Source organism: Gopherus flavomarginatus, chromosome 12 (assembly GCF_025201925.1).
Source record: "Gopherus flavomarginatus isolate rGopFla2 chromosome 12, rGopFla2.mat.asm, whole genome shotgun sequence".
NCBI lineage: Eukaryota > Metazoa > Chordata > Testudines > Testudinidae > Gopherus > Gopherus flavomarginatus.
This window is the reverse complement of record NC_066628.1, coordinates 9,191,835-9,333,392: the sequence shown is the minus strand read 5'-3', so window position 1 is coordinate 9,333,392 and position 141,558 is coordinate 9,191,835. Positions and strand designations below refer to the sequence as shown.

The window sequence follows — 141,558 nt, the reverse complement described above, 5'->3', positions numbered from 1 at the left end:
CACCCAGGTGCATCATAAGTTAACCGTTTTACTGGTCTTATTGCCCTATCTCGCCTATGGAGAATCGCTGTTGCCGTGGTAGGGGGGACATCCTCTTGAGCGACGGATGGAGAGGTTTCCTATGAGGTTCCCTTGGATACTGCCATAGGCCCTTGCATTTCTAGTTCTAACAGTGGAGGATCGAAGGTGCTCAGGACATCCTCCACCTGTATGTCTCCATTGTCCAATAACCTGTGTGTGTCATCACACGGGGGTTCCACCAGTGGCTCAGAGGTGTCAGGAACGGGCCTAAATACTTCTGCCATGGGGTTTAGTGTGGAAGAGGAGGTGCTCTCTTTTGATTCAGCTGATCGAGACTGAAATCTTGTCTCCATCCTAGGATACATCATGGTTATGTCTTCCTCCTCAGACTCCCTCTCGGATGTGCTGCATAAGGGTAGTTAGCTGCAGGGGGCCGGCTGTCCACGTTGGAAGGTGGCTTTGGTACAGCATCTTTGTTCTGCCTGGTTGCCCTGTTGTGGCCCATCTCATAAGGGGTGCCTACCGATTTCCCCACAGGGAGCAAAAGGTTTCTATGCATGGTCTTTATCTGCCGTGGACCCTCTTCAGGTTTGATCTTGTAGACAGGCAGGTCTCCTAGCTTTTCTATCACCAAGGTATTGCCTTCCATCTGTCAGCTATCACGTGTTTGCCAGCAATACCCAAATTTCGCAGCAGGACTCTGTCCCCCGGCTGGAGCTCTTGCAGACGTACCCTAGCATCATATCTATGTTTGTTGCAATCTGCGTTCTTCTGTGCCGCAGATGTAGCTAAGTGATAAGCATTCCGCAGCTTTTGTCTTAGTCAGGATACATATTGCTGATGAGTTTAGACCAAAGCACAGGTCTATGGATAATCTTGATTCTCACCTGAACATCAAGAGATATGGGGTGACTCCTGTAGCATCGTTCTTTGTGGTGTTATAGGCATGCACCAGAAATGTGACATGTTGGCTCCAGGTTGCCTTCTGCTCTGGTCGCAAAGTCCCCAACATATCTAATAGAGTTCAGTTGAACCTCTCGAGTTGAGGATCACCTTGCGGGTGATAAGGCATTGTCCTCTACTTTTTAATTCCTGCTATCCTCAGCACCTCCTTCAGAAGATAACTTTCAAAGTCTCGTCCCTGATCCGAGTGTATCCGGGCTGGGAATCCATAAACTGAATAATATTTTTCCCACAGTACTCGAGCGACAGTGGTAGCCCTCTGATCACGTGTGGGATATGCCTGCGCATATCGCGTATAATAGTAGGTCGCTACTAGAATGTTCCCAATATTCCTCTTGTCTACTTCTAAAGACAAGAAATCAATGCAAACCAGCTCTAGAGGTTTGTTGCTGGTGATGTTCTTCAGATATGCAGAGTTTTCCTTTGAACACATCGAGCGCAGGTCTCGCATTTCCTGCGAACATCTTCAGCCATTCGGGGCCAATAGAACCTACTATGAATAAGTTCCAGGGTCCTCTCCAGCCCTTTATGTGCAAAGTCATCATGCAGGGCCCTCATGGTCAGGGCTCTGTACTCTTTCGGCAGCACTAGTTGATTCCGTTGCTTTTGTAGAGGGTCTGTGGTCGTGCGGTTTAGCACTCCCTGAATCAGTTTTAGTTTGGTCCATTCTCTTAATAGTAGTTTGCCCTCCAGGTTAGGTGGGACAACCGCAGCTGGGACTCGCCCCTCCCTTTTGGCAAGTAATGTATTACAAATGTCAATATCTTGCAGCTGGGCTTCCTGCCAGTCAACCGCATTGAGCATGGGCTAAGGAGATTGGCCCAAAGCGATATAGTTCACTGAAGCAGAAGGCACGCATTCAGGGGGCAGGCCCAAAGCTTCTGCAGCACATCGATGAAGGCTCTCATGGGCCTCTGGCTCTCGGCGACTCACAATGCAAATAGCTCTCACTCCATCTGTGGGTATCACAGCAACTCCTGGTGCCTGTGGACACCTGGACAATGCATCTGCATCTACATTGCTTCTTCCTGATCGGTATTGAATGCTGAAGTCATAGCTAGCCAAAGTGGCCACCCATCTTTGCCCTGTAGCATCCAGCTTAGCACTTGTTAACACATAGGTCAGTGGGTTGTTGTCTGTCCACACCTGGAACTGAGCACCATTCAAGTAGTCTCGAAATTTCTCAGTAATGGCCCATTTCAAGGCCAAGAACTCCAGCTTGTGGGTGGGATAGCAGGTTTCACTATCAGACAGTCCTCGGCTGGCAAAGGCTACAGGTTTACTCTGGCCTTCCATCTCCTGGTACAGTACTGCTCTCAGACCCTCCAAACTAACATCAGTATGCAGGATAAATGGCTTACTTGAGTCAGCAAAGACCAGGACCGTGGCATGAGTTAGGCAAGTAATGATTTCTCGAAAAGCCCTTTCACATCTCTCATCCCACCGTGGCCCAAATGGTTTGAAGGGGCCATAGTGTCTCTGCACAGGGGACCCCTTTTTCTTGGTCTTAGGTTTGTTCTTGCAGGGCTGGTATCCCCTGGTAAGATTATTCAGAGATTTTACAATTGTAGCATAGTTTTTCACAAATCTGTGGTAGTAGCCACTAAACCCAAGAAAGGTCTTGAGTTCTGTGTAGTTACTTGGACACGGCCATGTAGTGAGTGCTTCTATTTTATCAGGATCAGTACTCATACCCTCTTGGGACACGATGTGACCCACATACTTCACTGAGGTCCTGCAGAATTGGCATTTGTCAATTGAAAGCTTCAAACCATAATCCTCCAACCTATCAAGAATTTAGGAAGTCTTTCTTCATGCTCCTCCAAGGTTTTTCCAAACAGAATCAGGTCATCCAAATAAACTAACACTTGCAGTAAATTCATGTCTCCCACAACTTTCTCCATAAGATGTTGAAATGTGACCGGTGCTCCAGATATCCCTTGGGGCATGCGTTCGAACTGATAAAACCCTAATGGGCAGATGTGACGTTATGAGTGTAATATAATCTCATTCAAAGATGACAAGGCCAGAAAAAGTTAATTAACTCACCTCACTGACTGACCTGACCCATGGGTGAACTTTAAGGACTGGTTAGGAAGATATGTAAATGAATAGAGCTTTGAAATGCAAGTCTGCATTGTTAGAGGTAGAAGGGTAGATGTTTGCTCAGGTCTTGTGATGTAAGCAAACAAGTCTTGTCTATTGCTATAGTTTTAATTCAAAGATCAAAAAAGGAATATTAACATTTGTGACGATACTTGAGTGAAATAGTATTATTGTCTATGTGTCTCTTTGAAGGTTGTGGTAACTTGTATCTGAACTGTTTAATGGATAAATTACTCTGTGCTAATTGCCAGGATATTTGGGAGAAGGAGTTAAACCTATTGTTTTCTCAGGCCAAAAGACTGCTGGAAATGTTTAAGAACCCTGGGACACGATCCTGCTTCATGTCAGATCTGTTTTGGGTTTCAAGAGGGGCAAACCTTAAGACACAAGGATTGAGATCGCCAGTCATTGACTGGAGCCATCCTGAATATGAACATTGGACTGTAACCTATGGACTATTTCTAAAAGGCATTTTGGCAACTACAAGCTCACCTCTGCTATGCATCTGAACCTCAAAAATTGAATTCAAATCTGTATGTATATTGATCTTTTAATCAACGCTCTGTCTCTTTTCTTTTTTAATAAATTTTAGCTTAGTTAATAAGAATTGGCTGTAGCGTGTATTTTGGGTAAGATCTAAATTATAATTGGACCTGGGTATGTGGCAGATCCTTTGGAACTGGAAGAACCTTTTCTTTTATATGATGAGATAACATTTTCCGGAATCATCATCATATGGTTGACAGATGTGTCTGGACGGAGGCCTGAGGCTGGGCACTTTAAGGGAACTGCGTTGTTTGGACTTTTAAGTAACTAGAGAGGTACTATAGAAGCTGTTTTGTGCTGGTTGGTAAATCTAAGTATTGGAATAACCACCAGCTTCTGGGGTTTGTTTGCCCCGTTTGGTTTACAGTTCACCTTGATTGAGTGACCTCAGCTGGCTCCTACGGGCAGCATCGTCACAGCAGATGAAGTATCAGAGGGGTAGCCGTGTTAGTCTGGATCTGTAAAAGCAGCAAAGAATCCTGTGGCACCTTATAGACTAACAGACATTTTGGAGCATGAGCTTTCGTGGGTGAATACCCACTTCTTCAGATGCATGTGGTGGAAATATCCAGGGGCAGATATATATATGCTAGCAAGCAAGCTAGAGATAACGAGGTCAGTTCAATCAAGGAGGATGAGGCCCTGTTCTAGCAGTTGAGGTGTGAAAACCAAGAGAGGAGAAACTGGTTCTGTAGTTGGCAAGCCATTCACAGTCTTTGTTCAATCCTGAGCTGATGGTGTCAAATTTGCAGATGAACTGAAGCTCAGCAGTTTCTCTTTGAAGTCTGGTCCTGAAGTTTTTTTGCTGCAGGATGGCCACCTTAAGGTCTGCTATAGTGTGGCCAGGGAGGTTGAAGTGCTCTCCTACAGGTTTTTGTATATTGCCATTCCTAATGTCTGATTTGTGTCCATTTATCCTTTTCCGTAGAGACTGTCCAGTTTGGCCGATGTACATAGCAGAAGGGCATTGCTGGCATATGATTGCGTATATTACATTGGTGGATGTGCAGGTGAATGAACCAGTGATGGTATGGCTGATCTGGTTAGGTCCTGTGATGGTGTCGCTGGTGTAGATATGTGGGCAGAGTTGGCATCGAGGTTTGTTGCATGGATTGGTTCCTGAGCTAGAGTTATTATGGTGCGGTGTGCAGTTACTGGTGAGAATATGTTTCAGGTTGGCAGGTTGTCTGCAAGACAAACCCAAGAAAGAAACCAACAGGACTCCACTGGCCATCACATACAGCCCCCAGCTAAAACCCCTCCAACGCATCATCAAGGATCTACAACCCATCCTGGACAATGATCCCACACTTTCACAGGCCTTGGGTGGCAGGCCAGTCCTTGCCCACAGACAACCTGCCAACCTGAAACATATTCTCACCAGTAACTGCACACCGCACCATAATAACTCTAGCTCAGGAACCAATCCGTGCAACAAACCTCGATGCCAATTCTGCCTACATATCTACACCAGCGACACCATCACAGGACCTAACCAGATCAGCCATACCATCACTGATTCATTCACCTGCACATCCACCAATGTAATATACGCCATTATATGCCAGCAATGCCCCTCTGCTATGTACATCGGCCAAACTGGACAGTCTCTACGGAAAAGGATAAATGGACACAAATCAGACATTAGGAATGGCAATATACAAAAACCTGTAGGAGAGCACTTCAACCTCCCTGGCCACACTATAGCAGACCTTAAGGTGGCCATCCTGCAGCAAAAAAACTTCAGGACCAGACTTCAAAGAGAAACTGCTGAGCTTCAGTTCATCTGCAAATTTGACACCATCAGCTCAGACTCATAGACTCATAGACTCTAGGACTGGAAGGGACCTCGAGAGGTCATCAAGTCCAGTCCCCTGCCCTCATGGCAGGACCAAATACTGTCTAGACCATCCCTAATAGACATTTATCTAACCTACTCTTAAATATCTCCAGAGATGGAGATTCCACAACTTCCCTAGGCAATCTATTCCAGTGTTTAACTACCCTGACAGTTAGGAACTTTTTCCTAATGTCCAACCTAAATCTCCCTTGCTGCAGTTTAAGCCCATTGCTTCTTGTTCTATCATTGGAGGCTAAGGTGAACAAGTTTTCTCCCTCCTCCTGATGACACCTTTTTAGATACCTGAAAACTGCTATCATGTCCCCTCTCAGTCTTCTCTTTTCCAAACTAAACAAACCCAATTCCTTCAGCCTTCCTTCATAGGTCATGTTCTCAAGACCTTTAATCATTCTTGTTGCTCTTCTCTGGACCCTCTCCAATTTCTCCACATCTTTCTTGAAATGTGGTGCCCAGAACTGGACACAATACTCCAGTTAAGGCCTAACCAGCGCAGAGTAAAGCGGAAGAATGACTTCTCGTGTCTTGTTTACAACACACCTGTTAATGCATCCCAGAATCATGTTTGCTTTTTTTGCAACAGTATCACACTGTTGACTCATATTAAGCTTGTGGTCCACTATGACCCCTAGATCTCTTTCTGCCATACTCCTTCCTAGACAGTCTCTTCTCATTCTGTATGTGTGAAACTGATTGTTCCTTCCTAAGTGGAGCACTTTGCATTTATCTTTATTGAACTTCATCCTGTTTACCTCAGACCATTTCTCCATTTCTCCAGGATTGAACAAAGACTGTGAATGGCTTGCCAACTACAGAACCAGTTTATCCTCTCTTGGTTTTCACACCTCAACTGCTAGAACAGGGCCTCATCCTCCCTGATTGAACTGACCTCGTTATCTCTAGCTTGCTTGCTAGCATATATATACCTGCCCCTGAATATTTCCACCACATGCATCTGAAGAAGTGGGTATTCACCCACGAAAGCTCATGCTCCAAAATGTCTGTTAGTCTATAAGGTGCCACAGGATTCTCTGCTGCTTTTACAGCAGATGAAGACTGTCTTGTCTTCTTCACCCAGAGGGATCTGGTAGTATCTACTCTGAAGATCCAACACAGAGAACCACTGGCTTCCCAGCAAACAGTCTAAGGCATCTTGGACTCGGGGCATTGTGTACTGGTCAACCACAGTACGGCAGTTTAGGGTGCAGTAGTCAATACACCATCCGGATATTCCCATTCTTTTTATGGACCACCACAATGGGTGAGGCGTATGGGCTGTGGGACTCTGTAATGATGCCATTCTCAGCCAGCTCCTGAAGATGTTGTTGCACATCTTCCATCTCAGAGAGAGCAAGTTGTAATAACCTTAGTCCCAGATTTGGACCTTAGCGTCCAAAATATGGGGGTTAGCATGAAAACCTCCAAGCTTAGTTACCAGCTTGGACCTGGTACCTGCTGCCACCACCCAAAAAATTAGAGTGTTTTGGGGCACTCCGGTCCCCCTGTAAAACCTTCCCTGGGGACCCCAAGACCCAAATCCCTTGAGTCTCACAACAAAGGGAAATAATTCTTTTTCCCTTCCCCCCTCCAGGTGCTCCTGGAGAGATACACAGACACAAGCTCTGTGAAACTACACAGAGAGACTCCCCTTCTCTGTTCCCAATCCTGGAAACAAAAAAGTACTTTCCTATTCCCCCAGAGGGAATGCAAAATTAGGCTAGCAATCCAACACACAAATCTCCCCTTGATTTCTTCCTCCCACCAATTCCCTGGTGAGTACAGACTCAATTTTCCTGAAGTAAAGAAAAACTCCAACAGGTCTTAAAAGAAAGCTTTATATAAAAAGAAAGAAAAATAAGTACAAATGTTCTCTCTGTATTAGATGATACAACACAGGGTCAATTGCTTAAAAGAATATTGAATAAACAGCCTTATTCAAAAAGAATACAAATCAAAGCACTCCAGCACTTATATTCATGCAAATACCAAAGAAAAAGAAAACCATAGAACTTACTATCTGATCTCTTTGTCCTTACACTTAGAAACAGAAGACTAGAAAGTAGAGCTACTTCTCCAAAGCTCAGAAAAAGCAGGCAGCCAGAAAACAAAGACTCAGAGACTAAATTCCCTCCACCCAAAGTTGAAAAAATCCGGTTTCCTGATTGGTCCTCTGGTCAGGTGCTTCAGGTGAAAGAGACATTAACCCTTAGCTATCTGTTTATGACACGCCCCCCAAATTGCAGACAGTGGGGAAGCTCACTGGCGGCGATTTCCTTCTAGAACTTGAAAATAAACAGATTACTACAACACATACACCTTTACATATACTCCTAAGTATATAACTAACAGACTTCTACATTTTAAGAACACTTTTTAACTACTGAATTATGGGAAACTCTCACGGGAGAGTGCATCAGCAACTTTATTAGAAGCTCCTGTGATGTGTTGAATTTCAAAATCAAAATCTTGGAGAGCTAAACTCCAACGAAGAAGTTTCTTGTTGTTCCCCTTGGCAGTATGAAGCCACTGTAGTGCAGCATGGTCAGTTTGTAGTTGGAACCGCCGTCCCCAAACATATGGGCGTAGCTTTTCCAGGGCGTACACAATGGCATAGCATTCCTTTTCACTGACTGACCAGTGACTTTCCCTCTCAGACAGTTTCTTGCTGAGAAACACGACAGGATGGAAGTTGTGATCTGTTGCTTCCTGCATGAGCACCGCTCCTATACCACGCTCAGATGCATCTGTGGTTACTAGGAATGGCTTGTCAAAGTCCGGGGCCCTGAGCACAGGGTCCGACATGAGCGTTGCCTTAAGTTGGGTAAAGGCCTTTTGACACTCATCAGTCCACTTAACGGCATTTGGCTGGGTCTTTTTGGTCAGGTCGGTCAGTGGGGCAGCGATTTGGCTGTAGTGGGGTACAAATCGCCTGTAGTATCCGGCCAAGCCTAAGAAGCATTGGACCTGCTTCTTGGACCGTGGGACAGGCCACTTTTGGATAGCATCCACCTTGGCCTGTAGGGGGTTTATGGTTCCTCGACCCACCTGGTGCCCCAGGTACGTCACTCTGTTTTGGCCTATTTGACACTTTTTGGCCTTAACAGTTAGTCCTGCCTGCCTGATGCGCTCAAAGACCTTTTCCAGGTGTAGTAGGTGTTCGGGCCAGGAGTCTGAAAAAATGGCCACATCATCGAGGTAGGCAACTGCAAATTCTCCCAGTCCAGCTAGTAGACCATCTACCAGCCTCTGGAAGGTGGCGGGTACATTTCGAAGGCCGAAAGGAAGGACATTGAATTCATACACCCCCGCATGGGTGACGAATGCTGACCTCTCCTTGGCAGGTTCATCTAGCGGTACTTGCCAGTACCCCTTGGTTAAGTCTATTGTAGAGATGAACTGGGCACGTCCCAACTTTTCCAATAGCTCATCGGTACGTGGCATTGGATAGTTGTCCGGACGAGTTACAGCATTGAGCTTACGGTAGTCCACGCAAAAGCGTATTTCCCCATCGGGTTTGGGTACCAGAACCACTGGAGATGCCCATGCACTGGTAGATGAGCGGATTATACCCATCTGTAGCATGTTTTGGATCTCCCGTTCTATAGCAGCTTGGGCATGAGGAGACACTCGGTAGGGTGGGGTTCTGATTGGGTGAGCATTACCTGTATCAATGGAGTGGTATGCCCGTTCAGTCCGTCCTGGGGTGGCTGAGAACAATGGGGCGAAGCTAGTGCACAGCTCCTTGATTTGTTGCCGCTGCAGACGTTCCAGGGTGGTTGAGAGGTTCACCTCTTCCACGCCACCGTCTTTTTTCCCGTCGTAGTAGACACCGTCAGGCCACTCAGCATCATCTCCCTGGACTGTAAACTGACAAACCTGTAAGTCTCTGGAATAGAAAGGCTTGAGAGAATTAACATGGTACACTTTAGGCTTTAGTGAGGAATTGGGAAATGCTATGAGGTAGTTTACAGCTCCCAGGCGCTCTTGGACCGTGAATGGCCCTTCCCATGATGCTTCCATCTTATGGGCCTGTTGCGCCTTCAAGACCATAACCTGGTCTCCTACCTTGAAGGAACGTTCTCTGGCATGTCTGTCATACCAGGCCTTTTGCTCTTCTTGAGCATCCTTTAGGTTCTCTCTAGCAAGGGCTAAAGAGTGTCGGAGGGTGCTTTGTAGGTTGCTTACAAAGTCCAGAATGTTAGTTCCTGGAGAAGGCGTAAACCCCTCCCATTGCTGCTTCACCAACTGTAATGGCCCCTTAACCTCGTGACCATACACAAGTTCAAATGGTGAAAACCCTAAACTGGGATGTGGTACAGCCCTGTAGGCAAACAGCAACTGCTGCAACACTAGGTCCCAATTATTGGAGAATTCGTTGATGAATTTTCGTATCATGGCCCCCAAAGTTCCATTGAACCTTTCCACCAGGCCATTGGTTTGATGGTGGTATGGGGTGGCAACCAAGTGATTCACCCCATGAGTTTTCCACAGTTTTTCCATGGTCCCTGCCAGGAAATTAGACCCTGAATCTGTAAGGATGTCGCAGGGCCAACCTACCCTGGCAAAGATGTCTGTTAGGGCCAGGCACACAGTGTTAGCCCTGGTGTTGCCTAGAGCGACTGCTTCTGGCCATCGGGTAGCAAAGTCCACTAAAGTCAGTACGTACTGCTTTCCTCTGGGCGTCTTTTTTGGGAAAGGGCCCAGAATATCCACAGCTACTCGCTGAAATGGGACCTCAATTATGGGGAGTGGCTGGAGAGGGGCCTTGACCTGGTCTTGAGGCTTTCCCACTTTTTGGCATACCTCACAAGACCGGACATACTTGGCAACGTCCTTGCCCATCCCCTCCCAGTGGAAGGACTTCCCCAACCGGTCCTTGGTTCTGTTCACCCCAGCATGGCCACTGGGATGATCATGGGCTAAGCTTAAGAGCTTCCCCCGGTACTTAGTTGGAACCACCAACTGTTTTTGCGGCTGCCATTCTTCCCGGTGTCCACCAGAAAGAATTTCCTTGTATAAAAGTCCTTGGTCTATAACAAACCGGGATCGATTTGAAGAGCTGAGAGGCGGTGGGGTGCTCCGTGCCGCCGCCCAAGCTTTCTGAAGGCTGTCATCCGCTTCCTGCTCAGCCTGGAACTGTTCCCTTGAGGCTGGGGTCACCAGTTCTTCCTCAGACTGTGGACTTGGGCTTGGTCCCTCTGGAAGCGATGTAGGTGATGGGGTTGTTTCCGTTGCTGGTGTACCGCTCTCCGCTGGTGCACCTGAGGGTATTTCAGGCTCTGGCTGAGCCTTTTGGGTATGGCTGTCTTTTGCTTCTGCCAGTTCTGGCTCGCTGGCGCCCTCTGGCGTTGAGTTTGAAGATGGGGTTGCACTTGCTGGTGCTGGTTGCTGTTCCAGTTCCGGGCCTGGGACTGGAGGTGCTGTGGCTGTTTCAGTGGTTGGCATGGAATCCGGGTCCACTACCTCTGTCTGGGTCTCTGGTAACACAGACGGGGCCTCTGTGGACGGCTCAGGAACAGGAATGGGTCTGGAAGCTTGCCTGGTTTGGCTACGTGTAACCATTCCCACTCTCTTGGCCCGCCTCACCTGGTTGGCCAAGTCTTCCCCCAGTAGCATGGGGATAGGATAATTGTCATAGACTGCAAAAGTCCAAATTCCTGACCAGCCTTTGTACTGGACAGGCAGTTGAGCTGTAGGCAAGTCTACAGCTTGTGACATGAAGGGGTAAATTGTCACTTTGGCCTTTGGGTTGATGAATTTGGGGTCAACGAAGGATTGGTGGATAGCTGACACTTGTGCCCCCGTGTCTCTCCACGCAGTAACCTTCTTTCCGCCCACTCTCAAATTTTCCCTTCGCTCCAAGGGTATTTGAGAGGCATCCGGGCCTGGGGATCTTTGGTGTGATGGTGGTGTAATGAATTGCACTCGCATGGTGTTCTTGGGACACTTGGCCTTGATATGTCCCAGTTCATTACACTTAAAGCATCTTCCATCTGATGGGTCACTGGGCCGAGGTGAGTTACTGGAGACTGGTGAGGTTGAAGGGTAGGGTATCTGTGGCTTTACTTGGGTGGTATGTGGGGTCTTTGGCTGTCCTCGGTGGTAGGGTTTATGGTCTGTGTGCCCCCTGGGGTAATCGTTCCCCTTGACAGTAGCTTTTTTGCTTTCTGCCAGTTCCATCCATTTGGCTCCAATCTCCCCCGCCTCAGCGATATTCTTGGGGTGTCCATCTTGTATGTACCGTGTGATGTCTTCAGGAACACCATCCAAGAACTGCTCCATTTGTATGAGGAGGTTCAGTTCTTCCAAGGTTTGAATGTTGTTTCCTGTTAGCCAGGCCTCATAGTTTTTTGCAATGTAGTAGGCGTGTTTGGGAAATGACACCTCTGGTTTCCACTTTTGGGTTCTGAAGCGCCGACGGGCATGATCTGGGGTTATCCCCATCCTGTATCTGGCCTTGGTTAGAAAAAGTTTATAGTCATTCATTTGGTGCTTAGGCATTTCAGCTGCCACCTCTGCTAAAGGTCCACTGAGCTGTGACCTCAATTCTACCATGTACTGGTCTTCGGGAATGCTGTACCCAAGACAGGCTCTTTCAAAATTTTCCAAGAAGGCCTCGGTGTCATCACCTGCCTTGTAGGTGGGAAATTTCCTGGGCTGTGGAGCAATATTTGGTGCCGGGTTGTTAGGGTTGGCTGGCACAGGCAGCCCAGCTTTTGCCAACTCCAGTTCATGTTTTCTCTGTTTTTCCTTCTCTTCATTCTCTTTTTGTTGTTTTTCCATTTCTCGGTGGTGGGCCGACTCTTCTTCTGCTTGTTTCCTTCGGTAGGCCACCTCTTCTTCTTCTTGCTTCCTTCTGTGGGCCAACTCTTCTTCTGCTAGTTTTCTTTTGTGTGCTGCCTCTTGGGCCGCCTGTTCTCTTTGGAAGGCTGCCAGTTTGATGCTTTCTTCCTTTTCTTTCATCTCCATCTGTCGCCTGTGTTCAGCTTCTTTGATTTGTTCTTCGGCGTCAATTTTTGCCTTAGAAGTCATGGTTCCTGTTTTCTTGTGTTGGGGTGCCCTCCGGTGTTTATCTTCTGAACTGCAGGTTCTCTGTTGCCTCCTGAAGTCTGCCTAGCAACAGTGCTTTTTTCCCTTTCTCTCTCTAGCTAATGTTCAATGAAGGGAAACCAGAAAAACCACTTTATTTGCATGCATATAAGTGCTGGTACTTGGCTCCTAATGGGAGGGCTATTGCATGACAAAAGACCCTTAACATGCAAGCCACAAACTGCGAGAGAGAGCAGAAAAAAAAATTCTCTCTGGTTCCCTTTTAAAACCAAACTGTTTCTCTCTGCTAAAAAGCCCTTAGCAGAGAAAAGAAAAATATAATATTTCTACTGGCTTCTGGGTTCTGTCTATATCCCACCGCTGCCACCATGTAATAACCTTAGTCCCAGATTTGGACCTTAGCGTCCAAAATATGGGGGTTAGCATGAAAACCTCCAAGCTTAGTTACCAGCTTGGACCTGGTACCTGCTGCCACCACCCAAAAAATTAGAGTGTTTTGGGGCACTCCGGTCCCCCTGTAAAACCTTCCCTGGGGACCCCAAGACCCAAATCCCTTGAGTCTCACAACAAAGGGAAATAATTCTTTTTCCCTTCCCCCCTCCAGGTGCTCCTGGAGAGATACACAGACACAAGCTCTGTGAAACTACACAGAGAGACTCCCCTTCTCTGTTCCCAATCCTGGAAACAAAAAAGTACTTTCCTATTCCCCCAGAGGGAATGCAAAATTAGGCTAGCAATCCAACACACAAATCTCCCCTTGATTTCTTCCTCCCACCAATTCCCTGGTGAGTACAGACTCAATTTTCCTGAAGTAAAGAAAAACTCCAACAGGTCTTAAAAGAAAGCTTTATATAAAAAGAAAGAAAAATAAGTACAAATGTTCTCTCTGTATTAGATGATACAACACAGGGTCAATTGCTTAAAAGAATATTGAATAAACAGCCTTATTCAAAAAGAATACAAATCAAAGCACTCCAGCACTTATATTCATGCAAATACCAAAGAAAAAGAAAACCATAGAACTTACTATCTGATCTCTTTGTCCTTACACTTAGAAACAGAAGACTAGAAAGTAGAGCTACTTCTCCAAAGCTCAGAAAAAGCAGGCAGCCAGAAAACAAAGACTCAGAGACTAAATTCCCTCCACCCAAAGTTGAAAAAATCCGGTTTCCTGATTGGTCCTCTGGTCAGGTGCTTCAGGTGAAAGAGACATTAACCCTTAGCTATCTGTTTATGACAAGTCTCCTAGATCTTTCCCTGAAAGGTAGAGAGTCATGTAGTCTGATGTTGTGCTCTACTCCTTTTGCACATCCCACATCCACTTATGCAATGAGAATTCCTTGGATCTTTCACAAAGTTTCCTCCTCAGGCAATCTTTCCACTCCTCGGACAACGGTGAATCTCCAAAGTCAAACTTTGCTGGGTCTATTGTCGGAACTTGAGTCTCACACTGGGGTTTTACAATTGATTCAGGCTTGAAGAGGTCTTCTATCTTTTGTCCTTGCTTTACAACATCTCGACTTGTTTCATTAGCAATCAGTATAGTCATCTTTTCCTGGACTTCAGCAGGTAGGGTTATGACTCCACTAGGGACCAGCACTCTTTCCGGGAGCTCTTCTTCAACCGACTGCTCTACCATCGCTAATGCCCCTTTACTGCCTTTCAGCCTGGTACTTATGACAAGCACTTCTTGCTCTGTCCTTGCAGGCACTACTAAGGAGGTTGTGCCCATGTACTTCAGTGCCCCAATCGGTAGGTCAGATGTCTCCTTTTTAGTGCTCTCAATCGTCCTATCGGCTTCAGCACAAAGTGTATGGATCATCAGGGTATTCAGGTACTGGTTCCCAGCCCGTCATCTGCAGTAATCCGCGAGCACCTTGAAGAGACTGGAGTTGGTCCCTATCAGCACAGACACATCAGCGATCCCTTTAGGGTCAGGGAATATTAAGGCAGCTGTGTCTACCTCTTCCCTTACCCCAGCAACCTCCTCTGGGAATACCAGGTACACTATGACATACTCTTGGTAGGGGTATTCATCCATACTGAGGCCACACAGACCAAGGCCAGTCAGTACAGATGTACAGGCAGGTGCCTAAGCATCTCTTGGTAGAATGACTGAAATATAATAGTCACTTGAGATCCAGTGTCGAGCACAGCTCTACACTCCGCCCCTTCAATCCTCACCATGACCTCTGCTCGAGGCCCATAAGTCCTGTGGGGATCCCAGCTGGACAGTCTCTTCTGGGGGGATCTTCAAATCCTTCAGGCCTGGATGGTCCCCATTCCAGGACCCTCTGGAAGCTACCAGATCTCTCCCAACTGATCCTCAGCTTTCCATACACTAAGGAGGGATTTTCTTCATTATGGCTTGGCAGCACTGTGTCCATCCTGAACACATCGGTAGCAGAAGAATTGTCCTTTCCCCCTTCACTGGGGTGGGATAGTGGCTCTAAATGCTGACTTCTCCATCACCAGTCTGAGGCTCTTGTTCCTGGAAATCTTAGCTCGGTCAATGGAGCTTTACAGCTCAGCTATCCATTCTGTCAGGACCTGCATTTGTTCGGCAAGTTCCTCTGTGGTGCTCACCAGCAGTAAACTGGCCATTTGCAGTGGTGTTGTGCTGGCTGGCTCCAATGTTTGGGCTTCTCAAAACTCGCTGGCAGCCTGCCTTTCTTCCTCTTCTCTGACCTCCTTCATCAGCTGGGAGTAACTTGGGGGATGTTCCTGCCATTCTCTTAGCCGGAGATGAAGTAGAATCAAGTTCTAATACTGAGGGTATGTCTACACTACGGGATTATTCTGATTTTATAGAAACCAGTTTTTTAATACAGATTGTATAAAGTCGAGTGCACGCGGCCACACTAAGCACATTAATTCGGTGGTGTGCTTCCATGTACCGAGGCTAGTGTCAATTTCCAGAGCGTTGCACTGTGAGTAGCAGTCCCATAGCTATCCCATAATTCCCGCAGTCTCCCCCGCCCATTGGAATTCGGAGTTGAGATCACAATGCATCATGGAGCAAAAACAGTGTCGCGGGTGATTCTGGGTAAATGTCATTACTCAATCCTTCCTCCGTGAAAGCAACGGCAGACAATCATTTTGTGCCCTTTTTCTCTGGATTGCCCTGGCAGAATCCACAGCATGGTAACCATGGAGCCCGTTTAGCCTTTCTTCACTGTCACCGTATGTGTACTGGATGCTGCTGATAGAGGCGGTACTGCAGTGCTACGCAGCAGCATTCATTTGCTTTTGCAAGGTAGCAGAGATGGTTACCAGTCCTATTGCACTGTCTGCTGCTTTGGAAATTGGCGATGATGATTGCCAGTCATATTGTACCGTCTGCTGCTGTTATGGGTGCTCCTGGCTGGCCTCGCTGAGGTGGGCAGGGGGCACATGGAAAAAATGGGTATGACTTCCCAGGTCATTCCCTTCTTTATGTTTTATCTAAAAATAGAGTCAGTCCTGCCTAGAATATGGGGCAAGTCTACTAGAGAACCAGAGAGCACAGCCACTCCAGGTCAGAGCCCCAGATATCCCACGGAAATGATGAGCTGCATGCCATTCTAGGGGGTGCCCCTGCAACAACTCCACCCGTTGCTTCCCTCCTCCCACATCCCTCCTGGGCTACCGTGTCAGTTATCCCCCCATTTGTGTGATGAAGTAATAAAGAATGCAGGAATAAGAAACACTGACTTTTTAGTGAGATAAAATGAGGGAGAGGCAGCCTCCAGCTGCTATGATATTCCAGGCAGGACATCTCCATTACTCATTAAAGGGTGAGTGGGGAGAGGAGCACAGCCTCCAGCTGCTATGATGAGGATGGTTACCAGCCCTATTGCACCATCTGCCAGGATTGAATCTCCAGGACACAAAGCTTAAAGAAGGGAATGACTGGGGGTCATTCCCATTTTTGCTCAGGCGCCCCCAGCTGACCTCACCGAGGCCAGCCAGGAGCACTCACAGGATGACGATGAGGATGGCTATCAGTCATATTGTACTGTACCATCTGCCACCGGGGAGGGGAGGGGAGAGGATGCTGCTGTTTAGCACTGCAGCACCCTGTCTACCAGCAGCATCCAGTAGACATATGGTGACATTGAAAAGAGGCAAAAAACGATTTTTTTCCCTTTTCTTTGAGGGTGGGAGGGGGGGCAAATTGACGACATATTCCTTGAACCACTGGCAACAATATTTTTGACCCTTCAGGCACTGGGAGCTCAGCCAAGAATGCAAATACTTTTCAGAGACTGCAGAAACTGTGGGATAGCTCGAGTCCTCAGTTCCCCCTCCCTCCCTCCCTGAGCATCCATTTGATTCTTTGGCTTTTCATTACGCTTGTCACACAGCACTGTGTTGAGTCTCTGCTGTGGCCTCTGTCTATCATAGCCTGGAGATTTTTTCAAATGCTTTTTCATTTCGTCTTCTGGAACGGAGCTCTGATAGAACAGATTTGTCTCCCCATACAGTGATCAGATCCAGTGTCTCCCATACGGTCCATGCTGGAGCTGGTTTTGGATTTGGGACTGCATGGCCACCCATGCTGATCAGCGCTCCACGCTGGGCAAACAGGAAATGAAATTCAAAAGTTTGCGGGGCTATTTCTGTCTACCTGGCCAGTGCATCCGAGTTCAGATGCGATCACAATGATGCACTGTGGGATACCGCCCAAAGGCCAATACTGTTGAATTGCGGCCACACTAACCCTAATCCAACATGGCAATACCGATTTCAGCACTACTCCCCTCTTCGGGGACGAGTACAGAAATTGGTTTTAAGAGCCCTTTATATAGATATAAAGGACTCTTGAGTTCCTCTTACAATTTGAGCCAGTCTGGTCTGATCCATCTGCTCAGCAGTCACTGCTCCCCTCATGAAAGCACTCTGAAGCAGTCTCTCCAGCCTCTGTATATAATCTGAAATCTTCTCACCCCTTTGCTGTCAGGAATTAAGGAACTTACAGTAACTGTCTTCAGGGCCCTCTGCGCTCCCAAAGGTATGATCAAGGGTCTCTAGGCAGCCCTTCACACTGACCCCAGGGTCAATGAGCTTCAGGGTATGAATCACATCTAATGCTGAGCCACTAAGGCTCTCTATTAGACATTTGCACTTTTCTGCAACAGGTAGGGTCCACTCCTGCAGCATTTCAGTGGTATGCTCCAACCAGGGTTCAAACTCCTCTTCCCCAGCAAATAACCTTAACTTACAAGAGTTTGATGTAGCGTGGGCCAGCACAACCTTTTCCAGTGTTTGCCCCAGTGCTTTCACCCAATCATTGGCTAAGGCTGCGGCCCCTGAGCTAGAGGCTGCAGGACCGAGGCCCAACAAGTCTGACTTATTAGCCATTATACAAACAGTAATTTCCTCAACATATAAACACAATTGTTTCCCAATGCAGTGGAACACTCAATAGGTGCTTGTGAGGTGTAATGACCCAGGGATCCTGGACGAGACCCCCAAAATGTAACCCTTCTGCCTGTCTGAGTTGGCAGCAACAAGAGCTGGTTTCAGTATCTAGGGGTTCTGTGTCAATAACATGATGCAAAACCAGCTCGAGCCGCCACCCAGTGACCTGGGACAATTACACACCACCTCCTAGACACCTCTAAGAGGCAATACTTCCCCTCTCACAAGCACGGAGTCTGAGTGTAGCAAAAGCCTTTTAATAAAGGAGGGAAACAACATGGCATTATGTTGGGGAAACACCAAAAACAGGATTCATAACACAAACCATGAGCAAATGATCAACCCCCATGTAAGTTTGGCAAAGTCCTTTTCCCCTCAGGGTCTTAAGTCCAGCAACCCAACAGTCACCCCACCTACAGTTTCTGACCTTGGTCAGTGCAGTCCCCAGAGTTCAGAAGTTCATCTGCGAAGTTTACCTCCCAGGCAGGGTGGAAGTGGAGGGAGGTATGGGGGTGGGGTGTGGGGCATCTTACATGCTGCGTTCCTCAGGTTAACGGCCAAGTGCCATGCCTCTCCATGGGGTTCTGCTGCAGTCCTCACTGCCAGCTGGCCTGCTGTCTGCTCTGCTCTGCTTGCCACTCACCAACTTGTCTTCAGGCCCCATGCACTTAAAACAGCTCTCAGTGATCTCAGTTTTTAGTAACGTCAGCTCTTTAGCGAGTTTAGCTGGAATTAGGGGAGCCTCAGTGCTGGTGCACCACTAGTCCAAAGTAGGCCTAATACTTAGACTCAGGTATCAGATTTCAGCTCTGCAGCATGTAACGAGACTCCTAGTGGAGTCAAAATTAGCTCTGTTATTACACAGTGGAGACAGAAGGGATCAAAGTGATATTTAGGACCCAGACTACCAGGTGCCGGTGCCTGCCTGCCAGCCTGATTAATTCATCCATCCATCCATCCGTCCGTCCGTCCGTCCGTCCGTCCGCCCCCCCCTTCTCCTCCCACACACACATTGGGTTTTGGAACCCATATCCCTTGCATAGTGAGTGCTGCTTAGTTGAGGGTGAGTCCCTTCGTCATAAAATACCAAGTACAGTTCTACTGTTCTTGATTCACAGAACAGGATAACAACCATTTATTACTCCTGCACCAATAACAAAGAGACTGGGGATCCCACAGCAGCCAAAGTGACCATTTGGGCAAGCAGTGGCATTATTTAAAACAATACTAATTTATTTTAAACTTATGTTACCCTCCTGCCCATCAGAGTTGGCAGCAACAAGGGCTGGGTTCAGTATCTAGGGGTTCCGTTTCAATAACACAATGCAAAACCGACTCAAGCCCCCACCCAGTGACCTGGGACAATTACATACCTCCCCGCCGGGTGCCTCTAAGAGGCAATACTTCCCCTTTCGCAAACACAGAGTCTAAGTGTAGCCAAAACCTTTTAATAAAGGAAGGAAACAATGTGGCATTATGTTGGGGAAATACCACAAACAGGATTCATAACACAAACCATGAGCAAAAGACCCACCCCCAAGTAAGTGCTATGTAATGTTAACAGCTTGGTTCACCATGGAAGAGTGTACTCATTGTTCTCTAAAATGTGTCTTTTTAAATACTACTCTCCTTTTTTTTTCCTCCAGCAGCTGCAAATGTTTCAATGCTTGCTGTATCATCTCCATCCCAGAGGCTAGCGAAGATTAGAAGGCAAAAAAAATGCACTCGCAGTGACATGTTATCTGAGCTCATGCAGTCTTCCCACACTGAAAGAGCCCAGCAGAATGCTTGGAGGCAGACTGTGTCAGAGTACAGGAAAGCACAAAATGAACACAAGGACAGGAGGGACGAGTGAGAGGAGATGTGGCGTCAGCATGATGAAAGGAGGCAGGAAGCAATGCTTAGGCTACTTGTGGATCAAACTCATATTCTCTGGTGTATTGTTAAGCAGGACAGGCAGCAGGAGGAACACAGACCACCACTGCAGCCCCTGTGTGACCAACTGCCCTCCTCCCCAAGTTCCATAGCCTCCTCACTCAGACACCCAAGAACACGGTGGGGGGCCTCCGGCCACCCAGTTGCTCCACTCCAGAGGACTGCCCAAGCAACAGAAAACTGGCATTCAATAAGCTTTGAAGTGCAGTGTGGCCTTGTCCTTCCCTCCTCCCATCCTCCACCACGCCACCCGTTGCTTCCCTCCTCCCTCACCCCTCCCGGGCTACCTTGGCAGTTATTTTCTCATTTATGTGACAAAGTAATAAAGAATGCATGAATTTTGAACAACAATGACTTTATTGCCTCTCTAAGAGGTGATCAAGGAAGGGAGGGGAGGGCGGTTTATTCACAGGGAAGTAGAGTGAACCAAGGGAGCAGATTTTTATCAAGGAGAAACAAACAGAACTTTCACACCATAGCCCCCTGACCAGTCATGAAACTGGTTTTCAAAGCTTCTCTGATGTGCAGTACGCACTGCTGTGCTCTTCTGATCACCCTGGTATCTGGCTGTGCAAAATCAGTGGCCAGATGATTTGCCTCAACCTCCCACCCCACCGTAAACATCTCCCCCTTACGCTCACAGATATTGTGGAGAACACAGCAAGCACTAATAATGATGGGAATATTGGTGTAGCTGAGGTCTAACTGAGTCAGTAAACTGCCCCAGCTTGCTTTTAAACATCCAAAAGTACATTCTACCACCATTCTGCACTTGCTCAGCCTGTAGTTGAGCAGCTCCTGACTACTGTCCAGACTGCCTGTGTATGGCTTCATGAGCCATGGCATTAAGGGGTAGGGTGGGTCACCCAGGATAACTATAGGCATTTCAACATCCCCAACTGTTATTTTCTGTTCTGCGAAGTAAACCCCTTGCTTCAACCATTTAAACAGAGTAGTGTTCCTGAAGACGCGAGCATCATGAACCCTTCCTGGCCATCCCATGTGGATGTTGGTGAAACATCCCTTGTGATCCACCAGTGCTTGCAGCACCATTGAAAAGTACCCCTTTTGGTTTATGTACTCGTTGCCTTGGTGCTCTGGTCCCAAGATAGGGATATATGTTTTATCTATCGCCCCACCACAGTTAGGGAATCCCATTGCAGCAAAGCCATCCACTATGACCTGTACATTTCCCAGAGTCATTATCCTTAATAGCAGCAGGTCAAAGATCGCTTTGGCTGCTTGGATCCCAGCAGTCCCCACAGTAGATTTGCCCACTTCAAATTGATTCCCAACTGGCCGGTAGCTGTCTGGCATTGCAAGCTTCCACAGGGCTATCGCCACTCGCTTGTGAACTGTCAGGGCAGCTCTCATCTTGATATTCTTGCGCTTCAGGGCAGGGACAAGCAAGTCACAAAGTTCCATGAAAGTTCTCTTATGCATGCGAAATTTTCGTAGCCACGGTGAATCATCTCAGACCTGCAAGACTATGCGGTCCCATCAGTCTGTGCTTGTTTCCCGGGCCCAGAATCGGCGTTCAATGGCTTGAGCCTGCCCCATTGTCAGCAGGATGGACACATTGCTGTAGCCTATGCTTTTAGAGAAGTCTGTGTCCATGTCCTCATCACTCTCATGACCATCCTGCCTTTGCTACGGCCTCTGGTGCTGCATATACTGCAGGATAATGCACATGCTGTTTTCAGTGCACATAACTGCCGTGGCGATCTGAGCGGGCTCCATGCTTACCGTACTATGGTGTCTGCGCGGAAAAAAGGCTCGAAACAATTCTCAGTTGTTGCTCTCAGTGAGGGAGGGGCGACTGGTGACTGTAGCCATCCCACAGTTCCCGCAGTCTCCGCCAAATATTTGAATTCTGTGTTGAGCTCCTAATGTCTGATGGGTCAAAAATATTGTTGTAGGTGGTTCTCGGTACATGTCATCAGGGCCCCCCCCTCCATAAAAGCAATGGGAAAAAATCCTTTCTCTCCTTTTTTCACTGTCACTGTATGTCTCCTGGGTGCTGCTGGCAGACACGGTACTGCAGTGCTACACAGCAGAATCCCCTTCCCTTCCCTTGCCTTGCCTTGCGGACGGCAGATGGTGCAGTATGACCGGTAGCCGTCATCGTAGTCCCATGGGTGCTCCTGGCTGGCCTCAGTGAGGTCGGTCTGGGGCTCCTGGGCAGACATGGGTGTTCTTGGCTGGCTTTGATGATGTCGGTCAGGGAAGCCTGGACAAAAATGGAATGACTGAGTGGGAACCGGGGGCCGAGTGGGGTGGGAAGCAACAGCTGATCAATGGAGGGGGGATCGGAACAGACTGAATGTGACTCAGGAACTGCCCAGCTGTAGCTGGCTCGGCTCAAGCAGGCACTCAGGGAAGCAAAGCGGGGGGAAGGCAGCAGCTATGGGACTCGCAGTCCCCCCCGCCACTCCCGCTCTCCCTCCTGGGAGCAGAGCTGGGGCAAGGAGGGGACTGCTGGTGCAGAGTGACTTTCCTGCCCGGTGTATCTGTATCTGGTATCACCTTGGGGTCAGGGGTGTGCTCTGTACCCTCAAACCTTACCTCCCTTTTCAGGTATTTACATACAAAAAAGTGAAAGAGCGCGCCTCAAGCATCCAAGAGATCAGGGGTCTGCACCCTTTCAGAAGTGCTGTGCCGAGTCTTCATTTATTCACTCTGATTTAAGGTTCCGCGTTTTAATGTTTTAGGTCTTTCTCTATAAGTCAATAATATGTAACTAAACAATTGTTGTATATAAAGTAAATAAGGTTTCTAAAATGCTTAAGAAGTTTCATTTAAAATTAAATTAAAATGCAGAACCCCCCAGACCTGGGCAGTGTGAGTGCCTCTGAAAATCAGCTCGCGTGCCACCCCTGCCATAGGTTGCCTACCCTTGCAATAGATCAATTTGGCACATTAGCCAGGAGGAAGCAGATTGTGAGTGTTTTTGACCACAAACCCTGTCCCTCCTGATTCGCAACCCCATGGACCAGGCGGCAGCAAGTCCTGAGCAAGAACCCAGATGGTTATGTTGTGTGGCAGAAACTGCACCTAGTTGCAAAATGGGAGGGTTGCTCAACGTGTTGTCACACTGGCCCTGTCCCACTGCCCATCAGGAATCGGCTCCTTTCCCACCGTCCTGGGCTCCTGCACGTCCCATCCAATAGCGACGCAGAGAGATGGCTGCGTCACCGGTCGCTGGGCAGGCTGGCCACAGGAAAGTGACACTCAGCAGGGATGAGCGCAGCAGGGAACCCCGGGCACCGCCCCGCCTCCTGACTAGTGCACCATGGACAGTGCCCCGTGCCTACCCCTGAGTCCCCAACCCCCGGATCTGTGGTTAGTGCACTCTTGGCAGCCACCTGCCCCCACCCCTGAGGCTCCACCCCCTGGGACCACCCCATCTTTGCCTTTTCCAGCCTTCAGGGAGCTCTTGGGTCACAATTTAAGATTTTTCTGGACAAGTGCAAAGGGCTGGAAATGTTCCTTTCACTTGCGAAGGCCGAGAGTCTCCCCTGCTCATGTGACTCCAGGAGCTGGGGCTTTAAGGAAACATCAAAGATAGCGAGACTCACACTAGAGTCACAAGATGTGGCAGCCCTGGCAGTGGAACGCTGGCATCCACCTGGGAACAGCCAGGACCCATCCTTGGCCTTGCTAAGGTTGCTGGGTGGGAGTTTGGCCCAGCTGAGAACTTGGCCCCAAGGCTTTAGTTACCAGAACAGCAATTAAGTACCAATGAATTAATTCTCTGCCCATCGCTAGCACCACCTCTAGAAATTTTTATTTATTTATTCTAAGGCCAGACGGCACCGTTGGCTCATCTCGTCTGACCTCCAGCAGCACCCAGGCTGGAGAACTTCCGGATACCGTCTGTCATGCTGGGAACTTCAGGCACTTTATTAATTGAATTAAACACCACAGCCCCCTCCCCTTGCAGTGAGTGATGACACAATAATCCCCAGTGCTTCTAGAGCATTACTGCCCCCACTTCATGGATGGGGAGAGGCACAAAGAGGAAAGTGACTGATTTGCTATGTGAAAACAGCAAAAGTGGGAACAAAATCTAGGAGTCCTGGCTCCCAGCTCTGAGCTACTAGATCCCACTCCCTTCCCAGAGCCAGGAGAGAACTCAGGAGTCCTGGTTCCCAGCCCCTGCGGATAACAATGACCCAGCCCCTGGGTTTTTTGCCTTTACAAGACACTCGGCTGGTTACATCATTTCTGGGAACTATTTATGGTTAGTCTCCTCCCTTTGGGGGAGGGGGGTGGCTCTGGGCTCCACGCATTTTGCCCCATGCTGCAGTACAGTCACCAGGGGCGGCTCCAGGCCCCAGCATGCCAAGCACGTGCTTGGGGCGGCAAGCCGCAAAGAGTGCTCTGCCGGTCACCTCGAGGGCGGCAGGCAGGCTGCCTTCGGTGGCTTGCCTGCAAGGGTCCGCTGGTCCTGCGGCTTCAGCGGACCTCCCGCAGGTGCGCCGGCAGGAGGTCCGAAGCCGCAGGACCAGCGGACCCTCTGCAGACATGCCTACGGGAGATCCACTGAAGACGCAGGACCAGTGGACCCTCCGCAGGCAAGCCACCGAAGGCAGCCTGCCTGCCATGCTTGGGGCAGCAAAATCCCTAGAGCCACCCCTGATAGTCACTATGGGCAGCATTGGATCCTGCCCTGGGCCGGTCTCTCCTAGTCTGGGAAGCCAGGCTAAGGGGAGCCTCCCCCATCTGGGACCTCACCCCACTCGGGCGGGTCAGAGGGGGGTATTCATAGGGGCTGAGTTCCAACACAGCTTCTCAGGGCAGCAGAGGGGGGAGACTGACTGAGATGGACCCATTGTCCAGTGTATGTCAGGGGGGTGGAGGTGGGGGTATGTATTTATCAGAGTGGATGGACCCATGGTCTGTTCCAGGGCAGGTGGGGGGGACATCGAGGTAGACGGGCCCCTGAGTCTGACATGGCACAGCTGTTGCCCTGCCTTGTCAGCAGGGGGTGGCGAAGGGGCAGTTGTGTCTCAGGGGGTCTGTGAAGTTGAAGAGGGTTTTCCTGGTAGTCGATGCACCGTTTCTGGGGCTGGTTCCAGGACAGGAGATGGACAGGCCGGGGGAGGTCAGAGCTTTTCCTGGGACCGGGACACAGACCACTCAGCACACGGAGTTAACGCACACCAGGAGAGACCAACAGTTACTGCCATGGTAGGATGTGACGAACTGGGAAAGTTCTTAATGTTTTCTCTGAGTACTGTGTTGGTGCCTCAGTGTCCCCATGGCAGTTCTTAAGTATCTGGCAGAGCAAAGGGCCAGTGTACCTAAATGCCTGACCCTCTGTCTCCTAGCAACTGATGGCCTGGGCCCCTCCTCTGCAAAGGTGCCAGCTGAAGGTGTTGGAGACAAAGGGATCAGGTGACCTCCTGGCCCGGGAAAGGGGCTGAGGAGAGAGGAGGGGCTGGGAGGGGTTGTTAGTCTGGAGCTGGATGGGGTCAAAGGTGGAGGGCAGACCTGGGGGTCTGGCTCACTGCCCCCCAGAATGGACCCAGCCGAGGGGTCCGGTTCGCTGTATCTACAAGCTCTGTTTTAGACCCTGTTCCTGTCATCGAATAAACCTCTGTTTTACTGGCTGGCTGAGAGTCACGTCTGACTGCAAAGTGGGGGTGCAGAACCCGGTGGCTTCCCCAGGACCCCGCTGGGGTGGACTCGCTGTGGGAAGCTCACGGAGGGGCAGAGGATGCTGAATGCTCCAAGGAGAGACCCAGGAGGTGAAGCCATGTGAACTTCTTGCCCTGAACAAGTCTGCTCCAAGGGAGAGGAGGCTCCCCAAAGTCCTGGCTGGCTTGGTGGGGAGCAGTTCCAGAGCATCGCCCGGGGATTCCGTGACATAGGGACAGCAGATTATCGACGTGACTCACCACACTGAGAGCATGCCAAGGCCTTGGTTCATCTTACACTGCAACCAGTAACTGGTACCAGCTACAGCCAGGAACCCCACTCTCTGCGGGCCAGGGCAGTAGTGGGGGCTTCCCAGCGCCTGGGGGCAGCTCCAAATCAGCATTGAGATTTACCATCTCTTTATAGCATGTCCTACAGTAATGTGACCCCAGCGCTTTCTGGGACCGGCCCAGTGAGAGGGGGCTGCAGCTGGCTGGACTCCCTAGCGGCAAGAGCTGCTCCGCACCCACACGTGACCATTACCAGCAGTGACTGTGTCTGGTCCCTGAGTTCACCAGGCAGTGGGGTGGGACGCGCCGTGCTCATCCACCCTGATGAAGTGGGGCTGGGGCGATCCATGGGAGGTGGACGCCAGCAGGGAACAGAGCCAGAGCCCACCTGTGACTGGGACAAGGGTTTGGAAGCTGATCCCCACTTGCTGCCCCCAGAGTGAATTGGCAGGGACAGCATTGGGGAGAGGGGAGCTGGGTGCGGAGAGGCTTGGCTGCATGAGAGGGGAACCAGGCCCTGCATCTCAGAGCAATGCTGAACCAGAGTACAGGGGTCTGGAACACAAGAGACGGGTCGTTAAACTGTCTGCGCTGTTTATTTGGTGAGCTGTTCGAGGCAGAGTCTGTCTCTCACTGCAGGTGTGGGCATGACGGGGCTCTGATCTTGGTCGGGGTCTGGGCAGCACCCGGCACAACAAGGCCCTGATCTCAGTTGGGGTCTGGGTAGCACCTGGCATGACTGGGCCCTGATCTCAGTCAGGGTCTGGGTAGCTCCCAGCACGACGGGTCCCTGATCTCAGTTGTGGTCTGGGCAGTGACTGGCACGACGGGGCCCTGATCTCAGTTGTGGTCTGGGCAGTGCCCAGCACGACGGGGCCCTGATCTCCACCAGGGCCTTTAGGGACCACTGTTTTAAATAGTAAAAGACAAACCTGGCCATCATCTGTGCAAAAACACTCGGTGAAGTCAGGGAGTGAATTAGCTCCATGAGTGGGTGCAGAGGAAACACAGCTGGGATCTCAGGGCAGGACCCCGGGGCAAAGGCCAGGCAGGGCATCAGCCTGGGAAAGGGCCCCATGGCAGCTGGGCAGGGAGATGAGATACAAAAACCTGTGAGACTCAGAAACAGAAGCCTCAAGGTGTTTGAGCCCAAATCGCTGCAACAAGTAGCCACCGACAACCCCAAATCCTTGTAACACACAGCTCCCAACACCCCCAAATCCCTGTAACACAGCCCCTTCCCCCCCATCCCTGTAACAGACGGTCCCCAATACTCCTTGTCACGAAGAGCTCCCAATGCCGCCAAGTTTCTGTCACTATCATGCATGAGTAAGATGCTAGCGGAGCCCGGTGCCCTGGGCGGGAGGATCGTGGGGGTCGGGATCTTAGGGCTGGCAGGGTGTGTAGCTGGGGCAGGGTCACTTTGTATTGAGCGCCAGGGTCCCACATTTGGGTATCCATGGGAACAGGGCCCTCCCATCATGACGCGGCACTGGGACCAGCATCCTCTGCAGCTGCTGCTGGGGAGACAGAAGGGACCAGCCCAGAGGTGGCATCAGTGTATGAGCGTAGGGGGTGGTTAGGGCTGGGATCCCCCCACAGAAACTCCCCTCCCTGGGGGAATCAGTGCCATGTTCACCCACTGCCCCTCCCCCACAGGATCCTCGCTCCCTTCCATGGCACAGGGGATCAGGGCTGGTACCCCGAGTTTTACTCACAGGCTGTTGGGGTGTATCTGGGTCCGACAGGGCCTGGACAGAGAGAGGGGGCAAGTCATTGCAGGGGAATGGGGGGTGACTGACCTGGGAGTGACCCCCCATCAGACCCTCCCTGCTGCCTAGGGGCTTCACCCAGATGGGAATCCCCCGGTGACCCCCTCATCCCAACTCATCCAGATAAAGACACCCAGTGACCCAAACCGCCCGCCTCACCCAGAGGGAGGCAGGCCCCACAGTGATCCTGGCCCCATCTCTCCAGGCCAGACCAACCTTCACTGCCCCCAAAGAGAGCCCAGGAGCCCCTGCCCACATGCCCGCACTGCGCTCTGCTCAGACAAGAGCTTGCTCCCCCGCTTCTCTCACTCCCTCTGCTCTCCAACCCTGCCCCCTCCCTGGGCTCTGCCCCCCAGCCCTGCCCCCAGAGATCTTCTCCCATCCCTTTACCAGAGTGATTTCTCCTCCACATGATAACACCGATTACTGCAGCACCAGCCCCAGCCAGCATGACCAGAACAAGGGAGACCAGGACCCCAGGGGACAGGGGCCCCTTCTTACTGGGGACTGTGGGGACGGAGACAGGAGACAGTTACTGGGGTGGGAAGGGAGGGAGGCTGGCACGTGGAAATGGAGGCAGGAGGGCGCATGGGGACAGACACCCCCCCTTACTCCAGATGAGTGTGGGCTCCGGCAGGATGGTGTGCTCCACCCGGCAGGCATAGCGATGCCAATCCTGCTGCAGGGAGATCTCCAAGGATGACTGTGTGTAGTAGGTGCTGTCAGCATTGGGGAGGATCCCACTGGAGTCTGTCTCTGCCAGGATGTCTTCTTCATCCCGCACCCAGGAGACGTGGATGGGAGGTGGGTAAAAGCCCCTGGCATGGCAGGAGATGGTGACGGAGCCATCGGGGGCATCTCTGCAGGAAACCGAGACCTCGGGGGGCACTGGGCAGAGATAAGACATTAGAGAATGTGGGAGCATTTTCCTGCACCAGCCCCTTCTCTGAGGCCAGGTATGTCCCTACCAGTGACAGTGCTCAGGCTACCCTGCCCCGCTGGGTCCCCCCGAGCCAGATCTGGCTGTTTGGGGGCCCCTGGTTCCCTCCTCCCACCCCAATGCTGCCGGCTGCTCCCACTCATGCTCGCACCCCAGGGTCTCCCTGCCATGCTGGACGAGGCTCCTCAGCGTCTCCACACACTTCTGCTGCAGGTAGTGCTGCAGGAACTGGCACCAGGGCCGGTCAGCCTCCCAGTGCTGCTTGGACAGCACAGCTGGCTGCACGGCCGCAACCCACAGCCCCTGCTGCCCATCAAAGCCGAAGTCCTGGCTGTCGTAGGCATATTGCAGCACCCCGGCTTGGGGGGAGTCATCCCACAGGGAGCAGCCCACCCGCAGCTGCAGCGTGTGCACCCCTGCTGGGGAAGGGAAAAAGAGGCAACCTCGCAAGGTGATTGTGGATGAAGAAGTGTTTGAGAGTCTGCAGAACTATCTGCCACAGGATATTACCAGGGCAGCACTGACAGCCCTACCAGCCTCTCTGTGCCAACTCTCCCATTAGCCTCCCATAGTCTCCCTCAGGCTAAACCCTCTGTCCTCTCCCTGCCCCACATTTCCAAGACCTCTGCCAAAATCTTCTTTCCAACCCATGGCTCATCTCCCTGGATCTCCTGGCCCTCACTGTATCCAGTCCAAGCTCCTCAGCCCCTGGCCCCCGCTCCAAGACCCTTGGTAACCTCCTCCCACCAGCTGTGACTTGGCTTTCACAATCCCCACACCCTTCAGCTTTGTGTCGCCCCAGTTCACCCTCCCAGCACCCGCTCTCTCCTCCTTCAGATCCACTTCCCCTCACCCACCCCGCAGCCACTGGCACCTGCATGCTCTGCCCTCGCCATGGCCCTCTTCATCTGCTACCATCCCTCTCTGCCCGACCTGCTTGCTTCTTTCCCTCCAGTCTCCTCAGCATTGCCCCCTTCACCTTCCCCCTCGATTCCCCCCTATCCCCGTCCCTAGATCCCAGTCGCTCCAGCTCCTCACACGGTCCCCCTCACCCTGCTCCGCTCTCCCTGCCTTTCCTCACCAGGTAGCTTTAGCCCCTCACTGTAACTCACCAGCTCTCTGGGGACAGAGCCTTTCCCACTGCGGCTCTGCATGGGCTGTGCTGTCAGGGGGTTGTTTTGTTACTCCCCCATCACCTTCCCCTTGCAGAGACCTTTGTACCCACAGCTCAGCTAGGGAGCAAGAAACCCATGCCCCCCGTGCTGAGGTCAGACCCCTAGACAGTCCTTCCCCCTCCCCCACCCAGGGGCCAGTTGGGCTTGATTGGGGGCCCCTCAGGAGCCACAGGATCCCTCACCGCCTGTCTGGTTGTAGCACTCCAGCAGCCGGCCCATGATGCACTGGAACCCCTCCTTGTACCCCAGCAGTTCTTGCGTCTTGCTTCAGAAATTGCCAGGCTCTATGGCCCGGTGCATCCAGTCCCAGGTGGGGCTCAGCTTCAGGGTGGTGCTGTCATAATAGGCCACCCCCAGACTGTCCACCTGCCCGAGCACAAAGAAGTTGGAGATCCCCTTGGAGCCCTGAACCCCTGTGATCAGGATGTCCCAGCTGTGCTGCGCCACTGGACCTGGACAAGAGGACATGGGTTAGACTGGAACCCCAACCCACCCTCTGGGATCCAGAGAGCAGGACCTATAACCCCTGATGCTTCCCATGTGGGAGAGCCTCACAGCTAGGGAGAGAATCCAGGAGTCCTGGTTCCCAATTACCCACCCCTACCCACCAGACCCCACTCACCTCCCAGAGCTGGGCTAGAACCCAGAAGTCCAGACTCACAGTCCCCATCCCCACCCCCCTGCTAGATCCCACTCCCATTCCAGAGCCAGGAGAACCCAGGAGTCCTGGCTCTGAGCCCTGCTTTGTGGTGTGTTTAGGGCAGTTGGGGTTGCAGTGTAAGAGCCAGAGGGGCTGTGGAGCCACATGGGGACAGCAGTCAATGTGGGCAGAGCAGCCCCAAACATGGTGGGCTGAGCGCTGACCCAGGGGGAAGCCTGCTTTGTCCCTCTCGGGTTTGGGTGCACGTTACTGGCCAGCTCTCAGCAGCACTGGAGCCACGGTATGGGACAGCCTCCCAGCAGAGCCTTGATCAAACTTCCCTGTGTGTGACCGGGAGCACAACAGATGCCCCCCCATGTCCCTCTGTCCTATCCCAGCCCCACTCACCAGCAGCTCTCGCCGCTCCCAGCAGGCAGAACCAGAGTCCCAGCGTCAGGGCCATTCTCCTGGGGAAGGGGCTGCGGCCACTTTCCCCCAGCCCTGGGGAAGGAAGGACAAACTGCCTGAGAGCCTGAGCCTGGTACCCTCCCACAGCCGGTGCAAGGATGTTTCGCACCCTAGGCGAAACTTCCACCTCGTGTCCTCCCCCCCAGCACCCCTGCCCTGAGATCCTCCCCCCACGGCAGCTCCCTCCCTCCGCCCTGAGGTGCCCTCCTTGCGGCAGCTCCCCACCCCACACCCTCCTCCCTGAGGCACCCCCCCCACCCCAGCTCACCCCTGCTCCGTGCACGAGCATAAGCACCCTGACGCTGCTTCACTTCTCCCGCCTCCCAGGCTTGCGGTGCCAATCAGCTTAGGTGCCACAAGCCTGGGAGGTGGGAGAAGTGAAGCAGCCACAGCGTGCTCGGGGAGGAGGCGGGGCAGGGGTGAGCTGGGCCGGGAAGTTCCCCTGAGTGCCGTTCCCCCCCCTTACTTGCTGCAGGTGGCCCTCCCCTCACTTCCCAGCTCCCTCCGCTTAAATGCCGGCGGCAACCGGGGCAGCCAAAGATCCAGCCACTGCGGTCGCTGCTGAAGAAAATGGCACCCCCCAAATCCTAGTACCCTAGGCAACCACCTAGGTCACCTAAATGGTTGCGCCGGCCCTGTACCCTCCCCCTCCCTGCGACTTCTAGTTCCTCTTTCGCTTTCACAGGGGTGCTGCCCATGGAAGCCCGGCCAGCCAATGAGAGTGAGTGAGGGGCCGCAGCGCCGGGGTCTGTTGAAGCAGCATCCCAAGGGGTGATAATGGGGCTTGGTCGGAGCAAGGGCACTCTATGAAAATACCCGCCAAAGAGGCGATAACATGGTGAGTAAGTGACAGAGCTCGGACAGAACCCAGGAATCCTGGCTCCCCCCTCTAACTCTCCTGCCTCTCCCCTCTCAGAGCCAGGGAGAGAACCCAGGAGTCCTGGCTCTCAGCCCCCCCGCTCTATCTCACTAGCTCCCACTACCCTCTCAGAGCTGGGATAGAACCTAAGAATCCAGGCTCCCAGCCTAAGGGACCTACCTCTACCATCTACAGTCCAGGAACAGGACCAGCCGATGGCCTTGTGCTGAGAGCTGGATCTTTCAGGCTGAAAACAGCTTTATCCCAACCCTGGTGGTCTGGTGTTCTTGGGGTGGCGTGAAGGTGGGATCCCTGTAGGACTCACCCTCATCAGAGCTCAGTGAGGCCAAGATCACCACAGAATTCAAGGCAAGGCCAGGCAATTATATGGCTAAGGCGAGGATCCTATTATACCGGGGGCAGGGCCGGCGCAACTCATTAGGTGACCTAAACGGTCACCTAGGGTGTTAACATTTGGGGGATGGCGACCACGGTGGCCGGATCTTCGGCCGCCCCAGTCGTCGGTGGTCTTTCGGGGGTGGGACCTTCTGCTGCCTCTGTCAGGGGTGCCATTTTGGGGGCGGGACCTTCCGCCACCTAGGGTGCCAAAAAAGCTGGCAGCACTCCTGACCAGGGGGAGGATATAAGGGGTCTGAACTGTGTTATGTCAGGGGACAAGCCCATAGCTGATGTGGTCAGGGGGAAATGAAGGGAACTTTAACCCCTACTTTTCATACAGTCTGTTGAACACCCAGGGTCTGCTCCAGAGTGACTGTAGCGGGGTTGGGGAGATTGAGCAAGAGGGACCCAATGGTCTGACCTTTTGTGGAGGTCTCTGAAGGGAGCGTTCAGATCATTTAGAAGGGCCTCCTGTGTAACACAGTGCGTCATAGCCAGGGAGTCCTATATCCAGCCCATATCTGCTGGTTGAGCTAGAGTGTGTTTTTAAAGCGATGTCCAAGCTCAATTTAAAGACTGTAAGTGTCTGTAAATACCCCACAGCCCTAGATAAACTGGCAGTGGGGAGTCCGCTCCCTGCAAAAACCTTGCCCCTTATTTCTAGTCTGAATTTGTCTCGTCAGCTCCCAGCCTGGGTCCATGATGTTAAAGGGCCCGCTGTGCCCAGAAATATCCCTGTGTGTATGCACAGACCGGGATCATGTCACCCCCTGTTCTGCTGGGCTCTTTATGTTCTTAGTTATAAGGACACAACAAATGTAGTTTGATAAAGAAATAGAGAAGGGGTTCTACTTTACTGAACCTTCACAAATTAACTTAATTGTATTAAAGACACTGGCACTTACAGGGGCTGCTCCATGTATTTTACCACCCCAAGCACGGCAGTGAGGCAGGCTTCTGTAGCAGTGGTGTAGCCAGGTTCTAACATCAAGGGGAGCAAACACGTAAAAAAGGAGCCACTCGACATATCAAATTACTAATTACAAACTTTTAAATTTGTTATACATATTTATTTGTATTTAAAATAAAAACACAAGAATGATCCAGCCACAGAAGGGTTGCACAGCTGGCATTTCACAGGAGAACTTTAGATTTACTTTCTAGAATCTAAAGTATATCTAAGTATAATGACAGAATACAGTAGTTTATAATTGTCACAGGTTTAAAAAAAATACTGGCCATTTTTTCCAGTTACTAATTTCATTTTAAAATCAGTCAATGAATGCACTTTATTTATAATAGATTATAATACTAAAGCCACCAAAACCACATGACAAATACAAGTTTTATGAGAACTGGTGAGCAAAGATCTCATAGCTCTTCAGGGTTGGACAAAGCAGTAATTTCCCTTAAAGTAGCTTTATTCATGAGGTTTTTTTTAAACAAAAGACATCTTTATGACAGTCTAACATCTCTGACACACTGAGTACTGAAAGTTAAGGGTTTTTAACCAATTTAAGCTGTACACACACGCGCACACACACAGACACACGCACACACACCACCACCAACAAAAAACAAACCTCTTCCTGCTTTCCTATCACCAGTTCTGTTACTACAGGAATGAAATCTAGACATCCCGTAAAATAGCTAGTTCCACATTGTTCTTCAAACTTCAGATCAGAGAAATGCAGCTTAGCATTTGAGATACTGTCTGACTGTAGTACATTTTGCACTGCCTGCATCTACACTGACATCAGGAGAGGAGAAGAAGACAAGACTGTCCCTAGCATATACGATTTTAAAAAAGAGGCGAGACGCACCCACCCACTGCCAATGCAACAAGGAGGGACAATAGTAGCCGGGGCCAAGAACGAAGATGCAACAAAACCCTCCTGTACCCTCAACTGATGTCTGAAAAGCGTCAGTCACTCTACAGATCAAAGAAAGAAAGAGCAGTCAGTACTCAGACAGATAGGACCCTTATGACTTATATAGGAGAAGTGCACTTTCTAAGTAAACTGTAGCAGTTTCCCAACAGACTTTTCTTATGGATTTATTTATTAAGCAAAAATTAAGATTAGGAATCTGATTTAAATTATGTAAATTTTCAGTTTTAGTTAACATTGGAACTATTGCAGCTACTTTTATTTTACTCCTGCCTTCATAAAAAGCTACAGAGTTATAACAGATAATTACAAAGACTAAAGTACATGCTTTAATATAATTAAGACTGGGCCTTCCCAAGATGAAAACTACACCATGGAAGAGTCCTACAACCAGGTATTTGAAGCCAATTCCTTTATCAGCGGAATCCTCAACCAAAATGTGAGGAAGGAGAAGAGTCACCCTCTGACTTTTGACAATAATTCAAGGTCAGCCAGCCACCAAGAAGACTGGCAACATTCATATTCTGGTTTTGGATAAAACACTTGATCTTGTCCACATCATAAAAACCTTCCTCCCTCCAAGCCTACACCCCACTACACCCTTTAGCAAGAAAGTAACCATTAAACAAGTTCTGAATCAGTAGTCTTTCCTCCCAATTTAGTTTTAACAAAAAAAAAAGCTGCAACGTAAGTAGCTATGGGAGATGACAATGCAACTACTATATATCAGTGGAGGGAAAGTGTGCTAGTAATGTCCTGGATATACTGGTCTGTTAAGTGTTATTGCTTTTAATATGCTAATGCAAACCCTGTAATAGAGTAGAATCATAGAATATCAGGGTCGGAAAGAATCTCAGGAGGTCATCTAGTCCAACCCCTTGCTCAAAGCAGGACCAATTCCCAACTAAATCATCCCAGCCAAGGCTTTGTCAAGCCTGGCCTTTGTTGTGGAAAAGACCACCACCCAGCTGATTTGGATCAGTCAGCCGGAGGCACCTTTATTGATAAAACAAGATTACAAGTATGCATACACGGAGAGACAGCATAACCCCATGCAAAAGGTAGGCTGCTCTGCCCTTAACAATTTTCACCACACTTATAAAGGTTAAAACTGCAAAATGTCATATTGATTACACAAGTTATTTGCCCTTTTCTGGTAAATTAATATTGTAAATCAGCAAGCTATTTCAACACCTATCATGCATTTTGGCAGTGGGTGAGCTGGTCATTCTATAATTGAGCAAGCCATTTCCACACTTCTCATGCGTGTTGGCAGTGGGTGAGCTGGTCATTCTGTAACTCCACCTTGCAGTTACCATAAGCAAGCAATAATTATCATGCTATATTTTGCTTAAAACTGAGCTGGCACTTGAGTGACCCTTTGTCCCCCGCCCAGTTCCTCTTTTGTTAGTGCTTCATACCCCGTTTCTTTATACCTAGTTTCATTACACCCAGTTTCTTTATGTTCCAGTGCTTAATATGCTGATAATTCCATGCACAGTCCTCAGTTTCCAACAAACAAAATGTTTTTATTTAACATTTGGTCTGTTAGAGCTTGAAGTCCGCACATAGGGCCTGTAAAAACAATTACAAAGCTTATCTAACTATAAAATAATGGCAAAGGTATTTAATGAGAACCATATCATGGCTTATCTAACAAAACGGGGGGGGGAGTTATGTTCCCTATCATTCCCTCCTTTTGATGCCTTTTGCATCAAATACTTAAAACTTGGATGTTTATTAAATTTCTGATCTCAGAGTTTACGAATTCAGTCTTACAGGGTGATTCCACTTTATATGTCGGGGAATTGGGTTGTCAAGGCTCTAATTCCTCTAAGGGGACAAGGGCCACCTGATGGGGTAGGATATACAAAGCAGGTGCAGGGTGGGAACAACATGTTTTGCAGCAACAATAGCAAAAGCAAACATTTAATAATAACCCTAAAATAACCCTCCCCCCAACAAGCCCCACAGTATGTACTGATGGGTATGGGGGGGTTGGAGGGCTTTAGTAATAGAGCATAGAAAATCCATTTTAACACAGAGAGCTGTAACTCTATGGGCCGTTTTGAAGGCATTAAGTTTGGTTTGGTACACGTTCTTGAGAAGATGGACTTGTTCTTGCAATTGGGAAATTTGCTGGATGTCTGGGAGGAGGGACAAAGGAATGGAAACGATCGGGTACCAGAGCTATTCAACTGAAAGGGATATGGAACGATAGGAAAGCCTGGTACGTTGTGTCCGCAGGCCAATAAACAACATGAGTGCCTGTGGTCGTGTTCAGATTAAAGGCCACATTTCATAAAACAGATGAGTTAACATGAACACAGCTATTGTTGGCTTGGATAAGAGGCTGAGAAGCAATGGTTGTTATGTGTTCATTACCTTCCCAACAAATGTGTTCATGAACGGTAACGATTTCCCCCGGGTTAAGCTTCCTAATGCACTGGAGCTGAGGAGGCTCTAAAGGCCAAAAGGTCCACAGGTTACCGAGCCCTATCCAAAGATTAGGCGTTATTTCCATGGCACCAATAAGGAATCGGTTAGGGCCGTGGGGTGGTTTTATTTTCCATACGTCCCGGTGGACCACCCAGTCCCACATACAACCTCCCCAAGGGCCTGGGAGGATTCGATACTTGGGGGCCCACACTCCTTTCACAGAACCATGAGCCTGGAAGGAACACTGTGAGCGCCAGCAATTCCACCCCGAAAACTTCCAAGTGTGTCTCCATGGCCATAAATCAGGTGGTGTCATAAACAGATAGCTAAGGGTTAATGTCTCTTTCACCTGAAGCACCTGACCAGAGGACCAATCAGGAAACCGGATTTTTTCAACTCTGGGTGGAGGGAAGTTTGTGTCTGAGTCTTTGTTGTCTGTCTGCCTGCTTTCTCTGAGCTTTGGAGAAGTAGTTTCTACTTTCTAGTCTTCTGTTTCTAAGTGTAAGGACAAAGAGATCAGATAGTAAGTTATATGGTTTCTTTTCTTTGGTATTTGCATGAATATAAGTGCTGGAGTGCTTTGATTTGTATTCTTTTTGAATAAGGCTGTTTATTCAATATTCTTTTAAGCAATTGACCCTGTATTTCGTCACCTTAATACAGAGAGACCATTTGTATGTATTTTTCTTTCTTTTTATATAAAGCTTTCTTTTAAGACCTGTTGGAGTTTTCTTTTCTGGGAAATTTCAGGGAAATTGAGTCTGTACTCACCAGGGAATTGGTGGGAGGAAGAAATCAGGGGGAAATCTGTGTGTGTTGGATTTGCTAGCCTGATTTTGCATTCCCTCTGGGGGAATAGGAAAGTGCTTTTGGTTTCCAGGACTGGGAACGGAGACGGGGAGTCACTCTGTTTGGATTCACAGAGCTTGTGTCTGTGTATCTCTCCAGGAGCACCTGGAGGGGGGAAGGGAAAAAGGATTATTTCCCTTTGTTGTGAGACTCAAGGGATTTGGGTCTTGGGGTCCCCAGGGAAGGTGTTTCAGGGGGACCAGAGTGCCCCAAAACACTCTAATTTTTTGGGTGGTGGCAGCAAGTACCAGGTCCAAGCTGGTAACTAAGCTTGGAGGTTTTCATGCTAACCCCCATATTTTGGACGCTAAGGTCCAAATCTGGGACTAAGGTTATGATAGGTGGCACGTCTGAAGCATCCATAAGGGCGCTGGGCCAAGCCTGGTGTCCAAGATCACTCCGAACAGCCATTAGCTGGTCGTTCAGAAAATCCCGCACCTCAGAACAAGCCAGATCCCACCGCAATGCCTTCCATGCTTTAGCGATGCTTAAAAGCATTTTCTCAGTAAATTTTGGGTCAGAGAACTAAGAGTGGAAACAACATGCAATTCGGCCACTCCAGCCTGGATACTGCTTACCTGTGCCCCGGAAATAAGCCCTATTGCCTGGGCCAATTCGCCCAATTTTTATTATGCTGTTGATTTTTGTTAATATTCTAAACAGAAGTGGCACTATTTGCCCTGTCCCACAAGGAGCCAGTTAAATCCCTTCTTTGGCAGGAGGATGCACCCCAAGTCTGTACCAACCCCAAGGGCAGCCCCTTGGGAGCAATTGTGGCAGGTAGCAGTGATCTGGAAGTGGAATAAGGGCAGGGTAAATTTGATAGTTCCCAGCCTGGCATTAAGTATGGTTCATTTGGAACCCCCTGGGTTTCTTTTCTTAGAAGAACCATACCACAACTGCTGGTTATACACTTGGATACTTCTTTGGGAGGCCTCTAGGTTTGTCATATGGGAGGGAGAATACTATAACAGGGTACAGGCTATGTTGTTGGTTACTGGAATAGCCTCTAAACAGAAAAATATTCCCGTGGCCAGGCAAGTTCTGTGGGTATATGTTTGGTTGTCTACTAGTGAGGCTACTGATTGGCTAATATTTAGAAAAATATTACTTTCCCCTCCCCACCCCAAGTTCATTAAGGATAAGAGGTTAAGGAACATTAAAAGTTTCATTTTTAGGTAGTTTTGGCTAGCTTCCGCAAGCTATTCTTCGAGATTTCATAGTCTTAATTCACTTAGCTGTCCAGCAGTGAGGCCGCAAGGGAGAGGTTACTAGCACAATCACCTTGCTTGCTTGGAGGCTTTATTATGTCCTCAGGTGAAGAGGTTGTTTTCTTAACAAGGCACGGTGGGTCTGTCAGCAGACAAAGGAGAAGTTACCAGTTCTTTTACCTTGTCTTTTACTCCTGCAGTCCACAAGAAGAAACAACGCCAGAAGGAAAGATAGACCGATTATCAGTAGGAGAGCCATTACAGTGAGAAACATGGGCAGGTAGTCAATTCTTGGCACTTCACAGCAGTATTGGTAATTAACAGGATTTGATAAGGGTCTTTCAGCATGGGGCCGGGGCAGTTCCTCGCTGGTGGATCTTCATGTAGACCCAATCTTCTGGTTTCAGCGAGCAGCAGAGCTACTGTGTATATAAAGATCTAACACATTTCATTAGTGCCTGGCAATAATGACGCATTGGGGCTTTTATTAAATGAATGTCCATCTGAGCCAAAGCCAGCAGGGCACTGTCGGTAGTTACGTTGGGAGCCCTGGTAGAAATTTTATGAGGGCTGAGTGCGGTTTTTTAGTTGGAAGTGGCCTTCTAAGGGCATTTGGCCATACTGGATCTGTGAAGCTGCACATGACTTAGTTATAATTTGTCCAGTAGAATTAGGTTCACTTTCACTGTTGCTACTCACAGGTATGCCAATGTTCTACAACAGTTTTGGCATTTGCCTTTTTACAAGGAAATACATTATTCAAACTAACTCATACTCATAAGAGCAGCATTTTGGCATGTTTATAAAGTCAATCTGAATATTTACAAAGGGTCCCCATGGAGTGGGGTGAGCTGCCGGTCTAGTCCGGACTGGCTTTCCACTGTTGTGTGCCAGACAAATAGGGCAAGAATTACAATATTGTTGAGCCGTGATCGAAAATTTTGGGGCATACCAAAGCCATACCACTGATGCAATCATCCCTCCTTTGCTCACACGGGCCAAACCATGGGCCACGCGAGCAAGGTAGGGGTGCAAAGCCCGGGGCGCAACCAGGCGACCATCTGGAGTGCACCACAAGGCATCCTCAGGTGTGGAGAGCACCCATTTCGTCTCCAACCGTCCTTCTCCTCCTCAGACACTAACTCCTGCAAAAGCACCAGGTCACAAGGGGACACAGCTGGAGAAAGAGGTTGCAGCATACAATGACAAAAAATTTCAGAGGGAGCTGGAAACCCAAAAAGGGCAGCTTGCCTGGCAGCAGCATCTGCCAGGACATTTCCACCCATAACATCATCACAGGGCTTTTGATGGGCAGAACATTTAACAACAACAATTGCAGACAAAAGCTAAAGGGTAGATAAAAGGGTATTAACATAAGCGTCATGAATAATGGGTGCTCCTCCAGAGGTAAGAAATCCTCTATATTTTCAGAGCTACCCATAATCATGCACCACCCCGAAGGCATATCTGGAATCCATATAGATGGTAACAGACTTGCCCTTAACTATGGAGCAGACCCTGGTAAGGGCAACCAGTTCCACCACCGGGCTGTTGCGGGGGGGCACAAACTGCATAACCAGCTACAAGCTGGCCCGAGAGGTTCCTAAAACATGAGCCATTCACATAAAATAACTCAGAATTCTAAAGCAGAGTGTCCTGCAAATCAAGCCTGGGAGAAGAGAGCCCAGCAGTTACTGTTAGACAGTCATGGGGTTCACCATTCCCCCCCGCGGGCAACAAAAAAGGCTGCATTAAGCACAGGACACCTAGTTAAGGTAACATTAGATGTATTCAAAAGAAGCATCTCATATTTAGTGAGCCTGGAGTTAGAGAGATGTTGAGTTTTCCACTTAGTGAGGAGAGCAGTAACAGCATGGGGAACCCTGACAGTCAAGGGGCTGCCCAGCACAAGGGTAGCAGAAGATTCTACATAGGCCGCCGCAGCAGCCACAGACCTAAGATAAGGAGGGAATCCATCAGCTACTGGGTCCAAAGAGGAACTAAAATATGCAACGGGTCTCTGCTTATTCCTATGAGTTTGCATGAGGACCCCTAGGGCCATCCCCTCCTTTTCATGACAATAGAGAGTAAAGCGTTTTTTATATAAGCAGGGAGGCCCAGTGCTATGCTCGGGCCAGAACATGCTTAACTTGAGTGAAAGCCTCATTAGCCTCTGATGTTCAAGGGATGGGGTCTGTGACCTTGTCCAAGGTCAAGTCTTGCAATTACAACATTTAAACATTTGAATGAATCATTTTTACAAATATTTTTGCTGATGTAGGTAAAACTGAGAAATTACTCAAATTACTCCCCATATTTTCCTGTATTTGTTTTATAGCCAGGCTAAGTTTTAATAGCTTTTACCTTTTTAACTTCTGCCTTGGAATACATGTTGATCTAAAATAGAAAACACAATCCATTTTGGCTTCCCTTTGGCAACATGACCGTTGATTACACAGAGCCACCTTCAGGCTTAGTGTGGGGTACTTACTACAATTTTTATCTGCTATTTGTTACCAAAACAGATTTAAGTCTTTTACCATTCTTCTGGTCTTGACTGCCCTGTTGCAGCCACAACTTTGGATTGTTTTTTGTTTAGTTTTGTGTTTTGGTAAAAGTATATTGGTACTTAGTTTTACTGCTTAATTTTGTTCAATAACTACAGAGTTAACTTTTAACTTTTTAACTTCCTCAAACCGTGGTTGCCGTTTGTTTGGGCCCGATCCCTTTTTTTTTTTTTTTTTTTTTTTTTTTTTTTTTTGCTGTATTATTTTTTCCATGGGCACAGGCATCATTTTACTACTAATTTAACAAGAGAGGGTGGGCTTTTGACTAAACCTCCTTTTATTTATGTACTGTATTTACATATTTACATACATACATTACATTTAGATGCATTTTGTCCAATACTTAATGTTTTCTTTATGTCCGGACTTAAGGTGCATTATAAGGAAGGATAGTAGCAGGGCTACAGACAACAAAATAAAATAAGGAGAACAACAGCATAAACAGCAAATAAAATTTCTTCTTTGGTATAGTGTGAGAGAGAGTTTTACTATATTTTGGGAAGTGGTCTTGCTGAGTTTAGACAAATTTTAGCCAGTTGGGCAGATCCAATGTGCCCATTTTGGCTAGCATGATAGGCTCACAATGCCCACAGGGAGGGAGAGACCTTAACCAGCAGTTCCTGTTGCAAAGAGGAAGGGCTGGAGTCGGTGTCCCCCACAGGAGCTTGCTCCTTTTGTAACAGAGCTAAAACTTTGTTCTGCACAGGATCAGGCACGTCCAGAAACACCCCGTTCGGGGAGCAATATATAGTGCAACTTAATTTACACAGCAAATCCTTTCCCAACAGATTGACAGGGGAGCAAGGACTGAGGAGAAACGCATGGTACTCAGTGAGAGGGCCAACTGAGACTGACAAAGGAGAGGAAACAGGGTGGGGAATGGGAACATTTCCCACACCGATGGCAGTAATAACTTTTGAGAGAAGGGTGCTGGAGGGAAATCCTGCACCCTAAGAGTGGAACGCAAAGCTCCAGTATCTGTTAAGCAAGAGGTAGGCACTTCGTTTATAATACAAGAACTGAAGGACCAGTTTGATCGACTGGCTGACAATTAAATAAAAAAAAACTTGGTTCGAAACTCTCCCAGGATGAGGAAAACGCTTAGGAGGTCGTGAGGGACAGTTTCTTATAAGATGGCCTTTCTGCTTACATTAGGCACAGCATTTTTTACGAGGGCATTTATCTTCCAGTGTCCTACTTGTCCGCACAAAAAGCAGGCACCGGGTTTAGGTGGGAGGCTTACCAGGGGCTTCACCCTTTTCGTCCCTGGTACCTGTCTCTGTTTGGGCAACCTTTTACTAGTGTCCTACATGGTTTGAATGTGCAGAGCCATAAGCTTAGACTCCGTCTTGTCCTTTTCCCTTTCCAGTTGCCTATAAAAGTGTTGTGCTGCAGCTAAAATACCCTCTAAATTCTCGCCTTTCCGATTAGCGACTGCAGTTATGGGAGGGTGAGAGGTATCTTGACCTTCCCCTTTATCAATGGCTACTGGTGGGGGCCACTGTTTACATTTTATAAATAAGTTACTTGAATTATCTGGTGGGGATAAAGGCAGCAGCCTAGAGGCCGCCGCTCCCCAAAGAGGGGCTCCTGGACCAGCTGCAGACTGGCCCGACAATCCCTGGACACGGACTAGCTTTCTTTGAGTTTCCTGGGCACAAACTAGTTTTTTCTGAGTTTTTTTAAGTTTAAACTTTAACTTCTCTTGGGAGTCCTTAAGACCCCTTATTTGGAATTCATGGTGCCGTTTTACTGTCTCATTATGCCGATTAAGATACGCATTGAACTGCCCCTGTGGTACAGCGTTGGCAAGAAGTGCACCTTGCAGATGCACAATCCTGTCAAGGTTGAAACTTCCTTCTAGGGGAAATTGCAATTTTGGATCGTTGTTGGTACACCAATTCCATTTCTTTAAGTATTTACACGTCAACGGACTATAATGTACATACATATATGCAGCAGGCATGCCTTTAGGCGGAACTGGGATGCCTTTGGATCCGTCAGTCCCCATTCTTACTTCAGCCCGCTTTCACTCAAGCCACACACAAGGGAATGCTTACTTGGATTGCCACGGTTCTAACACCAATGGCCTCTTTCCTGCCTTTGGCAGGGGCAAAGGGGTAGGTTTCTGTGGGCCGGAACCACAGCTGGAGACCTACAAGGGAAAGAGGTAAGGGGGGGGCAGGCCTCCTCAGGGACTTGTACCCTTACGGAAAGCCCGTGGTCCCCGAACACCTCTCGTCAGCCCAGAGCACCAGCCTTCAAGCCAACAGTGCCTCTAAAGCTATCGGGTCGGTGGTGCGGTTTCCCGGGGCTCCCCTTCTCTCTGAGAAGGGAAGGGAGCTTATGGCTCCAGGAGGCAAAGAAAGGGACCCTGCGGTCCTTAAAGGACAGTACTTGAGGAGCGGTCACAGGGTCATAGGTTATGGAAGGGAAAGGGAAAAAGGATGGGGAAACATGCACGCACCTCAGCTGGATAGCCACTTACCAAGGCCTGCCAGCTGGGGAGCTTCACAGTCTCTCCAAGCTCAGCTATGGGGCTTGCTTTCGAGACACTCTCGGTCACGAGCTTTTGCTTTGCAGGAGGCTCGGGGCGTCTTCCCACAGCTATCACTCACACAGGTCGCTCAGCCCTCACACACACAGGCACATTCTTGACATAGTGGTCAAGGCAAGAAAACTCAAAACCTGGGTCCCCACCAATCCTGATAGGAAGGGGACCCCCGATCAACTCCCAAGACATATTAGCCCAAAAGCTGATCAGGACTCACCGGACCAAAAGAAGCGTGGTCCGTGGGCTGCCGGTGATACCTTTAAGACCTTAAGAACCTTGGAAAGACCTTATACCTTTAAGACTTTAAGAACCTTGGAAAGACCTTAGGAACCTCAGAGAAAGGGAGTCAGGTCTGTCTGGAAATTAAAGTTCGATTCCAGCTTGTGACTTACCCCCAACTGGAGCCTACGGGCCAGTCCCTCTCCAGACCCCAATAGAGATTTCAAAAGGTCTCTTACCTCTTAGATAGGCCCGGGGTGTGGGAGGAAGCCATCCACAGTCCTTCGGTCCAGGGGGGGTCATCCGTGGAATCCGTAGTCACGGCAGCAAATTGTTGTGGAAAAGACCACCACTCAGTTGATTTGAATCAGACAGCCTGAGGCAACCTTTATTGATAAAACAAGACTACAAGATTACAAGTATGCATACAGGGAGAGACAGCGTAACCTCACGCAAGAGGTAGGCTGCTCTGCCCTTCACAATTTTCACCAAGCTTATAAAGGTTAAAACCGCAAAACGTCATATTGATTACACAAGTTATTTGCCTTTTTTTGGTAATTAATATTGCAAATCAGCAGGTTATCTACTGTAAGTTTAGCTTGGGGTATTTCCAGTTATTGTTAATTATGCTGACTGTTCTATGACCCCTTGGTTGCAATTATATATTGCAAAAGCCTTACCATGTAGAATATTGCAAATTAGCAAGCTATTTTAACAGATATCCTGTGTTTTGGGCAGTGTTGAGCTGGTTATCTTGTGACCTTGTGATCTACCTTATGCAAGCAAAGCTACTATGTTTGCCTATAGCTGAACTGGCCTCTAAAGGACCCCTTGTCCCCTCCTAGTTCCTCTTTTGTTAGTGTTCCACAACAGTGGGTATAAAACCTTCTTCACCTGTGCCTCCCACATGATGGCCATGAGTCTATTCTATGGGACAACCTTCTTCATCTATGCCCAGACAGTCACAATATCCGTTCCCAACCAGAGCAAAATGGTGTCCATGTTCTATACCCGGGAGATCCCCATGCTAAACCCTCTCATCTACAGCTTCAGGAACAAGGATGTGAAAGAGGCTCTCGGGAGTATGATGGGGAAGAAGAAACATTTTTTTCCAATTAACTGAATAGAGTCCTGGGTCCAGTGGGCTCACAGTGGGGGTGCACACCACCCTATTCTGGAGCAGAGCAGGTGTAAGGATGGGAATTCTGTCTAGTATACCAGCTGAATGTGTGAACCTTAGGCTTTAAGGCATCCATTCCATCTCTGCTATATATCAGAAAGGAAAAAAATATTCCTGTCCATCATTTGTTAATAGCCTTGTGCTCTAAATACACTAGTTTGGTTCAGTTCAGGTGCTATTCCCACCTCCCAACATATTTCTTACCATCTCGATAAGCCATTGACCTGTATAACATCCTCAGTTAAGGATGTACTGAGATGAAGTGGATTTCACTTACTCTCCATTTAAATTTGTTTTCTGCTTTATTATTTTGCTAGTTCTTGCTCTTGGGAAAGTTGACCAGCTCTGGCTAATTCCTTATGTTATACGTGTGGATGGTCAAAAATTTTCTGCTGAAACTTCTTTTGAAGAGAAAATACGATTGTTCAAGTAAATAAAAATTTTCAGTAAAGTTTCTCCTTTCTGCACAAAATTTCTCTTGAAAAAACTGAACACCTGAAACCATAATTTTTTTTTGATTTTCTGTTGACAAATGAAAGATTGCAGCCCAAAAGTGAAATGTTTCATCTAAAAATTGAGGCCTTTTAATTCTGAAATGCCACTGCTATGCCTTGTGGGAGTTATAGTTCAGGTGCCTCGTGTCCCAGTTATCCTGTGTGAGCAGGTCCCCAACTGGACTTCATTTTCCATGATATATCACAGCCATGTGACTTGCATGATGTACCACCTTCACTCACCAGGACCTGATCTTGCATGGTAGTGAGGCTGGGATTCTCAAAGGAGGCTGAGGGAGTTAGGCACCTGATTCCCTTGGAAATTCAATGGGAGGTGGACACCTAACCCCTACAGGAAATCTCCTTAAATCTCAGTAACTTAACAGTTCTCAGAGGGAGTTGGGAGCCTTTAAAGGCAATTCCCAGCACCTTGTAGGGTTAAGTCCTATACAATCATGGTGTTTTCAATTACTCAGGCTGGGACTCTCAAAAGAACCTAAAGGAGTTGGGCACCTGACCTTCACTGAAATTCAGTAGAGCCGCAGCTCAACAAATGAAAAACCAGCTTGTCCAACCAAGTATGATTCAGGGGAAGAAGAGTTTCATTTTAAAGCAGAAGCAATGACTCTTCCAAGAATAAGGCATCAATGTCACTATTGCTGATTTACACCAGATGGGGATCTGTCCCCATTGACTCCAGTGGGGCAATGCTGGGCATTTGATCCCATTGATTCCAACAGAGATGTGCAGATTTACACCAGCTGGAGATCTGGCCCCATTGACTCTGATAGAGGAATGCTGATTTATATCAATTGGGGGTCTGTCCCAATGACTCCAAGAGAGCTACATTGATTTATGCCAGCTGGGGGTCTGACTTGAGAACTTTATACAGGAACAAACTCATAAAGAAGGCCAACAGAGTGTGGTTTTGAGAATTTCTGAACATTACCCTTAGCTCTGAGGAAATTGAACTATGAGATGAATTGTGTTTTCTACCCACCTTCCCATATTAGCAGAGGAGCACGGTGGGGACGCTTTGGAAGGGCTGGTTCAGGAACATCTAGGCACCCCTTGCAAACAGGGGCGGCTCTATGTTTTTTTCTGCCCCAAGCATGGCAAGCAGGCAGCTTTCGGCAGCACACCTGTGGGTGGTCCACTGGTCACTTGGATTCAGTGGCATGCCTGCAGGAGGTCTGCCTGTGCCGTGCCATCGGCGTCCCCCCTGAATTTCTGCCAAAGCCGCGGGACTGGTGGACCTCTGGCAGGCATGCCGCCGAAAGCAACCTGACTGCCATCCTCACGGTGACCGGCATGCTGCCCCCCATGGCTTGCAGCCCCAGGCACGTGCTTGCTGCGCTGGTACCTGGAGCCACCCCTGCTTGCAAAGTTATTTTGTTTGAACCTCCGCAGTCCATATTGCAAAAGAAAGAGTGGTGTTAATCTTCCCTGCTCTGACCACAACGTAAGCTCCACCCATTCACAATTCAAACTATAATGTCACTCACAAGAGACTGCCCTCTTCTTGTTTGCTTGATTTGATCAGCAGGAAAACAGTTGATGTCTTTGACATTGATAGCATCACCATTAAGTTTCAGGATGAACAACTTACTGGCCAAAAACTGGGTTTGCAACAAAACAAAAATTTTCCCCCAAAATCTCCTTCCTACAAAAAATGTTTTATTTTCCATCTGAAAACTGGAAAACTGAAAATTTTCATCCCCCTTAGCTCTCCAGCATGGGCTGTCTCTCATGATGCTTTCCTAGTGACAAGCAGCTGTTATGACTCAGGTGCTGTCATCACTCCAGCTGCTGCTATCACTCAGCCACCAACATACATACAACTAAGTAAGTTGCATGAATGCTCTCTAAGCCACTCATGAACTATATAGAGGGAAACACCAGCAAATACCCCCAGGCCCCAGACTTGCACCCTAGAAATGCACCATCTTACAGTGCTCAAGACCTTCTCTTGAAGCTCATTAATTAGTTTGCCACTTTGTCAAAGGATAGTGGACATGCACCAGCCTTTGTAATCTGAGCAAATTCCCCAAGCGCTTTAGACAAAGTCACTGGTAAAGATAAAACATTCAAATAAGTTTAACTACAGAAAGACATAAGACATAAAGGTCAGAGATAGTTACCTAAGAAAATAAAAAGTCAACACACATTCTAAATCCTAAACTCTATTAGACAAGCAAGATTTGGATTTTACAGCTTTTCTCACCCCACTGGATGTCACAGGCAGGCTACAGTTCTTAATACACAGATTGAATTTCCTTCTCAGCCTGGGACCAATCTCCTCAGTTCAAAATCTTTGCCTTCCCAGCATTCTTGTTACCTTCAGCATAGATGGGGGAGGAGAGTGGTGGTCTCAGGATGCCACTGTCCCTTATTTTATACTCTCAATTCATCTCATGTCCCAGAGAAGATACTGGCCTAGGCATGTCCTGGTGGGTGGTTGCACAACTGAGTCATAGAATTGAGCAATCCCCATTGTGTGGTGCTTGTGCAACTCTCTCTTACAGAATTGTAAGCCTCTTGTTTACAATTACCCTTCTAGTCAATGGCTTGTGATGGGGAGTTCACAGATACATATATTCCAAGGCCAGAAGGGACCATTGTGATCATCTAGTCTGATCTCCGGTATAACACAGGCCACAGAACTTCCCCACAATAATCCTAGAGTAGATCTTTTAGAAAAACATCCAGTCTTGGTTTTAAAATTGTTAGCAATAGAAAATCCATCACCCTTGGTAAATTGTTCCAATGGTTAATTACTCTCACTGTTAAAAATTTGCATCTTATTTCCAGTCTGAATTTGTCTAGCTTAAAACTTCCACTCAGTGGATCACATCGTACCTTTCTCTGCATCACACCTTAACCTTCCCTTTGTTAAGCTAAACAGATTGAGCTCTTGGAGTCTATCACTATAAGGCAGGTTTTCTAATCCTTTAGCCATTCTTGTGGCTCTTCTTTGAACCTTCTCCCATTTCTCACCGTCCTTCTTGAATGGTGGACACCAGAACTGGTCACAGTATTCCAGCAGCAGTTGCACCAATGTCAATAACCTCTCCACTCGAAAATTCCGTTTGTGCATCCCTAGATCACATTAGTCCTATTGCCTACAGCATTGCATTGGGAGCTAATGTTCAGCAGATTACCCCTCCGCCTGCCCTCCGTGCTCCCAAACATTTTTTCAAGTCAATGCTTCCCAGGCCCCCAGCCTGTAAGCATGGCCTCCATTGTTTCTTCTGAGATGTATACATTGACATTTAGCCATATTAAAACACAAAAGTTCTTCCACATTTGGTCATCAGTTTCTTGGAAGATATTTGCATACAATTTGTAAACAGGCTGAGAGTAATTGTCTATGTCTGGGATTTTCAGTGGAACTCAAGGGAGTCGAGTGGCCAAATCCCATTGAAATTCACTTGCCTATGATCCCAATTTTTAATAATCACTGTGCTGTAACCCTTTGGGAGTGAGACCTGTTTGTATGAAAATGTTCCAAAGTTTTTGTTTACGTAGAGTTATAGAAATGTAGGGATGGAAGGGACCCCAAGAGGTCATTTTGTCCATGCCCCCATGCTGAGGGAGGAGAAAATATACTTAGACCATCCCTGACCATCTAACCTGCTATTTAAATCTAATTTTTGCAGGGCAGATTTATTTTCTATGCTGGAAATGTAGGCTGGACTTTTCAAAAGCGGCAAAGGGAGTCAAGTGCCCAACTCCCATTACCACACTTTGGGAGTTCGGTGCCTAACTCCTTTAGGCTCTTTGGCTCCTGCCAGGCTCTGCTTCAACCTCAGCACTGGAGCTGGTCACTGTTTTCCATCAAACACAATTTGGACAAAAAATGACTTTTTATCAAAACAATGTCAGGAACATTTTATTTTCTGCAAAAACTGAAAATTTGTTGGTCAAAAGCTTTTCAGGCTTTGGTGGTAATATCCAGTGTTTGAAATATGATTTTTAACAGAAAGCCCTGAATCTCTGTTCAGAGCAGCCCTACACCACTGCTTAATGCAGGGATTCACAATTTTTTATCCCTGAGGCCTACCTGTGCTGCTGATGGACCCAGTCACGGCATTGTCCCTGGAAGGTCTGTGGGGCTGATGATCCAGGAGGCCTGGCAGCCATGGATTGCGGGGGACAGCAACTCAGACCCTATTTTCTGCATCACTGTGGGGCTCAGATGTCCAGATACCTGGCATGAGGCTGCAGTGCTCATGCTCAGAGGAAGAATCATAGGTGCTTAGGGAACTCTTTCCTGAAAAAATTAGGTTTCAAGAGTGTTGAGGCACCCACAGCATTTGGAGGCAGTTGAGCAGGGTTTTGTGATTCCCAGTGGGGCCCGATTCTGAGATTTAGGTGCCTAACATAGCACCTAAGTTCTTTAGTGTATCTAGCCCATGGTTGCCTAAATCTCATATTTTCCTTTGAAACACTTTACTTTGGAAGGTCTCTAGGGAGCAGGGACTGGCTATCACTATTTTTTTTTTTTTTTTTTTTTTTGCTTTTCCAAGTCGTTGGCGTTCTGATCTCATTTGATGCCTAAAGTTGTTAATGTAATAAAAATAAATAATAATTAATAATTCATCTAAAGTTGCCTCACAATTAGAAGAGATGAGAGAGTCTTGCTATGACATTTGTTCAGCTCCTTCCACCCATTTTTGCCCTTGTGATTTCTCCTGTAGAATCAATCTTTCAGTGGCTAACACAGATTGTTCTCCCACATTACATGGTTCATTGCCAACTTTTTGTTATGTTCAAGGGCCAGAATTGTCCCCTGCAACCTGTTTTTCATTGTCCAATGCAGACTGCCTGCTTCAGTTACATATTCCATTGCCATCTTCCCTTTGCAACTAACACACAAAATTTGTGTTAAAACAGAGATATTGTTTAACATCAGTAAATTTGAGGTAAAATGCATTGCAGGGATGTTGTAATTATACACAATTAAGTGTTAAAACCCAAGAACGGTTAAACTTAAATCCAAACATATTAAGGAATGAAAATGCACAGTTAAGCCACCAAAATAACCTTTACTCTGCCCTATCATAATTTTTTCCAACATCCCATCTAGCTAAAACAATGAAATTTTGCATATAGGAACTATATGAATACTCTTTTTGGTGTGGTTCATGGTAATTTCCTCACCATTATCCTTCAAATTTTCACTATCAGAAGTCATTAAGATGGAGTCAAGGTTTAAAGAACATGTCCTTAATTTAAGGTAAAATACATTACAAAGGTGTAATTTCCCCACAAAAGCCAACAGGAAATTTAAAATGAAAGTTAAACAATATGCATACATATTAGAGCAAGAAATGATATTAGAGCACCCAAATAAACTTAGCACTGCCCTATAGTGACACCTTGAAGAGGAAAATATGAGGAGAGAGGGGGAATCTAATGTGTACTTTAAAATCTTGGAGTCCAAAAAGACTAAAAGGTTTTAATCATAATTTTAAAGGGTTTTATGTGTCTTTTTTTTTTTATTCATGTCCTTTCATGGAAGAGTTTTCTGTTCAGTAATTTCTACAGGGCAAATTTCACCTCCTCCTTCCTGAGAGATAGATCATAGGGTTCAGAATTGGGGTGACAACATTGTATATGTGGATGACTATAATATTCCTTTCAGAGGAGACCCCAGGGGAGGAAGTTGTGTAGTTGCCAAGGGTTGGTACATAGCATGGAGACACCATCATGGGGTGGGAGGTGCAGGTAGAAAAGATATTGGTCCTGATTTCCCATGATTGTCCAGAGGAAGAAAATTAAGTAGAGGTACAGCAGGAAGTTGGGGACAAAAGAACCCAGTGTGAAGCTCCTAGTGATGATTTTGAGGAGGCTCAGGTTGAGGAAGGTGCTGCAGCAGGCCAGGCTTAGCAGGGGCTTGATGTCACAGAGGAAGTCATAGCAGCAGCTGAGGCCCTAGAAACAGAGGCAGAAGGTCATGACTGTTGCATCAGCATGTTCAGGGATGAAGTGGGGTCCAGGCTGCTATCAGCTACAGGCAGAACTGTGGGTTCCTGACCAGCGTGTGGTGCAGCGGGTTAAAGAGGGCCATGTAGCACTCACAGGCCATGACAGCTGGCAGAATGGCCTTCCTGCTGCCAAGGAAGTAGAAGAAATGGAACTGGGTGAGGCAGCTGGTAAAGGAGATGGCTTGGTGCCCTGAGAGGAAGCTGGCCAGCATCTTGGGTATGGTGGCTGTGGAATAGAAGATGTTTTGCCCAGGAAGAAGGACATTGGGGTGGATAGTTGGGGCTGAGCTACTGTCAGAAATTTCATACAGATAGAGACATTTCATAAGATCATCCCCAATTCTTAAGTGGACCAAGACAGATACCACAAATAATCACACAAGGTTTATTACATGCGCAGTTAGGGCATCCAAAAAATCTTAACTCTCCATTGTTGTGAGAAGAAGAGGGGTGTGGGGAAAAGAAACAAATCAATGGTGCTTTAAAAATCAGGTTCATTTAAGCTGGCTGCACAGACCTTAAAATACCTCGATCACAATGGTATGCATTAGTTGCCAGCTGTGAATACAAGCCAGAGTAGAGATTTCTAGTAAAAGAAATTTCATTTATGATGAATAATGGGAGGAAATGAGAATTACATCTAATAAATATTCAAATGTGACCTATGTACCAAATTTCAGTGTGTTTTAACAAGAAGAGAAGTTGGAAGAGCCTGTGACGTGACAGAGTTAAGGTGATTCGCAAACCTGATCTGTGCATTTGTGGACCTTAACAGGGTTGGATTTCTTTTAAATGAAATCTTAACCTTCAACTTCCAAGATTTGTAGTGCTTGGTTTTGGAATCTATGCAATATCTCTATAAAGTAGTTTAACTTCAATTAATGTGTATTATAAATCTTTATACCAATTTTGTTTGGGAATAATATTTAAAATTAATCTCCAAACATTTTCCCCCATAACAATTAGAGATGAAGAAATCCTTGGAGGACATTTTTCCATCTGCATCTTGGTCACTGCAAGAATGTCTCCAACAGTCTATTTTTCCAGGGAATATTGAAGATAGATCCTCTACATTATAATTCTCTTGGTCAACGTCTCTCCTTTTCACTTCAAAACAAGAAGCAGTCATTTTATTTAGTTCCTTTCAAGGAAGAGTTTTCTAGTGATGAATTTCCTGGTAGCGTATTTCACCTCACTGTTCTGCAGGGGTAGATGAGGGGATTCAGAGCTGGGGTGATGACACTGTACACTAGGGTGATGATCATCTCTTCTCCCTTGGAGCTTCCTGAAGAAGGACGCAAGTAGGCGAAGATTGCTGTCCCATAGTACAGTGCTATCACGGTGAGGTGGGAGGTGCAAGTGGAGAAGGCCTTTCTCCTGCTTTCCCGTGACCGGACCTGCAGGAAGAGGAAGGAGATGATGTAGAGGTAGGAGAGGAGCGTGATGATGAATGGACTCACACCAATAATCCCAGTGACGGTGTGGAGGAGGCTCAGGTTGAGGCGTGTGCTGCTGCAGGCCAGGCTCAGCAGGGGCTTGATGTCACAGAAGAAGTGGTGGATATGGTTGGGGCCACAGAAGTGCAACCGGGAGGTCATGATCGTGTGCATCAGGGCGTGAAGGAAACCAGTGGCCCAGGTGACTCCTGCCAGCAGCAGGTAGGCCTGTGGGCTCATGACCTGTGTGTAGTGCAGTGGGTTGCAGATGGCCACGTAGCGGTCGTAGGTCATGACAGCCAGCAGCATGGCCTCACTGCTGCCCAGGAAATGGAAGAAATGAAGCTGTGCCAGGCCGTTGGTGAGGGAAATGGTCTGGTGCCCTGAGAGGAAGCCGGCCAACATCTTGGGCACAGTGACTGTGGAGTAGAAGATGTCTAGGCTGGAGAGATTTCCCAGGAAGAAGTACATGGGGGTGTTTAGCCGGGGCTCGGCCAGTATCACAGCCACAGTGGCTCCATTTCCCAAAATGCTGGCCATGTAGAGCAGCAGGAAAAGGGTAAAGAGATAACACTGAAGAATCCTCATACTAGTGAGCCCAGGAAAACGAACTCGCTCACCTCTGTCTGGTTCTCCATCCCTGCAGGGGGAAGAGGACAAAGCAGCAGTAGGTGAAAGCAGCTTAAGGTTCCTCCCCCCTCTATGTTGCAGAACCTGGTACCAGTGCAATACATTGGGTTGGAGCCAGACATTTTGTGGTAGAGAGTTTTCTTTCTGCAGCCATAGGTGCATTCTGTATTCAGATAGAATTGTATAGTACAAAGAGGCAAAATAATAACGGATTTTTCATTTCTTTTTGAAGCTGAGATAGATTAGATTTGATTTGATTTTCTATCACTGCAGTGATAAGAGTAATGTATAAAAAGTAGGCATATTAATCATACTACTTTGCAGTTGCAAAAGCATCTTCCCAACCCATGTTGAAGTGGGACTCCAAAGTGCCTTACTCTCGCTCGTTAAACCTGACCATGGTCCTTGATTAATTCATTTGCAGCAGTTCCCAAGAGGTGAAGAACTCTTCACAGATAAACACTATGCATATCTGATAACGGGAAATAGCCACATGGAAAGCAGTCATTCCAGTAAAACACAGATCTCAGAGTGTTTTAGCTTTTTTTTGCAAAAGGGGTCCTGAAAGAAACAGGACAGACTCCAGTGAAAATTGTAGAGTGCTGATTTTCAAACTCTTATTGTTCTCTCTTTATTAGCCCAGTTTGCTATGAACATTCCAGATATTTTAATTGAACCAACATGAAACAAAATCAAGTATTCTTCAGAGTTTACATCTCATTGGTTTTCATTGCCCCTTCTGTGAGATTTTTAGGGGGGAAATGTTTAACACTCCTGTTGTTGTTAATTTATTTCTATTACCCACCACTCTCACTGCAACGAAGAGGAGGGGCACCTAGAGAAGAATTGACATGCTCCGAGTAGAGCTGGGGATCACTCATAGCATCTGGTACTCATTGTCACAGTTTAAGGCAACTGCACCTGGATTCTCCCCAGGGGTCCACTGAAGGTCTCATTTTAGGCTCCTCAGCCGTCACCTTTCTTTGGTAGAGAACCATGTTTCTCCCCCTCCTGACTAGGCTTTCTCCAGGCTGCACAGTTCTCTGCCTATACTTTTTAGCCAGACAGCCTACACATGCCAGCATCCGTGCTTTGTTTTCTCTCTGAAGGCTATGAACAGCTTAATGGCTCACAGTTATGTAACCATGCAGTTCCTTATAAGCAAGGACATTTATTGTAGGGTGAAAGCATTATAGAGTAAACATATTAAAAATAATAAAATAACCTACATGCATGCTAAAAAGACTAACAGAGGTCACCTAACTCCAGCCTCTGGCTCTGGTAGGTGTCAGTCCGTCAGATCCACAACTGGGTTTTCCCTGTAGTTACAAGTTCATAACTAATTCAGAACCAGAACAACCATGAAAAGTTCTGTCTTTCCTTTAGATATCTTGGGCCTTTGATCTTATCATCACGTAACAGGTCATCAGCAGACAATGGCTCACTGCTCAGGGTGTAGCTACAAGTGGCTGGGATTTTGCATAAGCATAGGTGGAGAATTTGCATTCACCTCCCCCTACATAGTTCTCAGGAATATCCCCCACTTTTGTCTCAAAAATCTGTTCTTGTCTGGCACATTTTTCAATTCAGTTTGTTGAACCCCCTACATCTCACATCTGTCACATCTCCCCCATTGAGAGGTAGCATACAATTCTGACCCACAATAATACAGAAACCATTCACTGAATACAATGGACCTCCAAAATACTTAAACTTAATCCAGTAAGGTATCCCAAGGATACTGCACGAAATTGCCATGTCTGGCACACTCATAATGGAGCTTAGACTGGAGGTTATCTGCTTAGAATCCTAGAAAATTAAAAGGAAGCTACATCTAGGGATCAATATGCCTAATAACAATTCATCTGGGCATTTCCCATCATGTCCACTATGATTTGTAATACCTTAGCAATTAGAGGTGACAACTGAGATTAGAGCCCTGTTTACACTGTATAGACACACAGTAAGAGATAGCCCTGCCCCAGTCCAGTGAGCTTACAAGCTAAATAAAGGGTGTGTGGTGAAACAAAGGGAGGAAAACACCTACCCAAGGTCACATAGCAGGTGAATGGCTGAGCTGGGGTAAACTATAGGCTTCCTGAGTCCTAACTGGTTGTTCTAGCCACTAAACTAGGCTTTTTTTTAAAAAAAAAAAAAAACAACCCTGCATTTCTATCTGCTATATCTCACATACAATTTATACAGGAATTATTTGGTGGGATTCTTCAGCTTATGTTATACATATGCTTTGAAGCATTTGTTTTTTATCTGTAAATGTCACTGAACATTGATTTCAATGTACACACTCAAACCAACGGAAAAATATTGCCATTGATCATTGAAATTTAGACATAGGCAAAGGTAGAAAAATGTTGCTGGAGCATTTATTAGAGTCAAACCTTAATGTGTATAAAATGAGCTATAATGAATGCTGCATAAGCGGACTAGGAGGTATCAGCTTTTTATCAGTAAATGTCATTAAATGTCAATTTCACCATGCACACACATAAAATATTGAAAAAATATTTCTGTTGATAATAGAAATGTATCGCTCAGCAACATAAGAAAAATGTTGCTTGAGAACTCATCTGAGTTTAATTTAAGGCTATTTACTTCGTATATTTGGACGTGTGACAGTGACAATTTGTGTTGTAAGGGTTATAAAGCTTAAACTTTTTGAATCTCAATGTCCACTGTCATTCCATAATTATTGTCTGACCTCCCGCCCCACCTAAATTTCCCACAGCTGTGAAAATTTAAAGTGATAAAAATGTTTACAAATAAACATTGATATTATCCAACAAAAATATATTTTAAAAAAAAGCAAAATTCGAATTTTTTCAAGCCTAGTTATACAGGATGTCAGACTAAATCATAATAATGGTCCCTTCTGGCCTTGAAATTCATGAATCTAGGAAACCTATGCCACCTTCTAAATGTGCTGCGTTTGAAACTCCTAGTCTAGAAGGCTACCTTAATTTTGGGGATAATACACAAGTTTCCGAAGCATTGGCTGTTAGGGCTACTTGCATTTCCAAAATCAGGAGCTTTTCAAAAGGAGTCTGAGGCAATTTGAAACTCCTGCCCTTGGTGATTCTCTCATGCTGTTCCCTCAAAGCTCAACCAGCGGCCACTTTGGTTGTCCTTGTAATGGAAACAATAACAATGACTGGTGTCAAAGGACGCTGAGAAGAAATAGCAGGAGTATCTGTCTGTTCAGAATAGAAGAGAGATGCAAGCTCCTATTGAATGAACTTCTGGATGGTGTGCTGAATCTGTGGAACAAATGAACCTTTTTATCATATTCACAGTCTGAATCACAGGAGGCAACCAATTTCCATTCTCTAGATGGCTCCTCTGGGGCAGAATCTCTGAACCACATGAGGGTCACTGGTATGGGCATAACAAGCCAAGAGTTCCCTACAGAGAACAAAGTCAAGCAGGCAGGAGCTGCTGGGAAAATAAAGAAAGAAAGCAAAAATCCTAAGGGAGTTAGGCACTCCACTTCCATTCAATATATTTGAATATCCCAGCCTAAAAAAAGAAAACCCTGCTTAGCAAATATTGTTGTTGGGTTTGTTTATTTTATTTTTACTAAAACCACTGAACTGGTCCACCATGATTCTGAATTTGGTTCACTGTGATTAATTGTTCCATTAGACCGTGAAGGGTTAAAACAGATTTAGCAAATTAGATGCAATTTTGCAGAGGGTATAGTATTTATGAACAGAACCAAAGCAACTCAGAGCATCAGTGTGGCAAAGAAGTGAGCAAATGTCCCCAGCCTACCGTGTTTCGGCAATGACTTGAAGACTTCATTCCCTACGGACATGACTGAGAGTGTGATCGAAATTTTTCAGATGAAAAGTAGGAAAATGGCCTTTTTTAAGCCCTCACTGAAGTCAACTGGAGTTTTTTTCAAGATTTTCCTATTCAATCTGCTAATCTGTCAATCCCAAACTAATAAAGCCTTGTTGGAGGAGTTGAGGAAGATTCTAATATGTATCTGACATGGTGATGACATTCAGAAGACTTCATTGTGTTGGGAAACTTTGATATCATTGTTGGGATTCCCTCCAAGACCTTTCCACTTGGCTCATCCAGAATACCTCACCCAGTTCTGGAACGCTTTATCCAGTTCTCTGGAATCCAAAAAAACCCATCTCATTTCAACTCCAGCTCAACACTAAGGCTTTTTTATTAGGCATGTAACAGCTCTTTATCCATGCTGGCCAGGCCCAGATCCAGGGGGCTTATGTGCAAGGTGATACCAGAATTCCAATTCATATCAAACACTACACACTTAATAGACATCTTCCCTAGCTACCAACATCTATGCGTCTTGCATGTAAGGACCAATAGCTTTGCAAATTTTGTACACACCAATCATTTTGCAGATTGTCTAAGGCAATCTTACCAGTTCAGGAAGTTCCCACCTACTTTATTTACTATTAACATACCCACAATAGTTAGTTTAGTAAACTTCTGCCTCCCTCATTTACTATAAACATATTCACAATAGTTATATCAGCAATTACTTGTCCATATTTAACCAATGAGTTCTTGGGGCACCTTAGAAACTAACAAATTTATTTGGGCATAAGCTTTTGTGGGCTATAACCCACTTCATCAGATGCATGGAGTGAAAAATACCGTAAGCAGGTATAAATATACAGCACATGAAAAGATGGGAGTTGCTTTACCAAGTGGAGTCAGTGCTAATGAGGCCAGTTCAATAATGGTAGATGTGGACCATTCCCAACAGTTGACAAGAAGGTGTAATTATCAACATAGGGAAAGTGATTTTTTGTAGTGACCCAGCCACTCCCAGCCTTTATTCAGGCCTAATCTGATAATGTCAAATTTTCAAATTAATTTGAGTCTATTTTTGAAGTTTTTTTGTTGAGGAATAGCCACTTTAAGTCTGTTATTGAGTGTCCAGGGAGACTGAAATGCTTTCCTACTGGTTTTTGAAAGTTACAATTCTTGATGTCTGATTTGTGTCCGTTTATTCTTTTGCCTAGAGACTGTCTGGTTTGGCCAGCGTACATGGCAGAGGGGCATTGCTGGCACATGATGGCATATATCACATTGGTAGATGTGCAGGTGGACGAGCCCCTGATGGCGTGGCTGATGTGGTTATGTCCTACGATGGTGTCGATTGAATAGATATGCCGACAGAGTTGGCAATGGGGTTTGTTGCAGGCACTGCTTTCTGGGTTAGTGTTTCTGTTGTGTGGTGAGTAGTTGCTGGTGAGTATTTGCTTCAGGTTAGGGGACTGTCTGTAAGTGAGGACTGGCCTGTCCCCCAAGGTCTGTAAGAGTGAGATCATCCTTCAGGATGGTTGTAGATCCTTCATGATGTGCTGGAGAGGTTTTAGTTGGGGGCTGTAGGTGATGGTTAGTGGCGTTCGGTTACTTTATTTGTTGGGCCTGTCTTGTAGTAGGTGACATCTGCGTACCCTTTTGTCTCTGTTAGTCTCTTTCTTCAATACCCCAGATGGGTATTACTTATTCATGTACGTGTGCGTCTCTCTCTGAGGGATTGCAGCAAATGTGGTTTTATCTTAAGGCTTGGCTATAGACAAAGGATCATGAGATGTGGCCTGGATGAAAGCTGGAGGCCTGTAGGTAAGTATACCGGTTAGTAGGTTTCTGGTATAGGGTGGTGTTTATGTGACCATCGCTTAATTGCAGTGTAGTGTCCAGGAAGTGGATCTTCTGTGTAGACTAGTCCAGGATGAGGTTGACGGTGGGGTGGAAATAGTTAAAATCCTTGTGGAATTACAAAAGGGCCTCCTTCCCGTGGGTCCAGATGATGAAGATGTCATCAACATAGTGCAAGTAGAGTAGGGCCGCTACGGGACAAGACCCAAGGAAGCGTTGTTCTGAGTAAGTCATAAAAACACTGGCAAATTGTGAGGCCGTTCGGGAACAATCTAAATGGAAAAATACAAGATTTAAGATGGATTCCAGTATTGTGGTCACTGTAAGACCCCTAGTCTCCATTCTTCTTGGCTTGGCCCACACGTACACAGGAAGGTTTGCAGGTCAAAAAACCATTTACAACCAATTGTCTGGGTCAATGGGAGCCGTCAAGGTTAAAAACCACCATTAATGGCCCACGCTTTGCATAATTACAATAGGATCTCAGAGTTAGACTTCATATTTCTAGCTTCAGATACAAGAAGGAGACATGCATACAAATAGGAGGCATTTCTTCAGTAACTTAGAACCTTTGTTATGATACCTTACAAGAGACCTTTTGCATAAAGCATATTCCAGTTACATCATACTCACCCTTATCAGCATATTTTCATAAAAACTACGGAGTGCAAAGTCACCGGGTGCCCTACCTACCCTGCTTTCGCTGCTTCCTGACAGCACAGAATTGACAACAAAAGAGCAAGGATACGAGGCTTCTAAAACGGAGAGAGCTGTTCTATCATGTCAACATCCTCTCAGGAGGTATCAAACTCCCTCTCTCACTTTCTATCCCCCAAATCCTATCAGCTCAATGATTTTTGTCTCTGGAAGAGCCTCGAGGGAGGCAGAAGAAGCAGAGAGGATTGCGATGGGAGTAAATAAAAAAGAGAAGAATTGTTCCTCTTGGGATTTTTTGTGTTTCCCTGCTGATCCTGATGGAGGAACGGGAAGCATAATTCCATTTTTTTTTGATGCCTCGGATTGGTTTCAGTTGGTGAAAATGAGCAGAGGCGTTCCTTCACTCTCTGCTCTTGTTCTCATAGGGGAATGGAGACTGGATCGGTTTCCCAATTTGGACAGGAAGTGGCTTGCAAAAGCCGAGGAGAACCTGCTTCCTGCCTGCACCGAGTTGACAAACTGGGGAAGCCAAAGCTGAGAGATCCTGCAGACAAAGTCAGAATGCTATCCGCTCACATGGAGGGGGAGCACAAGCCCCCCCGGGGTTTCTCTGCCCAAATTATAATCAGCTGACTGATTTTCCTGGACGAGCCTCTAGGTAGGCAGAAGAAGAAGTCAAGAGGGTTGCGATGGGGTAAATGAAAGCAGAGGACTCTTCCTCTTGAGTTTTCTTTGTCTTGCTCTTGTCATTCTGATGGATGAACCTAAAGCGTCATTTGAGCGTCTTTCAATGCTTTTCCTTGGGCTCAGCTTGTGATGCTGAGCACAAGGGGTCCTTCACTCTCTCTGCTTGGACCCTCTGTAATGGGGAATGAACCAGCTTTCGAAACAGCCTAGTGGAGCTGAACGCAAACAGCAAGAAACATCCAGGTTCACCTAAGATTAATCTTTTTCCTCCAATTTTCTTGGTGAAACAAAACAAAAACCTCCTTTTCATAAGAACTCAACTCCCATTCAGGCTCCAAACTCTTTTGCAAGATTTCCAGAAGGGCTCAACACCCTGAGTGCTGAGCTATTTTGGAAGAAAAAACAAACAAGGCCGGTACCAATTGTGAGCGCTGGCTGCTTGACTATGCGGCCCACCGCGCGGGAGTTTGAGGTTCTCGTTAAGCTAAGTGTCTCTATCCTAGTGTCCATCTTTTATTCCCCTAATAAGTGAGGGAGGAGATTAGAACACCTCAGAACGCACAGGGTTGTAGGAAACCTGCAACTTTAGATGAGGGTGATGGTGTCTAAAAACCAGATGTGACGTAGGTGTTGAAAGAGAGACACTGTCTTGGCCTTCTTGAGCGGTTCATACAATGTTGAAGAAAACAAGGGTTGAGAGAGCTGTTTCATGTCTCAGCATCAGGATGGCTGAGTGGTATAAGGCACTAGACTCAAGACTCTGCCCCCCCACAAGTGGGGCTTCTGGTCTCCCTCAGGTGGCATGGGTTCAAATCCCACTCCTGACACTACCTCAACAAGTGGCCTGGAAGAGCACTTGCTGAGGAGCTTTTGTAGAGAAGTTAGAGGGAATATTCAATACCTTCAGAATCCATGCGTTCAAGGCACCTAGTTGAGTAAATCCCTGTTTATTCCCCACCAGAAAGTTGGCATTGCTTGAAATTGATAAGGTATGGATGTCAAACCTACAGGCGGAGAAAGAAGGGAGCAGTACAGTAAACACTGATAAATGGATGGTAAGACTCTTAGTCTCAGGGTTTGGGCTTGAGCCCTAAACTGGGTGCTCTCACCTACTCTGGTTTGGCTGCTTCCTGAGGGTACAGAATTGACAACCTAGGGAGCAGAGATAGGAGGCAGCTACAACCAAGAGCCTTCTTAGATTGTGTCAACATCCTATCAGGAGGTCTCAAAGCCCCTCTCTCAGTTTCTATCTCAGAAATTCTATCAGCTCAAGGACCTTTTTCCATCCAAGAGCCACTAGGTAGGCAGAAGAAGAGGTGGAGAGGACTGCGATGGAGGTAAATAAAGCAGAGAAGAATTGTTCCTCTTGGGATTTTCTGGGTTTCTCTTGTGATCCTGACGGAGGAACCGGAAGCATACGCTGATTTTTTCAGGCTCCTTTCTGTCCAACAGATTAAGTTCGTCCTTTGTCCATTCCCCTGAGGGGTTAAGAGCTGGAACCCCTGTGCTCAGGATCACAACCGTAGCCCAACCGAAGGCACTGAACAAACTCAAATGATGTTTCGGCTTCCTCTCTCAGGATCACAAGACCAACACAAAGAAAACTCAAGAGGAACAAGCCTCCCCTCCTTTCGCTTACCCCAACGCACCCTCTCAGGGAAAGACACGCAGCCGATAGGAGTCCTTGCGTAGAAACTTAGGGACAGGTGTTCCTCCCCCTCCCTGGGAGCTGATAGCATTCTGACTCTGTGGAATGGGGCTCTGAGCATTGCCAGGTTGTCAGTTCTGTGCTCTCAGAAAACAGCCAAAATGCTCGAACCCCCACCCACTTCTCTCGGACCGCTGGGAACATGGTGTTTGCACAGGGGCTGCAAGCCCTTCTTTCCTGTCTTTGTCTACCCCGGCCCCTTCCCCACAAATGGTTTCATCGGACGCTGGAGGGACCTAACGACCTGCAGGTTTCCGCACCCACCTCCTAAAGCAAACAGTCCTTCCCTTCTCTGACATTCCTGGAGCCGCGCATCCTTGGGGGAGTTTTACCCCAGGGGGTTCTGATTCCCTGCAAAAAGATGTGTCTGGCGGCCGGCGGGGAACTGTCTTGTCTGCCCCCTGTTTGGTGCTGAGAAGCTTTTGTTGAGAAACAGCACCTCCTCCTGGTGGGAGAATCCTAAATTCCACCCTCCTGCACAGGTTTCTCTGAGCAGCTGCTAGATGAACCCCACTTCTCTGATCTAGACACCAGCATCTAACGAGCCTTGGAACGGGCCCTGTTTGCTAGCTGGAGAGCGAAAGAACCAGCAAAGAAGGCAAATATCAGGAAACGAATCTTAGCACGCAAAGAAACTTCCTTCGCTCTTCTTTTGCACTCTCTGAGCCCTTGCAATGCCTTCAGTCCTAGCCTGACTAACTCAGTTGGTAGAGCGTGAGACTCTTAATCTCAAGGTTGTGGGTTCAAGCCCCACGTCAGGCGTTTGATCTTGCACTCTTAGACATCACTCTCTCCCTTATGTTCTCAGGGCACAATGGAATCCACTCTTTGTTCTCCCAACCAGCTGAGGCTATCTGGAACCTTTAGTAGGTCATGAAGAGAAGACAAACTGACAACTTCATGCTCCTAAGAGAGTTGAGGCTCTTCTAGCCCAGGCAAGAGAGGGAAAAAGTTAACCTTTCAGAAGCTGATTGCCCCCCATCAGGGATCCATAGCTTCTCTACTTCTTTCTATATCTTCGCCAGTGCTCAGTAGTTGAGATAACTGCTTCTTTCTCAATTCCTCCACCAGCCCTCTTCATTGAGGTGGAGATTGCTTGAGGCTGATGATTCCAGCCACATCTTATTCATCCTCCTACATTTCTGTAAGCCCTTGGAGAGTAAAACAAAATAGCAATGAAACTGGTTTTTTTTAAAACAAACAGACAAACGAAAAGACGCGGCCTCAATGTATAACAATACTGGAAATTGTTTTAATATATTTTCTGTTTCTCTTTTATATCAGTTGACTGTGCTAAAAATAAGAAGGGAACCGTAAGGAAACGAAGAGCTCAGAGCTTGTGTTAACCTCCTTTGAAGAAGAACGAATGGCCTCAGTTGAACAGAAAGTAGGTCTAGAAAGTCAAGCCCAACAACCCAAAAGCAATCTCCCTGGTGGTCAAGTGGTTAGGCTATGGTGCTTTCATCACCAAGTGCCTGGGTTCACTTCCTCGTCAGGGAATTATTCTCTTCTTCAACAACAGTCTACCCTTCCTTCCAAACTTGTCCTTCAACATGAAGAATGCAACTTCCTGGCCTCCTCCAGAAAGCTTGAAAACTCTTTGGAGGCCATGGGGAAAGCAAAAGCTACCAACTACTACAATATGGCTCTCTGTCCCTTAAAGCCCAGCCTCCACACTCTTTCAGACAAATACACTCACTTGTGTGAACAATTCAGTTTTCCCTGTTACCTAGCCTAACCTAAATTAGAACAACATTGCAGATTTTTTTCTTTTTTTTCACTTTTCTTGCTGAAACCACACAATCATTTTGGGTCCACCAAAATATTTCACTAAACAGAATATTCATCCAAAAATCTTTCACCCAGCGCTATATACAAGTCTTTCGAAGTAACCACCCCAGAGAAAGATCATTAAGCTTTTCCATTCCTAAGATCTAGCTGCTGAAGACTTCTGAGCATGGGCTATGGGCCTTTCACCTCTAGGCCAATGGTTACCCTCTTGCTCAGGTGGCTACTGATGAAAGGCAACGGGGTTTAGTGGCAGATCCATTTCAGACTCCCTCTTCCAATGTCTACAGGGGGGTGTTTGTTTCGCATTGCATCTAAGAATAAAATCAATTCTCTTGAAACCTCAGCCTGTGCTCAAGCTAATTGTAGGTCAAGGAAGGAAGGTTTTGTTCATCCTCTTCTAGTAAATGCTCAAAGTTGTGAAGGTTCTTGGAGCTTCCAGACACATTGGCCAGAATTTTCAGAAGGTCTCACACCCACCACTAGGGACAGATTTTCAGAAGAACTAGGCTCCCAGTTAGGCACTAAAATCTTTAGCCAGATTGTCAAAAAGGCTCCACCTATTTTTCCAAAAGATGAGTTATTTTGGAAAAAAGCTTGTCAAGATTGTGGGTGCTGGTTACCTGTCTAAGTGGCCCACACTGCTGGCGTTGGAGGTTCACCATTGTTTTCTCAGAATGCGGTCTCCGTAGTCTGCCTCAGTTCTGGTGTCCATCTTTTATTCTCCTAATAAATCAGCAGGGAGACTAAAACAACATAGGACTCACAGGGCTCCTGGAAACCTGCCAATTTGGCTCACGGTGAAGGTGTATACAAATCATCTGTGCTATAGAAGGGCTCTGGGAGTTGAAAGAGTTGTGAATTTAATCCTCTAGGTTTTGGGCATAATCTGAACCTGTTTCAAAACCAATTCCTTAAATAGACCATAGTTTGAAGCCACAGCAATAGGCATCTTACTGAATATATCCAGAGCTTTCCCAGTCAATTTTGCAACCAAAGGAGTCATCTTTCCTTTCCCGAATAAGCACTTTGTCTGTCCTCCAGACAACACACTTAAAAATCACTACCAGTGTCTCAAAGCAATCAGCTGGGCACATATCCTGCTCGACAATGCCACTGTGATGGGTTTGGTCACAGAGATCCCCTTGGGACTGAAATTACTTCCGAGCCCGTTTTCCCTGCCAGCCTGGGACTCCAGAACTCTGCCTTGTTAAGCCAGACACCCTAGCCTGCTGCAACACAGACCCAGGCTCTGGGCCACACCCCCAAAGCTGCAGACTCTAACTAAAAACAGCTCAGCATCTGTCTCCAGCACCCAGACACTCAGCTCCCAGTGGGATCCAAAATCCCAAACAAATCCCTTGTACTCTCTATAAAGCTTACACAGGGTAAATTCCTAAATTCTTCACCCTCTAGATCACTGACAGAGAGATATGCACAGCGGTTTGCTCCCCCAGCAATTAATCACTTACTCTGGGTTTATTAAGAAACAAAAGTCATTTTAATTAAGTATAAAAAGGAGGAGTTAAGTGGTTTCAATCATAACAGACAGAACAAAGGAAGTCACCAAGCAAAATAAAACAAAACCTAAGCCTAAGACATAAAGAAACTGATTCCAGGGAACAGCTCACCCTCAGAGGTGGTTCCAATCAGCTTCTTTCACAGACTAGACACCTTCCTAGTCTGAGCCCAATCCTTTCCTCTGCTACGGTCCTTCTTACTTCCAGCAGACATCTTAGCAGGGGTTTTCTCATGACTGGCAGCCCCTTTGTCCTGCTTCACCCCCTTTTCTACCTTTGGCATAAGGTGGGAATCTTTTGTCTCTCTGGGTCCTCACTCTTCCTTCTAAATGGAAAAAGACCTGATTTAAGATGGATTCTAGGATCGTGGTCTCTGTAAGACCCCTAGTCTCCATTCTTCCTGGCTTGGCCCACACGTACACAGGAAGGTTTGCAGGTCAAAAAACCATTTACAACCAATTGTCTGGGTCAATGGGAGCCGTCAAGGTTTTCAGCCACCATTAGTGGCCCACGCTTTGCACAATTACAATAGGACCTCAGCGTTAGACTTCATATTTCTGGCTTCAGATACAAGAATGAGACATGCATACAAATAGGAGGCATTTCTTCAGTAGCTTAGAACCTTTGTTATGATACCTTACAAGAGACCTTTTGCATAAAGCATATTCCACTTACATCACACTCACACTTATAAGTATATTTCCGTAAAACGTATGGAGCGCAATGTCACCGAGTGCCCTACCTACCCTGCTTTCGCTGCTTCCTGACGGCACAGAATTGACAACAAAGGAGACAGGATAGGAGGCTTCTAAAACCGAGAGAGCTCTTTGATCGTGTCAACATCCTCTCAGGAGCTATCAAACCCCCTCTCTCGTTTTCTATCCCCCAAATCCTATCAGCTCAATGATTTTTCTCCCTGGAAGAGCCTCGAGGGAGGCAGAAGAAGCGGAGAGGATTGCGTTGGGGGTAGATAACAGAGAGAAGAATTGTTCCTCCGGATTTTTCTTTGTTTCTCTGGTGATCCTGACGGAGGAACGGGAAGCGTAATTCCATTTCTTTCAATGCTTCGAATTGGGTTCAGTTGGTGAAAGTGAGCAGAGGAGTACCTTCACTCTCTGCTCTTGTTCTCACAGGGGAATGGAGACTGGACCGGTTTCCCAATTTGGACAGAAAGTGGCTTGCGAAAGCTGAGGAAAGCCTGCTTCCTGCCTGCACCGAGTTGACAAACTGGGGAAGCCAAAGCTGAGAGACGCCCCCTCCCCTTAGACCAAGTCAGAATGCTATCCGCTCACATGGAGGGGGAGCACAAGTCCTCCCTGGGTTTCTCTACCCAAATTATAATCAGCTGAGTGATTTTCCTGGACGGGCCTCTAGGCAGGCAGAAGAAGAAGTCAAGAGGGTTGCGATGGGGTAAATGAAAGCAGAGGACTCTTCCTCTTGAGATTTCTTTGTCTTGCTCTTGTCATTCTGACAGATGAACCTAAAGTGTCATTTAAGCGTGTTTCAATGCTTTTCCTTGGGCTCAGCTTGTGATGCTGAGCACAGGGGTTCCTTCGCTCTCTCTGCTTGGACCCTCTGTAATGGGGAATGAACCAGCTTTCAAAACAGCCTAGTGGAGCTGAATGAAAATGGCAAGAAACATTCAGGTTCACCTTAGATTAATCTTTTTCCCCCAATTTTCTTGGTGAAACAAAACAAAAACCTCCTTTTCATAAGAACTCAACTCCAATTCAGGCTCCAAACTCTTTTGCAAGATTTCCAGAAGGGCTCAACACCCTGAATGCTGAGCTATTTTGGAAAAAAAAACAAACAAGGCCGGTACCGATTGTGAGTGCTGGCTGCTCGACTATGTGGCCCACCGTGCGGGACTTTGAGGTTCTCATTAAGTTAAGTGTCTCTATCCTAGTGTCCATCTTTTATTCCCCGAATAAGTGAGGGGGGAAGATTAGACAGCTCAGAATGCACAGGGTTGTAGGAAACCTGCAACTTTAGATGAGGGTGCTGGTGTCTAAAAACCAGATGTGATGTAGGTGTTGAAAGAGAGATGCTGTCTTGGCCTCCTTGAGCGGCTCATACAAAGTTGAAGAAAATAAGGGTTGAGACAGCTGTTTGGTGTCTTAATGTCAGGATGTCTGAGTGGTCTAAGGCACCAGACTCAAGGCTCTGTCTTTCCCACAAGGGGGCCTTCTGATTTCTCTCAGGTGGCATGGGTTCAAATCCCACTCCTGACACTACCTCAACAAGTGGTCTGGAAGAGCACTTGCTGAGGAGCTTTTGTAGAGAAGTTAGAGGGAATATTCAATACCTTCAGAATCCATGCGTTCAAGGCACCTAGTTGAGTAAATCCCTGTTTATTCCCCACCAGAAAGTTGGCATTGCTTGAAATTGATAAGGTATGGATGTCAAACCTACAGGCGGAGAAAGAAGGGAGCAGTACAGTAAACACTGATAAATGGATGGTAAGACTCTTAGTCTCAGGGTTTGGGCTTGAGCCCTAAACTGGGTGCTCTCACCTACTCTGGTTTGGCTGCTTCCTGAGGGTACAGAATTGACAACCTAGGGAGCAGAGATAGGAGGCAGCTACAACCAAGAGCCTTCTTAGATTGTGTCAACATCCTATCAGGAGGTCTTAAAGCCCCTCTCTCAGTTTCTATCTCAGAAATTCTATCAGCTCAAGGACCTTTTTCCATCCAAGAGCCACTAGGTAGGCAGAAGAAGAGGTGGAGAGGACTGCGATGGAGGTAAATAAAGCAGAGAAGAATTGTTCCTCTTGGGATTTTCTGGGTTTCTCTTGTGATCCTGACGGAGGAACCGGAAGCATACGCTGATTTTTTCAGGCTCCTTTCTGTCCAACAGATTAAGTTCGTCCTTTGTCCATTCCCCTGAGGGGTTAAGAGCTGGAACCCCTGTGCTCAGGATCACAACCGTAGCCCAACCGAAGGCACTGAACAAACTCAAATGATGTTTCGGCTTCCTCTCTCAGGATCACAAGACCAACACAAAGAAAACTCAAGAGGAACAAGCCTCCCCTCCTTTCGCTTACCCCAACGCCACCCTCTCAGGGAAAGACACGCAGCCGATAGGAGTCCTTGCGTAGAAACTTAGGGACAGGTGTTCCTCCCCCTCCCTGGGAGCTGATAGCATTCTGACTCTGTGGAATGGGGCTCTGAGCATTGCCAGGTTGTCAGTTCTGTGCTCTCAGAAAACAGCCAAAATGCTCGAACCCCCACCCACTTCTCTCGGACCGCTGGGAACATGGTGTTTGCACAGGGGCTGCAAGCCCTTCTTTCCTGTCTTTGTCTACCCCGGCCCCTTCCCCACAAATGGTTTCATCGGACGCTGGAGGGACCTAACGACCTGCAGGTTTCCGCACCCACCTCCTAAAGCAAACAGTCCTTCCCTTCTCTGACATTCCTGGAGCCGCGCATCCTTGGAGGAGTTTTACCCCAGGGGGTTCTGATTCTCTGCAAAAAGATGTGTCTGGCGGCCGGCGGGGAACTGTCTTGTCTGCCCCCTGTTTGGTGCTGAGAAGCTTTTGTTGAGAAACAGCACCTCCTCCTGGTGGGAGAATCCTAAATTCCACCCTCCTGCACAGGTTTCTCTGAGCAGCTGCTAGATGAACCCCACTTCTCTGATCTAGACACCAGCATCTAACGAGCCTTGGAACGGGCCCTGTTTGCTAGCTGGAGAGCGAAAGAACCAGCAAAGAAGGCAAATATCAGGAAACGAATCTTAGCATGCAAAGAAACTTCCTTCGCTCTTCTTTTGCACTCTCTGAGCCTTTGCAATGCCTTCAGTCCTAGCCTGACTAGCTCAGTTGGTAGAGCATGAGACTCTTAATCTCAAGGTTGTGGGTTCAAGCCCCACGTCAGGCATTTGATCTTGCACTCTTAGACATCACTCTCTCCCTTATGTTCTCAGGGCACAATGGAATCCACTCTTTGTTCTCTCAACCTGCTGAGGCTGTCTGGGACCTTTAGTAGGTCATGAAGAGAAGACAAATTGACAACTCCATGCTCCTAAGAGAGTTGAGGCTCTTCTAGCCCAGGCAAGAGAGAGGAAAAGTAACCTTTCAAATGCTGACTGCCCCCTATCAGGGATCCATAGCTTCTCTACTTCTTTCTCTATCTTCACCAGTGCTCAGTAGTTGAGATAACTGCTTCTTTCTCAAATCCTCCACCAGCCCTCTTCATTGGGGTGGAGATTGCTGGAGGCTGATGATTCCAGCCACATCTTATTCATCCTCCTACATTTCTGTAAGCCCTTGGAGAGTAAAACAAAATAGCAATGAAACTGGTTTTTTTTAAAACAAACAAACAAACGAAAAGACGCGGCCTCAATGTATAACAATACTGGAAATTGTTTTAATATATTTTCTGTTTCTCTTTTATATCAGTTGACTGTGCTAAAAATAGGAAGGGAACCGTAAGGAAACGAAGAGCTCAGAGCTTGCGTTAACCTCCTTTGAAGAAGAACGAATGGCCTCAGTTGGACAGAAAGTAGGTCTAGAAAGTCAAGCCCAACAACCCAAAGGCAATCTTCCTGGTGGTCTAGTGGTTAGGATTTGGTGCTTTCATTACCACAGTCTGGGTTCAATTCCCAGCCAGGGAATTACCCTCTTTCACAAAGATCTACCTTTCCTTCCTAATTTGCCATTCAACAGGAAGAATGCAACTTCCTGGCCTCCTCCAGAAGGCTTGAAAACTCTTTGGAGGCCATGGGGAAAACAAAGCTTCCTTCTAGCAAATACTACAATATGGCTTTCTGCCCCTTAAAGCCCAGCCTCCACACCCTTTTAGACAAATACGCTCACTTGTGCAAACAACTTAGCTTTTCCTTGTTACCTAGTGTCATGGTATAATTCCCCACTCTGACCCTTAGTGTCCAAAAGATGGGGTACCAGCATGAATTCCTCTAAGCTCAATTACCAGCTTAGTACTTGTAGCACTGCCACCAACCAGGAATTCCAGTGCCTGGTACACTCTGGTCCCCCCAAAACCTTGCCCTGGGACCTCCAAGACCCAGACCTTCTGGATCTTAACACAAGGAAAGTAAGCCCTTTCCCTGACCGTTGCCTCTTCCAGGCTTCCCCTCCCTGGGTTACCCTGGAAGATTACTGTGATTCAAAACTCCTTGAATCTTAAAACAGAGAGGAAAATTCACCTTTTCCCTTCCTTCTCTCTCCCCCTCCCAGACTCTCCCTGAGAGAGAAAGTAATCCTAACACAGAGAGAAAATAACCTCTCTCTCCCCCCTTTCCCTCCTTTCTCCCCACCAATTCCCTGGTGGATCCAGACCCCGTCCCCTGGGGTCTCACACCAGAATAAAAAAACAATCAGGTTCTTAAACAAGAAACTTTTAATTAAAGAAAGAAAAAACAGTAAAAATTATCTTTTTAAATTTAAATGATGGAATAGATACAGGGTCTTTCAGCTATAGACACTGGGAATACCCTCCCAGCCTAAGTATACAAGTACAAATTAAAATCTTTTCCGCAAAATACTAGTTTGAATTCCTTTCAGCCAAATACACATTTGAACTCCTTCCAACCAAATACACATTTGCAAATAAAGAAAACAACCATAAGCCTAACTCGCTTTATCTACCTAGTACTCACTATTCTGAACTTGTAAGAGCCTGTATCGGAGAGATAGGAGAGAAACCTGGTTGCACATCTGATCCCTCTGAGCCCTCAGAGTGCACAACAACCAAATCCTAACAGCACACATAAAAACTTCCCTCCCTCAAGATTTGAAAGTATCCTGTCCCCTGATTGGTCCTCTGGTCAGGTGACAGCCAGGCTTACTGAATTGGTTAACCCTTTACAGGCAAAAGAGATATGAAGTACTTCTGTTCTATTAACTCTTACTTATCTGTTTACGACACCTAGCCTAACCTAAATTAGAACAACATTGCACTTTGACCCAAGATCTTTTTCTTTTTTTTCACTTTTCTTGGTGAAACCAAACCAAACCAAACAATCATTTTGGGTCCACCAAAATATTTCACTAAACAGAATATTCATCCAAAAATCTTTCACCCAGCGCTATATACAAGTCTTTCGAAGTAACCACCCCAGAGAAAGATCATTAAGCTTTTCCATTCCTAAGATCTAGCTGCTGAAGACTTCTGAGCATGGGCTATGGGCCTTTCACCTCTAGGCCAATGGTTACCCTCTTGCTCAGGTGGCTACTGATGAAAGGCAACGGGGTTTAGTGGCAGATCCATTTCAGACTCCCTCTTCCAATGTCTACAGGGGGGTGTTTGTTTCGCATTGCATCTAAGAATAAAATCAATTCTCTTGAAACCTCAGCCTGTGCTCAAGCTAATTGTAGGTCAAGGAAGGAAGGTTTTGTTCATCCTCTTCTAGTAAATGCTCAAAGTTGTGAAGGTTCTTGGAGCTTCCAGACACATTGGCCAGAATTTTCAGAAGGTCTCACACCCACCACTAGGGACAGATTTTCAGAAGAACTAGGCTCCCAGTTAGGCACTAAAATCTTTAGCCAGATTGTCAAAAAGGCTCCACCTATTTTTCCAAAAGATGAGTTATTTTGGAAAAAAGCTTGTCAAGATTGTGGGTGCTGGTTACCTGTCTAAGTGGCCCACACTGCTGGCGTTGGAGGTTCACCATTGTTTTCTCAGAATGCGGTCTCCGTAGTCTGCCTCAGTTCTGGTGTCCATCTTTTATTCTCCTAATAAATCAGCAGGGAAACTAAAACAATGTAGGACTCACAGGGCTCCTGGAAGCCTGCCAATTTGGCTCCTGGGGAAGGTGTATACAAATCATCTGTGCTGTAGAAGGGCTCTGGGAGTTGTAAGAGTAGTGAATTTAACCCTCTAGGTTTTGGGTGTAATCTGAAACTGTTTCAAAACCAATTCCTTAAATAGACCATAGTTTGAAGCCTCAGCAATAGGCATCTGACTGAATGTATCCAGAGCTTTCCCAGCCAATTTTGCAACCAAAGTAGTCATCTTTCCTTTCCCGAATAAGCACTCTGTCTGTCCTCCAGACAACACACTTAAAAATCTCTACCAGTGTCTCAAAGCAATCAGCTGGGCACATATCTTGCTTGACAACACCACTGTGATGGGTTCGGTCACAGAGATCCCCTTGGGACTGAAATTACTTCTGAGCCCATTTTCCCCACCAGCTTGGGACTCCAGAACCCTGCCTTGTTGAGCCGGACACCCTAGCCTGCTGCAACACAGACCCAGGCTCTGGGCCACACCCCCAAAGCTGCAGACTTTAACTAAAAACAGCTCAGCACCTGTCTTAGTTTTTCCTTGTTACCTAGCCTAACCAAAATTATAACAGCATTGCAGTCTGACACAAGATTTTTTTTTCCACTTTTCACAGTTTTTTCCACAGACTGGACTCCTTCCTAGTCTGGGCCCAATCCTTTCCCCTGGTACAGTCCTGGTTAGTTCCAGCAGACATCTTAGGTGGTAAGCAGGGGGTTTCTCATTACTGGCAGCCCCTTTGTCCTGCTTCTCCTCCTTTTATAGCTTTGGCATAAGGCAGGAATCTTTTGTCTCTCTGGGTCCAGACGTGGGTAGGGCCTTGGAGGACAGTGTGGAGTAGGGGCAGGTCCTAGGGCGGAGCAGAGATAAAGCACCCCCTGTGGAAATGGGAAAGTTGGCGCCTGTGATCATAACTATATATTTAAAAGATATGCATAAGACATCAGCATAGTGGGTGTGTGAGACTCTGATGCAAATGTGCAAGCACAATCCCATATATCCAAAATAGCCATAGACACCATACATACAGGCTAAATACCCGTATAAATCTAGTAGGTGAATTACATTTCCCCACCATGTATATGGGAATTTTTCTAATTTCTGTCTTTTTCTATCACTCCGTTTGGAAGTTTCGGACATTTTTCCTGTTCCAATAACCCCCATATCGCTGCGACGAGGTGGAGAACTCACACTTTCAAACTATCTGTTAGACCATTTTGCTGTCTCACCTTGGAGTGTGTTGGTAGCTCACATTCACAAACTAATTTAACCTCCCACAACCTCTATGAGTTCAGGAAAGTTTGCAATCCCCACACTCCTGATGGAGAATCTGAGGCATGGAGCAGTCTAATGACTCACTTCAAATTACACAGGAATCCTGAGGCAACGCCAAGAAAGGAGCCTGCATCTCCTGAGTCCAAAGCTAACATCTGAACTACACGGCCATTCTTCCTTCCCTTGTCACAGCTAGAATAGCAGTACATTGAAATCCAAGGGATATTTTTTCTCCCATGCCATCCATCTCCAATCTCCTGCTTCCTCATCCTGGAGGTTCTTGATTGCCCCGGGACACAAACTTTCACTCGTTTGGGAGTCTGTGTTTTGCATCTGTAAGCAGAGTCAGGATAAGCTCTACCCTGACATCTGGTGGAAAAAATGTCAGAGAGTGTATTTGCATAGGCACGCCTACCCTATCCCAGACTGCTGAGCGGTGGGACTGCTTGGTGACAAATGACTCACCCTCAGTTGGGTGGTACTTGCTAGACAAGGGACATGGGTTCCAAAACCCAGTGAACAGAGAGAGGCTGGGCACAGGTATCTGTGCTTGGTGGGGCAGTCTCCTTGTGGAGCCAGAAGCACCAGTTGCACCTCCTCCTCTCTCCACTGTGGAATGTCAGAGTTGAATTTTTTTTGTTCCCTCAAGAATCTAAGTACAGGTTACTGAGCTGAGCACACATTGGGCTAATGGTGCACTAACACTGGGGCTCCCCCACGAAGACCTGAGATCACTAAGAGTTGAAATCACTAAAGAGCTAAAATTACTGAGTTGGGAGCACTGAGTACTGTGCTAACTAGTGGGGGAGCCTGAGCTGGTGGAGTGGAGCAGTTGCAGGGATGGCTGGAGCGGATCACGGGACAGCTAGTGGCAGCAGAGCGGCTGGCAGAGCGGAGTAGCTGTGGGATGGGTGGAGCGGCCCACAGAGTGAGCGGAGCTGAGCAGTTTGCAGAAAGAACTGGAGCAGCTCATGGAGCAGAGCAGCTGGTGGAGCGGAGCAGTTCCTGAGGACGGCTGGAGGAGCAGAGTGGAGCAGCTGGTAAAGCGGAGCAGTTCGTGGAGAAGGCGGAAGCAGAACCCACGGAGAGGCAGGGCAGTTGGCCCCGGACCACGTAAGGTGCCCTTTTCTACCCAGGCTGGGGGGAGGGACCTCTACAGATAAACTCTCGAACTCTGGGGTGGCATTGACCAGAGACTTTTGGGTTGTTGGACTTTGGGGTGATTGGACTTAAAACCCTAAGGGGAAAAAGGACAGTGCCAAATGTACTTGGAGGTGGGTTTTTGTTTATGGTTTGTGTTATAACCCTGTTTGTGGTGTTTCTCCAATGGGATGCCGCATTGATTCCTTCCTTTATTAAAAAAGATTTTGCTACACTCAGACTCCGTGCTTGCGAGAGGGGAAGTATTGCCTCCTAGAGGCGCCCAGGGGGGTGTGGTATGTGAGTGTCCCAGGTCACTGGGTGGGGGCTCGAGCCGGTTATGCATTGTGTTACTGAAACGGAACCCCTGGATACTGAACCCGGCCCTTGTTGCTGCCAACTCAGAGGGGCAGACGGATTACACATCCAATGGAATAAACCTTGGGAGGGGAGGGGGACAGGTCTGGAGCTCCATTTTAATACATCAGACACAACCAGCTCCTGTCCCCCAGTGAAGATAGTGCTGTGTTTGAGCAAGGGCCCAGTATCAGTCTCTGCTAACAAGCGAGATGCACGCATGGCCTCGTCTACACACAGCATTTCACAGGCTCAACTAAAGGGGTGTTGCTTGAAATGAATTCAGTCACACTGATGCAAGCCTCTATATAGTTCTCGGACAGCACTTTCCAACCAAGGATCTCAGACCACTTTACAAAGGAGAACAGCATCAGCCCCATTTCACAGATGGGGAGAGAGCGGTACAGAGACATGCCCAAACTCCTCTAACAGGTTAGTGGCTATGCTGGAAAGAGAACCCAGCTCTCCTGAATCCAGTGCTGTATCCACTAGGACACACTGCCTCCCTTATTGCAGTTTCACTTAATCCATTTTGTTTTCTTTTTAAATCCACCAGGAGATTAAAAAGGACCCTTGAGGACTTTACAATTCACTTTAATACAATTATTCCATGGATCATAAGAACATAGAATCCATTTGCTTTTTTAAAAAATGCACCTGTAAAATCCCATTCAAAACTGGAGATTATTAATTAGCTCCCACCCTTTCAGGTCCACTTCTCCAGTATCCACCTCCTCCCCGTTCCCCCCTACCCAATTACCCTTCTCCAATGCCCCATTTCTGGTTCTGGTTGCCCCCGTCCCAGTCTAGGCCCCTGCAAACTGCTAGAATCCTGCAGAATCAGTGTTGGGACACACAGACAGGTCAATGCCTTTTCCCTTTCTCTTGGGTTTGACATGCACAAATACCCTTTGGCCTCCAGGACAAACTGGGCTCTGTGAGGCTAACCATGTGTATTTCTAAGGCTCTACATTATACCCTGTGATGCAGGGACACAGTCTGAACTGGGATGCTCTCCCCAAACACAGTAAAGGGAGGATTTTTTCTGCAGGGACAGAGGCCGGTGGGAAAGTGAATATTGGGCCCTCATTATCAGCATCAAAAAATGCCACCCGCCCCTCTTCGCAGTCCAGATAAATCCCGATCGTTCTGGGCCGTTCAGCAAGGGAGAGGGGGATCTTGGGGGAGGTGAGAGCCAGGTACTGAGTCCCACACTGACCCACCGCCCAGATGCCCTCCTCTGGGTTAACATTGACCCGTCCCTTCCTCCTCACAGACTCTCTGGCCACCCCTACAGCCCAGGCTCCCCCATCCTCCACCTCCACCTCCCAGTAATGCCTCCCCGAGGAGAAGCCCTCCAGGCTTAGCACGCAACGAGAAGAATCAAATCTCTTGGGATTGTCGGGCACATGCTGGCGCGTGTCTTCCCATCTCACGCTTTTCCCATCCTCAGACAGGACGAGGCGAGGATGAGCCGTGTCTGGATCCAGAGTCACATCCACTGGGGGGGACCAAGAGAGAATCAGAGTATTAGGGGCAGAGCTCAGCCCTGGGGGCGGCTGGGACCATTTCTCACACTCCCCAGCAGCCTCGTCCTGGTTGGGACCCTCCCTGATTTCCTGCTTCTCTGTCCCGGATTGCAGCGATCTGCCTCTGCTGGGGCGGAGCAGGGATTTCACTGCGGCTCCCACCTCCCAGGCACTAGAGGTGCTGTCACAGCTGCAGTTTTGGCTGCAGATTTTGCCTCTCTGCTTCCCACCCTGCTGCCCCACTCTTAGCCACAGAACTGGGGAGAGTGGAGTCAGGACCGGCCTTAGAGGTGGGTGGGCTGGGCCGCCGCCCAAGGTGCAGTATTTAAGGGGACACCGGACTGGTACCTCCTACCCCCTGTCCTGCTGACAGCCAGTGCTTAATTTGTGCCAGGGCTGAGCACTGGCACCTCTTTCAATACAAATTAAGTACTGAGGGAAGGCAGCGGGGCCTGGATGGGGGGACCAGTGGGGTCGGGCGATAGGGTGGTGGGGCACATGTGGGGGCCAGGGGCACCAAAAGACAAGTTTGCCCAGGCATAGGCAGTGGATATCAAAGGCTAGGGGAGACTAAGCCTCCCTAACCCAGGCTGGGGCCCCACCCATGCTCCACCCCAAGACCCTACCCACGTTCCCCTGAAGCCGGCAGGGACTTAGCTCAGACTGGAGGCCAGGGGCTGGGCTGGCTGGGGCAGCTTGGGCCGATGCAGCTAGGGTGACCAGAAGTCCTGATTTTATAGGGACAGTCCCGATTTTTGGATCTTTTTTTTATATAGGCTCTTATTACCCCTCACCCCCGTCCCGATTTTTCACACTTGCTGGCTGGTCACCCTAGGGGGTGCTCAGGGCTTCGTCAGCACAGAGAGGGCAGGGCCGAGAGGCTAACCTCCCCAAAGGGGGGGTTCACCTGCCTCCCATGCGCCCAGGGCACCATTTTCCTTAAGGCCGGCCCTCAGAGGAGGGACACCAGCATCAGCAGCCTGGGTGGGTCCCTCAGCCAAGAGGTAGAAGTAGAGAAAAGGATAGCCCGGGGGGTGCAGGGTGAAAGGAGGGATCAGGAATGGTAGATGAGGGCATTGGGGAGGATACAACTGCCCCATGGGAAAAAGAAATTTCGATAATACTTATGAATTATTTGTAAAGAAACATTTTCAAAAGTAAGTGTGTGTGTGAGAGAGACAAAACATCTCTCACTTTCCAACCAGCTCTCATCCCATGTTCTAGTCCCAAGGAATCTCTTCTGATCCAGCATTTCCCAAACTGCGGAGGTCCAACCTAAAAGGGGATCGCAAGACCACTGGGGAGGGGAGCTCGCAAGAGTGGCGGGTGTGGCTCCTAGCTCTGAAGGCAGCGTTACCGCCAGCAGCAGCACAGAAGTAAGGAAGACGCAGTGTGGAGGGAGGTCATCATTTTTTGAGGGGGTCATCAGAGCCTGAAATATTTTCAAAGGGGGTTCTAGCCAAAAAATGGTTGAGAACCCCTGCTCTAGGCCCTGACAGAGTTCAGTAATCACAACATCATGGTTTACTGTTATTGTCTGAACTTTACATGAACAGCTAATTGGTCCATCTCCTCCCACTATCATATGTCAAGTTCCCCTCTTCCCAGATCCCTTCTCTGTACCTTGGAATTTCCTTAGAGTCTCCTTTAGAGCAATAGATTTATGAGAGATGCTGCTGGGGGTTTTCTCTGGCTCAGGAGAAACCTCCTCCGGTTGCGGGACCTTCCCCAGCTCACACCTGGAATGAAAGACGCTTCTAATTCATTATTTAGTTTATGCCTTATTCTCCATTGTTTGTTTGCTTTTTTAAAAAAAAAAATTCTTTCCCCATGACTTTTATGCTACAGAACCCCGCTGTCCTGATAGGACTGGGGTGAAACCCTGATCCCAGTGAAGTCCATAGCAAAATTTCTTAGGACTTCAGCAGGGCCACGATTCTACCCCTAGACTGCCTTTGTGTATCCCAGCCTCAAGGTATGTCTCCTCTACCAACATTAAAGCACTGCCGTGGCAGTGCTTTAAAGTGGCTGTGTAGTTGTGGCTTCAGCTCCAGCTCTCTCCCAGCGCTGTAAAAAACCCAACCCCACGAGTGGAGTGGCTCCCAGCACTGGTGCACTATCTACACTGCCGCTTTGCAGCGCTGAAACTTGCATCACTCATTGGGGTGTGTTCAGTGATGAGCTGCCATAATCTTAACAACTGGTTCCCTTCTCACCCCACAAGAGGGTCGTGACCCACCCCTGCCCTCCGGGGCTTCTTCCCCATCCACCCCCCTTCCCTGTCCCCTGACTGCCCTATCCAACCCCTCCTCATTTCTGATGGCCCCCCGGGACCTCTGCCCCATCCAACCACCCCTTTTCCGTGTCCCTTGACCGCACCTGGAACCTCTGCCCTTGACTGCCTCCCACAGCCCCATCCAACCCCTCCTCCTTCCTGACTGCTCCTCCAGGACCCTTGCCCCCATTCAACCCCCCGTTCCCTGCCCTCTGACCATCCCGACCTCTATCCACCCCCTCCACCCCAACCACCACCCCGAACTCCCCTGCCCTATCCACACACACGCACGCACACACAGCTCCCTGCCCCCTTACTGTGCTGCGTGGAGGTGGCTGGCGGCGCTACAGCCGTGCCGCTCGGCTGGAGCCGGGCCATGCCACTGCGCAGCACCTGGAGCAGTGGGTCAGGCCGAGCTTGCAGACTCCTCACTTCCCGCAAATCAACCATTCATGCAGGAAGCCTGGGAGGGCTGAGAAGCACGCGGCGGCTTCACGCTCAGGCCCAGGGAGGCGGAGGTGAGCTAGGGCGGGGAGCAGTTCCCCTGCGTGTCCCCTTCCCCAGGTTACCTGCTGCAGCTGTTAAATTTAGAAGCCCCTTTAGAACTGGTTGTCCCGCGCAGGACAACCAGTTCTAAAAGGGCTTCTAAATTTAATAACCAGTTTCCGCGAACCAGTGTAAACTGACTCCAGCTCACCACTGGGTGTGTTTTTTCACACCCCTGACCAAGCAAGTTTCATTGTTGTAAGGTGGCTATGTAGACAAGCCCTCAGTTGAAGCTTCCCTAACAGAGTTTTATTCCTGTGCTTTATACATGGACCAGATAAAACCCATCTGAACCCATGGCCAATTCCATCCTTGGCTTTCCTACTGCGATTTACCAATAAGTGGGCAAAAAATATGATGTCTGTGCTGTACATCTTTGTGATGTGGCCATTTAAGCGCTTGGAAGTGGACTGAGAGAACGCCACAGCTCCAGCTTGCCTCATGCATCACCCAAAAGTTATCAGGTAGTCAAGAATTTTGCTCTCAGCCAGTAGAGATATAAACATAGATAAGTGGAGATCATCAATTTTTAAAAAATGATCTTCTTGCTCTATGTTCGCATAAATCTTGTTTCACTACGAGAGCCACTGTGTGTTTGGAAATTCACTCTGCCTTCCCTCTAGGAGGAGGAAAGCACCCGGGTCTCCTCATTCGGAGGGACCTGCAAGGTAGGGCTTTATGGAGCATAGGACACCGACACTTGTCCTAGTCAAAAGGGCAAGGAAGGAGGGATTCTTTCCCAGCGAAGTGTATGGCAGGACAGGCGCTGGCTTCTTCATTTCCTGGGAGTGCTCAACCCACGCTCTGCCCTACTCCATCCCTTCCCACAAGACCCCGCCCCGGCCCACCTCTTCCCACCCCATTCCACCCCTTCTCTTGAGTGCACCCTGCCCTCTCTCTTCCCCCTTCACCCTAGTGCCTCCTGCACATCACCAAACAGCTGATCCGCAGCGGGCGGGAGCTGCTGGGAGGGAGGGGGAGGAGCTGATCAGCAGGGTCACCGGTGGGTGCTTAACACCCTCTATTTTTCTTCCATGGGTGCTGCAGCCACATATCACCCATGGAATTGGCGCCTATGGCATGGAGTGTCTGTTACGTTTTTGTGCATTGCCTAGCATAATGAAGCCCTATAGTCTGTGCTTTGGGGCCCCTAAATACTAACACAATACAAACCGATAATAAGAACAGAATGGAAACTTGTGAGTGAGAGTGAGAAGGAGCCACATACCTGCTCAAGGTGCTTCGGACATCCTAGAAGGGGAAGGGAGAGAAAGAACCTTAGTGAAATCAACGAGATGCAACGCAAACCAATCTCGGTAGCTATTTAGATGAGTTCAGGATATAACCTTAGGGCTATTCTTTGTACCTAACTGCTTACTCCATTATGCCCCTTCCTTCGAGTAGGCTAGAAGAGAAGCAAACTGAAATCCGCTCTTTAGGCCAGGGATTAGGGTGTGTATCTCTAAGGTGGGGAACCCCTGTCACATCTCTTCTTCTCATCAGACAGGGATTGAACCAGAATTTCTTACCTCCCGACTGAGTACCCGAATTACTGAGCTAAAGGTTACAAGGGCAAGCCTAGCCACCAGCGTGGATTTACTGGGCACTAGTTACCCACCTGACTCTTTTCCACAAGAACGATTTAAGCACCGGAAGCCATCAGTCTCCAGGTAAGGGGTTCCCATTTGCAAGAGCCAGGCGCCTCCCCTGCAGTCCAGATTTGGGAACCTCTCTTTGTAAGAGTGATGGGTGTGAGACACACCCCTCTCCTTGGCATCTCCCATCGGCCGGCTCTGGCGGCTTCTTGCCTAGCATGCTGGCTTTTGTGGCTCCCGTTCTTCGGTGCCTAGCTCTGACAGTGCCTCGTGCAGGGAGCCTGGGGGCCTAACGTTGTGGATCCCACTGTTGTTACAGTGATTTTCTAAGGTCCTGAAAGTTAGGCCTTGCAATGACAAGTTCCTTTGGGATCCAGGTTTCTTTGCCTCAGTCCACCTCATCTGTAAATTACAGCTAATAATACTTCCCTAAGAAGAGGATCAATGCATTAATTTTGGGGAGGCATGCAGATCCGATGGTCATGGGGGACATTTGAGTACTTAGGTTATATTTGATTTAAAATACCCAGGTTCTCCAAACAATGAAGCAAATAACAATACTAATGGATAGAAAGAGTAAAAAATTATATTTCAGCTGCATAACCTGTGAGTTCTACTCTAGTGTTTGACTCCTGGACTCCAAGGCTCTTGTGTATCCAGGATCCAGTATCTCACCTGCAGGAATTCACTGGCTGGCTGCTGGCACTTCCCCTCTAGCTCGCTGATCATGTCATTTAGACAGGAAATCTCCTCCAAGAGTTTGGCAATGTTCTCATCCCTTCTCTTCTCAATCTCCTTGTCCAGCTCTTCCAATCGGGCCAGCAGAAGTCGCTCTTGTTCCTCCAGGAACTGCCGCAGCTGCTCAAATTCAGACAGAATCTTCAGCCTCTCTGTTTCTACCTGCTCCTGTAATGAGGAAGGGAAAGGGCAGGGCAGGCCCCACAGAGTGAGTCACCTGGGGCCAGATCTTCAGCTGGTTTAACTCTACAAACATCAAGGCAGCTCTGCCAATTCATGGCAGCTCCGGATGAGACCCTGGGTACTCAGTGGGGAGGGGGAAGGGGTATTTTATTGCAACCTTAAATAGTGCTTGAGAGAAACTTTCCCATAAATACATAATGGCCAGACTGGGTCAGACCAGAAGACCATCTAGCCCAGGATCTGTCTTCCGACAATGGCCAATGCCAGGTGCTTCAGAGGGAATGAACAGAACAGGTGATCATCAAGTGATCCATCCCCTGTCACTCATTCCCACCTTCTGGCAACCAGGCTAGGGACACCATGCCTGCCCATCCTGGCTAATAGCCATTGATGGACCAATTCTCCAGGAATTTATTTAGTTCCCAGTATTGTTAGGGGGAAGATTTTCCTACAGTTTCCTGCTGGCTGTAATCTGACTGGTGAGTCTATGAGCCTGACATGAGAGAGTCTGCAACCTTTCAGGTAGGTCCCTAAAGGAGAAGTTAAGACAGGACTCTGAGGGTCTATCCACACAGCAAAGAAAAACCTGCAGCTGACCTGTGCCAACTGACTTGGGCTCGCAGGGCTTGGGCTGCAGCATAGGCACCAAATCCATGGGTGTTCCAGGGCTGGAGCACTCACAGAGAAAAAAAGTGGGTGCTCAATACCCACCAGCGGCCCCATTGATCAGCTCCTCCTCCTCACACAGCGCCTCTCACATGCCAGTGATCATCCGTTCAGTGGCGTGCATGATGCGCTGGGGCGGGGAGGGGGAGAAGCAGGGGCAGGAAGAGGAGGAACGAGGCTGGGGTGCACTCAGGGGAGGGTGTGGAATGGGGCAGGGCCTTGGGGGAAGGGGAGAAGTGAGGGTGGGCGTGGAGCAGAGCGTGGGTCGAGTACCCCCAGGGAAAACAGAAAGTCAGTGCTTCTGGGCTGCAGGGCTGTTTCATTGCTGTGTAGACTTCAGGGCTCAGAGTGGAGCCTGAGCTCTGGGACCCTTCACTTCTCAGGGTCCTAGACCCCCACAGCCTGAGCCCGGTGAACCTGAGTCAGCTGGCACGGGTCAGCCGTCGGTGTCTAGTTACTGTGTAGACAGACCTGGATGACACTGAGAGTGAGAGAGGCTGGGAGAAGCAAACAAACAAAAAAGAATGAAACAAAAGAGAACTCAACAGACAGCTTAACCCTCTAATACAGGGGAGGCAACTTATGGCACGCATGCCGAAGGCGGCATGCGAGTTGATTTACACTGGCACTCACACTGCCCGGGTCCTGGCCCCTGGTCCGAGGAGCTCTGCATTTTAATTTAATTTTAAATGAAGCTTCTTAAACATTTTTAAAACCTTATTTACTTTACCTACAACAATCGTTTAGTTGTATATTATAGACTTATAGAAAGAGACCTTCTAAAAACATTACAATGTATGACTGGAGCGCGAAACCTTAAATCCGAGTGAATAAATGAAGACTCAGCACCGCACTCCTGAATGGTTGCTGACCCCTGCGCTAATACATTAACTCAGGAAATCCAGATAGTTGCCCAGCTACCAGAGATGCCCAAACATGTAGACATCTAGGGGTGCAAACAGGAACCCCCAGAAATTCACGGCCTGTCCAAACACAGACACACAGGCCCAGACTGAGCCTGGACTCAGCAGGGATAGGGGGAGAACAGGCACTTTCTGTATCACATGAGCTGCCTTTTGCCCCTGGAGCAGACGTGATGCTTCTGGCTGCTCAGGAGAGGGAAAGGAGGCAGCCAGGCCATGGCCTCATGCCTGGTGCAAGCCAGCCCAGGATTACACACTGCATCTCTCCCCCTTCACATATCAGAGTCCAGGGGCATTTTCACCAGCCTGAGTACAAGACACATAGTCTCTGCCACAATCCAGCCAACAGAGATGGGACATCACCAAAGCGGAACATAGAAACACAGGATCTCACTCAGTGACATGTGGTCACAGCATGAGACCCAGACTCTCCCACCCCCACACTACCAGATACCCACCCTGGGAGGGACACGCACCTACATGTCCTTGCTGGATAATAACAATTGGTACCTACCAGATGCTCCCAGATTCTTGCCTCTTTGGTCAGTTTCAATCCCATCAGTTTTTCTCTCTCTTCCTTCAGAATCTGTAATTGGATCTGAATTTTTTCCTAAGCAAAGAAATAATGTTGGGTGTTTAACCTTTTTTCCCTTCTTTGGATAGCAGCGTAGGGAGAATCCAGTCCCTACAAACTACATCCCAGCTGCATGGATATGACTGCATTTGTTTAAACTCTTTGCAGTTGATTTATCTCAAAAGGAGAAAATGATTCCACAGCCATGCATAGTTGGCCACCAGGTTTGTCTCCTCCAATTCACTGGACTGTTCTACTGGTTACTGATGTTACAATCTTGGTCTGTATGATCCTTGGCCCCCTGGCCTCTGAGACATCACATGTTTGGGAACCAAGAAGTGAGTGATTCCTGTGTCAGGAATAAAATGAGTGACGCAGAGAAAGGAAAAGAATGGCCATTGTTCAGCAAAACACATGCTTGTGTTAGATCAGTGGTCTCCAACCTTTTTACATACAAGATCGCTTTTTGAATTTAAGATCAACCCAGGATCTACCCACCCCTTCCCTGAGGCCCCGTGCTGCTCACTCCATTCCCTCCCTCCCTCCATTGCTCACTCTCCCACACCCTCACTCACTTTCACCGGGCTGGGGCAGCAGGTTGGGGTGCAGAGAGTGCAGTCTCTGGGCTGGAGCTGAGGGATTTGCCATGTGGGAGGTGGCTCCAGGTTGAGCCTGGAGCAGGGGATTGGGGTGCAGGAGGGAGGGATGCAGGTTCTGGGAGGGAGCTTGGGTGCAGAAGGAGGCTCCAGGCTAGGGCAGGGGGTTGGGATGCAGGAGGGAGTGAGGGTGCAAGCTCTGGGTGTGAGTTTGGGTGCGGGTTCAGGGCTGGGGCTGGGGGGTAGGAGGGAGGGAGGGAGGGAGGGAGTGTGGGGTCTGGGAGGGAGATTGGGTGCAGGAGGAGACTCTGGGTTGGGGCAGGGTGTGGGGTGCAGGAAGGGGTGCGAGGTGGCTCCCATTGACTGTGCAACGGGTCTAAGGGAGGCTCCCTGCCTGTCCTGGTCCCATAGCGCTCTGGGAAGCAGCTGGCATGTCTCTGCAGCCCAGGGGGGAGAGGGCAGCAGGCAACTCCTTGCGCTGCCACTGGCCCTGCCCCCCCAGTGCTAACTCCACAGCTCCCATTGGCCAGGCACTATGACCAATGGGAGCTGCAGGGGCGGTGCTTGCAGGCGCAAGCAGCTCACAGAGACCCACTGCCCCTTCCCCTCAGATGCCGCAGACACATGCATCTGGGAGTGGCGTGCGGACAGGGCAGGCAGGGAGCCTGCTTAGACCCACTGTGCTGCCAGACTTTTAGCAGTCAGAGATCGCGATTGACTGGCAGAGGCTCCAGGATTTACCAGTCTATCGCGATCTACCGGCTGGTGACCACTGCGTTAGATTAAGGCAATAGCTCCATTGTCTTCAGTCAGACAATTCATGCTCTTAAAGTTAAGCTCGTGCCTAAGCGTTTTGCTGAATTGGGCCCTGTATTAGTGATGTCAGTTTTATTCAGCTCCTGAGCATGTCATTTTGAACAGAACTATTAGGTAGCAAAAGTTCAGCGTCACTTTGATCCAACTCCCAGACTTTATTCAGCAAGAGATTGAGAACAGAGATCAACTAACGTAAGTGTGTCATTTCCTGTCTTCTTAATGGTATGTGTGTGTATATATACACACACAGGAAATGAGGCATTCAGATTAAACTAGCAAGAACCCTAAATATGTGCAAGTCTAGAAATTCACAGTGGAAGATCCCAGTCTATGTGATGCTTTACTTATTTAAACTCCTGCCTGTTACAACAGACTGGGCTTCCCTACCTTGTACTCCTGGGTAGCCTCCTCTATGGGAACCACCATATGAGCTCTGTGAGCCTGGGACTCTCGGCAGATCACACAGATGGGGGCTTGATCCTCCTCGCAGAACAGCTTCAGGGTTTCCTGGTGTTTCTCACACACTCGCTCGCCTCCTGAGCCTTTGGCTGCCTGTAAGCTCAGCCGCTTGGCTATTTCGATAATTTTCGCCAGCTCCCTGTTGGGTCTGAAGTTTCTCTGCTGGGCAGTTTCTCTGCACTGGGGGCAGGAGAAGTTGGTATCCGATTCCTCCCAGTAGTTGGTGATGCAGGCCCGGCAGAAGTTGTGCCCACAGTGGATAGATACCGGGTCTTTGAAATACTCCAGACAGATGGAACAAGAGGCTTCATCCTGGAGCCTCTGTACAGGGCTGTCTGCAGCCATGGCTCCCAGCAGGGGAAAGTGACAGGTTTCATTTCACTTTCCTGCCTTTAGACTGCAGCCGCAATTGGGTGTTTGTTCACTTAGGGTCTTTCTCATTGGCTGAGCTAGGGGGGAAGCCTGTTTGATTTTCAGGCTCTGGAGACTGTGCAAAGAAATGCAAAGCTCTCTATGAAGGGACCGATATTAAATTCCCCCAGGCAAAGAGCAGTGCTGAAGTGCAGGGAAAGTGATAAATCTTTCTGTGTTTCTTTAAGAGGAAAAACTCTGAGAGAACACTGTCACTTTTTCAAAAATAAATATATAAAATAGCCATTTAAACCTAATGACATATGGGCCCACTGGACGTTACTGTTTATTTAATAGAAGAAACTGACAAACATAAAATAGGCCCTGATCCTGTTTATATACCAAGGCAAACTCCTTCCAAAACATGGCAAAATTGAAATGCACAGTTAAGGCCATGCAAATAACCTAAGCCAGGGGTCCGCAACCTATGGCACACGTGCCAAAGGTGGCACACAAGCCAATTTTTGACGGCACGCGGGGCAGGCTGAGCCACTCAGCTCGCTGCTCTGGGGTTCCCGCTGCTGGCCCCTTGCCAGCCGGGATCCCCCCCCCCGTGCCGCAGCCCCACTCAGCACTCGCTGCTGGCCTGGGGGAAGGAACCCCAGGCCGGTGGCGGGCTGAGACCCCAGCTGGCAGGAGCCAGTGGTGGAAACCCCAGAGTGGTGGCAGGCTGACCCGCTCAGCCCGCTGCTGCTCTGGGCTTCTGGCTGCTGGCCCCTTGCTAGCCGAGGTCCCCTCCGCAGCCCCACTCACCTTGCTTCCAGTTGGAGTTCCAGCACAGGCCCCCTGCCAGATAGGGTCCAGGCTTCCAGCCCTACTCAGCCCTACTAGCCGCTAGCTCCACTCACTTCAGCTGCCGTTCAGGGGTTCCAACCGCTGACCTTCTGCCAGCCAGTTAACTTATTACTCAGAAGCCTTTGTGCAGCTTAAAGTATCTAAATACCAGACATTGGAAATGCAAGAGCAAGGATCACGCTAAACTAATAAGATCTGCATTTTAATTTAATTTTAAATAAAGCTTCTCAAACATTTTGAAAACCTTGTTTACTTTACATATAACAGTAGTTTTATTATATATTATAGACTGACTTATAGAGACACCTTCTAAAAAACGTTCAAATATATTACCGGCACACGAAGCCTTAAATTAGAGTGTATTCATGAAGACTCGGCACATCACTGCTGAAAGGCTGCCGACCCCTGACCTAAGTTCTGCCCTTTCTACTTTATCTCCTACCGACCCTCCACCTCCTCTCCCACCATCCTTTCTGTGTCAGGTGACGAAGGGCCCCAATGAAGGAAGTTTTGAGCAGGACTTCAAAGCAAAATCTTAAACCCCTTCATTCAATCCGTTGCATTTGCAAAGTTTGCCTTGGGTGTTAAGTGCAATCTGTGCCCACAGAGGCACACAAAGTGGTAATGAAACATTCAGTAATAGTTAAGGCTACGATTTTTTCACAGAGGTCGCAGAAATGACAGAATCTGCGACTTCCAGTGACCTTCATGAATTTAGCTCTATTGGCCGGGAGCTGCAGGGTCCCCCCCCACTGCCTGCTGCAGCGGGAGGACTCCGCAGCTCCCCGTGTACAAAGGTGCCAGGGGGCCCCCGGAGTTCCCAGCCGCTGCAGGCAGCAGGGCCTCAGCTGGAGATGGGCAGTGGACATGGGCAGTGAGGGCCCCCCTGGAGCTCCAAGTTGCTGCAGGCAGCGGGACTCCCGACACAGCTCCTGGTCAACACAGGCAGTGAGGCCCCTTGCAGCTCCCAGCCTCCACAGGGGGCAGGGGATCCAGGAGCTCTGAGCCACAGCAAGCACTGGGGGTCCTTCAAAGCTCCCAGTGGCCACAGGTGGCAGGGATAACCCAGAGCTTCGAGTGAAGGGACCCTGGAGCTCCCAGCCCCCACAGGCGTTGGGAGCGCCCAGAGCTTGGATCAGCCCCTGCAGCTGCCTAACCTCTTCAGGCAGTGTGGGGACCCGCAGCTGGGCTCCCCATTCTGTAGGGATATTTTTAGTAAAAGTAAGACAGCTTCCGTGAATTTTTTTTTATTGCCCATGACAAAATCTTTAGTCTTAGTGATAATATATCAGACGTTTGGGGAAAGCCAATGTTCCCCAGTCAGATCCCTCGCCCCCCTGCATCACCTGCCCTGAAGAATTATGGCAGAGGCCAGACAGCAGGAGCCGTGGGACTTACCGCATCCCACATGGATGCTAGGGGATGCCCAGGAAAGCAGGGCTATCCATGTAATGTCCCAGGGTCCCTGCACCGGATCAGACCTCCAGGCTGGAACCATTAGAGATCTCCCTTGGCTATGGCTGCCTGCAGACACCCAGATGGCGCGCTCAGTGGGAAGGGTACCATGGCCCAGAGCAGTGCATTCTTCACTGGGTAAGTTCTAAAGGACATAGTGGAGCTGATATGCATTCCCACCCAGCTGGCCACAGCTCCACCTGGACCCCCTTGTGGCTTCAGTACAATGCAGAAAGGCCTCAACAGGACTGGGGAGAGCTGATGCCACACAGGGTATGTCTACACCGCACACTAAGCTTGGGCTGTGACTCAGGTTTGAGCCCAAGCCCCATTTCCGTCCACACACAAATCAGTGTGACTCGGGTCACTGAGTGTCTAGGGCCCCATTACGGGAATAGCTCAGAACCCGAGTCCTGTTGTGGCTCAGGTCCAAGCCTTGTCATGGTGCAGTGTGGACACAGCTCAAGCAGCAGACCTGAGTCAGAGGAGACCTGGGTTTACAAGGCAGTGTAGACCGACCTTCAGTGGTCCATGGCCTTTCCCAATCTAAACAAGCTTCTCCTCTACTGGAAGGAAATGGTCTTTGCCCAGCAGGGAATGTAAATCCTTCTCTAAACCCAGCACCTGGCCCCAACCTCCTCTGCTGCTGCCAGCTCAAACTGGAGGCTTTTTATTTATTGACTGGAGCACATGAACTTGGGAGATTCTTGCTCGGCCCTGACACCTAATGGAGAGAACACAGTCCTTTCCACTGAGTGACAGGGAGCTTCTGGGGAAACTGCCATGGGTGGCAGGTATTAAGGACCAGGGCAGGCTAAGCGTCCCCTGACCCAGGCTGTTATCCCTCTGATGTTCCCTGGGAGCCCCGCCCTCCCTCTCCCTCTACCCAGAAGCCAGCAATGGCTCAGCTCCAGCCAGCAGACTGGAGCTCAGGCCCACCGGCGGCCAGGGGCAGCACTTAGGCTGGTCAAGGAAGGGGGTTAGCTTAGTGGCCCAGCCTGGTGCTCATGGCCGGCTTGGTGCTTGGAGGTGTTGGCAGCTTACCTGGAGGGTGAGGCTGGTGGGCCAGGGCTCCTCCGGTCGCAGGGGGGACATCTTGGGGCTCGAGCTGGTGGGAGCTTGAGCTCAAGGGGTGGGGCCAGTGACCTAGCCTCCCCAAAGGGGGGGTTCATCCCCTACCCCTGGTAATAGGGTGACCAGATGTCCCTATTTTATAGGGACAGTCCCGATTTTTGGGAATTTTTCTTATATAGGCTCCTATTACCCCCCACCCCTTGTTCCAATTTTTCACACTTGCTGTCTGGTTGCCCTACCTGGTAATTGCTTTGGCCTCTTTCTTATTGGTAGATAAAATCAGGATGCAGAACCCAGCCCCACACCAGAGCCTGCACCCCCAGCTGGAGTCCTTACCCCCCTCCCCTGCACCCCAACCCCCTGCCCCACCCAGAGACCTCCCCCTCACCCCAAACCCCTCATCTCTGACCCCACCCCAGAGCCCACATCCTGAGCTGGAGCCCTCACCCCCCTCCCACACCCCAACTCCAACCCCCTGCCCAGTGAAAGTGAGTAAGGGGGCGGCTCGGAGAAGGGGCAGGGCGGGGTGTTTAGTTTGGTGCGATTAGAAAGTTGGTAACCCTAGTCATGCAGAACAAGCTCCACACTCCTCCAAAGTAGTTAGAGGCCTTACTTCCATTGATTTCAATGGGAGTTAGGGGCCTGAATACCTTTAAACATCTACGGCAGCCCTGCCCTAAAGAGCTTCCAGGCTAATTCAGAGCCAGGATAAGAACATAAAGACTCCAGTTTTCAACAGCTGTATGGAACTCTGGGGACCCGTCACAACCCAAACTGTATGTTACCCATGTTCATCTCCCCAGAAATGTAAAATTGAGAAGAGAAACGTGCAGGGTCAGCCTTACAGGTGGGCAACCACCCAGAATGCCGTGGTCAAGAGGCAAGGATCAGGGTAGGCCTGGAGTGCGAGGCTGTGTAAGGGAGCTTGGGGCAATGGGGGATGGGGAGGCAGTGAGAACTAGGGGTGACAGGAGGAGGCGGCCGGGGAGGCTGTGGGAACATGGGGCAATTGGGGGGATGGATGAGGGGACAGCAGGGGCCAGGGGCAATGGGGGCTGAGTGGGGAGGCATCAGGACCAGGGATGATGGGGGATGGGTGGGGACCCCAAAGAGGCAGCGGGGGTCAGGGATGATGGGGGGATGGGTGGGGAGCTTGGGGAGGCAGCGGGGGCCAGGAGGGATAGGGGGATGGGTGGGGAGCCTAGAGAGGCAGCAGAGGCCTGGGGAGTGGGGGGAATCCTGGAGAGGCAACGTGGGTCTGGGGGATGGGTGGGGAGCGCAGGGAGGCAGCAGGGGCCTAGGGGGATGGGCAGGGAACCGTGGGGGCCAGAGACAATGGCGGGATGGGTGGGGAGCCTGGGGAGGCAGCTGGGACCTGGTGGGATTGGTGAGGAGGCAGCAGGGCCCGAGGCCCCACCCACCCGCCACTCCTTTCCGCCTCCTCCCCCGAGGCCCTGCCCACCTGCCACTTGCTCCTCTGAAGGAGCAAGCAGCAGGCAAGGGAGGCGGTGGAGCGAGGATGGGGACTCAAGGGAAGAGGGAAGCAAGGACAGGACCTCGGGGTCAGAGCATGGGCCAGGCCACAGTCCAGGCACTGGAGGCCACCCCGCCCCACCCTGAGCCCAGGCTGTTGCGTGAACTGCTCCAGCCAGGAGCAGCCCTGGGAGGGGTGTTATTGGGGGACGCGTTTTGCACACACCCCCTCTGCCCGCTGGGGGGGGAATTGCTGCAGCCCTTCAATGGATCTGTGCACTGCCCCCCACCTGCCGCGGCCAGCTGGATAATACCACATTGCAGCCATTTTGCCCCACTGGGGCTGGATTTGCTGGACTCCGAACTGGCCGCTTTGTTCCCAAATCTCTTCCCTCCACTCAGAGCCTCTGCCCACCAGTTTGCCTCTTCTGCTGCCCAAGCAGATACGTAGGGCTTTGCCTGGCATCCGCTCACGACATCCTGGCATCTACTTCCCGTCTCTGCAGCCCATCACCAGCCTGCCTCTCCTCAGAGCATCGCTGCTGACTCACTGTAGAGCTTCAGGTCCGTGCGCTGGTCCTCAGTGCTTCTTGGTGCTCTCTGCACTCCTGCGTGGAGACGGATTCTTGTGTCAGCTGACGGGCTGGTGAGAGTGTTCCTGAAACCCGTGCATGAAACAAGGGAGCTGGGCTGAGCTTTATGTGCACCAAGGCCTCTTTTCAACTTCACCTCTTGGGCAGTGCGAAGGGGCCTAAAGTGGGCAGTCAGTCACTGACCCAGGGCCAACAGGGAGCCCATGAGGCTAGCCCAGGGAGCCCAGAGCCACCCAGCCCTGCTCTGCCCGCAGTTCCGCTCCGGCTCGGGCCTCTCAGTCCCAGCACTAAAAGTCCAGTTACTAACCGGCCTCCACCACCAGGGGCTGGGAAGACCAGCAGCTGCTGCTGAAGCCTGGAGGAGCACGCAGAGCCGGCTGGAGGCTTCCCTCATTCTGCCCGGAGCGTGGCTCCCACTTCCTGTCCCAGTCACCTCCCCACCTCTGGAATGGAGCTTCCCCTTCCCCCATCCTGCCCCATCACCCCCCTACCCCAGCTCCCGTGGGGGGCATGGACCAGATAAGGGGGGTGCAAGTGAAAAAGCTTGGGGACCACTGCTTTAGGAGGATGGATCACAGGGCCCCAACCCCAGGATTTTGTGCCACCGAGGTCAAAGAGGGTATGAACTATGCCACTTCCCTGGGCAGTTTGCCGATGCCTGGGCTCCTTCCCAGCACGGTGCCGGGGAGGCGGTTGGGGGGAGAGTTGGAAGGAGCTATGTGCCTGATTAAGGCGTTTCTAATGTCCTAAGAGGGAGGAAGAGAAAAAGAAGCTCATTCCCAAGCTGATAATAATCACAACAGTGACCAATTACACACGGCACCACGCAACCATCAGGACGTTCACTGAGCTGCAGCCAGTTCGTCCCTTTGAAGCCCAGCTCGGTGGCTATACAGTATCACCACCTCTGTTTTGCAGCTGTGCATGTACACGAGAGGTGAGCCATTGGCCTGCAGTACAATGCCAGTGTAGGTAGGCCAGTGGCATCAGGGTTAGCACATCTGCCTTCAAGCAATGCCCTGACTCACAGGCGCCGACTTTCTCATTTCCCCAGGGATGCTTAACCCCAGTCTGCCCCAGGCCCCATCCCTTCACCCACGGCTCTGCCTCGCCTCTTCCTGCCCCCGCCCCTTTCCGCCCCTCATATTCACACTGTTCTGCCCCCTCCCCCAAACGCACCCCGCCCTCACTCTGCCACTTCCCACCTCACCTCTTCCCATCCTCTTCTGCCTCCTCCCCCCCGAATGCACCCCGCCTTTTCCTGCCCCTGCTTCCCCCCGCCCCCGCCCAGCACCTCCTGCACGCTGTGGAACAGCTAATCAACGGTGGGTGGGAGGCACTGGGGGGGAGGGTGCGAAGCTAATTGGCAGGGCCAACCAATGGGTGCTGATCACCCACAATTTTTTCCCCTGGGTGCTCCACCCCCAAAGCACCCATGGAGTCGGTGCCCATGCCCTGAGATCTTTTTCTGTCCAACACGAAACAGGAGAGGAAGGCTTCAAAGCAAAGAATTTAAAATATCTGCAATCATACCCCTCTCCTAGGACCTCAGCACCCTTACAAATCACAGCTTGAAAATGAACTAAAATAATGATCATATAAAGCCGTGGAAAACAGGGGAGAGTTTATACTTAACCACCTATAGTGAGATCTATGAAGTTTCAGTCCTGTGTGGCTTCTGGCTCTAATTTACTACCCCTTCTCTATATTTCCCTGCAAAGATCTGAGGTCTCACCTGCAGAAGCTCACTCGCTGGCTGCCAGCACTTCCCCTCCATTGACGGAAATCTCTTCTGAGGCCTGGTCCACACTATGCTGTTAAACCGATTTTAACAGCGTTAAATCGATTTAACGCTGTACCCGTCCACACTACAATGCCCTTTAAATCGATTTAAAGGGCTCTTAAAATCGATTTCTGTACTCCTCCCCAACGAGAGGAGTAATGCTAAAATCGATATTAACATATCTATTTAGGGTTAGTGTGGCCGCAAATCGAAGCTATTGGCCGGATAGTTATAGTGATAGCTACCCACAGTGCAACGCTCTGGAAATTGATGCTAGCCTCAGACCATGGATGCACATTGCCGAATTAATGTGCCTAGTGTGGACGCATGCAATCGACTTTACAATATCTGTTTAATAAAACTGGTTTACATTAATTCGAAATTATCCTGTAGTGTAGACGTACCCTGAGAGTGTAGTGATATTTTCCTCCTGTATCTTCATAATCTCTTCCTTCAGGTCCACCAGCTGGGCCAGCAGGAGCCACTCTTGTTCCTCCAGACAGTGGTGCGGGTGGTGAAACAGAGCCAAAATCAGCTGTCTCTCAGCCTTAGTAGGCTCCTGCAAAAAGGGGCAAAAAGATAGTTCAAAAAGACAGGGTGGATGAAAATCACATTAAAAAATAGATTTCATGTGATTTTTGTATTTTGTAGTTGCTGGTTCTTTCCTTTCTTCCCATGTAAACCTGTTGAATTGCTAACAATTATGTTTTGTGCCTGTTTGTTTAGCTTCCCAAATTGTTCCTAGAGTTTCAGATTTTATTGAGAGGTTTTTCCTAGGACATTTCACAGTTAACACAGCACAGAGCCCAGGACCTTCTTAACATCTTTACTGGGAGAGCAACAAACTCAAACACAAAGTGGATAAGCAAGTTTACAACCCAGCAAACACCACCGTCCAAGGGATTGAAATGCCCACAGTCAACAAAGCTGAAGCCAGGAGGCCATGCTACACTTCTCCATTATGGTTTGTAGTGACAACTCAATGGGATTTCTGATTGTAAATAATGGAAGTTTCCCTTCATTCCTTCCTAATATCCTGCTTTTTTAAGCCTCCTCCCAGGTGAGGCAGAGAGGCACCAGCTGTCTCTCTCCCTCCCTTCCCATGCAGGGGGAGGGGAAGAAAAGTACTTTGGGGCAGAGGAAGAAAGAGCACATGGTGAAGAGAACGGGGGGAGTGGAGAGGGGTGCAGCCAGAACCCCTGGTGGAGGGGAGAAGTTTAAGAGACCCTGCCATTGGGTTAAGGGTGAATGAGAGTGCACCCAAAGCTGCTGGCATGGGGGAGATTGGGGGAGTTGCAGGGAGTCCCTGAAATAGAGGGGGACAAGAGAGTGGCCCTCAGAGATGGGGGGCTGGAGAGTTGTGAGGAACCTCCGCTGTGTGCCATGAGCTTTGGACAGAAGCCACAAAATGTTGTTATACATTTAATCTTAAATTCCAATAACCCCCGTTTGCAGATTAAGTTCGCCAAGCCACAGCCTGACTACTGTAAAATAAAATAATAATTCCCAGGTGGAATCTGTCAACTTTAAGCAATGCTGATTTGTTGGGGGTGCTGAATCTGGGGAACCCCCAGCAGAAGTGACCTCACATTTTGTCCTGCAGCCCCATGAGACCAGAATGGATAAAAGTCAATGATAAAGAAGAAGTTTTTAATTAAGAGGAAAAATTGATTTTGATTTAAACTGGATTTTTTTTATTTTAATCATTTTTTTAAAATAAACCTGTTTAAAATGAAACATTTATTTAATACAAAATATATTAAGGCCTAAACTGATTATAATGTAGTTGTAAATGTTTAGGTAAGGTGCTTTTGTTTTAATAAATAAATTGCATATGCTTTTTTGTGCGTTTAACTAAATTCCAGTTATCTTCCTAATGCAGCTTGACAAACGTGAACAAAAAGTTAATTAGTTAGTAAATAAGCAATATATCAGTCCCCAGTTTCTAACACACTAAAAATGTACAATTCATAAGAATCTGAAAATATCTTGCTGTGCAATTGCATATATGAATGTACAGAGAGTGCACCCTCTTAGGCAGCAAAATGAGGTACCAAATCTAGTGCAAAGGCTCATTTGAGCTGTAAATCTGCATGTTTCAGTGGTGCTCTCAAACAGTGAGAATGCCCCTTTCTTCAGAAAATAAGTGAAGTACAAAAGAAAGTTGTTTCAAACGGATGGTTTAAAGCCAGGCTTCCCCACCTGGTGATTTGAATCAATCCACCCCATATGAGACACACCCAATTGCAGCACAATCTGAGGAATTTTGGCAATTGACCTTTGATTATCAGCAGATAAGTATGCCCAGTGGTGGGTGATGGGATGTTAGATGGGGTGGGATCTGAGTTACTACAGAGAATTCTTTCCTGAGTGCTGGCTGGTGAGTCTTGCCCACATGCTCAGGGTTTAGCTGATCGCCATATTTGGGGTCGGGAAGGAATTTTCCTCTGGGGCAGATTGGCAGAGGCCCTGGAGGTTTTTCGCCTTCCTCTGCAGCGTGGGGCATGGGTCACTTGCTGGTGGATTCTCTGCAGCTTGAGGTCTTCAAACCACAATTTGAAGACTTCAGTAACTCAGACATAGGTTAGGGGTTTGTTATAGAAATGGATGGGTAGGGTTCTGTGGCCTGCTTTGTGCAGGGGGTCGGACTAGATGATCATATTGGTCCCTTCTGACCCTAAAATCTATGAGTCTATGAAGCAGGCAGGTTTCAGAGCCCTTAGAAAAGAGCATTAGCTTCTCCAGAGTGCCTATAGTACAGCTGACTGGCTGCTTATTATCCTGGGACTGCCAAGACATGCAAGAATGACTCCACACCAGTGGTTCTGTCAGGGGTACATGTACCCCTGGGGGTGCGCAGAGGTCTTCCGGGGGTTATGTCAACTCATCTAGATATGTGCCCTAGTTTTACAACAGGCTACATAAAAAGAACTAGCAAAAAGTCAGTATAAAATAAAAGTTCATACCGACAATGACTGGTTTATACTGATCTGTATATTACACCAGTGTTCCTCAACCTAGGGACACCATTTAGTTCATAATTTTATAGCACACATGAGAAAGGAAGCAATTTTCCAGTAAAAGCACGCTGCGACACTTTTGTATTTTTATGTCTGATTTTGTAAGCTAGTCATTTTTCAAGGAGGTGGTAGCCTGCTCCAGATTAATACTTGCCCCCTTCCCCCAATGGGGAGGGAAGCAAAACAAAGGCCCTACACGCAGGGCCAGTGCAACCATTTAGGCGGACTAGGTGGTTGCCTAGGGCGCCAAGATTTGGGGGCGACAAAAAGCAGCGCCCCCAAATTTTTTTTTAAATGGTTGAGCAGCCACTGCTTCTGGGACAGAGAGGGAGTCTGAGCTGCCGGCGGCAGCAACCACCGGCAGCCCAGGATGTCCCTCGTGTCAGGGCACCGCCGCGGCAGCCCACAGCCCAGGGGGTCCCCTGGGTCAGGGCGCCGCCGCGGCAGCCCACAGCCCAGGGGGTCCCCTGGGTCAGGGCGCCGCCGCGGCAGCTGGCAGCCCAGGGTGTCCCCCGGGTCAAAGTGCCACTGTGGCAGCCGGAAGCCCAGGGGCCCCTGTGGGTCAGCGGGCAGCCGGCAGCCCAGAGTGTCCCCCGGGTCAGTGCACCGCTGCGGCAGCCGGCAGCCCAGGGGGTCCCCTGGGTCAGTGCGCAGCCACGGCAGCCGGCAGCCCAGGGCCCGCCCTGGGTCAGGGCGCTGCCGCGGTAGCCCAGAGGTACGGGCTGCCGGCGGCGCGCTGACCCAGGGGAATCCCTGGGCTGAGGCAGAGGCTCAGAATCCCTCTCCCTCCCAGAGCAGGGGCTCCAGCCTATGCCATTTTTCTCGTTGCCGGCCCCGCCGGCAGCTGGGCAGAGCTGCGCAGCTCTGCTTAGGGCACGTGGCAGGAGCCCTGCGAGGGCAGCGCAACACCAGGGCTTCTGGAGGAAAGCGGGGGCTGCCCCCTGGCTCAGCCCCCACGTCAGCCCCAGTGAGGGGCACGGAGAAGAAAAGAGCCTCAGCGGTGGTCTGGTGGAGCGGAGGAAGAAAGAGGACCCCGATGCTCATGCGTTGGGCAAGGTAAGCAAGTGCTTCCCCACAGCTTGGCCTCAGGTGCCTGTGCTCCTGCCCCCTTGGTCCTTGGCTGATCCCTGCTCCTGCTCCCCTTGTGCCTGGATGGCTGGAGAGAATAGCAGCCTGCAAAGCTGAGCTGCCTCGGTGTCCCCAGGCACCCCCGACCCCATCCCCCCACCGCCCTGACCCTCAGCTCCGAGCCCAGTCCCTCTGAGCTGGAAACCCCCTCGACCCCATCCCCTCCACAGCCCTGACCTCCAGCTCTGAGTCTAGTCCCTCTGAGTTGGAAACCCCCCCCACCCCATCCCCCCCCACAGCCCTGACCGCCAGCTCCGAGCCCAGTCCCTCTGAGCTGGAAACCCCCTTACCCCATCCTCCCCACAGCCCTGACCCCCAGCTGACAGATAGTGTCCCTAACACAGTTATTGCTCTTTGCATCCTCTTGACTCTCCCAGTTACTGTGGCCAGTGGTGAGCGAAACTTCTCCAAGCTCAAGTTGATAAAAACATACATGCAAACATCAATGTTGCAACAAAGACTTGTTGGGCTATCTACCTTGTCACTAGAACATGACATTGCTCACAGCATTGACTTGGAGGAACTTGTTTCTAAATTTGCTAAACTTAAAGCACGGAAACATAAATTCTAAATTATAACATGTTACTCTGTGACCGTGTATTGTGTATAATGTATGTGATTTTTTTGGGGGGGGGGGCTCAAGATGGAAGTTTTGCCTAGGGCGCAAAATATCCTTGCACCGGCCCTGCCTACACCCTGGACTGCTCAGGGCAGAGTTCACAACACCCCTCTTGGTGACTGTAGTTAGCTGCCCATGGCTGCTGGAGATTGGACCTAGCCCTATTGCAGGGGCAGGGACAGCCCTACAGAGGGCCATGCTCCCACATGCACAATCCCAACAGGTGACGTGCTCGGTGACACGTACTCACTGAGACACACACAATCCCCTGACATTCTGAGGGTGACACCCACCCAGGGAGAGAGCCCCCAGCACCCATGTCCCTGTTGGGTCATAACAATGGGCACCTACCAGGTATTCTTGGCTTCTACTCTCTTCCATATCTTTACATTCCTCCAGCTCCTCCCTCTCTTCCTTCAGAGCTTCCAAATGGGCCTGGATTTGGTCCTGAGCCGAAAGCAATTGAGGGGTGGAGAGAGTTTTCAGTTGCTGGGTGTGTGACATGCACACAAGTTTAGTTTGGAGATTTTTTCATGGGGCGGAGGAAGTTGGTCTGTTTCTCTTGTGAGGCATCTGCATCAGGGATGACTCCTGCCCTCTGAAATACTAGAGAAAGCAATAGTGATCAAACCTAAACTGCAGTGGTACAAGTTCTGTAGCCCTAGAAAAGGATCATACCTTTTCTGGGTACAGGAATGGGCAACAGGGGATGGATCACTTGATGATCAGCCGTTCTGTTCATTCACTCTGGGGCACTTGGCGTTGGCAACTGTCAGAAGACAGGATATTGAGCTAGATCAGTGGTTCCCAAACTTTAACAACCAGTGAACCCCTTTCACTAAAATGTCAAGACCCCACGTGGGGAGCCAGAAGCAAAGCCTCGGGTGAGGGGCCAGGAGCAGAGGCTGGGTTCAGGGCTGGCAGTCGGGACCTACATGCAGGGCTGGGAGCAGAGCCCCATGTAAAACCTGGGGGTGCTACAGCACCCCCTGCACCCTTAGTTTCTGTGCCTATGCCAACCTGGGCATTTTTTTTAATGCATATGCCTGTTGCCAGGAAAAATAATCTAATCTGCCAGGTTTGTTTTATGTGGGTCTAAAGCTTTGCATTATTCTCACAATACACTGGCTGTCTAATGTTAAAAGTTTCCATGCCTGGCTAAAGATGCTGCAGTGTTCCCACGGCCACAATTTTAAGCAACAACAGATCAACATAGTAGCTGTCTGCCCAACGTGCAAGTGAACCACACGCATGTGTGCGAGAGAGGGTTTGAGTCACGAGACAGCGAGGAGACAGGCGAAAAAAAGCTGGCATCAGAAATAGCACATTCAATGACAACAGGCTAAACAAAACAGACTACAAAGACTGGCTGGCAAAATGTGCTGATAAAACAAAGGCCTGTTTGTTTTCAATGATGTTACCAATCTTATCTATATGTGTTCTCTCTCTCTACATACTATAAGTGGCTGTTGAAGGGTGGGGGGTGTGAGGTTGCCATGTGGTTAGGGGTTGGGGTTGCCATAGGCTTGCCTTGTGAGGGGGTGGGTGCTGGGTTTGTTCCATTTCAGAGGTGGTAACCCTAGGCCAGAGTGGGGAAGGTTTGCAATATGTGAACAGATCAGGGTCAGATTGGGTCTGGATGGACATAACTGGCAACTGGCCACAGTAGAAGTTTAGGGCCTGGGGAGGTTCCGGATGGGAGCAGACATTGACGATGGAGTCTGGTATTTTCGCTGATGTATTTTTGTTTATTGACAAAGGACATACAAAATCTTGTTTCTCTGAACACAGGAGGAACCAGAAACAAAAGGAAATAATAGTTTCTTTGCTTTCAGCCCCCAGCATGGTATGCGGACACTGGCGGTATACGTTCTCTGTCTCTCTCTGGTCTGGTCATTCCATCTGGGCAGTTTACATAAGGCAGCTTATGTTGACCTAAGTATGAAAGTGTCTACACTAAAATTTTGCTCCCACTGATTAAACTGCCCTGCTATGGTGACTTAATAACTCCACCTCCATGGGCAGCATAGAGTCATGGCTGATGTACTTAGGTTAATGCAGTGTTAGTGCAGACACTGCATTGCTTCCATCGACTGCTACTGGTCTCCAGGAGCCGTCCCACAATGCCCCACACCAACAGTACAATCGGTACAACTGCTCCCGGTGAGGACGCGCATTGCTGACACGAGGAGCAAGATGCAGTGTAATTGCTGTGGGGGCTGTACACCAATGTGAATTAGGTTGACTTAATTTTGTAGGGTAGACGTGGCCTCTGCTTGTGCAAACCAAAGGCCCACGTCTGGAATGTTCATGAAGCAGACATTTCCAACTAGGAAGAAAATTAAAGAAACTCTAATCTTCCCTCTCTTTGGGAATTTGTTCTCTCACTAATTGCACAAAGCAAGACAAATGACCACAAAAGTGGGTGGGGGGCACTCAGGGAAGAACACGAGAAGGTAGAAAAGTACAGCCTCACTCTCTGGGTGCAGCTTAGTTGTGGGCAGGTTGCAGACCCAGCTAAATGCTGCTGGACCCCAGTGTCGCCCCACTCCCAGAAACAATCTGACTGAGTTGCTCTGGGTTTTATTGCTGTACCTGCTAGTGGTCCATTCCTCTAGGAGACTGGCCACGTCTACACTGCGGGATCACTGTGGCGCAGCTACAGCGCTGTAGCTGGGCCCCTGTAGTGGTGTCATGCAGATTCTTCCTACAGCGATGGAAGGGGGTTTTCTGTCGCTCTAGGTTAGGCACCTCTCTGAGAGGCAGGAGCTAGTCTCATGACCAGGGCCTGGGTGCTCATGGCCTAATGGTCAGAGCAGTGGAAGTCAGCCTAGCAGTGACAGCAGTGGCAGTCAGAGGCCAAGAACAGCACTGTAGGCCAGAGCCAAAGTCAGGTACCAGACGTCAGAGCCAAGGTCAGGCGTCCAAGAGGAGGCAAAGAGGCGGGTTCATCACTATAGCTGGCAGGGAAGTCCTGCTTGCTGTGCTGACGGTTCCTGGAACTCCTCCTGGTGTTTCTCTCCACAGTGGCAATGGGGTAATGCACACAGTCCTATTGTAGAGGTACAGAGAGGCCGGCTGGCCCACAGACCTGGGTTCTAGCCAGGGACACTGGAACGGGGGTAGGGGTGGTCCAGGCGTCGGTGGCCATCCCACTTCTAGGGAGCTTCTGGTGCTCGTGGTTCTAGTTCCCACAGACTCCCTCCACTTATAAAAGTGATGGGGCCATGGTCGCCTGCCCCCCCTGTTCCAGTGACCCCGATTGGAAGCCTGCTCGTTGGGGGAGCCTGCCCTGAGCTAGGATGCCTTCCTTCATTGTAGCCATCTCACAGTACCACACCCTGTGGGGTCACATTGGAGCCAGCCTCAGCCCTTGCACAGACTTGACCGAATAAAGACCATCATGGCAGCTGCTGCAGGGTTGAATGCAGCTACAGCCCATGTGGGTTTGGGACAGGGGCAACTGGCACCACGGAAACACACAGGCACAGAAAGGGGAATCCTGTTCAGAGCCTTCGACTCAGATCACACTAACCTGGACAAGACAAACTGGGCCAGTCTCTCCCGTTCCACAGCTGTAGTCACCCTTGCCAAGACATGCTGGACCAGGAGCAGCGCTGGCATACAATGAGTGCATCTGCCATTGAACTCACCTGTGCTAGCATTATTTATTGACTTTGCATAAAGTGATGCCCAGTAACTCATAGCAGGATACAAGATATATGGCCTGATTCCCCTCTCATTCACACCAGTATCAATCAAGTGTCTCTCCCATTGGAGTCACCGGGGCTGATTCCTCTCTCACTCACACCAGTGTCAATCAGGAGTAGTGTGACCCGGGTCCTAGTGGGGGCCAGCTGTGGTCACTCGATTAGGGTGAACTGCAAAGAATGGCGCAGACAATCCCCATAAAACTGGTGGATATTCCAATACTTAGATTTACCAAGAGAGCATAAAACAGCTTCATCACCTCACTGGTTACTCAGATGTCCAAACAACACAGTTATCTTAACGTGATCCAGCCTCAGGCCTCCATCCAGGTACTCATGTCAAATACGATGAAAATTTCTGTAAATCTTATTTCATCATATAAAAGAAATGGTTCTGCCAATCCCAAAGGATCGGACACGTTACCTCCCAAGTTAATGCATGTTTCAGATCTTACCCAAATACACACTACAGCCAATTCTTATTAACTAAACTAAAATTTATTAAAAAAACAAGAGAGAGTCTGGTTAAAAGATCAATATACATACAGACATGAGTTCAATTTATTGAGGTGCAGATTCATGGCAGAGATGGTGAGCTCTGTGGTTGCAAAGAGTCCAAGGATTATAGTCCAATGTCCAATATCACCTTCAGTGAGTGTCAGCGTAACTGGGACCTCAATCTTGCGACTCAAACGTCCCCTGATGAAGTCTAAGCAGATCTGAGATGACAGAATCAGGATCTTTTTTACAATGTCATGTCTTCTGACAAGTTGGAATTCCTCAGGGAACAGGAGGTAATTAGGATGCCTTTGAAGGAGGTCCATCACCTGTACTTAGCTATACGAATTAACACAAGGCCATTTGCTTGTTCCTCCACCATTCGGAGTACATTTCAAAGAGAGATGAATACCGAGATATCCCATGTTTACAATTCATTTAAGTGATAGGATCTTCTTTTGACCTCTGAATTGTCAGAATACAGCATAGACAGGGACTGTTGATTTCATTGTAGACCCTACTCATACATATGTAAATACAAAAAACCATGGGATGTTTAACCTTTTCTAGTCAAGTTTCCCATTGGAATAATTGGGACTGATTCCCCTCTCATTCACAGCAGTGTCAATCAGGAGTCACTCCCATTGGAGGTGATTCCCTCCTGGCCTCATTCACTCCCGTGTGAATCAGGAGTGACCCCCTCAGGAGTCACTGGGGCTGATTCCCCTCCCCCACCCTAGTGCAAATCAGGAGTGAAGTCACTGGAGTAAAACTGCTCTCCAGCCCCCACCTTTATCCCTACCCTCACGCTTCCTCTCCCTCCATCTGCCCAGCAGACTGCCCGAGCTCTCCAGAATCAGAGTGGATAGGACCAGACTGGACAATAGGATTGGGCTCTCTGCCCTAATCACACCCAGCAACCCAAGATTGTGTCAGTTCAGAGGCTCCCTGCACTTGACCAGAGTCCCAGAGATGAGGAGCCAGGTGCCGGGGGAGCCTCTGCCTAGAGGAAAGGTGCAGCAGTGAATTTTGCCCTGCATCTCAGGGGCACAGCCTGAGCTGCGATCCCATCTCCACCCAGAGCCAGGGGCGGACTCGCTCCCCCATGAATGAGGCCGGTGGGAAAGTGAAGATCAGAGCTTCACTATCAGCATCAAAAAATGCCACCTGCCCCTGTGTATAGTCCAGAAAGACCCGGATCCTCCTGGGCACCCAGCTCAGGGACAGGGGTGTCGCAGGAGAGGTGAGAACCAAGTATCGAGTCCTCCACAGCCCCACAGCCCAGATCCCCTTCTCGGGTTGAAAGATGAACTCTCCCTTCCTCCTCACAGACTCTCTGGCCACCCCCACAGCCCAGCCCCCTTCATCCCCCACCTCCACCTCCCAGCAATGTCGCCCCGAAGTGAACCCCACACAGCCCAGCACACAGAGCTCAGCGTCAAATCTCTCCGGATTGTAGGGAAGATGCTGCCGTGTGTGTCCCCGCCTCACGCCTTTCCGTTCCTCAAACAGGACGAGTTCGGGATGAGCCGTGTCTGGATCCAGAGTCACATTCACTGGGGGTTGGAGAATCAGAGCGTTAGGGCCCTACCAAATTTATGGTCCATTTATGTGCCATCTCCTGCTTCCCTGTGGGTGCTTCAGCCCCAGAGCACCCACAGAGTTGGCACCTATACGGAGGGCTGCTGGGAGATGCCTCTCCAGCCCTGCCAGCCAGGAGGGAGAAAGCAGGAGATGGCACATAAATGGACCATAAATTTGGTAGAGCCCTACTCTGGTCAATGTCACAGTCATGGGATTTTCACAGTTTCAGGTGTTTACATCTGAAATTTAACAGTGTTGTAACCGTGGGGGTCCCAACCCAAAAGGAGGTCATGGAGGGTCACAAGGCTATTGCAGGGGAGTTGTGGGATTGCCACCCTTACTTCTGCGCTGCTGCTGGCGGCAGTGCTGCCTTCAGAGCTGGGCAGCCAGAGAGCAGCGGCTGCTGGCTGAGCACCACCACCAGTGCCACCATTAGCAGCAGCGCAGAAGTGAAGGTCACAGGGTATGGGATAGGGTGAGTTATCATCCACCTGGATTTTCCCCACAGCCTCCCTGCCTGGGTCAGAGGCTGAAAGCTAGAGCCGCAGCCTCCTGACTGGATCAGGAGCTGTCTCAGCCAGCATCTGCAGAGCTTCCTGCAGCTGGGGGAGGTTCCCAGAGGTGGGTCTGACCCACCTCTTAGTGCAGCCCCTGCAGGAGAAGAGGAAGTCCTGCCCATCCCCAGCCTGGACTGGGACTAGACACTGGAGCCTGACCCACAGTGGGAGGCCAAGGCTGGGGCACCCCCAGGCCTGCTCCTCCCATCATAGCCAGATTTCACGGGGGAGATCAGCTTTCACAGTCTGTGACCATGAATTCAGTAGGACTCTACACAGGAGGGACGGTGTGCAAACCCCATCCAGAAGGAAGGGGCTTGGGATTGACACTCGGCGTGGGGCAGAGGGAGGGGTCAGCAGCACGTGGAAGACGGAGGAGAGAATGATGAGACACACACACACCCCACCCCAGCGAATGGGGGACGGATGGCAAGGACAAGAAAGAGCCCCCAGTTCACAAGGGGAGGAAGAGAAGGAGGCACCAGCCGGAGAGGATGGACAAGATGGGGCAGCACCCAGGAGTCCCCAAGGTCAGGGTGAAGGGAGACCCCACAACCCAGCAAGAAGGAGAGAGATCGAAGAGGATGACTGGAGACAGCAAGGGGCTCGGTCCAACTAGTTAAGGAGTTAATATGCTGGAGCGTTTAAAGCCGTCCCCCTCTCTGGAATGCCCATTCTCTAGTCATAACAGCTTCTGCTTTGTTTGATCTCAGAAGCTTCTTCTGCAAGTGAATCCAGGGTCACCAACACAAACTGTTATGATCTCCTCCCATTTGCAGCCTTCTTCCCTGGCCCCTCCTTTCCCAGAGACTCACCCCATTCTCTCTCCAGTTCAGAGGGCAGGGTATCTAGAGAGAGAGGAGAAAGATGAGATGTCATGCTGTCACATTATGGTGTGATTTCTGCCATCCATAGCCAGAGCTGGGATGAATTTGGGGACTCGGTGAGAAGTGTTGAAATATTACCCAGAGGCAAAAGGGAAAGAAAAACGTGAAAGTGAAAAAAACAAAACAAAAATACCCCCCTTGTATTCAGTGCCAAAAAAAAAAAAAAAGTGGGTGGGGGGAACCTGGAAAATCAAAAATTAGATAATTCTTTTTTGGGGAAAAAACAAAAAATCAGGAGGGTTTGTTTGGTTGTTTCTGTTTGTTTTCTTTGTGGATTTGGAAGGGTTTTTTTGAGCAGAGGGGATTTTCCATCAAACTTTTTTTGAATGAAATGTTTTGACCAGTTTTAATACTGGTGTCACGGTTTAACAAATAATCAGGATACATGAGCTCGAGGACTGGGCCAAACGCAGAAGGAAAGGGACAGAGATACCCAGACAGAAAGAGAAACTAAGGGTATGTCAGCACTGGGAATGAGCTCTCCCAGTGCTCTAAAAAACCCACCTCCATGAGGGGAGTAACTCCCAGTGCTGGAGCACTGTCTGCACTGCCACTTTACATTGCTGAAATGTGCAGCTCTCGAGGGAGGTTCACAGCCCCAGAGCTAGAAAGCTGCACTATAAAGTGGCAGTGTAGACAAGGCCTAAGAGTGAATGTGAAATGTCTCCCCTCTTCCATGTGGAATGACCAACTTATGCATGACTTAAGTCCACTTAATATGGCGTAAGGAGGACTGATGTGACAAAGTGGGACTGTTCTTAATGTTTCCTCTGAATACTGTGTGGGTGCCTCAGTTTCTGGCCAACACTCTTTCTCTTGGCAACTAATGGGCTGGGCTCATCTCCCCTGCAAAGGGGTGCTAAAAGTGTGGGAAAACAAAGAGGTCAGGTGACCTCTTGGCCCGGGAAAGGAACACAGAGAAGGAGGGGCTGGAGGGGGCTTCAGTTTGGAACTGGCTGGGGACGGGAAGTAAGGGCAAATGGGGTTGACTGGTTTGTGGGCTCCAAAATGGACCTGACTGAGAGGTTCCGTTCTCTGTACCTACAAGCTCTGTTTTAGACCATGTTCCTGTCATCTAATAAATGTCTGTTTTACTGGCTGGCTGAGAGTCACATCTGACTGCAAAGTGTGGGGTGAGTGCAGGACCTTCTGCACTGGGAGGACCCCCACCTGGGCAGACTTGCTGTGGGAAGCGCACGGAGGGCCATACGCTGAATGCTCCAAGGTCAGATCGAGGAAAGTGAAGCCATGTAAGCTTCTTGCCCTGAAGACAGTCTGCTCCAAGGGAGAGGAGGCTCCCCAAAGTCCTGACTGGCTTTGTGGGGAGCAGTTCCAAAGCATCGCCCAGGAACTCCGTGACAACTTCGTGCATCAGACTTGGCCTCTCATAAATAAAGTCATGAACTTTATTTATCTGCAGAGAATTTCTACTGAAGCCAGACTGAAACTGAACCTAGGCAGGAATATGATCAGAGCACTCTGTATGGCCATAAGGCTTGCTTCATCCAAAGACACTGCATTCCTCTATAATTCAGGCAAACAAGTTAAGGTGACAACAGTTCACATTCATATTATGGTTGTTTCTCAATCAGAATTTCCTTTGCCCTAGAAAATTCTCCAGCCCAGTCCCTTCATTCAAGAATTTTGATCTATCTATTTTTTGTTATTTTTAAATTAGCAGCTGATTGGTCACTGCTCAGCAAATACCACAATTCTAGAGACAAGTTTTTATTTCCCTTCCCAGATCCCTTCCTGGTCGTACCTTTCAATTTCTTCAAAGTCTCCTTTAGAACAAAGATTTTCGGATAGAAATCACTCAGTCTCTTCTCCAGCTCAGGAGAAATCTCCACTGGCTGCTGAAACTGCCCCTTCTCGCACCTAGGAGATAAGCTGTTCTGATTCATCATTTGATTACTTAATCGCTATTCTTCATTACTTTGGCGTTCATCATTTAATATCAGTCGCATGTCAGTGGAAGCCGATGGGCTGTGAAAGCTATTAAGTTGAGCACATTTCTCTGTGTGACCCAACCTCAGACCAGGTCCAGCCCAACCAATGGTCATAGTGACCCCTGTGACACTGGCAGGCCAGATGCCAGCTGTTGCCCAGCACTAGCAAAGAATTGGCGAACTCATAGCTTCAGATCAGACCAGTTCACTTGTGTGTTAGTTTTGCTCAGAATAGTTATTAGTCTTACAAGAATGTATTTAGTATTTAGATTCTGTGAAATGCTGGCAAGTTGCTGCATGCATTAATCTCACTTGTAATGTCGATATTCCACGCTATAAAAACATGTAGGTTTTGCTCTCTAACTTTGAGAATGTTTGCTGTGAATTTGAGAACCCAGGCATGGGAATCGTCCTCCCAGGCCACACAGAAGAATTGTCAAAATCTGATGGGCCATCAAGAAACATCACAATACAAAGGATTGGTTAACACCCTATTGCACCTTGGAAATGCTACCTGCAAGAAAGCTCATTCCTGTGGGCTTGGAAACTGAAGGATGGAAATAAAGCAACGTCACAGGAAAATTTTCCATCTCTTCGCTGTCTGATATCTGACAGGGCCAAAATCCTGAAACACACTTTGGGTCCACCCTGACAGATACTTTGAGTTGACAGATCACTACAGCTCTGTCACTTTTTGGATTAATTCCAGGTCTACACTATAAACTTACATGGGTGTAACTCCCTCACTCAAGGGTGGGAAATATCCACACCCCTGACCTAACCCCTGGTGTAGGCAGTGCCAGCTGTTCTGGCACAGGTGGACAATGGAGTTTTTATAGCACGTTCCTATATTCAGATCAATCATTAAAGAGTATCAAGCCCAAGCCTGCACATCCTGCCCTGCATGCTTTGCTGCTGTCTGTGAAGGAGATGAGGACTGGACAAAGGCCCAGGCACAGTGAAGCGTGAGAGGGGACTGAGAAGATCCCACATACCTGCTCAGGGTGTTTCTGAAGTCCTAGAGAGAAGAAAGGAAGCTCAGTCTCACAGTGATAACAGCGAGAATGAATAATGCATAATCATCGAACCTGTTTCTATGTCCCACGGGTGGAGGGGACACATACCACGTTCTCAGGGAGGTGTGTCAGCGGTGTCATGGTTAGCACCGCCGCATTGCAAAGACAGGGCCCAAGCTCCTGTTCCAGCCAGCAGCCTTGCGGTTAAAGCACTGAACTTGGATGCAGGAGATCTAGGCTCTGTTCCCTGAATTGCCCTAGACACTCATAGTGACTTGGGCAAGTTACATCATCTGGCTGTGTCTCAGTTCCCCAGCTTTATAACAGGTGCAATAGTGTGATTCACACAATATTTCCCAGGCTTCCAAGTGCAGGATAAATTCGTTCACTATTCAAGTGCTTAGACTCCGCAGCGATGTGGGCCATAAACATTTCTAGATACATGTGCATGAAGAAATAAAATCTCTCTAAACTAAGCAGCACCTTTTCCCTGATCTTATGAGTCATCAAATTCAGAACAAATAAAATGAAGACCAAAGAGAAGTGATAAAGAAGATTTCCATATAAGCAATATGTACAGTGAGTTACAGGGGGTGGTTTGAATCCTGGACCCCCACCTCACAAGTCTCACTTCTATGTTGTTTTCCAAAATTCTGTACCAGGAGCCAAAATCTCACCTGCAGGAATTCACTTGCTGGCTGCCGGCACTTCCCCTCCATCTCACGGATCAGCTCGCTGAGTCGGGAAATCTCCTCGCAGAGTTTGGTGACATTTTCATCCCGCATCTTTGTCATTCCCTTCTCTAGCTCTGCCAGCCGGGCCAGCAGGAGTCGCTCTTGTTCCTCCAGGAACTGGCGCAGCTGCTCAAATTCAGACACGATCTTCTGCCTCTGGGCGTCTGTCTTCTCCTGCCATGAACAGACAAAAAAAGTGAAAAGGCAGGTCAGGGATATTTCCCATGGCCCTGAGTGTGCAGTGGGGCGAATTTCATTACAGATCCAAACTTCAACACTTGCCATTTAGAGAAAAACTTTCTCCAAGTTGTCAGAGAGAAGATTTTGCCCAGAACATCCATATTGGCCTTACTTTCTCTGATGTCTGGGAAGGGAGGAGGCAGAGCCATGACCCAACAGCCTGCACTGGCCAGAGAAGCAATTGCATCGCTCCCATGGCTGTAGCAGCTGCTGCACTCCTTCAGGGCTGTTCTGAGATCCTGGGGATCTGGTCCAGCCCCACTGAAGGACAGAAATCACTGGCACAATCGAGCCTATGGAGAGACAGGGATATCCCCAGAGGGCGACATGCACAGACATGGGAAGCCCGATTCTCAGGCCTTTTCAGGCCTTGGTACACTGGCACTTTACAGCGCTGAAACTTTCGCGCTCAGGGGTGTGAAAAAACACCCCCCCGAGCGCTGCAAGATACAGCGCTGTAAAGCCTCGGTGTAATCAGTGCCGCAGCGCTGGGAGCGCAGCTCCCAGTGCTGCAAGCTACACCCCTAGAGGATGCGGTTTACGTGCAGCGCTGGGAGAGCTCTCTCCCAGCGCTGGCACTCCGACCACACTCACACTTCGCAGCGCTGCCGCGGCAGCGCTTTGAAATTTCAAGTGTAGCCATACCCTTCTGCACTGAGAATAACCCTGTACCGTGGGTTGCCTCGACCAGGAGAGAATGGCATTCCACAATAGTCCTGCTCCCGGCCCATGGGATAAGAGGTGCAACAACATGTGGAAAAATCCCACTGCATCCCAGCTGGTCTCTGTTACTCAGGCCCTTTGGGCAGCCAGAGCCAACTTGTGCGGCCCGAGGCTGATCTAATTTGCGTGGAGGGCCCAGAATTCAGGGAGGGCAAAGGTCAGTTTAAGCCATGTGAGACCATCCCCAGGCACGAACTGACTTGTGTATTGGTTCCCCGCAATCCCACCAGAGTGGTCAGAGACACACACACACCCATCCCCACACTCATCCAGGGAAACAGATTCCCACCCTGTCTCTCTGCTGGCTGATAACATTGGACATGTACCAGATACTCCCGGCTTCTCCCTTCTGCTGATACTTTCAACCCCAGGAGCTTTTCTCTCTCCTCCTTCAGAGTCTGCAGCTGGGTCTGGAATTGTTTCTGAGCAAAGAAAAACAGCATGGCTGGAATTGACTTTTTGTGGGCAGTTTCCTCAGAAGGGATCGAGGAGTCTGTCCTCTCTACAGAACCCAGGACACAAGACAGGGCCTCCCTCTGGCACCTGGATCCTCCTCCCCTCAGAGTGGCCAAGCCCATCTCTGGCATCTGAACCCTCCCGCTGGGATCCCCAACTCCCAAGCAGGGAAGCCCCCGGTGCCAGGTGCTGTGAGGTCCTTTCCCAACCTGCTGGAGGACCCCCCTAAAGTGCAGGTCTTGGGGGAAAAGGGCAAGGCTTGTCTCAAAGGCTGATTTTCTGGAGATGGCAGCCAGGGAGCTTCTCAGCTTGGCACCTAGGCCTTTCTTTCACCCCCTCTATTCCAAGTGAAGATGAAGATTAAGCCACCTTTAGCCCCAAAGGTTTTGTCCACCCTGAGCTCAACAGAAGACACCAGTGCTAAAGGTGAAAGCACGCCTCCCCGCACTGCCAAGACTTCTACCTCCTGCTAGCCTGGTCCGCCTTTCTGTCCTCGTCTTGGCCCCAGTTGGCTGCGCTCAAGTGACTGCCTATTCCGTAAAAGCCACACTGGCAGCCAGCTAAAGAGACTGCGGTGAGATTTGAACCCCCAACCCCAAGACTGTCTCAAACCATACTATACACTGCTCATTAGAGGTCCAACATGCTTTCCATTGCACCACAGAGCCCATGGATGAGTTGATTACCTCATCTCTCTCTACTTTGCAACACTGCAAATGCTGTGGTAAAAGCAAGAGAAGATAGGAGGAAAACATGAAAGCAAACATAGCATTGGCTGGGAATTAAACCCAGACCAACTATTTAGAAGTCAGCCATGCTAAGCACTACACCACCAATGCTGCCTTGTTAATGGCCCTTAAAACCCATGACTATGCATTACCCAGAACCTGTCTTCAGCCAGACTGCAGCCAAAATGACACTGGCAGGGTTCAGTCGTTTACACTGATGTTTTTTTCACTTCCCTCCTGAGGCCGGGGGCAAGCCCCCGCAAGGGATTCTGGTGGCTGGCTCCAAAACTCTAGTACAGACCAGCTGCTGCCCGCCCCAGGGACAGTCTCAGGTGGGGACATTCACTAGATGCTACACCAGTCACATCCTCGCCCAGGTGTCTTACAGCCAGCTCAGGATGGACAGAAACCTTCTGTGGAGCCGAAGGGCTAAAGGTGTTTTAATCTTCATCTTCACTTTAATAGAAGGGGTGAAAGCAGAGCCTGGGTGCCAAGCAAAGCAGCTCCCTGGCTGCCATCTCTGGAAAATCAGCCTTTAAGACAAGCCTTGGCCTTTTCCCCCAAGACCTGTGCTCCAGGGCAGAGCCCTCCAACAAGTTGGGAAAAGGCCCCGCAGCGCCTGGCGCAGGGGGCTTCCCTGCTTGGGATGTGGGAAGTGTGATCCCGGGGGGGAGGATCAAGGTGCCAGAGGTGAGCGTGGCCATTCTGAGGGGAGAAGGAGGGTAGGGTGAGCCTGCCAGGACGAGTGTCTGGCCACCTCCTCTTTTCACCTCTCTGGGGTCCTAAGAAGAGCAGGTGAATGAATGGGCCTGAGGCTCCAGGCCACAGGCCTGCCACCCTCCTCAGCTGCCTCCCTTACTTGTCGGAGCACCGGCCTGAGCTTCTGGGGCCACCAGCTCAGCCCTCTGGACACATGAGCTTGACCTGCCGGCCGCAATTCTTTCCGGCCCATGTTTCCTCCTCAAATGGAGCCCAGCAGGGCCCGTTGTCCCCAGCAGGAGAACCCACACAAGAAAGCTAAATACTAGGGCTGCAGCACAAAGTGGGACAGCTTAAGAGTTGACACCTACATTAGTGGAGATGCTTAAACGCTTGTCTCTTCAGTGTGAGGCCAGGGATTGCTGGACCCCAGCTGCCCACTGCTCAATGGCAGCACCTCAACCCGACTAAGGCCAGAAGGGGGCACCCAGATGGGCTGCAAAGGAGCAGCCGCAGAAGGCTTGTACCAGGCCTCAGCCACTGGAAGAGGCTTTCGTTTCTTTTTCTCCATCCCATTTCTTCCTTAATTCTTGAGGGGGTTAAACACATTTCCCTGCACAGCAGAAATGCTGGCAGAGGCTTCTACCTACTGGTAGCCAGGCGCACCTTTCGGCCCTTGTCTTGACCCCATTTGGCTGAACTCAAGTGGCCGATTATTGCTAGGGCCCTACCAAATTTAAAGCCATAAAAAATGTGTCATGGACTGTGAAATCTGGTCTCCCCCTGTGAAATCTGGTCTTTTGTGTGTTTTTGCCCTGTACTATACAGATTTCACGGGGGAGACCAGCATTTCTCAAATTGGGGGTCCTGACTCGAAGGAAGTTGCAGGGGGGTTGCAAGGTTATTTTAGGGGGGAGCGGTATTGCCATCCTTAATTCTGCACTGAGTTCAGAACTGGGTGGCCAAAGGGTGGTGGCTGCTGACTGAGGGCCCAGCTCGGAAGGCAGCAGCACAGATTTAAGGGTGGCAATAGCATATCATACCAGGCACTGCTGCTGGCAGTGGCTCTGCCTTCAGAGCTGGGCTCCTGGCCAGCAGCCACCACTCTCCAGCTGCCCAGCTCTGAAGGCAGTGCCACCAGCAGCAGCACAGAAGTAAGGGTAACAGTACCTCAACCCCCTCCTCCCCCCCAACACACAATAACCTTGTGACCCCTCGCCCCAACTCCTTTTTGGGTCAGGACCCCTACAGTTACAACACCGTGACATTTCAGATTTAAATAGCTGAAATAATGACATTTACAACTTTTAAAATCCTGTGACTGTGAAATTGGTAGGGCCCTATCTATTGTGTAAAAGCCACAATGGCAGCAGCTAAAACTGACTCTGGTGGGATTTGAACCCACAACCTTTGAATGACTGTACTAATGCAGGAAGGCCAAGAAGTGCTTCTTATAAGGCTAACACACTATCCATTGCGCCACAGTAGGGTAAAGGAGCTCCTCTCCTCTCTCTACTTGGCAACACTGCATTGCTGTGGTAAAAGCAGGGGAAGAGCTGAGGCAAACACCACACCCATTTGGCATTGACCCCAGCCAGACTGCTTGGAAATCAGCCATGTTAAGTGCTACACCACCAGTGCTACTCTGCTAGTTGGCCTCAGGACCCAGGAATATGCATTACCTAAACCAGGGGTGGGAAAACCTTTAGGCATCAATGTTGAGAAACTATATGGAAGGCCAGGTAGGGAAGGCTGTGCCTCCCCAAACAGCCTGGCCCCAACCCCCATCCGCTCCCACTTCCCGCTCTCTGATTGCCCCTCTCAGAGCCCCCAACCCATCCAACTCCCTCTGCTCCTTGTCCCCTAACCACCCCCTGGAATTCCACCCCCTATCCGACCCTCCCCCCCATTCCCTGTCTCTTGACTGCCCTGCCCCCCTCTCCACCCCCAGACAGGCCCCCACCGGGACTCCCACGCCTATCCAGTGCCCCCTGTTCCCCATCCCCTGACTGCCCCCACCAGGACCTCCATCCCATCCAACCGCCCCCTGCTCCCTGCCCCATACCCAACCCCCTTCCCATGCTGCTCAGAGCAGCAGGAGCTCGCAGCCCCGCCGGAGCCAGCCACGCCGCCCAGCAGGAGTCAGACCACTGGCAGAGCGGCCTGCTGAGGCTGCAGGGGAGGGCCCGGGCAGGCTGGATGTGGCCCGCGGGCCATAGTTTGCCCACCTCTGACCTAGACCCTGTCTTCAGCGACGCTGTCAGGGTTCAGTCACTAGGCAGCTGGTTTTTCACTTCACGCCAAGCGTCCAGCGCGGGCCGGCTGCTGCCCACTCCCGGGACAGTCTCGGGTGGGGACTTACTGGGGCGCTACAGCAGCCAAAATATAGACAACAACGATCGTCAAAACAAAACTATTTTACATGCCAACACAAGACACCCAGGCCTTACCTTGTACTGCTGGGCCGCCTCCTCTGCGGGGAGCACAGCGTGCGCTCTGTGAGCCTGCGACTCTCTGCAGATCACACAAATGAGCTGCTGATCCGTGTCACAGAAGAGTTTCAGGGCCTCCCGGTGCGTCTCACACCCTTGCTCCCCTCCTGCGGTTACTGTGACCTGGAAACTCAGCTGCCGGGTTATCTCCACAACTCTCCCCAGCTCCCTGTTGGGCCTGAAAAGCTTCTCCCGGGCGGTTTCTCTGCACTGGGGGCAGGAGAAGCTGGTATCTGTCTCCCCCCAGCACTGGCTGATGCAGGCCCGGCAGAAGTTGTGCCCGCAGTGGATAGACACCGGGTCTGTGAAATACTCCAGGCAGATGGAACAGGAGAGCTCATCCTGGAGACTCAGCACAGAGCTGCGCGCGGCCATGGCTGCGAGACAGGCGCGGTGTCATTTCCTTGGGCTTGGCCTCTCGCCAGCCTATGGGGCGTTTCCCTTTGATCCGCTGATTCGCTGCTGTTCCTGCGAGCTGCGGCTGTTTCACTCCGGGGAGAACCGTGACTCCATCTGTGTGCAGGGGGCAGGGCCGGAGCTAACATTGCTGCGCCCCAAGCGAAAACAAAGAGCGTCACCCGCCCCCTCGCCACAGTCCCCGCCCCCAAGCGTCGAGTCACCCAAGTCCCCGTCTCCTGAGCGTGGCGTCTCCCAACTCCCCGCCTCCAAGCGTCGCGTCGCCCAAGTCCCCGCCCCCTCCGAGCGTCGCGTCACCCAAGTCCCCGCCCCCCCAGAGCCGCACTGCACCGCCCAAGTCCCCGCCCCCTCCGAGCGTCACGTCGCCCAAGTCCCCGCCTCCAAGCGTCGCGTCGCCCAAGTCCACGCCCCCTCCGAGCGTCGCGTCGCCCAAGTCCCCGCCTCCAAGCGTAGCGTCGCCCAAGTCCCCGCCCCCCGAGCGTCGTGCCGCTGAAACCCGCCCTGGCCGAACGCCGCACCGCCGAGTCCCCGCCCCCCAGCACGGCGCCCCGCCTCCCCCCAGCGCCGCGCGGCCAAACCGAAAACAAACAAACCGCAAGCGCCGCCCTGCCCCGTCCGGAGGCGCAGCTCCAAGCACGTGCTTGCTGGGCTGGTGTCTGGAGCCGGAGCCGGCCCCGGCAGGGAGCCACGTCAAACGCCCAGCGCTCGTGCTCAGGGAAACCAATCTCATTCTAGTGTTCTGGGGGGGTAGAGTTTCACGGGAGCGGCCATACAGGGTCAGACTAATGGGCCATCCAGCCCACTGTCCTGTCTTCCAGCAGTGGCCAATGCCAGGCGCCCCAGAGAGAGTGAACAGAACAGGGGATCATCCAGTGCTCCATCCCCTGTCGCTAGGGTCACCAGATGTCCTGATTTTATAGGGACACTCCCGATATTTGGGGCTTTTTTTTAAATGAGCTCCTATTACACCCAACCCCCGCCCCAATTTTTCACATTTGCTTTCTGGTCACCCTACCTGTCGCTCATTCCCAGGGCCTGGCAGACAGAGGCTAGGGACCCCAGGAGAAGTACCCTAGACCTCAGTACTGGGGAGACAATGGAGAAGTTGCTGTGCCAGTGGCTGATCTGCAGGAGGGGGCAGAGCCAGTTGCAGCAGCTGCAGAGGGCAGGCACTGCAAGGTCCTCGCTCCCTGCTGCAGGACTGTGGCTGCTCTGAATGGGGTTACCAGATCTCCAGGCTTTCCTGGGATTGTCCCCCTTTCAAGGGTGCAGCCCTGGGCACTCCATAAGGCTGCGTATTGTATGCTGCCAGCCGTCAAGTGTTATGGGTTCAGGAACATCCTCGATACCCCTGGGGGGGGGGTGTATCAGCAATGGGAACCCCAATTCTGCACCATTGTGTCTCTCCCGCCTAAGACTCAGCTGGTGCGTGATCTGTCCCACATCTGGAGCAGGCCTGGGAGGGGTGTGATTGTGGGGACAGCCCCTCTGAGAGAAACAATTCCTGCCCTGCTCCCTTCTGGTATTGTATAGAGATGGGGGGGGGGCAAGGAGTGCAGTTACTGCTACCTTGGAAAGGATACCTTTAGGCCCCAGATTATCCTAAGTATTTAGGCATCTAACTCCCATGGGTGAGGTGCCTAAATACCTTTGGGGCTCTGGGGCTTACTGCTCCTTGCCAGCAGCTCTCTAAGGCCCTGATCCTGCAGACACTTGCACACAGGGGCTTAACTTTACTCCTGTGAGTAACTGAAGACAATGGGGACATCTCATGACAGTAGAGATCAGAGGGTCGCTGAAGAGGATGTTGCCGCTGTTTAAACACACTGTGGAAGGATTGACTGTAACATGAACTGGCTACTTCATTCCCAAGTGGCTCCCCCATGCCCCTGCTGTTCCCTGGCAGCTGGACGCTGGCACCTCACTCTCACACCCACAGGAGGCACAGACGATCCGAGGAAGCATGCAGACTTTATAGCACCCAGGCAAGGGCAGCGGGTAAGGGAGGCTGGGGCAGCGGGTAAGGGAGGCTGTGTCTCCCCAAACAGCCAGGCGTGACCCCTCTCACACTGCCCCCAGACCCCGGCTTTGACTGTGCCTCTGGGCTCCAGGGGCTGGAGGGCACGCTGCCCGCCTTCCTGGGGTTGGGGGATGCAGAGCACTGCAACAGCACTGTGCACTCTCCCTCTCAGCGCTCTGGGGCTGAGGAGGCTGTAGGCACTAGCCAGCCTGGGGCGGGGGCCAACGGCTGCAGTGCAGAGGCTCTGGGTTCTGGGGTGTGTGGAAGGGGTGGGGCTGGAGGGGCTAGCCTCCTCCAGCCAACAGTTCACGCGCCGCCCATGCACTCAGAGTATGTCAACAGGACCGGCTTTAGGAAGTGCAGGGCCCAATTCAAACATTTTCGATGGGGCCCCGGCAGGGATGACTTGAAAAAAAAAACAACTGCATGTAAAAAACACATGGGGCTTGTACTCACCGGGCGGCGCTCCACCTCCAAGTCTTCAGCAGCATGTCCTTCACTCACTCCAGCTTGGAGTTTGAAGGAGGTACTGAGTGTATAGAGCTGCCTGTGTTGGGTCTGTGGTATAGACCAATAAGGATTCCCAGGGTCTGACAGCCTTTCGCTACCAGGAAATTCATTCAGACAAATTAAATAGAATAGAATAGAATGGGCCTGGCTGGTGGGCATGGAGTCAGCTTGCGGGAAAGACAGGATCTAAGCATTCCCTTTAGGAACATAGGCCCAGATCAAGGGATTTAGGCACCTTTGAGAATCTGGTCCCTACAGGACTAAATCCCCCTCCGGGATTGTCAGTCTTCACCAGCATTTCCTGGTACTGCTACCCAATACTAGGAAATCTTGGAGATTTCCCTCAAAAATAAACCAAAGTATCTTCATTTCTAGCACATTTCCCACTCAGTAATGCTTTACTGAGTTATGTAATTAATCCCATTCGGGCTTGTAGCCTATAGGGCTATTCTGATTGCTTGCCCATATATCTTTTCTTATGAGTTTGACCATTTGTTACATTAGAAGTATGTTCTTCATTATTACAATAGGTTTATTATAGAGGGTCCTTGGAAATTCTGTGTAGCCAGATTCTGGGCCAAGAACCTTATTATCTTCTGATCAGATGAACTGGTGAGACTATAACCCGTATTATCTATAAATGGGTCAACGTCCTGTTAATCCGTAGTTGAAAATACAACCTACATCACAGGGAAATGCCCTGATGATTGTTATTTCTCCTTGAGCCTGGAGCATATTCTTGGCTCTGCACAATAGACAGTCCCTTCCCCAACTGATGAGGGAACTTGGAATCCACTGTGGAAGTGGGAGCTCTGCCCAACCAGCACTTTGGATCAATGTGGTTAAAGCATAGTATCTTGACAGTAAAAAACATCAGAAGCAAGATCTGCTGGAGGCAAATCAGACTGCGATAAGCATATCTCCTAATCTCTGCCATTCAAATATTTCTTACTTCAAGACAGTCACCTTCCCCACTCCTGGACAGTCTGGGGATCTGAACTGCAGCCAGCTGAGGTCTACAGAAAGACTCCAGGGCCCAAGATATTTAGGTGCCTAACTCCTATATGATTTAGGCACCGATGGACTTTTGAGGATGCTGGAGCAGGAGCTCTGAGACAACCTGAGTGATTGCTGCAAGCTCCCAGCTAGTCCTGTGGTCACAGTAGAGGAGAAGGGAGAGGTGTACAGGTTGAAGGTCTCTTGTGGGAGTGACCCCAGCCCCTCTCCTCTCTATCCGTGATACAATTTGAGGGGAGAATCTCAACACATCTTCCTCTGCCCCACATCTGCTCAGATTTTGGGTAGTGGAGTTACAAACATACCCATAAAGGAGTAAGGCCCACAAGGTATTTAAACACCTAACTCCCATTGAAACCAAAGGGAGTTAGGCACCTTTGAGGATCTGGGCCTAACTCTTTTATCCCCAGGGGTATGAGCAAGTAATTTGGGGGCTGAAGGTCCTAGTTTGGATCCCTATTAATAACCATGTCTGTCCCGAGGCCCATACACGGGGCCTTGACTATGCTCCATCGAGGCTTCAAGATTTGGATCTAGCAGGCTAAACAGAGCACAACAGGGCAGGATACTTCCTAAGCTGCTTCTTTTATATGGCTTGGGTAGGAAGCAATGTCTAAGTTTGATGGCCAGCACATCGCTGCAGCAGTGAGCTGATGAATGTCCTTCAGGCCCCCGGGCAAAAGAACGAAGGGGACATTCAGATATGACGTGTTCTATCGCTTGGGCCCGGTGACCAGTCGCATACAGGTTTCCATTTAAAGAGGGTTTGTCCACATCTCCCATTTCTAAACTGACAAAGAGGGACACTGTTTGGCGAGCTGCAGCTACCATTCCCTGTAACTCATCTTGAGAGTAAAGAATGTTTCAATTAAAAAAAAAAGGCAAACAAAGAAGCAGCAACTCTTTTTCTGATCACTTCCGAATTTATTTCTGTATTTAATGCTACATGGCCCAGACAAGAGAGCCCTTTAGCATCCCCTAGAGACTCTGTTCTAAAAACTCTTTGGGCCCAGATTGTGTGAATCATTTAGAAAAGTGAGAGAGAGAGAATTTGCTAAAATAACCCTGGCTAATGTCCACCGAACCTCTTTGTAGCTGCGGATTCTTAATTTCTAATGGTCGGGAAATCCCGTAAAATACAAAACGGTGCTGTAAAGAAAGAGAAATGCTTCAAGTGGCAAGTCATTCACTGATGTTATTGTGTAGTACTGGAACTGTGGTAGCACGTGCCAGTACAAGTCTGGGCTCTGGGGCCCCTGGTGCTGTATTTCAAGACATCTCCTGCCCTGAAGAGTTCACAGTCTTGTAGACAAGGAGAAAAAACAGGTGGACACAAAGTAGGATGGACTCAGGAATCAGCATGTTTAGCACAATAAGCAGCCACTGCACAGCCGCGACCTGGCCCCTTGCTCCTAAAATAAGCAGACTAATCTGTACGTTACAGAAACCTCAGCCCTGTTCACAATGTGACTGATACTCCAAAGCCTCCCACTCCAGGGGGCTCTGCCCTCTCTGCTCCCCTCCAGTTACACAACTTCCCAGCCTGCCCAGCGCTATTGACCACTCCCGTAACCCAAGGAGTGACCGTAGGGCAGCAAGGGAGAGGCTAATTCTTCAGCTGGAAGGCGAGGAACAGAATTCCAGCTTCTCCCTGGCTGGCCACTCCCAGCTGCCAGGGCCCACATGGGCCTAGATCCCGCTGCAGCTCCCAGCTTCTCTCCAGGGAGAGAAAGTGGCTCGTTCTGGGCTCTCACTGGGAGACAGTTTCTAGCAGGCAAAGAGGAGCAGAGCGGCTGGGGACTCGAGATCATTACCTCGGGGCACAGGGACAGTGAGGAGCAGGGCAGCTGGAAACTATTTATATCTTTTCAGGAAGTCGGGCCAGGAATAAAAATTATCCCTTTTTGTGGGCTGCGGGGTGGCTCCCTGGGCCGAATGGGGCTCTGTTCCCCTTACAGGGTAGGTGGCACGGGCTGGATTGCAGTGGACCCACCTGCGTGGGCGACAAGTGTTTGGTTTTGGTTTCCTTTGTTGGAAGGTACTGGGCCACAATTTGCCGGAGGCAGGGATTGCATGCTCTGCTGAGGCAGCAGCTAGGTTTGGTTCAGTGCTGCTCATTCTTTCTGGACTGTGGAGAATCCCTGGGGGTGCGACGCGGACGTGACTGTGACCTCTTGGGGGAAAATGACGGTTGGAGACGTGGCTTTGAAACCTCATTTCTGAGGGAGCCAGTCTGAGCCAGGACATCTTTCCCACCACCCAGAAGAAAGGGAAGACTCTCTCCTCAGTGAAAGAGGCCATTAGGTAACGGAAGATGAGGGACTTGCGATCAGCATCGAAAAATACTACCTGCCCTTCTTCATAGTCCAGAGAAACCCGGATCCTCTGGGGGACCCAGCTCAGAGACAGGGGGATTTCTTCAGGTGAGGTGAGTGCCAAGTACTCACCTCTGCACAGAGCTACAGCGCAGATCCCTTCCTCAGGGCTATATTTGACCGGTCCCTTCCTCTTCACTGACTCTTTGGCTACCCCCACGGCCCAGCCTCCCGCTTCGCCCACCTCCAGATCCCAGTAACATCTCCCCGAGGTGAATCCCTCACAGCCCAGCACGCAGAGAGAAGAATCAAATCTCTTGGGATTGTGGGGCAGATCCTGCCAGGCGTCTCCATATTTCACATGTTTCCAGTCCTCAGACAGGACGAGTTTGGGATGAGCCGTGTCTGGATCCAGAGTCACATTCACTGGAGGGAGAGAGAGAATCAGAGCATTAGGGGCAGAGCTCAGCCCCAGGGCCGCTCAGAGGATTCCGGGGGCCTGGGGCCATCGGCGGCAGGTGGCTCCGGTGGACCTCCCGCAGGCTTGCCTGCGGAGGGTCTGCTGGTCCCACGGCTCCAGTGGAGCATCCGCAGGCATGCTTGCGGGAGGTCCACCGGACCTGCGGGTCCAGCAGACCCTCCGCAGCCATGCCTGCGGGAGGTCCACCAGAGCCGTGGGACCGGCAAGCGGCAGGGGGCCCCCCGCGCAGCGAAATGTCTAGAGCCGGCCCTGTTCGGCGGCGGGGGGCCCTTCCGTTCTGGGACCCGCCGCCGAAGTGCCCCGAAGACCTGCGGCGGGGGCCCCCCGCCGGCAAATTACCGCCGAAGCAGGACCCGCCGCCGAAGTGCAGCCCGCTCTTCAGCGGTAATTCGGTGGCGGGGGGCCCCCGCCGTGGGTCTTCGGGGCACTTTGGCGGCGGGTCCCTGAACGGAAGGGCCCCCCGCTGCCGAATTACCGCCGAAGACCGGATTGCACTTCGGTGGCAGGTCCCACTTCGGTGGTAATGCGATGGTGGGGGGTCCTTCCGCCCCGGAGTGGAAGGACTCCCCTGCCAGCGAAGACCGGGAGTGGAAGAAGCTCCGGGGCCCGGCCCCGCAAGAGTTTTCTGGGGCCCCCGACCGAGTGAAGGACCCCGCTCCAGGGGCCCCGAAAAACTCTCGTGGGGGCCCCTGCGGAGCCCGGGGCAAATTGCCCCTCTCCCGCCCCCCCCGCCCCCCCGGGTGGCCCTGCTCAGCCCTGGGAGAGGCTGGGACCATTTCTCACACTCTCCAGTAGCACTGTCCTGGCTGGGACCTTCCCTGATTTCCTGCCTCTCTCAGGTCCCAAGGAACTGCTCCTGCTGGGGGCTGAGCGGCCATTTCAAGGCAGCTCCCTTCTGCCATGCGGAGGTGCTGTAAGAACTGACTCTGCTTCTGCTCCTACTGGGGCTGCTGCACTCTCACAATTAGGATGGGAGTGGGGGCAAAGTTGAGTGAAAGAGGGAGTGTTTTCAGCTGTCCACTGGGGAAACCCTCTGGCTAGCCCAGAGGGAAGGGGAGAGGAGGGGCAGCATGGGGAAATGGAAGTGACACTGGGTGGATGGAGAGACCCACCACCTATGGGGAAGGAAGACAGTGGGAACCCTGTAGAAGAGCACCTACCCCATGGAAGGATGGGAAGTGTGGGAATACGGCATCGGAGTCCAGAAGGAAAAGACAGGAAGCAATGGGACTGGAGGATAGAGAATGATGGGAATCATGCCCCAAGGAGACACTGGGGGCTGATCAGGCTGGCCAGTCCCCGCCCCATCCCAAAAGAGAGCAGAGACATCCCACCACTGACTCCCAGCCCATCTGTACATCACATCTACTGTTTAGAGCAGTAATGGCCTCTCCACCCAGCCCCTTTCCTACAAATCTCCAGAGGTGGGAAACTGCCATGAGGTGGGAAATTGGCTCTGTTTGATCTCAGATTTTTCTTCTGCAAGTGAATCCGGATCCACAAACCTGTCTCCTCTTTGGTTCTTCTCATTGTTACAATATTCCTGGGAAAACTTACCCTTTTCACCTACGTTTTCCATCTCCTTTGCCAAAAATTGACTCCCTTCCACCTCCAGCTCAAATACCAGCCTGTCTAGAGAGAAGACAGGGGAGAAGAGATGTGTTTTCATATGCTCATAATTATGCCAAGGTTTCCTACAACTGACGTGCTTTATTTCTGTGACACAAACACAGGGGAAGGGAGCTCAGATACCCAGAGAGAGAAACAAAGGAAGAGAGTGTGAATAATAAATTTCACTCTTATTGTTGTTGGTTCTCTATTGTATTTTCTCTTCCCTTGGCCCTTCCCGGGAATGTATAACCTATTCTTTTACTCTTATTGAGTTGGGCTTGACATCAACACTGTTTATCCAGAACCCACGTCCTCCCATGGTGATATTTTGATTTACCTTTCTTGGGGGGAGCGATAGCTCAGTGGTTTGAGCATTAACATGCTAAACCTAGGGTTGTGAGTTCAATCCTTGAGGGAGCCACTTAGGAATCTGGGGTAAAAGTCTATCTGGGGATTGGTCCTGCTTTGAGCAGGGGGTTGGACTAGATGAGGTCCCTTCCAACCCTGATATTCTATGATACCTTTGAATTCCCTCAGAATCATCTCCAGAACAATCCTTTTCTCGGAGAAATCACCAATTCTTTTTTCCAGCTTGGAAAGACTCTCCCCCACCGCCTGGGCTTTCCCTTTCTCACACCTAGAAAGAAACAGGCTTTGCTACGGAATCGCAGTTTGCAGTGTAATTATTTCTTTTAGGCATGACTCCTTCACGTTCGTTATGTTCTGATCATCCTGGAAGTGAAAGCCGTGGAGTCGAGCAGCCTGCTGAATAACTTGCTCTACTCGGGGCAAGTAGGCCCTGATCCACAAAGTTACTTGAGCAACAAAATCCCAGATTTTGGTGTCCACGTCCCGATTTTAGGTGCCACAATCCACCTGCCCCAGCTGCTGCCAAACCCTACAGGCACCTAAATTTGCTCAGCACTGCCATTTTTGAAGGTGCCTATGTTCTTGCTTCTCACCAGGTGCTCAGATGTCCAAGCCCCAGAGCAATCCACTAACTGGGGGAAGAGATGCATTCGTCTGCCTAAGAACCTTATGAGGCCCGATTTGGTAACTTTGCTCAGACATCACCTCTGCCGGATCAGGTCCCTATTGGCATAGGTGGCACGTGAGTTTTCTATTTGGAGAGGCTCACATGTGACTGCCGGAAGCTGCCTAGAAGTGGGGCAGGGGCCATTGACGGCTGGACCATGGCCCCACCCTTGAGACCAGGCCCCTGAGTCCCCACTCCTATTTGGCCTCTTCGCAACAAGGCCCCACCCTGGCTCTGCCATGGCCCCATCACTTTTTCCTGCCTTAGGCCAGTGATCCAGGGTTGGGGGGAGAGGGGAATTGAGGAGCAAGCGGTGGGCGGGGTGAGGTCTCCGTGGAAGAGAGACACAGCACGGGTGGAAAGAGGCAGAGCAAGGGCAGGGCCATGGGGGAAGAGGCCGAGTGGGGGTGGGGTGGAGTGCAGGCAGGGCCACGGTCCAGGCACCAATGGGGGACCCCTCCACACTTCTATGGAGCTTTGCTTCTGGTTCTCCAAAGGCAGTGGCTGGGCAGCGCGCCTCCGAACGGGTGACCCATGCTGCATCCATGCCACTTCCCCCCTGCATGGCCAGCCTTTTTGGGAGGCTCAGCCTTCCCTCGCCTCTTATACGCACCACCAATGCTTATTGGAGAACTTACACAAAATGGCTGCGGGGAGAAGAGACGCCTTCAGAACTTCTAGCCCAACGATTACAGTAGTCACCTGGGATATTGGAAAGCCTCAGTTCAAGTACTCAACTGAGAGGGGGAAAGGGTTAGGCCCAGACTGTCAAACATATTTAGGTGCCTATCTTCCACTGAAATCAATGGGAGTTAGGGCCCTAAATACCTTTGAGGTTCCAGGCCCCAGGAGTCTAAGTCTGGTGCTATTCAGGCTCCTAAGTCACTTGGGCACTTTTGAAAACGGTTTCGTCAATCTTTTGTTTGCAACTTTTTTTTTCAACTGGAAAAAAAGCAGAATAAATCTCTTGAAACCTAAGTAAATAAATGACAATGGGTGAAGTAAAGAAAATGAAACACTGTTTTTTGAAGCTTGTGGAACGAAAATGACTTTTCCATGTTTGTATTCCCCTCTCCTTTTTTTTTTTTTTTTTTTTTAAAATCATAGGAACAGTCATACAGGGTCAGACGAAAGGTCCATCTAGCCCAGTGTCCTGTCTTCCGATGGAGCCAAAGCCAGGTGCTTCAGAGGGAATGAACAGAACAGGTAACCATCAAGTGATCCATTCCCTGCCTCCCAATCAACTCTACCCATCACGTTTTTAAGCAGGGAAGGTTAGTGGCTGGGAAGATGCGGGTGCAAGCCCCTTCCAAGCATAGCAAGAGATCAGAGGGAGTGAGGAGCCACGTACCTGCTCAAGATGCTTCTGATATCCTAGGGTGGGAGAGAGAGAGAAAAAAAAGGAGCTCAGTGTCACAGTGACATGAATCAGAGCTAATAAATTATCTTGGTGCCCATTACTTTTTTTATTTATCCCATAAGTAAACTAGAGCAACAGAGCCTAGCCCAGTGGTCCCCAAACTTTTCATCTGGCGGCTGCCAAAGGACCGTGGCGGCAGTCGAGCATACGCCAAAATGCTGCCAAATTTCTGTGGCATTTCGGTGGTGAAGCCTCTCAATGATGTAGCTTGTCGGCGGCAAGCGGTGTCATCGAGAGGTGTCACCGCCGAAATGCCACAGAAATTCGGTGGCATTTCAGCGGATGCTCGACCGCCGGCCAGGACGCAGGCACATTTAGATACCTCTGCGGGCACCGCGTTGGGGACCCTGGCCTAGACATACCTATTCTAAGATTCATCCACAACTGTCTGAAAAACCGTACTCAGAGAGGCGTTATCAATGGTTCATACTTGAGCTGGAAGGGCATATCAAGTGGGGACCCACAGGGATCTCTCCTGGATCCAGCTCTATTCAGTATCTTCATAAATTATTTGGACAATGGCATAGAGAGTACACTTATAAAGTTTGTGAATGATACCAAGCTGGGAGGGGTTGCAAGCACTTTGGAGGATGGGATTAGAATACAAAATGATCTGGACAAACTGGAGAAATGGTCTGAATTAAATAGGATGAAATTCAATAAGGACAAATACAAAGTACTCCATTTACAAAGGAACAATCAGTTGCACACATAAAAAATGGGAAATGACTGCCCAGGAAGGAGCACTGCAGAAAGGGATCTGGTGGTCATAGTGGACCACAACCTAAATATGAGTCAACAGTGTAATGCTGTTGCAAAAAAAGCAAACAGCATTCTGGGATGTAACAGCTGGAGTGTTGTAAGCAAGACATGAGAAGTAATTCTTCTGCTCTACTCCGCGCTGATTAGGCCCCAACTGGAGTACTGTGTCCAGTTCTGGATAACATACTTCAGAAAAGAGGTAGACAAATTGGAGAAAGTCCAGAGAGGAGCAACAAAAATGATTAAAGATCTAGAAAACATGACCTATGAGGGAAGATTGAAATAAAAATGGGTTTGTTTAGTCTGTAGAAGAGAAGACTGAGGGGGAGACATGATAACCGTCTTCAAGTATGTAAAAGGTTGTTATGAAGAGAAGGGTGATACATTTTTCTTAACCATCAAGGACAGGACAGGAAGCAATGGGCTTAAATTGCAGCAAGGGAGGTTTAGGTTGGACATTAGGAAAAACTTCCTAACTGGCAGGGTGGTTAAGCTCTGGAACAAATTACCTAGGGAGGTTGTAGAATCTCCATCACTGGAGGTTTTTAAGGCCAGTTTAAACAAACACCTGTCAGGGACAGCCTAGATAAGACATGGCCCTGCCTCCATGCAGGGGACAGGACTACATGCCCTCTCAAGGTCCCCTCCAGTCTTACTTTCTATTATTCTATTTAACAGTGTAATCTCAGGGATATCCTCTGTACCTAACTGCTTAGTTAACTGTACTTCCCTGTCACAATCCCTCTGGAACACAAATAAATGTAACAGTAATTTATAATTATCATCCTCAGCCCAGATCTGTGTTTGAATGAAGTAGTCACACAGGATGGGTATCTGGCTAGACACCATCCCAATGCTGCTGAGTTGATGTTGTAGCGGTTAGCAGATCTGCCTTCTAAGCCCTTCTTCTGGGTTCTTTACCCAGCCAGCAGAGGGCAACGATGTCTGGAGGAGAGGACGTTTGGCCTTGGGGCAAAGCACTTGACTGAGGTGCAGGAAATCTCCATTCAGCTCTTGGGCACAGACACAGTGGCACTCACTTCAGGGACGGCTACACTGCAATCCGAGGTGTGACCACAGCATGTGGAGACGTACTTGGGCTGGCTTCGATTGAGCTAGCTCCAATCAAAACAGCAGTGAAGCTGCTACAGCAGCACGGATTATACACCCCAGCCGGGATCCTGAGTATGTACTTGAGCAGTGAGTCCATGGTGCCACCTGCACTGCTCTGGCTTCATGGCGATTGTTATTGGAGCTAGCGAGATCAAAGCTGGCTCAGGCACGTCTACCTGAGCTGCAGTCACACCTTCCTGGCAGCAGAGACATACCCTTAATCTCTCTGGGTCTCAGTTCCCTACTCACAGGAGGAGGAAAATTAATTAATAGCAACATAGAGAATTTGTTTTAAAAATACACACTATGAGTTCTATACTGAGGTTTGAATTTTGCACTCCATGACTCATGAGTTTCATCTTTTACCCCTTCCCCAAATGCCTTGCAAGAATCAGAGGTCTCACCTGCAGGAATACACTCGCTGGCTGCTGGCACTTCCCCTCCATCTCACTGATCAGCTCGCTGAGATGGGAAATCTTCACTGAGAGTTTGGTGACATTTTCATTCTGCATCTTCACAATCTCCTTGTCCAGGCCTCCCAATTGGGCCAGCAGGAGTCGCTCTTGTTCCTCCATGAATTGTCGCAATTGCTGAATTTCAGACATGATTTTCCGTCTCTCAACATCTGTCTTCTCCTGTAACGGACAGACACAAATAAGGAAAAAGTAGGGCAGGTAGGGTGACCAGACAGCAAATGTGAAAAATCGGGACAGGGGTGGGGGGTAATAGGAGCCTATACAAGAAAAAGATCCAAAAATCGGGACTATCCCTATAAAATCGGGACATCTGGTCACCCTAAGGGCAGGGGACATGTCACGGGATACCTTGCACAGATGTAAATTAACTAGGGCTGTCAAACGATTCAAAAAATTAAATTGCGAGATTAAAAAAATGAATCGCACTTTTAATCACACTGTTAAGACAATGATAGAATACCAATTTACATTTATTATACATATTTTTGGATGTTTTTCTATATTTTCAAATATATTGATTTCAATTACAACACAGAATACAAAGTGTACAGGGCTCACTTTACATTTTTTTTTTATTACACATATTTGCACTGTAAAAAAAGATTAACAAAAGATAGTGTAATCTAGAAGTCGAAGCATGAAGGGGCATATGAATGGTTAGCATATCTGACATGTAAATACCTTGCAACACTGGCTACAAAATAAGAAGCAAGCAGCATTATCGCTCATAAAGATAAACAAATTTGTTTGTCTTAGCGATTGGCTGAACAAGAAGTGGACTTGTAGGCTCTGAAGTTTTACGTTGTTTTATATTTGAGTGCAGTTATGTAAAAAAAAAATTCTACATTTGTAAGTTGCGCCTTCATGATAAAGAGATTGCACTACAGTACTAGTATAAGGTGAACTGAAATACTATTTCTTTATCTTTTTACAGTGCAAATATTTGTAATAAAAATTATAATATAAAATGAGCCCTGTACACTTTGTATTCTGCGTTGTAATTGAAAACAATATATTTGAAAATGTAGGAAACATCCAAAAGTATTTATAATACATTTAAATTGGTATTATTGCTATTATTGTTTAACAGGACGATTAAAGCTGTGATTAATCGTGATTAATTTTTTTATTCAAGGTAACTCAAAACAAATTAATCGTTTGAATTAAGTGCAATTAATTGACAGCCCTAAAATGAACATATTTTGATTGACCTCCCTGGCCAGGTGTGCACATTCAGGAGAATTTCACTGCCTTTTGACAGAAACTCCCCCGACGCCACTAGATCAGTGTTTTCCCCTAAAGCTTCCCGCTTTGGTCATAATGTCTCTTAATGTTGTGTGGGCCTTAATTTGCCTTTCTGCTACCTTTTCATGTATCATCTGATCAATGGCCTCCAACAATCCAGATTCTTCCAAGAGCAGGTTTCAGAGCTACAAGGGCAACAGCTTACTGGGAGAGAAGCCGAAGGAAGGAGTGAAAATCAGTATAGATCAAAACAAACAACTCAGGAGAATCATGATGCTCATGCAGAGATGAAGGAGACACACGCACCAAACATGCCAAACCCGCGGGGAAAAATGCAGACATTGGGCTTGTTTTTGGCTTAATTGGCTTGTGAGTTGCTTGTTGGCTAGTTTTTGGCTTGTAGCCTGTTGCTTCTGTTTTTTGGATCAACTCCCGGCAAGCCGGGGCAAGGGGAGGAGCGAGTCAGGGGTGCACAGCAGGCCCACCACAGTCCCAGACTGCAGGCCGGGGGTGGGGGGGGGAATCTAGTCACACAGAGGGTTTGGGTCCTTAGGGATTGGCTTGTTTTGACCTTGTTTTGAAATGGGATTAGCTTGATTTTTGGCTTACTGTGAAAGTCGGGGTGCTTATTTACCACGTGAAAGTGGGCAACTGTGACACATACACGGCTGCCAACATGCATGCAAAGAGAAAGAGAGGAACAGAGCAGTTGTGCAAACCCAAGAAACACCTCAGAACAGGGCTACTTGCCCCATGAGCTGAAGAGTGTGAGGCTAAGCCAGAGGTCTCCAACCTATGGGACACTCCCCGGGGCGGCAGGGAGGACCCTTCAGGGGCACAGCATGGTGCGGGCTGGCCCCCATGGGGGGCAGGGAGTGCCACTCAGCCCCTCCCTGCCCCCAGCTGTGCTCCAGTCCCACCTGCAGCCGCGGCCCCAGCTCCCAGCCCCACATCTGGCCCCCAGCTTCAGTGCAGCTCTGTTTCTGGCCACACCCCTAAGCCCTGGCAGCGGCTTCAGCCCCAGCTGTGGCCCCAGCCTCCGCCCCCTTACCCGTCCTCTCTCCCCCACCACCCAGAGCCACGGCCCCACTCTGGGCAGGGGCAGGCATGGACAGGGATAAGGGGGGGCATGACCCTCAAAAGTTTGGGGACCACTGGGCTAAGCCAATCCAGATTTGGGAAGAAGCCCCACCTGAGGGGAATCAGGCAATTGCCAACAAAGAGCAGATAGAGGTGGCTGTGCTCAGGGAATGGCTAGTGCAAAGATGAAGGCCACGTCTACATGAACAGCACTCTGTGCTCTCCTGTCGGCATAAGAAAAGCAGCCCCACAAGCAGCACAAGCTATGTCGGTAGGAGAAGCACTGTGAACATGTCAGTATAACTAACGTCTCTCAGGGGGTGGAATATTCACCCCCCAGAGCGAAAGAAGTTTTGTTGACCCTAGGCGGCAGTGTAGACATAGCTGCAGAGGAAGGCTCTGGCAGGACCATGACACCAGGAAGCTGGGAGAGTAAAGCCCAGTGAGCAGGAGGCTCAGGGCGCTGGGAAATGCTGACTGTGTTTGGGAGTGGGTGTCAGAGCTCCAGTGAGGGGAAACGTTTGGGAGATCTGACCAGAATGGAAGAAGAGCCCTGGGGGGGTAAGAGAAAGTGCCCGAGCTAAATATCTTCCATAGCTGGTCAGGTTATTAGACAGAAATGGTAGGTGAGGTGACATTTTTTAGTGGACCAGATTCTCAAAAGCTTGTATGTTGCACCAACAGAAGTTGGTCCAATAAAAGATATTACCTCATCCACTTTCTCTCTCTCTCTCTCTCTAGAGCTAAGTGTGGACTTTTTCTTTGTGTTGTTCTAATGGACTTTAGTTTGGGACTCTGGCTTATTGTAAACTGCTTCTGGTATGAAACTAGGGGTACCATTTACCAGAGAAAGCCTGTGTGAGTTCTTAAAGGACCCTGAAGAGAGGGAAAAATGGAGGGGGGGGCTTCAGAGACACCCCTAGTCAGTAAGCAGTAGTCATGTTATTCTGCCCTTCCACCCCACCACACCACACAGCATACCACCACCTCCTATCTACAGATTCATAACAGGCACCTACCAGGTATTCCTGGCTTTTCCCCTCCTCGGCCTGTCTGTATTTGAGGAGTCTTTCTTTCTCTTCCTTCAGGATCTGCAGTTGGGTCCAGATTTGTTCCTGAGCAAAGAAACATGGTATGTGATCTGTTCTGCTGGGAGGGGCATCCTGGGTGTCTTCTTCACAGAAAATAATTTAAATAAAACCTATGGATCCGATTCAGACTTTAGAAATAATTTACACAATGTATTTAACTTTATAGGAGTTGCTGGTGCTGTCTGTAGGAAAACTCACTTCCTGGAACTTTTGAACGTAACCAGATTTGCATCTTACAATTTACTGGATTGCTTTATTGGTCAGCATTATAACAACCCTGGTCTGGATAATCCATGTAACCCAGAGGCTCTGAATAGTCCGCTGTGCTGGTTTATGATTGGCCAGGATGTTTTGGAAGGAAGAATTGGGTTATTACTCTTTGGAGCCTGAAATGACTGGCACAGACAGAGGCAGAATACATTCCTCTCTGGTTGGGCTGTTTTTCTTTTTCCAGTGAGAAGCTACCAGCAGCTGAGCAGCTACTAGCAGATGAGAGATTCATTCTTCTTTTCCTTGGGTGTGACTGAAATACTTCCCTGATGGTTCTAGTTTCTAATGGACAACCTACCCCAAATTCTCAATTCTTGAGGGACAATCTTCACTCATTGATATATTTGCTTTCCACAACCCACTCTCTGTATATCTCTTCATGAGTGATGCACCCAAATACTTGGATGCTAACATCTAAACTGTGTTGTTAAATTTATTCACCTAAATTTGGGTTATTGCTGGATTATGTGCTATATGTATGGTATGACTTTTAAAACAAACTCTGTATTTGTGGATAATCTAAGCACTATACCCAGATGTACAGACACGCTTTTCTTAACCTGTGTACTATGAAATTTGTTAAAATTAGCTTTAATAAATGTTTTAATCTGTCCTGCTCCTACAGAACCTGGTTAGAGAGCGAGCTGTTAAACAGGCAAAAGGCAGCATGATTTAGGTCTAATTCACAGACTCTAGGGTGACCAGATGTTTCCATTTTATAGGGACTGTCCTGATATTAGGGCTTTGTCTTACACAGGACTCTATTACTCCCCACCCTGCTTTTTCACACTTGCCATCTGGTCACCCTAACAGACCCCGTACACCAAAAATAAATCCTTTACAGGAAAGAACACAGATTAGTAATTCTAAAGTCAGATTTTATCCAATTCCTGCCATCTGGGTTTCAGATCCTTGATGGTGTTTTCCTACCTTGTACTCCTGGGCAGCCTCCTCGATGGGAATCACAGGGTGGTCTCGGTGAGCCTTGGATCTGTCACACACCACGCAGATGGGGCTTTGTTCCTCCTCACAGAAGAGTTTCAGAGGCTCCCTGTGTTTCTCACACACTCGCTCCACCCCTGGCTCTTTCCCTGCTTGTAACTTCAGCTGTTTCACTAGCTCCACCATGTTCGCCAGCTCCCTGTTGGGCCTGAAGTTTCTCTGCTGAGCGGTTTCTCTGCACTGGGGGCAGGAGAAGTTTGGCTCCGACTCCCCCCAGCACTGGTTGATGCAGGCCCGGCAGAAGTTGTGCCCGCAGTGGATAGACACTGGGGCTTTGAAATACTCCAGACAGATGGAACACGTGGCTTCATCCTGGAGTTTCTGCACAGCAGCCATCGCTCCCTGCACTGCAGATGTGTGGGACCAGGTTAGTTTCACTTCTCTGGTTCAGCCCAGCTGCAGGTTTCATTTCCTGGAGCCCTCTCATTGGCTGAGCTGCATCTGAGACTCCCAGCCCCTGGGGGCTCTACTCTGGTGACCCTGGCTGCGCTGGGAGCTGTGTGATTGTGCTGGTGGACAACCCCGTTCAGTCCTAGAGAGGAGAATACATCTCTCTGGTACTTTAGCCCAGTGGTTCTCAATCAGGGGTATGTGTATCCTTGGGGGTACTCAGAGGTCTTCCGGAGGTACATCAACTCCTCTAGCTATTTGCCTCCTTTTACAACAGGCTACAGGAAAAGCACTAGCAAAGTCAGTGCAAACTAAAATTTCATACAGTGACTTCTTTATACTGCTCTATAGACTATACATAGCAATGTAAGTATAATATTTTATATTCCAATTGATTTAGTTTATAATTATATAGTAAAAATGAGAAAGTTGGCACTTTTTCAGTAATAGTGTGGCTATGACACTTTTGTGTTTTTATGTCTGATTTTGTACGTTTTTACGTGGTACGCTTGGAGGTATGCAGGACAAATCAGACTCTTCAAAAGGGTACAGGAGTATGGAAGGGTTGAGAGCCACTTGTCTAGGGGGGCTGGTGAAACTGCACCTGGAAGAGGAAATGCAGTTGCCGTGGAGAAGCAGGTTCTGGCTGCAGATGCTAATTCCAGGACCTGGAAGGGGACACAGCGTTCCAGCCACTGCATCTTATTGTAATAGGAGAAATACATCTGAAGCTGAACTGGTGACAGGATTGCCACGTAAACCCCACTGAAATGGAGAGTTCTCTCTGTCCCTATCAGACCTCTGCACCCCTCCCTCCAGCTCCTGGGACTTTCTTATGAAAGTGGTCACACCGAAGGAATTGACGAATGGATCTCTCATCCACTAGGAGCTGCTGGGTTGCTGGTAGCCTCTCACTGGAAAAACAGCCCAACCAGCGAGGAATGGCATAAAGATCAAGCTCTGCATTTTGTATCTTCTTTCCACTCTTTGCCCATCTCCTCATGAGAGCCTACCTCCGCCTCCTCCTGTTGGAATGACCCCAGCAAAAGGCCCTTCAGCGTGTTTCATCCCTGGGACATGACGCCCTTCGCTGAAATCACAGCGGCATTAATGTCAGGATTTTGCAACCTTCTTCATTCACACAAGGGGACGGGGGAGAAAATGGCGAGGGGAGAATCCGTGACTCCCCAACAGAGTGCAGCCAGAAATGGCCTGCTGCAAAATTCTCCATGTGCAACTCCACTTCTGGGCACATAACCATAAAGGCCCAAAATATTTTCCCAAAATGCACTGCGAGGTAGGGTGACCAGGTGTCTGGTTTTCGACTGGAAAGTCCAGCCAAAAAGGGGACCCGACTGTGTCCGATCAGATCTACTAACTGGACACCTAAAGTCCAGTTACTGCAGGCAGGGGAGGCACTGAGTCATCACCCACACCAGCCCCTACTCAGCCAAAGCTGCCTCCTACCTGCATCAGGCGGCTGCAGGTGAATCAGGAAGGTGGGAGAGGGGAAGAGCAGTGTGCAAGGAGGGGAAGGGAAAAGAGGAGTGAACAGGTGATGTGGCCTCAGGAGGAAGTAGCAGGGCAGGGGCGAAGCCTGGAGGGAAGGGGGGAAGCAGGGAAGGTTCCGATACTCCTGCTAGTGTGTCCGGTTTTTATATATTACAAAGTTGGCAACCCTACTAATGAGGGTTGGGGAGCAGTGGCTTGGAATAGTGCAGTGCTGAGAACCAAGGGATATGCCCCCACCTAGAGGCAACGTGGTCGGGGGGGGAGCATGTGGGGTCATGTGTCTCCTCCCCCCCCAATTACCTGTTCAGCTTGTACTGAACATGCTCACCCGGGGTGAGCACACACAGTAACGCTGCTGAAGCCGGCCGCCCTCACTGTGTCCCCCCCCACAATTGACAAGCACGGGTCATCTCTGCCCTCACCTTCACTCCAGTCAACATGACCGCAGTGAGCACATGCAGCAGTAACTCAACAGCCTTTTGTGCTAGGCCGCACTTGCTCCGGTGCAGTTAGCAACGCCTACATGCCTACAATCGGAGCTGGGATCCTGGCCCCACCTGGAGCCAAGGGAGGATTCTCTCCCAGTGAAAGAGGCCAGGGACAAAGTGAGGATCGGAGCCTCACTATAAGAATCATAAAATGCCACCTGCCTCCCTTCATAGTTCAGAGAAACAGGATGTTACCGGGGTTCGTATTCAGATGCAGGCAGGTCTCAGGGGAGGTGAGAGCAAAATACTTAACCTTGCACTGCCGCAGAGCCCAGATCCACCCTGCAGGGTTAAACCTGATCCATCCCTTTCTCCTCACAAACTCTCTGGCCAGCCCCCAGCCCAATATCGCCCACCCCTCCACCGCCACCTCCCAGTAACATCTCCCCAGGGTGAAGCCCTCACAGCCCAGCGCACAGGGCTCAGTGTCCAAGGTATGGAAGTGTCTTCACTTAAATTTGGCTCCCACCGATGACGGCTCAAAGGAGTCACTGCTTTAAGGCAAGGGGGCAGGCTTGTGAATTCAGGGCTGAAGCTCCCACTTTAGAGCCCCACTCGTAACTTTGACATCTGTGTATCTGCCAGATTCACCCACAGGACCATGGACCAGATTCATGGGCCATTCTGTCTGGTCCTCGAACGTATCTGTCCCCACAGCCAGGGCCGGCTTTAGGCCGATTTGCCCGATTCCCCCGAATTGGGCCCCGCGCCTGAGAGGGCCCCGCGCCGGCAGCGTCTCTCCCAGAAGCAGCAGCTGTTGCTGCTAGGCAATGAGACGCTGGCTGGCAGAGGGCTGAGGCAGAGGCAGCCGCGTGGGTGTTGCAGGTCAGGAGTGGGGAAGGGGCAGGGGGGAGAAGGCACATGTGCTTTGCAGCCTTCCTTCCCCTCCCCTCCCCCCAGAACTTATCTGGAGGAGACGCGGAGGGAGCTTCTGGTCAGGTGAGAGACCGGAATCTCTGCAGTAGACCTCAGTCACCTGAGCAGCTGCTGGGGCTTCCAGCGGCGAGTGTTTGAACCTGTGATTCCCCGCAGGTTCGTAATATTGGGTTGGTTTTGTGGTTTTCGTGGTGTTGCTGTTTGAGGGTGGGTGAGTTTGTGCCTGCCTGGGTCTATTTCAGAACTAAAGTTAGGATCATGTAATGTAACCCAGGAAAAAAGCCCCCAGCCAGTACTTAGTGCTGTGAACTCCAAGTGAGAGAGAGAGGGAGGTTTGGAGGAGGAAATCAAATACAGCAAGAGAGGAGAATGCAAAAGGTCTGCAACACGGCAGGCTGAGACTTATCTCCCCACCCCTACAAGAGAGGAAATTGAGGCACGGAGTGATCTGATTCCCCTCTCCAAATTATTTTGCAAAGGAAGGGGACTTGGGCTCCTATCCGAACCAGTTCCCTTCCCATCAACTCTGCTTTCCCTGCTGCAAGACCGCTGTAGGGGCTGAATATTTCCATTATACTATGGCTCCTTCGTTTGCCCTACAACAATAAATTAGACCGGCTTGGGGGGGGGCTATTCCCCCCCCCCAAAGCTGTGTGGATATTAAGGTTTATTTTGAGGGGGGGGCATGATAATATTCCAGATCAATCAAATGCCCAGCTCAGCTTTCTAGCCATCCAGCAGCTCTAGGGCAGGGAAGGAAGGTGCTCTTGGTGCAGAGTGGTTGCAAAACAGGGGTGAATTTAGCAGGGGGCTGGGTCCAGTTGAAATCCCGGCTGATGTAGCCATACAGAATCACTGGCAGCGCTGGGAGAGGCCAGGAGTGGAAACAGGTGGCCTGGGCATGGGGGGACATTGCCCTCAGTCCTGGGCTCTGGGATGGACTAGGCTGGGTGGTGGGTTCAGTCTAGTCTTCCAGCCTGTTGCTCTCACTGGGGTTTGTGGTTTTCATCTGGTTCCACCAAAAAGATCAAACAAGCCCAGTAGAAAAGGGGGGGTGAGAGAGGCAGGGAAAGGGTGTGTAAGGGGTTAAAGTGACCCATCAACAAAAGAGTAAAACCAGAGTTTCACTGGGTTTCCCCCCAGCCACCACTCCTGCAAACACTGGGCAAGGGGCAGCCCCATTCCCCATCGAGGCTATGGTGAGGGGCAACAGAGGAGGAAGGAAGCCACATGTGATGGCAGTCCCCTCCCCTCCTGTCCCCCCAGCACCAACCACCCCCCTCCGGCCCCCAAACTCTGTCACAGAGCCTGCACCCACCCCTCCGCACTTCCTCCCAGAGCCTGCACCCCTCCACCCTTCCTGCACCCCACCCCGTGCCCCAGCCCGGAGCCTGCACCCAGCACCCAAACTCCATCCTACTCAGCCTGGGCAAAGCTCTCCTTGGTCTGGCTCCCAGCCCCTCTCCAAGAGTTGCAGCTGTCTGGAGGTGCTGCCTTCCACACCTTCTTAATTCACACCTCATTCATTGAACAGGGCAACTGATTACAAAGTGGGGGGAAGATCTTATTCTACTCCTAGCAAAAAGACTTTTTTCTTTTACCTTAATTACACTACCTTTGGGGCCTGCTATAACATATTACCAAGGTTCAATACAAAGTCATATATAAGTTATACAAAAATGCATAATGCAGAGATTTATCTACAACTGCATTGACTGACTGCTGTGTGCAGTAATATAGTGACCCCTGGGTCTTTGAATGAGGCTTTATACTTGGTGGGGAGGTGAGGGGGCAAGTGGCAGGTGGGCAAAGAGGCAAGCACTGAGCCAGCAGGAGTTCTAGGGGCGGGCATGGGGGTTTCGGGCAGGAGGGAGAAGGTGAAAAGGAGGCAAGTGGTGGGTGGGGGACTGACTAGGAGGGATGCAGCAAGCCAGCAGGGGGCTAGGTGGTGAAGAGGGGTGTGATGGTGGGGCTGAGCAGGGAGGGGGCAGGTCCTATTTTACTGCTGTGATCTGGTCACCCCATGTGTTCCGTTTCTTCCTGCCCACCCCCCTCAACCTCGTTTCGACGGAGCGGAGCTGGGGAAGGAGGGTTTGTTTCCACAGGGCCAGGCGGCGCTGGAGGGGGAAGGAGGGGGCAATTTTATATTAATAAGGAAATATTTTATAAATTTTAAAAAAATAAACATTAGTGAAGAAAATCAGTTGTACAACTATCAAAAAACAAATTATTTTCGTAATATGAAAGTGCAAATCAGCTAATTAATATATGATGCAATGTATGTAATATATAATTGTTATTATTTATACAGTCATGGAAAGTAAATAATACATGGAAGAAATGAAAGGGGTTTTTTTAAGTGTTTTTTTGTTTTAGTCATCCCTGCTAGGGCCCCATCGAAACTGTTCGAATTGAGCCCTGCACTTCCTAAAGCCGGCCCTGCCCGCAGCAGACCAGCTCTACAAAATGGTGTCCTCTGCACAGCGCAACCTCTCATACACCATAGGAATGAGGTCATAATCTCAAAAACACAGTACTAACAGGGTCCAGACGCTATTTTGTAGAGTAAAATGGCATCCTCTGCACAGCATAACCTTGCACACACTGTACGTGCAAGGTCACATTGAACTGACGATGATGCCCTTTTGTTTTTGAACGCAGCCAGTAGAGGTGTTGCAAATCTACGCATGTGACCCTGGTCACTGAAAACTTTGGACCAGGAACTAGCTACACATCACTGTTTGTCTGAATGCTTGATGCGCCCAGGCTGGGAAATTCGGATCCAACAGACACTGGGTGAAAGCACCTGAATATGGCCTAGCAGAGACATGATCATTACTGTTGTTGCGATTCCAGAGGGGTTGCTTTATTTGCAAGTCCAATGGCCTATAACCCACCTCAATCCCACTGAGGAGGTCAGGAAAAAGCAAACAAACCCCTCACCAGTTTATCAAGTAGTTCTGATGGCTCCTGGGTTTATTGCTGTATTTTACTCAACAAGAGAGACAAGATAATCCATTGTAAGCCACAAAAATTTCAGCATCTTTGCAGCTGAAGATACAGAATCCACTTGGTGAAAGAACAAAAACGCCTGCAGCAGCCAATGATTGTGGAAACAATAAAACACAACCAGAGGCTAGAGTCTCAACTGGGTTTCTCTGTACCAGACACTGAGACAAGAGTGGATTCTCTCCCCATTAAAAGAGGCTGGGGGGAAAGTGAAGATCAAGGACTTGTTGTCAGCACAGAAAAATGCCACCTGTCCCTGGTCATAGTCCAGACAAACCCAGACCTGCTGGGGACCCGGCCCAGTGACACTGTGGTCTTAGGGAAAGTGAAAGCATGATATTTTGACCCTCACGCTGCTGCTCCACAACCCAGATCCCCTCCTCAGGGTTAAAGCAGATCTGTCCCTTTCTACTCACAGACTCTCTGGCCACCCCCACAGTCTAGAATTGCCCATCCGCACACCTCCACCTCTCAGCCATGTCTCCCCGAGGTGAATCCCTCACAGCCCAGCATGCAGAACTAAGTGCCAAATCTCTCAGGGTTGTCAGGCAGATGCTGCCAGCAGGACCTCCCTTAGGATTTATGGGGCCCTATACGATATTATTGAACTGGTGCCCCTGTGCCCAGCGGCAGCCAGGCCTCGCAGTGTGGGGGCGGGGAGAGATGAGGCAGCAAAGGATACTAAGACGCCCAGCCTCACGGCGGCAGAGAGTAACAGCTCCCGCAGACCCTCGTACCCGTCTCCCTGCTGTGCTGGCGCATTCGGCTCTGTGAAGACGGCCTCTGCCTAAAGAGACTGCAGCACGCGCTGGGTGTGTGGGAGCCGACCTGCTCTTACCTACTGTCATGGGAAGTGGGTGAAGCTGCCCCTTGGGGAGGTCAACTCCCCAGCCCACCTCTTCCGCCTGTGGCCCCGCTCTTACTCCACTCCCGCTCCACTCCAGGCCCCGCCCCACTCCACCCAGGCCCCACCCTCTCCCCACTGTCTCCTTCCTCTCTTCCCTCCTGCACCCTTCCAGCCAAATCCATGAACCCAAATGATGCAAATGGCATTTGAAAAAAACCCACTCTTCTACAATTTCTTTCTAAAGAAAATGGAGCATGTTTTCCACTGCATGCCACATGGTGAAGATTGGACATGCAGAAGGTACCTAATTAAAAGCACTAAACTTGGGAATAAAAAATGTCAGCCACAGGTTTTTTGATATGCCCTGAAGTTTGTCAGAGATTTATTTGCAAAAACTCCACGGCTGGAGCACCCATGGGGAAAAATTGGTGGGTGCTCTGCACCCACTGGCAGCTCCTCAACCCACCCCTCTGCCCCAGCTCGCCTCTGCCTCCTCCGTAAGCATGCCACGTGCCTGCTTTTACCCCCCCAGCTGTTTCATGCAGGAAGCGCTGGGAGGGAGGGGGAACATGATGCTCTCGAGGAAGAGGTGGGGCTGGGGCAGGGATTTGGGGAGGGGTACAATAGGGGCAGGGAGGGAGTGGAGTTGGGGCAGGGACTTTGGGAAAGGTGTTGGAATGGGGTGGGGCAGGGCTGGATTCGGGGCGGGCAGGCACGAGTACCCACCGGCGCTGAGGAAAGTTGGCACCTATGGTAAGGGCGAGTCATCTGTCCTGCTGAATACAACATTAAATAGTATGGAATACATGATGCAGCTCTTCTCTGTTTTACATTTTCTTAATCAGTATTTCTAAGCTGATTTTATATTTTAAATGCATTCTTAAGCCTTCATTCCAGATCACTACATATTTAACACACTGAAACAAAAGACATTATTTTAAATTAATCAGTCACAGAAGTTTAATGTGTTCATAACAATGTTCATTGCTTTTAGAAAAAGGGAACAGTAATTTACGTTGTGTGATCTCCATAACAATATATATGTTTATGAAATTTCATCAACTTTCAAAAATATGTTTTCAAAGATTTTAGCCATAACAAAGGATTTTGTATCTTACTAAGGTACTGATTTTGCTGGAGGGTTCTCGTAAAACTAGTTCATCAAATAGTCAGAAGTAAAGAAAGCTGGACAAATGAGTTTCCCTATCTGGAAGGAAAGGGGTGTTGTCCCTTTAAGGGCTTTCTTCAACGGGTGGGTGAAGGGAGAAAGGAATGGACAGAAAGGCCAGGAAGACTGTGGAAGCAAGTTTTCTGTAGTATAGTAATTAAAATTAAAATGTGTATTTTAGATAAGGGTGGTCTTGAATGATTTATTTAAAAACGATATGTCTTAAGATGCAAGCATTTAAGGCTAAAGATGATTGTGCATCTAAATATCTATTCAGGGATTTTTTAGAGATGTGATTTTATAATCTTCACTAACTCACTAATGAGATATTTATAAAGCAAAATTTTAAACAAAGGTCTTGTAGACAGACATATTCTGAGTAAACTTAGGGTATGGCTACACTTACAGTTTTGCAGCGCTGGTAGTTACAGCTGTGTTTGTACAGCTGTGTAGGACAAGCGCTGCAGTGTGGCCACACTGACAGCTACCAGCGCTGCAGTGTGGCCACATTTGCAGCACTTGCAGCGCTGTTGGGAGTGGTGCATTGTGGGCAGCTATCCCAGCATTCAAGTGGCTGCAACGTGCTTTTCAAAAGAGGGGAGTGGGGTGGAATGTGACAGGGAGCGTGGCGGAGACAGACAGAATGGATTTTTGGAGTTAACACTGTTCTCAGCTCCCTGCCTTGCAAGTTCTAAGGACTGTGCCTACCTTCAATCATTTTAAAAGTTCTAACTCTCTTCCCCCACTCCTCTCTCATTCACTAATTGCAAATTATGTACTGCTAAATACCCGTCAGACCAGATCAGCAACTGC

The 141,558-nt window shown here is 49.3% G+C and overlaps 3 protein-coding genes, 2 non-coding genes and 3 pseudogenes across 11 annotated transcripts; 2 read left to right on the top strand and 6 right to left on the bottom strand.

The window, feature by feature from the left end:
- Positions 1–27,294: 27,294 nt before the first annotated feature.
- On the bottom strand, positions 27,295–51,672 carry LOC127033151 (major histocompatibility complex class I-related gene protein-like; annotated as a pseudogene).
- A 975-nt stretch (positions 51,673–52,647) lies between these two features.
- LOC127033341 (olfactory receptor 12D1-like) lies at positions 52,648–53,534 on the bottom strand (annotated as a pseudogene).
- Positions 53,535–62,934: 9,400 nt separating this feature from the next.
- TRNAK-CUU (transfer RNA lysine (anticodon CUU)) lies at positions 62,935–63,007 on the top strand. The gene has a single exon. It is a non-coding gene; the product is annotated as a tRNA-Lys (tRNA).
- A 6,348-nt stretch (positions 63,008–69,355) lies between these two features.
- TRNAK-CUU (transfer RNA lysine (anticodon CUU)) lies at positions 69,356–69,428 on the top strand. The gene has a single exon. It is a non-coding gene; the product is annotated as a tRNA-Lys (tRNA).
- A 6,235-nt stretch (positions 69,429–75,663) lies between these two features.
- LOC127033311 (zinc finger protein RFP-like) lies at positions 75,664–86,337 on the bottom strand. Of its 2 annotated transcripts, XM_050921301.1 has the most exons (6): positions 85,894–86,337; positions 84,035–84,130; positions 81,686–81,916; positions 80,644–80,666; positions 78,218–78,333; positions 75,664–76,566 (listed from the first exon to the last, which is right to left on the bottom strand). In XM_050921301.1, exons 1-6 carry the CDS (start codon positions 86,308–86,310, stop codon positions 76,025–76,027), a joined length of 1,425 nt encoding a protein of 474 aa, XP_050777258.1. In that variant the 5' UTR covers positions 86,311–86,337; the 3' UTR covers positions 75,664–76,024. The 2 variants fall into 2 exon arrangements, with proteins under 2 accessions (XP_050777258.1, XP_050777259.1); XM_050921302.1 differs by lacking the exon at positions 81,686–81,916.
- Positions 86,338–102,502: 16,165 nt separating this feature from the next.
- LOC127033308 (E3 ubiquitin-protein ligase TRIM39-like) lies at positions 102,503–115,169 on the bottom strand. 5 transcript variants are annotated; one of them, XM_050921294.1, is made up of 7 exons: positions 114,548–115,168; positions 110,541–110,636; positions 109,195–109,425; positions 108,497–108,519; positions 107,315–107,442; positions 105,481–105,513; positions 102,503–104,080 (listed from the first exon to the last, which is right to left on the bottom strand). In XM_050921294.1, exons 1-7 carry the CDS (start codon positions 114,962–114,964, stop codon positions 103,566–103,568), a joined length of 1,443 nt encoding a protein of 480 aa, XP_050777251.1. In that variant the 5' UTR covers positions 114,965–115,168; the 3' UTR covers positions 102,503–103,565. The 5 variants fall into 5 exon arrangements, with proteins under 5 accessions (XP_050777251.1, XP_050777252.1, XP_050777256.1 ...); XM_050921295.1 differs by having other exon boundaries at positions 107,315–107,430; positions 114,548–115,167; XM_050921299.1 differs by lacking the exon at positions 110,541–110,636 and having other exon boundaries at positions 114,548–115,169.
- Positions 115,170–119,454: 4,285 nt separating this feature from the next.
- On the bottom strand, positions 119,455–132,821 carry LOC127033286 (E3 ubiquitin-protein ligase TRIM7-like). Of its 2 annotated transcripts, XM_050921233.1 has the most exons (7): positions 132,384–132,821; positions 131,112–131,207; positions 127,696–127,926; positions 125,348–125,370; positions 123,482–123,597; positions 122,907–122,981; positions 119,455–121,294 (listed from the first exon to the last, which is right to left on the bottom strand). In XM_050921233.1, exons 1-7 carry the CDS (start codon positions 132,789–132,791, stop codon positions 120,408–120,410), a joined length of 1,836 nt encoding a protein of 611 aa, XP_050777190.1. In that variant the 5' UTR covers positions 132,792–132,821; the 3' UTR covers positions 119,455–120,407. The 2 variants fall into 2 exon arrangements, with proteins under 2 accessions (XP_050777190.1, XP_050777191.1); XM_050921234.1 differs by lacking the exon at positions 131,112–131,207.
- Positions 132,822–140,563: 7,742 nt separating this feature from the next.
- LOC127033377 (zinc finger protein RFP-like) overlaps positions 140,564–141,558 on the bottom strand; it is a 9,360-nt pseudogene continuing 8,365 nt past the window's right edge.

Bases quoted from the DNA above. Each gene is read 5' to 3' on its own strand.
- LOC127033286 (XM_050921233.1), bottom strand. From the start codon at position 132,791: ATGGCTGCTGTGCAGAAACTCCAGGATGAAGCCACGTGTTCCATCTGT. The intron at 131,208-132,383 runs GTAGGAAAACAC...TTCTTTGCTCAG, and splicing joins AGGCTGCCCAGGAGTACAAG to GAACAAATCTGGACCCAACT. The intron at 125,371-127,695 runs GTGAGACCTCTG...CTCCCACCCTAG, and splicing joins CAGCGAGTGTATTCCTGCAG to GATATCAGAAGCATCTTGAG.
- LOC127033311 (XM_050921301.1), bottom strand. From the start codon at position 86,310: ATGGCTGCAGACAGCCCTGTACAGAGGCTCCAGGATGAAGCCTCTTGT. The intron at 84,131-85,893 runs GTAGGGAAGCCC...TTCTTTGCTTAG, and splicing joins AGGCTACCCAGGAGTACAAG to GAAAAAATTCAGATCCAATT. The intron at 81,917-84,034 runs GTAGGTACCAAT...TCCTCATTACAG, and splicing joins CAAGAATCTGGGAGCATCTG to GAGCAGGTAGAAACAGAGAG.
- LOC127033308 (XM_050921294.1), bottom strand. From the start codon at position 114,964: ATGGCCGCGCGCAGCTCTGTGCTGAGTCTCCAGGATGAGCTCTCCTGT. The intron at 108,520-109,194 runs GTGAGATTTTGG...TCTTCTCTCTAG, and splicing joins CAGCAAGTGAATTCCTGCAG to GACTTCAGAAACACCCTGAG. The intron at 105,514-107,314 runs GTACGACCAGGA...CTCTCTCTCTAG, and splicing joins GACTTTGAAGAAATTGAAAG to ATACCCTGCCCTCTGAACTG.